General features: G+C 42.1%; 4 protein-coding genes across 6 annotated transcripts in view; 2 read left to right on the forward strand and 2 right to left on the reverse strand.

Annotated features, from left to right (window-relative positions):
* Positions 1–2239, reverse strand: part of LOC310943839 (choline transporter-like protein 1) — a 7823-nt gene extending 5584 nt beyond the window's left edge. The window contains exons 1-4 of the mRNA XM_083909513.1: positions 2033–2239; positions 1681–1767; positions 753–895; positions 1–38 (exon numbers count right to left, since the gene is read on the reverse strand). The exon at positions 1–38 is cut by the window's left edge and continues 99 nt beyond it. Of these exons, the coding sequence (XP_083765639.1) occupies positions 1–38; positions 753–895; positions 1681–1767; positions 2033–2056 (292 nt within the window). The 5' untranslated portion in view covers positions 2057–2239. The remainder of the gene's footprint in view (positions 39–752; positions 896–1680; positions 1768–2032) is intronic.
* A 14955-nt stretch (positions 2240–17194) lies between these two features.
* On the forward strand, positions 17195–79227 carry dlc1 (DLC1 Rho GTPase activating protein). 2 transcript variants are annotated; one of them, XM_083909701.1, is made up of 15 exons: positions 17195–17230; positions 32688–32721; positions 65869–65940; positions 67333–67414; positions 68496–68559; positions 69758–71412; positions 72510–72689; positions 74286–74445; positions 75317–75524; positions 75868–76084; positions 76614–76728; positions 77379–77603; positions 78192–78409; positions 78511–78684; positions 79083–79227. In XM_083909701.1, exons 5-15 carry the CDS (start codon positions 68527–68529, stop codon positions 79180–79182), a joined length of 3285 nt encoding a protein of 1094 aa, XP_083765827.1. In that variant the 5' UTR covers positions 17195–17230; positions 32688–32721; positions 65869–65940; positions 67333–67414; positions 68496–68526; the 3' UTR covers positions 79183–79227. The 2 variants fall into 2 exon arrangements, with proteins under 2 accessions (XP_083765827.1, XP_083765826.1); XM_083909700.1 differs by lacking the exons at positions 17195–17230; positions 32688–32721 and adding an exon at positions 59955–59980.
* A 6053-nt stretch (positions 79228–85280) lies between these two features.
* Positions 85281–93518, forward strand: lonrf1 (LON peptidase N-terminal domain and ring finger 1). 2 transcript variants are annotated; one of them, XR_014593122.1, is made up of 12 exons: positions 85281–85947; positions 87046–87164; positions 88276–88398; positions 89374–89776; positions 89891–89996; positions 90098–90212; positions 90294–90415; positions 90501–90659; positions 90747–90909; positions 91014–91166; positions 92068–92382; positions 92417–93518. XR_014593122.1 is itself a non-coding variant. In XM_083909733.1 (11 exons), the coding sequence occupies exons 1-11, from the start codon at positions 85371–85373 to the stop codon at positions 92224–92226; spliced, it is 2199 nt and encodes a 732-aa protein (XP_083765859.1). In that variant the 5' UTR covers positions 85281–85370; the 3' UTR covers positions 92227–93518. The 2 variants fall into 2 exon arrangements, 1 of the variants encoding a protein (XP_083765859.1); XM_083909733.1 differs by having other exon boundaries at positions 92068–93518.
* Positions 93519–95237: 1719 nt separating this feature from the next.
* cabp4 (calcium binding protein 4) lies at positions 95238–116176 on the reverse strand (the record flags this gene model as incomplete). Its single annotated transcript, XM_083909072.1, has 8 exons — positions 95238–95266; positions 98516–98663; positions 101195–101304; positions 106433–106576; positions 107081–107111; positions 114988–115126; positions 115430–115531; positions 116121–116176. 8 exons carry the CDS (start codon positions 116174–116176, stop codon positions 95238–95240), a joined length of 759 nt encoding a protein of 252 aa, XP_083765198.1.
* Between the last annotated feature and the right edge of the window lie 14650 nt (positions 116177–130826).

A 130826-nucleotide genomic window follows, 5' to 3' on the forward strand; every position in this document is an offset into this window, starting at 1 on the left:
TGAGGTCGAGGTTGCAGGGATCCAGGAAGAAAACAAACCTATGTATTGAAAAGGGAAAAATGGGAATCGTTAGCGGTTGAGTGTAAAGTGCTGTCGATTTTGTTATGACTGTGCCAGATTTGAGTGTTCTCTCTCTGTGGCCAGTCAAAATGAAAACGAAAGATGTTGACATTTGCTGTTGCTGCTAGACACAGATCCCTCTTTGTAACATAAACGCCTTTTTATTCAAAGCCTCTGTGCAGGGAAATCAGCCCAATAAAGCATGACCCATTGTTTCTTGAAAACTGGGCTTGCAGGCGGCACGCTGATGGCAATCCACGGCCAAAAGAAGGGGGGAAAAAATCAAAGACTCCTCACATTAATTATAACAAGCAGACTCTGTGGCATTTCTTTATCTTTCTTTATCTCCAATCATTACAATATATGCATATCGTACCATTTTCAGGGAAATAAGACGAGGTCTGCTCTGACGAGATTAATATTCAAAACTGTGTAACTAGGACAGGAGATAAACTCAAAGTGATGTGCGGCAACCTGCTGTTTGTGGTAAATTAGATTAGGATTATGTGACGCAATCCTTGCATGAACCTGTGCAACATTGAATGGCTTTTTTTTTCTGTGACACCAATTCTGAGCTGCAGGGGGGCAAAAAAACATGTCTGTACTAAACCTACAACTGAGAAATCAGGCAAATATTGTCAATCTAATTTGAGAGAAAACCAAGCCATATGTCAGATAATAACGAGACTCACTTGTTTTCCCTCATGTCCTGGCCACTGAGAGGTACTCCTTCAATCTTGGTGTTATTGTGACCGCAGGTGTTGCCATAGCTATCATATCCTGAGACGAGCCTGGAGGCAGCGCCCGTGGCTATGGGATAGCCGCAGATGCACGCCTGCAGAGGACACACAGCAGAGTAGATACTACTAATAACACAGATCATAATCCACTCACTTTTAACGTGTTTTGTTCTAGATCTAGAAACAAATCCAAGTCAGGACAGTTGAACAACCTTTGTACAGGTTATTATGTTCAGTGTGAAGTCTAACTGTTGACCTGTATTGTGATAAACTGAGAATAACAGTACAAGTGGATAATTGCACAAATCTGTTTTTACCTCTTAAAACACAGTGAAATCACTTCACCTTTATATGTATATATATATATATATGTATATATATATACATATATATATATATATTATATATTATATGTGTTTTGTTATTATTATACATCCATGATGTGCAAAGGAAAGGATGTTCTCTCTTTACATAGTAAACTTTGGAAAAAATCTGTCTGGTTTGTCCATTTGTATGTTTTGTTTGATTTGTTTAATTATTTCTGATGCACAGCACTTTGTTTCAGCTGTTGTTGTTTTTAAAATGCTTTATAAATAAAGTTGGATTGGATTTAGGCTACTGTAGAAACATGGATGGCTTGCTCTGATACAATGAAAACAAAAATACTTTAATTGCATAGTAATTACACACTTGCATGACAAATTTAAGATTAGCACATTCAATTTTCTGCCAATAAACTCTCCTAAATGTTACATGATGGACTTTAAAGAGTAGATATTTTGTGCCTTATGGATCGTATTATTGTTTGTGTTCTTCCCCAACTTAAAAGTTAATCAAATCAAAGCCAATGTTTATAACTTAGCAGTAGTTTTGAACTCACCATGCCAATACAGAACAGTATGAAGAGGATGAGCCATGGGATGTCCGTGCAGCTGCGCTCCTCCAGCGGTTTCCAGTCACGTTTACCCTGGCGAGGCATAAGAAAGTGGAGAATATACAGATTATATGAACTGAGATTATATATCCTCGTCTCCGTTGGTGCAGTGGTGACCCTGCTGCATCGACACCAGCGCACGAACTCGACTGCAACAACTTGTTGCTGCAAAACAAGCGTCTACTACAAAATGTGACGTGAACGTTGCACACGACTGGTGACGCTCGTCGTGTTTTAAAGGTTGTTTTAAAACAGCATTAAACGTCTTCTTCTATCAAACTGTGAACAAACCACCTACCTCTGTGCTGGTACAACATCCCATTGTGAGCAGGAACGCGAAAATGTAAGCTAAAAACAAAACTTAACTTTAAAGGTCTATTCTTTGGCTAAACTTTTCAGTCTCATGCCCCCTTTTCTTTCTCTCGCTATCCTGCTGATGTTACGTTGTTCCCATAATCGTCTTAAGAGCACAAATTAATACTTTAGTTCGCTAACTCTTAAGTTAGCAAACGCCCATATGTGCGCGCGGAGCTGCGGCAGGTAAACAAACGCGGAAGGAAGGAGAAAAATGTCTCGCGGTGCCTTCACGGACATTCAGGAAAACAAAAACACGAACTGAGAAGAGGAAAAAAATGGGAATTGTGTGTATTTTTGAATTCGGCTGTTTATAAACTAGACACGTGGAAGTGGAAGTGGCACTACATGACCAGATAGAATCGCCAAATTCGATATAGTTTGCCTGTATTGTCTAAAAGCTACAAATACAACAACTCCCAGAAGGCACCGCGCGCGTTGCCTTCCAATCCCTAAAATGTCCCAACCTAGCATTTCTGTTCACATTATAATATTTTGGGATATATCGTGGTCTATTCACTATTATTACGAGTTGTTCTTTCTCGTCAATCATTTCGTTCAATTCTTACATTCATACGTCGAAGTCAAGGAAAGTAAATACTAAAAAGTGTTCGTAAACTGCTGACAATGAAACGTGACTTAGCCGTGCTGCACATTAGCTAAGAATGTGACATTAGCGAACAAGCCTTTGTCATATTTACTTTATTTCTTTATTTTATTTATTTATTTATTTTTGTTACAAACGTGGTGTTAGGTGCCGGAGACGCCAGAAGATGGCAGTGATGCGACTACGTGGACCTGAATGTCCACATCCTTTCAGTGGACTCTTGTTTACCGTGGACACTCCACACACAGACTACAGCATCAAACAGGTAAACTTTTCAATGTATATAATAATATAGAACATGATTTAAGAATGAAGTGAACATGCATTACTCACAGGCTTACTTTTCTGTCAAAAAAACCTGAATTCACCTTCGTTAATATGTAAAATACTGCTGCTGTATTACAAATTATCGAGAACAATTGTGTTTGTTTGTTTTTAAATTAGAATTTATGTGTAATAGTGAAGCAATGTTAAATGATTGTATTATTCCCTATCAATCTAAATAATTAAATTGTAAACGAGAAATCCAGATGCCTACCTGTGGGGGCGATCATTTGTCGCCCCCGCCTGTATGTTTAAGGTATTACAGCCAGCTCATCAATCTAATGGTGATTTACTGAATTAGTAACAGCCCCATGTAATCCCTGCTGCTCAGAGACACTTGTTTGTATAATCTCTGAATCTGCTGCCTTCAAGCTGAAAGACTTTCCTTCTGTGAAACCTTTTCTGCAAGAAGGCACGTATTTAAAAAAAAAAAAAAAAAAAAAAAAGCTCAACCAAAGACAAAAGGTATCTAAACTGGATTCTGTGGTTACTCTCACTTCTGGATTGAATATTTTAGTTTTTTGAAGAACTGCGCCCCATTTTACATCATCATTTTTATATCGCCGTTTTCACCCTCATAGCTGGGATCTGTGTCATGGCTGATAACTCGTTTCAGATGTTTGAGGTTGAATTTTTTTTTTAAGAAGATACAACCCCCGCCTGCTATTTTTCAAGATGTTTCTGCTCCTCGTCGTGAAGGTTTCCTGACCTGCACAGTTCCTGAGTTGGCTGAATGTCAAACAGTTTTTTTTTTTTTCAGAAGTAGTGACTTGAGTCTTACTTTCCTGTAGACTCTTCATTTTCATTATTAATGTTTCTACTGCTTCAGACCGGAAGGGAAGATGCATATTTAACCCGAGCAATCTCATCTATTCAGCTCTGGAAATCTTATCCTCGCTTCTTTTTATGAAGTCAGAGTTGTGCAGTTTTTCCATCGTCTGTCTGTTAATTGCATAACTGTGCAATGGCTTTGCAGGTGTCAAACTTGGCAGGTAAATTACTAAGGGCACCAGTGTGTGCAGTGCAGTAGATATCTGACAGATATATCATTTAACAAGGCACTTCTTTCAGCCTGAAGATAAGATGTGCAATGCAATGTGCCGTGCACGTGATGTTGAGTCCCTTGAAGCCCCGACATGTACATCTAATCTACAGAAACACATGATGTGCAGATGACGATGGAACACACAGAGATTGGGATTCAAACGAACATGAAGGCAGAAACATAACCGCGCAGAGGTCCCTCTCATCAATTGATGAAACAGCTTTTGGCCCTGCATCCCCTGACTCTTGGTTTCAAGAATTTCCTGTGGATGCTGCTGTGGCAACAGTGTCCAAGGACAACACTTTTTTTTTTTTTTTTTTTTTTTCTGTGGATCTCTACTGGACGAGTCAATTGCCAGCACAGCATATGTTCAGCAGAATCCTGGGCGGCGGGGCGTGCGGTACGTCACTATCCAGGCTCTCGCAGGCTCTGGTCCAAGCTCGAGAATCATTCTTCATAAACAACAAGACACAAGGATAAATATTATGTGCCTGTGTCCTGAGACGCGTTCAAGGCTCAGGCTGTCAAAAACTGTCAAGCTTTGGAGCATGTGATGCATACCATAAGGTGAGTATTTTGGAATCTCTGTGTAGCACTTAAGTTTTTTTGTTTTGTTTTTTTTAATGGATGGAAAGAGTGGTAATAAACTACTCACTCTGAATCACTTGACCTTTTATAAAGCAAACAGTGCCTCTTCCAAGATGAGCTATTGAAATCAAATACAGTTGTTTTCTCATTCATGTGGTGCAACACTCTGGGAAAGTCGTGGGGTTTTTTGTGTTTTTTTTTGGCTAAATAAGCAGTGCAAACCTGAATTTGAGATTATGAAAATGGTTATAGCGTTAAAAACAATGTGCATTCTTACATGCATGAATTTTCTGGCTATAGAAGTGTGGGAATGTGCTCAGGTGCTGGTGATTATTGGGTGTTATGGGCCATGTGTTTAGAAGACAAATGGAATACAGCTGTTGTTAGCACCTATGCTATGCTCTGACCCACATTAAACCATGTTATTCCAAATGCAGGTAGTGTTGAAAATAGATTTACGCTTAGTTCAATGTGTCACTGACTGTAGCAAGTAAACTTTTTTAATAAGTTTTCTTTTCCTTTTTGCGTTAAAAGTCGTGCTGTGGCTCCTGCTGAAGCAGGGTGTTGATTTAAAAAAATGCTGAACTGGGCAGTCTTTTTGATTTTTGATTCATAAAAACAGTCAGTTTTATTTCAATAAATCCGTCGCACGATTTTTGACACATGGTTTATTGCTTTTGCATCGAAGAATAGGACTTTGTTGCAAATTCTGGGAGATAATAGAATAACAGTGAAGTTAATGAAACAGCTCTAGCTGTTATATTTAATCATGTAAAGCAGGGGTGTCAAACTCATTTTCATACAGAATAAATGTAACCAAATATAATGTAAAATAAAGGTAACTACTCCCTAACATATTGCTAAATAACTTTCTGTATTTATTACTTATTCAATTTTACTCGTCGCGTGATGCATATACAATGACACACTGCGATCTAGTGGCGGTGACGTCACTTTGCGGGTAACACGATCGCCAGGCATTGTGGGAAATGTAGTTTATGGTCAACGCACGCCTTAAAGCAGCATATACCTATTTTAACACTGATTTTTAAGACCAATTAATCACTCCCGGGCCACATAAAATGACGTGGTGGGCCACATCTGGCCACCGGGCCTTGAGTTTGACACATGTGATTGTAAAGTATACTTTATTATATGTCATATTTTAAAATGCAGGGAACTCACACTCATCCCTGAGTCATTCAAGGCTTTTAATCACAACGGCAACAAAGAACAGATGGTACAAGGTCAACACTGATGGGACATTTTCAGTGTTTGATACACAGTCGTAAACATTTGAGATCACACACACACACACACACACGCACCACAATTTATATCTTAAACCTTAACATAACCAGTTCCTCACAAATTAGATTCTGCCTCATTAGGACCAGGTTGTGTTCTCCTTGTGGACTACTGGTCTTGACAAGCTCAGTGTTTATCCCAGAGCAGGTCCTATAGAGGTTAAAAAACACACCCACACACTCACAAGAAGATTAGATACATTATGGTTTGTATCCCTAATAACTTGTACTTCCTGTTCCCACGGTAATAGTCACATATAAACCCTGATCGGTGGCCAAGAACCCCCTCTTGTTGTCTCCCACGACGATTTCATGTGCTTAGGACCCACACAAGGAAAAACAAGATAACATAAACAAACGATGGAAAAATTGTAGCAGCTCTCAATATTTATTTTTTTATTTTTTATTATTTACATGCACTTTAGTTGCGTCGTCCATGCTGGGATGTTTCATTTAAGATTATTGCAATTGCTGGAGTTCCCACCCCAGGCCTCAAACCCTGTCATTTGAACCAGCATGCCTCTGGCCTTTTGAAAAGGAGTTGTTAAACCACAGGGCATAGCAGCATAGTGACAGGAAAGGAGTGCAAAGACTTTGGCGTGGTTTGTTGATTTTATATATATAGAATTTCAAATCAGATTTGTGCATTTTTTTGTCACGTGTAAATCAACCCAAAGTTAGTTTTGGACCTGTTTAAAGCAGCCATGCAAGTACAGTAGGCACAGGTTATTTATAGAAGCCCTAAAAAGCATTTAAATAATCTTCTCAAAGCACTCTTTGTATATGCGAGGACTCAATATGACTCAGTTATGGGAGGGACAGTGTTTTGGATTTTTTTTTAAATATATATATATATATATATATATATATATATATACATATATCCAAGAGTCACCTACATTTTCCTCCATGGGCAAACACTCTGTGTTCTTCACTGCCCATGATTTAGACGAGGCTTATTTTTCCAATAATAAACTACATCTGTGAGGAATGTGAAGCTGTTTCCTTTGGGCCCTCGCTGCTTCTTGAACAGTGGGGGATTATAGGGTGAATCATGAATAGGTCTTTCTTTAGCATGTAACCGCTCTCGACCGATGACGCTGTGAGAATATCCACACTCATCCTCTGTGATATGGGACTTTGGTGTAGGGTCTAGACTGCCATGATGACTCAAATAAATTTTCACATAGTAGAAATAACTATAGTTGAGTATATTCTCTGTACCAATCCACAGAATATATATATTTAATTCCATATTATGTCACAGTTATTCTAGTGCTGAATGATTCTTAGCATTATGACACCAGGAAATGCAATATTGAGCTGTATAGGACGAAAAATCTCAGTGGTTGTGGGTGTACTGTAAAAGATTGGGCGACAATTTCAGGATGGATTATAATAACTTTGTTCATCCCTTTAATTTTTCCTTTTCAAAACACTGGTTCATGACCAAATAAATACATCATTACCATTTCACCTGCTAAAATCAGCACTAGTATTGTCATTAGCATGCCTGCGTTTAGCACAGAACAGCTATTGTTACTGAAAACATTAAAGGTGCCATATGTAAGAATGTGGCCAAAAACGGTTACTGCATTTAAATTCATAATACCGACGTCTTTTAGGTTTCATTTTCTGACGTAACGGGCAACCCGTGGTTGCTCGGCAGCTGAGACTCTACTGACTGCAATGATTGGTAGACGGCGGTAGGTGGCGCCACATGCCAAAACATGATTTCAAAACATAAACATGATTTGCAGTCTGCAAAATGTTTTTTTTTATGCAAATATTTTGGCTGCACTGTTGTTGTTGGTGAGTTCAGTTTGTTATATGAACATTACTCCTGAGTCTCTGTGACATATTAGGAGGATTTTATGGCCAGTTGCTTTAAATTTATTACATAATGCACCTTTAAGCTACATACATGCACAAACAATCTTTGCTTCAGCACTTGCACAGCTCACACTAACCCAGAAATACCCGCTATCTCACATAACGTTGATTCTGATGGATCAGATTGTGACGTAGACCAGGTGCCCCGTGGCCATGGTCTGATTTGTCAGGGGTGGGGGCTGGTCTTTTAAATTATAGGCCTGTGCCGCATGTCCACAGGAGGGTAATGAGTGGATAGCTTGAGTCATGCTCCGCTTCGGCCTCTGCACTTCAATCATCATCCATATCCACATGTAAGCTACTGTGACCAGAAAAAAGCTGCATTTCGTTACACAACGACCGCAGAGCTCATCATGTGACGACGAGCTACAGAGGAGTTTTGTTGTCCTTGGATCCTTCCCCCCCCTTTTGAATATGACCATCTGTGTCCCCAGAGAACTGATGCTGACAGCAGTGCACAGTTTTCCCAGCAAGGCCCCTAAGAAAAGACTCATCCGGAGCCTCACCTCACATCTGGACGACCCACAGGTTAGAGGCCAGGGTTTGCAGCAGCACCAGCAGCTGGAGGGAGCTTCATTCCAGTTTTCCCTTGTGCCTGTATTGTCCCCAATGCTTTGACCGAAAATTATTTTTGTGCAGCTGACCTGATAGACAAAAAACACTCTTGAGAGATTTGGTTAAAGCTTAATTTTGAGTAATACAGGCAACAAAACTTGGACTATTTAGCCAACACAAAAGAGTTGTGTGCTTTTTGTTGTGTCTGACCTGGAGGTTACACACATGGAAATCTGTGGAAATATTCAGCTTTTCTTCCAGCAGCACAGTCCCAATAGACGCTTAGAAAGAAAATGTGCTGATAAACATTTATCTGAAAGGTCCCGTATGACATCATGTGTAAATATCTCTGGTCTGGCTTGTGCTTTTTTATTCCTCTTGGTGCCTCTTGACAAATTAGGCAATGGATTTGCTGGCATTGGTGTCGTTAAATGCATTTTTCCCATTAAAACAAAGATATCAGCTTCAATTGTCATATAATGTCTTTGGTTGTTATGTTTCGAAAGTAGTATATATTTTAAAAAGCTTATCTGCAGCACTGGCTCGCTTTAAATTGACTTAATTGTGTTTGGTTAAGACGGCTTACTAAGAATTACAGTGACAAATTAAAAAAAATAGCCCCAGATATAACTGCCAAAATATAAGAGCAATCTCTCTTGGCCTGCAGCCAGAGATCTTACAAGGCAGCCTGTCTGGTACTAATCAAAACCAACTGGTGGGGGCCTTGCCCAGCGTAGTGAAATAGAAAGCTAAGAAAAAAATGAAGACAGAGTCTGCTGAGAGGAGGAGAGCGAGAGTAGTTTTGAGAGAAGTAAGTTTGGTAAAGAGCGAGGAGAAAGTAGATTGAGGACGGTGGGGTAAATAAATGCTGATAATGTACGGAGTGAGTTTGGAGACGGGGGATGGGGCTCCTCGGATGTGACTCAGACTCGCTGTCAAAACCAGCGGGGAGGGGACCTGATGAGAAAAAGGATAGAGAAGGAGTGAGCAGGGGTGGAGAGGGGGGGGGGGGGGGGAGGAAAGCCAGCCCCTCTTACACCACCCTGACTCTTTGGCATTCAGTGTCAGCAAAAACCTTAATGCGATCAAGATGGAAGTTGTCTGTGGACTTTTCGCTGCTCCCTGGCTCTCTGCCTGCCTCTGGTGGCTTCACTGCCAGTCCGACAGCTTCACAGCGAGGACGCTGACTGGAGCCCAGAAAATAGCTCGCGGCAACGTAGCCTAAGGACTGCGAGCAAATGTCAAGTCGCTCGGGGAAGAGATGGATACGTGTTACTGCAGATGTGGACGGATTGCTTAAGCCTGGGAAATATCTCTGGAAAATTGCGCTCTTGATCTGCAACACACAGTATATGTGTTGGACGACTGCCAAATATACGACTGGATTTTATCCGGTGGGGAAAAAACTTTGTAAACACTTTGAGAATTTACAGTAAGTATGCGTAAGTAACTGGATGTAAAGTGGGGTCAGTTCTGCTGGATGACGCGTTGATGGACCAACATTTTTGAGGACTTTTTGGAATGAACTTATTTAACCAGGTGCCGGCTCCTGCCTTAAGATACAGATGGCAGTTGTGATCCAACTCTACCTCTGAGGAAAGGAAAGGTGAAAACACCTGCTTCAAATTTAATATTACTTAGAAAGTGCTAGGAAGGAATTAAGTGACATATTGTGCAAAAAACGTCTTTTGCTACTGACTCTAGTAGAAATTGTATTGAATGTATATGATTTAAAAACAGTTGTAGTTCACTTACCATAAAATACAACAAGGATACCAAGGATCTCCAATCAACTGCCTTTTTCTATCATTAGATTCTATAAAATACACCAGATGTTGAGCTTGAATTTTAAGGGCATCCTGCAGTTGAGGCCATGTGTTCCCTTATTTCTGTACATCCTGACTTAGAACAACAGGAAAAATACCACAGCACCATTCCTGCGATCAGAAACCCACAGTGTGTGTGTAACATGAGAACTCTGGAGTGCAGAGAACCAGCTGTTCGGTGACACTGACAAACATTTCAGCCTCAGTTTATTTTGTTTACATCATTGTCAGTTTGTGGGCGCATGGGGAATGTGTAGGATGACAGATCACCAACGCCCTGAACTTTTTAGACCACTTATTTCGCAGCTTTTAAAGAACGTGCGCTGAAGGTTCGCGGCGTGAAGCAGACCGGCGAGGTTTCACCTCGTAAAAAGTGGATAACGTAAACAACAGACATCTACGTTTATCTGGACTATTTTCTTTCGGTTTTAGATTCCAGGATTTATCAGTGTTGAAGGCATATTACAAGGTGAAATCCAGGATAAATTATTGGTTTCTTTTGTTAGATTGTTATAAGTGGTTCCTGTGAGATCGGGAAGTTTTTGAAATTATTGCTTTGAAAAATCTAATACTACCTCATACATTGCAAAAATGTAAATCTGGGAAACAGAGTGGCCTTAGCTGAGTAGTTTCTCTTGTATTTGTTGTATTTTTATATGCTCATTTATTAATCCACTCAAATAGTAGCTTGGAAGTACTGTCTGTTTCTTACCCTCCTTTCTTTTCTTGCTCTTCCCAGATCTGGTTCACCATTCTCAGCTGGCGTAACAATCAGCCCTATGGGATAGCATTCGCTGTCCACCCACCATGCCGGTAGCCATACGGAAAAGGAGTTGGGAAGAGCATGTGACTCACCGTTCAGGATTGCAATACAGCTACGACGATCTGGATCTGGTCTGCTGTCATGGAGTTGACGGCGAGGGTCCGTGCACGGGAGGAGGGGCTTCCAAACAAGGTCGACGAACAAGGTGCGCCTCTCTGCCAGAGGGCTGTCATCAGCTGCCGACAGAACTGACACGTGAAGTGACAGCTTCTGCAGCAAATGATGATACTGGAATAGAGGAGTTGAAAATTTCACTGGATTTGCAGGACGAGTCGGTTCATGAACCTCGTTCCATCGGGGATGTTGACTTTTCCGAAAGGGCCTCTTTATATGTGCCTGCTCAAACCACAAACATTGGTAATTCTGGAGAGTTTCCCTGTTCAAACAATGACATGTACAGTTCAAACCTGTCTTGTGCTACTGTTGGCAAAACTCTCAGTGAGAGAACTATCAACGGTGAAGGTACAGTCGGCACAGAAAGTAGCCAGAGTTCCAACATCTGCAGTGACGATAATGTCTTTAAAAGGCCACATATCTTTCACGAGGAGCAACAATGCATCTCTATATCTTCAAACAATGGATTTCCACTGTCTGGATCTGCTGGTGTGCAGCCTGGCAAACGTCCAAATCATCAGGAAACAAAGGAGAGCCGTGCACACGGTTACAGCAAACCTTCTGAAATCTCTGAGGCCACTCCAAACGGGTCCAGTGCCGTTGAACCGGAACCCCAGACTGACCTGCCAGATGTCGAGGAAGAGAGGATTTCAACGTGTGATCACGCTGGCGCACATGTAAACCTACCTTTTGGCGTGCCTCACAGTTCAGTTGATGTGATGGAAGGTGGTGATGTCATGTCACCAGCTAACAAAACCGCTGCCGGAGAACCCGTCGTGACTGTAGTGGTGGAAGGAGAGAGGAACCATGGAGTAAGCCAGAGCAAAGACTCTGCTGACAAGCTGGATGGATTAAATGACCTAGAAACTCTAAGTGAAAATGCAGAACTTCACCCAAAAGACATTAGAGGAGTGGAGCAAGATCATCATGGCTGCATTGGGGTATTGGATCAGGCTGGTGCATGTGAAATATCCTACCAGACTTCATTGGAACGGTGTAATATTGAAATTGCACAGATGAATGTGCCCGAGGGAAAGGAAAGTGCACAAACAGGAAGCAGAGAGAAGCCAGCACAGGTCAGGTATCAGCAAACCACATCATCTGATATCTGTTTAAAAGGTAAGTGTTCCTCCATGACAGTTAGCAGTAATGTAGATTCAGAAAAAGATTTGAAAGAGACAAACATTGCAAAGTGTGCTGACCAGCATGAGGGAACATCTACCTCCACGAGTCAACCACCAGAAGACAATACTATCAGCTCAGTGTCCAAAGAGTTGACGTTTTGTGAGGATCAAACCATAACTCAAAGCTTGGAAAGTAGCGCTTCAAAACTGGACACCATCGTAGAGGTCAGCCGTGTTGAACCTGGTGACGCTCCAGTACCGGATTCTCAAAGGAACATTAACTTGAATATTAACCAAAATCCAGATGCTCAGCACTCGCATACAAATGACAAACATGCAGTCAGCGAGCAGCACGCCCAAAACCTGCCATCGTGCTCTGTAGAGGTCAACGATGAGCTCCCGCCAGAGGGAATCCATGGCAACCAAGCCTCTGGATGTTACTCCAGTGAGTCACTTGCCTGTGAGGTGGCAGATGTTCAGAGGGAACACCACAGACCAGGAGCCACAGTCTCTAGAATGGACGAAATAAACGAGGCCGTTGGTGCAGTGACTTCCAGCGATGCACACCTTTCCAGTCCAGTTTCAGATGAAACCAAAGAGCCTGAGGATCTGAAAGAGGATAATGTGGTGAAAGTGCGCATGAGAAAGGTAAGCCATAACATTATATATATATCGATGTGATATGTGGGCTGTTTGATATTATTTTTATGATTATGATGATGGTTATTATTATTATTATTACTACTAATAATAGGCGTGTGTTTGTTTCTGTGAAATATATGTAGTTGTGGCTCTTAAGCGCCTCAAAATGAAGTGCCTTTTTTAAATGAACTGACAGTAACTGGGCATAAACTCAGTACAAATAATTTTGTCCCACACTTTGGCAAGCCTCTAGGAAAACAATGACTTCACTCTCACATGCTTACAGATCTGTGAGTGGGGGGGGGGGGGGATCTGTGAAATGTTTTACTCTTTCTCAACTCATTGCAAAACAAGGTCCTATAAGGGCACAAGGTTTGTGAATGTAGAGGGAGTTGGACGCTCAGGTAAATTGGGAGAAAGGCTTTATCCCTCCAACAGTTCTACAGCATGTTCTACTATTTACACTTTGCTAGCCAGTGAGCTTATTAGGCAACGAGAAGTGCCCAAAAAACCCTAAGCGCTCCACGAATTGGACCTCACTGGAACAAAGCGAAGGTCAGAAAACTGACACAGTCTTTATTCCGTATATTAGTAGTAGCAGTGTTCGCCCTTTTTGGAATGGCAACAAGAAATCCATTATACCCAACTGAGCACACATTAACCAGGCATGTTGTTTAGACAAGTGCCATATTGTGGAAACTTAAATTCCTGTGATATGTTCTCGTCGAAGACGATCGCCGTCTCGTAAACACCAGCCGTTACAGGGAAAGCACTATGCTTGAGCTGTTTTCAGAGTCGGATCTTGTTTCAGTTTTGAAGCCATTTAGCGTGGTGAGACGAATACCCCTATTTTTGCATACAAAACATTGGACTCTCTCTGTTTACAACATTGAAGGAAAGCAGATTTTTGTCAAAAAATGGGTGCTTTTGCAAGAAGGCACAAGAAGATTGTTGGTAATATGAATATTGTTCCCCCCCCCATTGTGTATGCTTAATACACTAAATAATGTGATATTATGCCATATAGTGTTGCTTTGTCGTTGTTTGTAACCTGCACTTGTGTATTTTCAGTGCAATACATCTATATCTAATCAGATGGTGTCATATTCCTAGAATCAGAATCAGAATCCAATCCAAATTTATTTATGAAGCTCATTTAAATTCAACAAAGTTGACCAAATGCTGTAAAGTTAGACATAAAAACAACATAAGAAAACACTAAGACCAACTTAAAACCAACAGGACATTAAAATAATAAAAGTGTTAAGACCAATAGTAAAGGAAAAAAGGATTAGAATAAGCAAATCTCTGCCGAGCCAAAAGCCAAGGAATAGAATCCCCCCAAAATCAAATAAAATAAAGATTTATTGTGTCTGTGCAACTAAAAATCACATCAACTGTGTAATTTATACATTAACTGTGTAATTTAATGTTTTATCAATGCATCATTTTAACATGAATTACATGTTTGCGTAGAGATTGTGAAAGTCCTCTTCGGTGGGCGTTGATGTCTCTCCATCAGCTGCACAAACTGAGAGCAGAGTCCGTTGTAGGGACATGGAAAAACCAGTGCCACACTTAATTACTGCTGGATCCAATGTCAGTCACAGGACGACTTTGGATTAAACGCTCAAAAAAAAACAACCTGGCTCTTGGAACTCGAGAAGACGAGTTCTAGCAGTTAAAGAGGAAGGCACCAAGGCCAGCTAGCATATGGTAATGGTACGGTCTCCTCTTTTTGACAACAGGATTTTTGACTTGAGCACATTTTCTTTCAACAGAACAGAGTAGACGGAATCGAAATGAATCAATAAAAATAAACATAATCATATCCCTGTGCTTGGCAAAATATAGTAAAAAACAAAAGCGATAACACTTATGACTATTATGAAGAAAATAACTGAATTAATGTAATGATGTTGCCAGTAAACCATGTTATTGTTGCGGATTCGTTTTGTAAAATGAACCCATCTGTTTTGTATAATGGCTTGAGATTATCCTGATATGGGCTTTGTTACTGTGTTTATTTGTTTTAGCAACAAGGCCTTATCCTGACCTCAGGGCCCGACTGGCTCAGCAGTCATATTATCTGATAGTAGACAACCTGGCAGCATCACCAGCTCTCCACTCTCTCCTCGTCTTCTCTGTCTTGCTGTCCTTAGATATTGACTTCCAGGTCTTTGTTTATGAATTACAATTGTATTGTGCTGTAATTGAGAGAGAGAGGGACCCTCACTTTAATGGACATGCCTGGGAAATGTGATGCAGGCCAACGAAACGTAAGAGGGGGAAGAAGGGGGGGGGGGTCTTAGAGTTCAAACAGTGTGGGAACTGTCTACCGTTTATAAAAAAAACAGGAAGTCCAGATGAATGTAACAGAAACCTCAAAAAGATGGGGAAGACAGAAAAGAAACCAACACCCAAACCACCAGAATGCCCTCTAAACATTGCACTGCACTTGTTTTCTCCTCCGCTATGCTGTGGTTGTTGTTGCCATCCCGAGCTCGATGCTTTTGTCCATTCACTGAGGCCGTGTGGAGATGCCATTGTTTTTGCAGGACACAACGTTTCATTGTGACACTTTTTTGATGTGCGCTGCCACGAGAATGCCAACAAGCGCATCTGTGTGTGTGTGTGTGTGTGTGTGACACATGGGCTCGTAATGTAATGTCGAGTAGCAAACCCAATAGGAACTGCTTCTGACAGGCTAATGGAGCGATAACTGGAAAATAAATGTAAGCGCAAGTCATATGATGTCATTAGGGATGGAACAAGGAGACTGTCGTGACAAACAGCTGTTTATCATGATGCAGATTCTATCTGAACATGCATTAGCATTAGTCACGACTCAAATTAATGTTGTCACCGGGCGTGCACACCCACTTTCTAACATTTTCAAGCCATGTCTATGTCATCTGTAAAAGTAATTCATTGATCCCACATAAGTGCATCACATTAAGTAAAAGATGCAGGACAAGAAAACATACAGCCATTGTGGCTGCGCCCCATGAGCTCAGCACCATAAAGTGCTTTAAGAGAGGGTCTATGGGTGCGTGTTGTAATAAGGTTTGTTTGGGACTAATGAGACAGCTGTGTGATGAGGTCCTGAGCCCCGCGACAAGGGGCGTCTTTGACCTTGCAAGAAATGTTGTAACAAACAAGGTATAGCAGGGGTGTGGTATGTGGCGTGTGAACATTTAACGTGTTGTACTGGAGGCACACCACCTGAGGTCAGTGTGAGCCTTGTTATCACGGGCGTTTGAATGGCTCGTCTGTCTTTGAAGCCTTGTGATTTCACTGGAACTGATTTGTTGCAGAAGATAGGGAGATTCGGGAAAAATAGAACACAACAAGGGAGCATGCAGGAGGGCAGAAGAGGATTGGTTAGTCGAGGTCAAAAACATGGACCAGGAAGAGAGGCATGGGAATCTATAACAGAACAGAGTTGCATACCAGTTTGGTATTTGTCCATTTCCCTTTAGACATTTAGATGGAAATAAAGTGTGATTATTGCTACACAAGCGTATAAATCTATAGAATATGACTTGTATAGCAGCTGGTGCTACAGTAGGTGATCGAGATGAAAAACAAAGCATACGTGAGAAAACTAACACTTGATGTCAACTTCAAACGTACCCTGAGCTGGAGTGACTACAAATAGATGCGATCTTAATGAGCGAGTGATGCTGTTTATAAACGGTTATGACTCTACCACATGAAACGCATCAAGATAACAAACAGCACCCTGGTTCAGATCAAATACAAAAGCTGTGAAGATTATTCCTTTGGTCTATTTTTGTCATTTTGATCACACCCAGGACACCTCGCTGACAAAGATACTGTTTCTTTGATATGTCTCTGTTCAGCGGGAACATGCTCGACTGGACTCGATGGTGTTGCTGCTCATGAAGCTGGACCAGCTGGACCAGGAAATTGAAAATGCCCTCAGTGCCACTTCCTCCATGGACAGCACGCCCACCCTACATCGACGACAAAACCTGGTACAAAACAAGCAACTGTCGTGTCGATTATCACGAGAGCTGCATGTTTATTAATGTATAACATCTTATGGACTCGAATCATTCATTCAAGTGTATGTCCCCCAGTGGTCATTAACTGCTATAACATGTTTCATCTTTCTTGTACTAATACTGATCAAATGTATTTATTTATATCTGTAAAAACACATATTGAAACCTTATTTGTGCGTGTGCAGGAGGAGTTTGAATCAGGATCCGCGTCGGCGTCACATCAAAACCCTGCGCCTGCGCTCGGAGCAAAACCTAAGAGTGGGGTAAGTCAGGAGCCGTGTTTGTACGAGACTACATCAGCACCATAATCAGTGTGAGCTCACGCCAAAATATCTAGGTCATTATGAGTTGTCCGATGACCCGCCATGACAAACACACACCTTCAAGACTTTATAAACCTTCATTTAACGTTCACATTTCAAAAACTTGCCCAAAAAGATCCATGGGAATTACAATAATAATAATAATCTGTGTTAAAAGTACACCTCTAAATCAATTTAGAATATTTGAAGATTTTTTTTCTGCTTGATATGATACAACATTCACTTGGGATGCAGTTTTTTCAAAAGTTGAAATCAACTCACACTGAATTTCCTAATTGTAGGAATGTCCCCCAGCACTTAGGGCTTAGCCAAGCAGACGTTAAAACTCTATAATTAGCTGGTTCCAAAGATGTAGACCCCCTCGCCCCAACAAAGAGGTCATGAGGGGGGTCTGGGAGGTGAAAAGCCAGGGAAAGGTGGAGGGACAGGGGGAAACACTTCAAGTGAGACGCATGTCTTCAAACCCCTTGCTTGCTCACTTAATGACTTTGTCAGCCTTGCCTTTTTGACGTTTTCAGAATGAGGGCAAAGTGAACAAGGCCACAAGTTGCTATTTATGCATGCTTTTTGCACGTAATGGTGTGATTTAAACTGTAAAAGGAAATACTGAGACATAATTACAAGCACGTAACACAACATTTGAAGAAGGATGCTTCTGTTTATAAAAAATAAAACACGGTAACCTGTGGAAATGTAAGAATACCTTGACGAAAAGGAACATCTAGCACTTCCTTATCGACATTGCTTTGTCTTCTTGCGTGGTCACAACTTTACTTCACACAAAAAGGAGGAATGCTTTGTAGTTAATTTAAGGAGCACAGATCAACATATTCAAAGATGTGCGATGTGTTTTGTCTGTGGTCGACTGTTTCCATAAACTCCAGCCGTGACCCAAAGTAACTCACTATAAGCTTGGGTAAACACGACTTTCACTGCTCCTAATAAGAGGATTTTTACAGTTGAGAACCCTGTTGGGTGATTGATTGAGGCCAAACAGATGATGACTCCATGAAGGGGATTCTCAGTGGTTAATAGTTGTATGGGGTCTGTCGAGTCCTTTCACAGTGAAGGTTTTGTGACGCCCACTTAATCTTTTTAGCTAGACAATACAAATCCTTTAAATGATGTAAACACGAGGCAGATGTGAGGAAGAGCCACGACGGAGGTCGAGGTTTTATTTCCTCCACTATCACAGCGATAAACATGCATAATTTAGTAGATTATACTAAAGTACTACTCAGCTCTGAATAACAGGGGAGGTAGTGTGTAGCTCCAGCATTTTACCATCAACTCTTACCATATGGAACATGAATGTAAGATTATAATTTGACATAACATTGTCATCGCTCAGTATTTATCATTATGTTGTCCCCCCCAACTGCCCTTTTCCTTTAATATCAGGATTTTAGATCAACATATCAACATGATATGCAAGATTAACTGCCCATTTCCAGAAATCCAAAGCCTGTAGATACTCAATCCTGGTCCAGAAGAAGATTTCAACACACCTGATTCAAATGGTCAGCAGGGAAACATCTAAAACATGCAGGACAGTGGGGTCCCCACGACCAGGACTGAGAAACCCTGCTCTAAATGACATAAAACTGCACTGTCACATTGTAAAAGTATCGAATTAATGTTAATAATTAAAGTTAAATAAAAGAAGAAGTCTCTGAAACCATCACTGTGGAGTAAAATACACACTTGGAACAGCCGTATAACTACAAAGTCATGTTACTGTCTCTTCTCATGATGATTGCAAAGGGCAGACGTGTGTGTACGCGCGTCTGTGTATGTGTTTGTCATTGTTACATATGAATTCCTTCCATTTCATGCTACGTTATGCAAGACGACGCTGTTATTACTCTCTCTGACACCCTCCTCGTATCTAGTGTAACACTTTGGTCGTGACTGTCCCAAGCACATACTCACTCACTCTGTCTTTTATGTAACCATGATAAATGTTGGTATGTGGCTGTGTACGTTGGTGACAGCGGGGGCACAGTCACATGTGCAGTGTCATTCGCTCGCTGCTGCCGTGCGGATAAGACACTGGGTTCAAGTGAACTGGTTCTAAACTCCATAGCTGGTGGTTATTGTTAGCCTTCAGCAGGTGGCTGTTATTCTTGCATCAAATATGGGTCTTGTATTTAGCGGATGTTGTGCCACAGCAGGTGTTTTTTTTTTTGGTTTTTTTTTGTCATGGTGGAAATGCTATTCTTTGCCTAAGAGTGTTTTTGTTGGCAGGTCTCAACTACTTGCTTAGTGGAGCAGGTGTCTTACCGTGTTGTTTGACCTACATAGTTGTGTAGCAACAGGTGTGTTTGATTTTGTGTACAGGCTTACACCAAAGCCAACAAATTGGCTGCAAGTAATCATTTGAATTATTGAGCAATTTGTGGATTATTTTCTCATGTTAACTCATGTGGTCTATGAGGAGATCGGCACACTTACGGCATTGCTACAAAAACTTAATTTGAGGACACAATCTTTTCGATCCAGTGTGAATCTTCCTCAGGTTATTTATATTTTAAGCAACATTTACTTTTACTCCACTACGTTTCCTAAATAAATTATGTACTTATACTCCACTACATTTCACCTTTATTACTCGTTACTACACTCTTAGAAATAAAAGTGCTAAGTAGAACCATATAAGGTTCTTCGGCTTGTCCTCATAGGAGAACCATTTCTGGCTCCGGGTAGAACCTTTTTATAAAGGTTCCACCAGGAACCCTTTTGGAGGGTTACACCAAGAACCCTTTTAATACCATTTATTCAGGAAAGGGGTTTTAAAAGGTTCTCTGGATCAAAATGGTTCTTACTGGAACCATCAGTGTTGCCAAGAACCCTTGAGAAAGCCTTTCTTTGGGAAAGGGTTTTTCAGAAGCAAATTGTTCCAGGTAGAACATCAGCCCTTGTAGAAGGACCCTTTTGGAACCCTTATTTCTAAGAGTATACAGTTTTGCCATTCACCCATCTTTCATACCCATGGAATTTAACCTTTTTTTGAATTAAAAAGTACATTTTGTATCAGAAAATTACTTTTGATACTGATACTTTAAGACTTTTACTTTAGTAATATTATTTAAAAAAAAATTGACTTCAACTTCTACCAAAGACATTTTCTGGTAAGATACTTATACTTTTACTCAAGTATCCCATGTAGGTCAGCGTAGTGGCCATCTATAGGTTGGCCACAGGTGTGGTTGATCATCATAGAAGAAAAAAGTTGTTTTTTAATATCAAAAGAGAGTATTATATCATTTATATTTATATTTATTTATATTAATAGCATTAATTAGAATGTTTAAGTATAATCTGTAGTGGCAAAGGTTATGCATTGTGCACAAAGTATTTGTTATGTGACTCTATTTTTAGAGACGAGTGGCTGCGAGAGGATGTGCCAAGGCACAGAGGTGGGTGGAGGCTGCTGACCCCTGACCACCTTCCTCTGAAAGTTACAGTCGGAAACAACATATCAGTCACCTTCAGTGCTCGGCATTCCCACCGGCAAGACACATCCCCTAAAGAGGATTCAGAGTATAGCTGCTGGACCAGAAACAAAGAACGGTTGTCTGTTAAATTTAGCACGGAGGCATTACATATGAAGACACTGAGAGGGCGCTGCCCTTATACCAGCCCATGTCTTCTCTGTCTTTGGTAAACATTCCACTACAGGGCAACCTTTAACCCTTTGTTTGGATCTGTATTCTGTCTCCAGGGCAACATCGCTCCAAACACAATGTCTGTCATCTCCTCTGGCGGTTTTTGCCACTGTTTGAAACTGACTTGCGGTAGAACTCTCCAAACATGTTAGGATTAGAGGATTCTTTCTTTTTTTGGGGGGGGAGATGATTGACTCAGAGATATTTTTAATTTTGAAAGACAGAGAGAGACCTTTCCCTGTCACTTAGTTATGTATGTACACGGTTCTTTATCTGTCTGTGGTTCGGTGGACAATGGAAGCGCTGTGGTTTGCGTGCTAAGGTCACAAGCAGATCTCTGCTCTGTTCTTCCTCTGTGTTCCGGTTTGGCAACCTCACAGTCCCCCAAACATCCTTTATCCAAACCACACCTTCTCCGCGTCCCACTCAGACAAAAGCCAATATATTTCTGCTACTTTTACTGCACTTTTACATCTTCTCCCGACTCTCTCTCTCTGTCCCTCCCCTCGCGTCAACAGTCAACACCATGTGCAGCAGGCATAATTAAGTGTGCCTACGTTTCACCCACATACTTGGCTTCAAGACCGTAGTAGGCCATAATGAGTCAGTGAGCTATGAAACCAACCGCCATTCAGTCTGACACGGGGTGCCAGTAGTGGCTCTGGTCATGGCCACGCTGGCCAGCTTTGTGTGGTGTCATTGTCCCCAAGGTCACTCCCCTGCTGAGCACAGCTGTAACATGGAGACAAACGCTGTGATTTAAAACAAAAAAAAAAAGAGGGTATGAAAAAAAGAAAAGGCTTGTGTTTGGGACAGGATGTGGAGAATGAACTTCTCCTCCACCCCCACAAGGAAATCTTGTTTTTCCTGCCAATCCAAGGCTAAAGCCTTTGGATAGAGCACTCCAGGAACACGAGAAAGGACACATTGAATAAATATATGTCTCTTGTTGTTTGCTGTTGAGTCGAAAACGTAATCCAAATGTAATCCAAAATCGCTGGCGTAATCCAAAAATCACAGCACGTGCCATCGTGAAATTTACCACAATAAGCTTATTTGTTCCACTAAACGGTTTTGTTTGTTTGAGCATCATTGCGGAAGGCAGTTATTGCCCAAATCTCCACACTGTGCGTTCAATGGGAATGTTTGTCTGTTTATATGACAACATTCGGTCTGATGCCACATAAAATACATCATCTTTATCACCGATGTGATTTATTGACTCCATGTGGAGTTTTTACCTAAATGCATCATAGTTGTGTGATGTGGTCTTTCATTCAGTCTGAAAACATCACTTCTGTTTGTTGCTGTAAAAAAAAAAAAAAAAAAACGCTCATCCATTACATAAAGGAGACAGAAGAAAGTGCAGGATGATGACACTTGTTGACAGTAAATCTTGGTGAAGGACTGGAAAATACAGACATCTGGAAACACCCCTGCAGCCTGCTGATAATGAAGCATCATAAATCACACGAGGAACAAACAAACGCTCAGAAACACACACACACACACACAGATTCACAGATGCTGAAACATGTATACAGGAATGCATTGTCAAACCAGGTGCGATAGCAGCGATACTGATTCAGGCTTGCGGTTTCCAGCTTTTAATTGGCGGCATTCAGCTTGAGCATGTGTTTTACGCTTTTGTTTCTCAATGTTTTATCCATGTTTGCCTTGAAGTTACATGAGTCTCAGCCAAGACACTCCTGAGTCTTTCCCAATGACTCGTCGTTGCCCTCATTTCTAATGTAGAGCAAGGAATGCAATCTGCTCCTGTATCTGTGTATGAAGTGACCTGGTTTACTTTCCATGTTTCCTGGGTGAAAAAACTCAAAGGTCAGTGTCAGTCTGGCTTCCCATGCGTGCCTACTTGAGCCAGTATTCTATTCCGTTCCAGTACAGTATATTGTGCAAGCTGGAGCATGCATAGTTGATCCATAAACATTTAAGATAAGATAGTCCTTTATTAGTCCCGTAGTGGGGAAATTTACAATAGTCATTTACTTCCTGCAGACAATAGCTGATTTGCAGACATGGAAATTACAAATTAGCATTAAAGGTGCATTATGTAATAAATCTAAAGCAACTGGCCATAAAATCCTCCTAATATGTCACAGAGACTCAGGAATAATGTTCATATAACAAACTGAACCTACCAACAACAGCAGTACAGCCAAAATATTTGCATTAAAAAAAATCTTTTGCAGACTGCAAATCATGTTTTGAAATCATGTTTTGGCATGTGGCGCCACCCACCGCCGTCTACCCATCATTGCAGTCAGTAGAGTCTGAGCTGCCGAGCAACAACAGGGTTGCCAGTTACGTCAGAAAACGAAACCTAAAAGATCTCGGTATTTTGAATTTGAGTGTAGTAACCGTTTTTGGCCACATTCTTACATATGGCACCTTTAAATACTATACTATAACCACTAACCAGGTCCATCTTTTGTCTTATTCTGTCTTAGAGAGGTGTTACCTGATCAGGTCTCCTGGCCAAACAATCCCATAGTAGTGTGTGGTATTCACAGACATGATCTTTTTGTCATTTGCTTGATTGGAGTCGTCTCGATGTCAGACTTGCTTCTGTCCGAGTGTGTGTGGTCCCGCGTCTTCAACGTATCCATAAGTAATCTCACAATTTTGTATGTATGTATTGTTGTTTGAAAACCATTTGGAAATCGTCCCGTGTGTGGCCACAGCGTAACGAAACTGTGACCCCAGCAAGGTTTCATCCACTGGGAAGTCGACACGCTTTATGTCTTCCACAGACAACAGTCTAATCCCTCTGTGTTGTTAACCATCTCTGATTTATACCAGAAACGTATGGATGCAGTTGAGGCTCTGGTCCATAAAACACAGATTCAATCTTTTGTGTTATTATAATCAGTTTAATAAGTGGAAATGCAGGAATGATGCAACAATCCAAAAGCTGCATGCCAAAAGTTTGAGCCATGTGGTTTTCAGTTTGTCTGCTAAATCAATCAATCTGCAGAGACTTGGTCTGATTTGTCCTTTGCACATAAAAATGGAATGAATTGTGTGAACAGGTAGAGATGCCACAGTGTGGAATTTTTTTCCCACCGGGTAATAAATTCACGACAGTTTTGTTAGAGCATGTATTTCATGATGTTTATGTTGGAGTTCCCTGCAGGAAATTGGAAGTGTGTTTGTTTGTGTGTCATTGTAAAGTGTTGCTTAATAGACTTTTGACACAAAACGCTTGTGTTCTCATCTCTCGAGACTCCATTGTGCAGTGTGCTTTTCATTTCACAAGTGTAGCGCTCAACTTAATAGTTGTTTGGTCTTTTTTTTTTATTTGATAAACATGACAGCTGCAGTACCTCTGATGTGCAAAAAGTCGAAACTCACAAATGTACTGAATATAATAAAGGAAATGCTTTCTAAAGTCAGGCGGCTTTCGTATCAGGATTGACAATGAATGACAGTAGGTGGATTAACCCACTTAATCCGGCTTTTGGAAGGGAGAGTCTTATGGTCAGACGTTAAGAGTTACTGTCTCGCCCGGTGATCGATTCCAAGGGCCAGTCAGCGGTTCACAGTTTATGCTCCAGGGCCCCAGCACTAAATCCCAGATGGCCTGTTGCTTCAGCTTTCTCGTGTAAACAAAGGCAGATGTGTGTCTTTCTGTCTCTGTGTGTGTGCACATCCACGTTTTCTCATTCTCTCATAATCAACCCACACAGAACATAATCTCATGACTCAAGGCTGACCGAGAGGCCTCAGCGACTGGTCAGTGTATATATATGTGTGTGTGTGTGTCAGAGTGTGCATGGTGAAATCATTAACTTCCCAACACAACCAGAGACAGAAAGCAAACCCACTCACCTGGGCTTTTAGTGTTATACAGTGTTTATACAATGTACATGTTTCTGACACAACTTAAATAGTGTTGCCAAATTGACTTCAGAGTTGTTTTCTTTTCAAATAGCTTTTAAATTCAACATCTGGACACTAATGTACCTCTTCTGCAGGAAATGTTCCAACGCATCATTACACCAAGCCCTCGCATCACTTCCTGTTGACACACTCCAAGTGTGACATGTGGAAATGATTAAAATGGGGAAAAGGGGGATGCATGGGGGGGGGGGGGGGGGGTACTCGGGGAGAAAGCAAAAATGAAATTGTTTCCCACGTTTCCCCGCGTACATGCACCCAGGGGTCGACAGAGCACGGTGAATAAATTCCTTTATAAGTGCGGGGCAGAAAGTGCACATTCACGCCAGTCAAAGAACAGAAATCGGCACCAGATAACATCTCCAAAGGTCCGAGACAGGCAGCCGTGTGCACTCGCTCACACTTACCTCAGTCTCTCTTCCCTCTTTCACACACAGTTACCTTATACGTCTAGCGCCGAAGCCGCCACCTTAACCGACCATAAGCCATCTGCACCAATTTAGCCATTTGCGTTAAGTGGTGGAGAAAAAGGTTTGGGTTAGTCTGAGCCCCCTAATCCTCGACCAGCATAGACCATGGGTGGTCACACACATTTGCACACACACACACACACACATACTGCAGCTGCAGTGCAGGGAGGGCAGGGGGGGCTGGGGTTGAGAGAGTGGTAGTGGGAATGAGAGAGGCATGTTGGATTGCTCAGGTTTGTTTTGCAAGAGCTACATGCCAACGGCTTGCTTAACATCTAACTCTAATTTACTCACACGGAAAAGCTTGTGCTTATCCTGCCACATGCAAGCACAGTAACTGGAAATGTAGAACTGTTTCTGAATGCCATTGTTTCACTTTTTTTTACTTTTTTGAATTGTGAAAAGCTGGACTTGACAGTTTTAAATAGTCTTTTATTGACGCTTTGAGTGATAGCTTGATCAAACATTCAAATAGTTACTAATGTAAAACTCATGTAAAACACATGACTAAATGCTCTTCCAAGATCCCATTATATTCAAAAATATCAAATATGTCTAATTTGGGGGAAAATATGTCTGAAATGATGCCCAAAATATGAAGAATACTTTCATTTATTGAATTATGAAGTGCACAATATGGGGTATGTTACACATCGAGATGGCGTCAACTATTTAAAAGCCAAGTACACTCTTAAAAGTGTCTTACTTAGCAAATAAAAGTGCTAAGTAGAACCCTTTTTGGCTCCAGCTAAAACCTTTTTATAAAAGCCACCTGGAAACCTTTTGGAAGGTTCCACCAAGAGCCCTTTCCTTTCTTGGGGAAAGGGGTTTTCAGGGGTTCTCTGTATCAAAATGGTTCTGACTGGAACCATTAGTGTCACCAAGCAAAGCAAGCAAATGGTTCCTGGTAGAACCTCAGTATTTTTAGAAGGACCTTTTGGAACCCTTATTTCTAAGAGTGTACACATAAAACAGCATAGAAAGTATTGCATGTTTGTTGTTCCAGGCACTTCTCACATGACAAAAGGCGAACTGAATAATCACGGTTTGATGTTCATTGATAAAATAAAGCAAATTTGCTGATCAAATGAAACATTTTTCCTTGGAAAGTCAACCGTTTCTTTGCAGATTTACTCGTGGGAAAAAAACGTCGTTTACTAAGCTTCTGGCCACGGTAATGCCAGTAATGATCCTGCAGTGGTCAATCATGCAGGCGCACATGCTTGTAGGCCACATGCACATGTGTAAAATAAACACATACCGTAACCCCCACACAACCCACATCCAGTAAATTAGTGGCAGTAAATGAGGCAGCTGATGGTTGCTCTGCAGCTTACAGCTCTCCAGTCGAACACCTGACACAGCCCAGACAAACCCCACACAGGGACAAGCTTGCGATGTGGCATGCCATGGGGGGGGGGGGTTGCACAGTACAATGAAAACACTGGTACTTACTGGCACCCATTCATTGACATTCTTCTCGCGCGCTGCAGTCGCTCGCGCACGTTTGTCCGACTGTAATCGTTATTATGAAGGAAAACAGGGAATTGTGTGAAGGTGAGATTTACACCGTGTAAGAGACCTTCGTGGGTCATTGACAGGAACCTGTGGTGTGCTGTTTACACACGAGGAAGTGTGCATGCAGTTGAACTGCAATGTCAGAAATGTGCGGGAGCCTCACAGACCTCCCACACTGACTGTTATTCAAGGCTGTAGGAAAGTTAGTTTAAGATATTTCATGTTTAACACCTTTGCACTTTAATATGATGAAATCTCTGCGTGATGTTATTCTATAAACCCCACAAAAGTAGTTTTGTGGGGTTTTATGTTACCTTACTTTTGCTCTCAGCCACAAACCCATTCATTCTAAGACATAAAGACTCTTTAAAGATGAGTCACAGTCGACTAATTTCCGAAAACATCTAGTTACTGCTAATTGTAGCTCTTTGTGTTTTCTGCGTTGCCAACACTGGCAGCGACAGCTGTTGACTTACCACATTTTCTAACGCAAACTTTTTCTTTACTCACCAGGAGCTGAATCACTTCTTTTGCTTCTTCTGACATTAGCATACTAACCAGCTCATCCCCCCATCAACCTTGTCACTCTCTGATAACCAGCATCTCTCTGAGGAGCTGCTCACAGGGCAACTGTAGACCTTATTTTTAAATGTGAAAGTAAGTCGGGGTCTCGTCTTCCAATTTGTGCGACACTTCCTGTATATGTTTCCTTCACATATCTGTGAATGGAGGGGAGTTTGCTTCCTTAACAGTGTCGTGGCAACATTTGAAACTCTTGTTTAACAAATCTAAATGGCAGGTCAGTTCCACATCCGTGCTATATTATGGAGTGGAATGAGGAAGTGACCTCATAATTCTCACAATATTGGAGGAAAAAGTCCACAGTATGAGATTTTTTTTTATCATGGATACATTGTATTCATGGTATGCTATAGTATAGTATAGTGTAGTATAGTATAATATAGTATGGTACGGTATAATATAGTGTGGTATAGTATAGTATGGTATTATATAGTGTAGTATAATATAGTATAGTATGGTATAATTTAGTGTAGTATAGTATAGTATGGTATAATTTAGTGTAGTATAGTATAGCATGGTATGGTATGGTATAATATAGTATAGTATGGTGTGGTATAATATAGTGTAGTATACTATAGTATGGTATGGTATGGTATAATATAGTATAGTATGGTATGGTATATTATAGTATAATATAGTATGGTATGGTATATTATAGCATAGTATGGTATAATAATATAGTGTAGTATATTATAGTATGGTATGGTATAATATAGTGTAGCATAGTATAGTATGGTATAATAATATAGTGTAGTATATTATAGTATGGTATGGTATAATATAGTGTAGCATAGTATAGTATGGTATGGTATAATATAGTATAGTATGTTATGATATAGTATAGTATGGTATAATATAGTGTAGTATAGTATGGTATGGTATAATATAGTATGTATAGTATGGTATAATATAGTGTAGTATAGTATGGTAAGGTATAATATAGTATAGTATGGTATAATATAGTGTGGTACAGTATAGCATAGTATAGGGCTCTGGAGGTCATGTGACTCATGTAGTGCATGAAAAGCTTCTGGCAAAAGAACAGTACAAGTGCTGGTTTCAAGCTGTAAAAGTCCCCCTGCGCACTAGAGATGGAGCAGTCCATCACAGAACCTGACAGACAGAATATATCTGCTCCTTATTATAGCCCCACTTGCTTTTTCATGAGTATGGAAACAGCTGTAGCGGACATTATTCCAGATTGTTCCAGATTACGTTCCAGCATGACGACATCTTCAGTTTTCTGACAAACCTTGCCTCGTTTTACTTTGGAGAGTGCACTTAAAACAAAGTTCAAAGTTAGCTTTATTGTCAATGCAGACCTTAATGCAAAAGACAGAACTGTGAGAGGCACTCAATCTTTGCAGCTCTGTGAGGAGTGGTGGGAGAATCAACTCACTGTAATCAGGTGTGTGTGTGGCACTGATCTGTGTTGATGAAGCCCAGATGTGGAGAGTTTTCATTTACCCTGAGTCTCCAGTTGCTCTTTGCTCACTCACTGTCTCACCTCCAGAGGCAGTGAGAGGTTCTACCTGTGGCTTCTTACGTTGTTGGTGTATCTATAAACACCAACTCAGAACTTTGTGTGTCTCTTGCGCAGCCTTTGCCTTTTTCTTATGGTGTTTTATGGGTCTTTATTTTTTGGTCCTTTTCAACAATAAGAATACACAGACTTGTCTTAATCTGCACTAAAATTTCAAGTTGTACTCAGGGGGAAGAGACTAAAACAGGTTGTTATTGTTGTCTGACTCTTGCACCACTCACTGTGTTTTACTCACCGAGGGGGCAACGCAGCGAGGTCACTGCTGTGACTGAAAAAGCAGAGCTAATATTACTGAAGCCCCCGAACAGCTGAAACAGCACTGAATATAAATCTATCTCTGATTTCACTTTACTGTTGTTGTTCTGTTTGTGCTGGTGATTTAGTGACAGTTGGGTGAGTGGGAGTCTTTGGCCGTGGCTTCTCCCCGGTGTCTTCTTTTTTTTAGGTCATTAATCAGCAGTTAATTCTAAGGTAATTTCTCCACAGAGGGAATTTTACCCGCTGCTTGTCCCCATTGACAAGTGTGCTGGCAAATTATTCACAATTGCATGTACACAAATGTTCAAAAATTTGGGGTCACTTAGAAATGTCCTTATTTTTTTTTAAGGAAAAACACTTTTTTTCAATGAATATAACATTAAATGAATTAGAAATACACTCTATACATTGTTAATGTGCTAAACGACTATTCTAGCTGCAAATGTCCATCCATCCATTTTCCACCGCTTATCTGGGGCCGGGTCGCGGGGGCAGCAGTCTGAGAAGGGACGCCCAGACCTCCCTCTCGCAGGACACTTCCTCCAGCTCTTCCGGGGGGACCCCAAGGCGTTCCCAGGCCAGCCGGGTGACGTATTCTAGCTGCAAACGTCTGGTTTTTAATGGAATATGTACATAGATGTATAGAGGCCCATTTCCAGTGTTCTAATGGTACATTGTGTTTGCTAATAGCGTTAGAAGGCTATTGGATGGTTAGAAAACCCTTGTGCATTATGTTAGCACAGCTGAAAACAGCTTCTCAATGTCATGACTATATTTTCTCTTCATTTTGCAACTCATTTGATGAAGAAAAGTGTGACTTTTAATGGAAACACAGAAAAAATTGTATAGGTGACCACACACTTTTGAACGGTAATGTATACACACAGATACGTGTTAACACATTTAGTTGTTGCGCGCACACAAAGACCCACATCTCAGCAGACATGCCATTGGGATTTTAGATAAAGCGTGTGTATGGTTTAGACATCTCCCCCCACTGGCTTCTGAAGAATCTGAGTAAGACAGATCGAAACCCAGACAACACTTTATCAAGAGTCAATCAGCCGACACACGTTTAGCAAAAACAAACTCACCTATGAGAGCGGCCATTGTATTCACTCAGACTGTGTCACACCTGCACTGGTTCGTCATAAAATGTAAGAGCTCCCTGTAGTCCCACTTTCCTGCTTATAATGATTCATTCTGCGTTTTTGCCCATGTTATAACATGCTCTGTAGTGTGAATATGTTCAATTTAAGTCATTCCTTTTGTTTTAAGTTTGCCAAAATATTACCGCATTGATAAAGTTAAGTGTACAGACAGTGAATTGGAGTCCATCTAAAACAGGCCCGTTGGTCAGATTTTAGACGGCTCGCAGCATCGGTTTTATAATGTATTATTTACGGCCAGGGACGGACTGGAATAGACCGGCCCAGACCGGCCCACTGCATACAATCACGCGTACACACACTTTTAAAACACCACAGGACGTGAGTCACGGCGTCCCCCGGTAGCTCAGCTGGTAAGGAGCGAGTTGCGTTCAGGGTTCACGTCCCGGCCATAACAGAGCGATGCATAAACCACTTACTGTGTTATTATGTTTTCTGACTCCAGATGTGAAAGAAAGGCAGGATTATTTTTGGTTTTGTGTTGTTCTTTTCATTTGTTTACCCCTGCGTGGCTTAGATTTGGTTACATTGCCATTTAGAAATGATAATTGTGTCACTGTAAACAACTCTTTCTACTTGTTTTCAGGCTTTGTGCAAAAGAGACAACTAAATAGCTGCTATATATAACTTTACCATTGAACAATGAGAGTGGCATTCATATTTCTATGTAACTCTAAACAAAGAAAGCAAATTGGTGCACTTCCCAACCTGCTGTGTGACTGCAGGACACAGCTAAATGATTCTAATTGTTAGGGGGAAAAAGCATTTATTTTATAAATGAAGAGGAAGAGCTAGGCTGTCATTGAGTACCTCGCTCAGTCTGATCTGTTCCAGCGGAGTGTGGATTAAAACAGATCAGGGTGTGGAGGTCACTTAAGGAACCTGAGGTCAAAAGTCAGAGGCAAGAAAAGACCTTTGCATTCCAACTGACTGCTGCACACACACTCACACACACACAGGATAAAGCCTCCCAAAAAAAAGTATTTTATAAAAAGCCCCAACAAAGCCAAAGAAGGACACATTACACAGGGCAGAATGATGACAATCGGCTCGAAAATGTGTTACGATTTTATCAGTAATGTCTCTCCAGACCACCTCTCTGAGGGCTGAATCAACACTGAATCATGTAGAGTGACGTGATATGTTGTTCAGAAGTCTCTGGTGGATTTATTATCTGTTAGTAAGCATTTATTAAAACGTGTGCACACCAGAAAACTATGCACCCTCATTCATTTCATGCTGTGTGTGTGTGTGTGTGTGTGTGTGTGTGTGTGTGTGTGTGTGAATGTACATGAAGTTTGCAGACATTTTGGCATGTCATTCGTTCTGAAGATTGATGTTTTCCAGTTTAGTCATCGCATTTATTTGTAGCCGTTTGATCATGCAAACACACTTCAAATGATAGTTCAGGGTTTTTTTTTGTGGCTGTCTGAGGCATGTAGGCATCGATGACTGCACTGTGCACGCCCCCCCCAGGCCTGAGAACCAGCCCGAGACCTGGTGACCTGCTCTCACCAAAAATGTAGTTGCTAGTAGGGACGTCCCTTTTGTTAGCCACTTAACAAAAGGTTTACCTCATGAAATGAACGTATCTTTTAATCCTTTGATATCTTAAGAATAAGTTCAGTGTCAGACAGTTTGAAAAATGCTCACTCTCCCGCACCAAAGTCCATAGACTTAAGGACACAGATTAGGTAAATCAGGTAAAAAGGTACAAAATGATATTGAGGGTTCAGAAGACGAGATTTTACCGGTGTTGCGCTTACTTCCGCCTAAGTAACGAGGAGTAACATCCTCCCAGTTTGGTTCCTCTTAAATTGGCGTGAACGAGGGCTGGTTTGCCAGAAAAGCACCAAGGTTCTGAGGTTCCAGAACGTCACCAAAGCCAGAACCAGAACCGGAACCTGTGTTATGATGGTTCCTATTTTTGCATATTTTACTTTGGTCTCAATTTGAATCCATCATTTAGATGATCCTACTGATAAAATAAATACTATTGAGTGCTGTCTTAAGTTTTTAATTCGCCTATGCTAACAATTGTAAGATGAATGCATCTTGTAGCGTGGGAAGTAAAACGGTCTTTTGAGCTCACACAGTCACACTTCAGATTACCTGAACTATATTTTTTAATTCTATGTAGGAACACTTAAATGGGACAGGCCTGGTCAGTTTGAATGGTTCCATGACATCACACAAAGTAAAAATACATCATAACCAAACTATCTTGACTATAATGTTGTGTTGTTTTTTTTCTTTTCTTGTCTTTCCCAGAGCACATCTGCCATTCCTGAGAAAGAAAACGCTGGTAAGTCTTTTGTTTTTATTTTCCCGTGCTCCGTTCAAATGTAGATGACGGCTGACCAGATGATAATCTGGGTAGTTTAAAGCTGATAGCATGACGTTTGTCTGCCGTTGAGCTGGCGTGGTTCCTCGTCTGCTGTCATGTAGGGGAGGTTCTGCAATACAACATCTGATTGATAGGCTTCTCTGGTATTCACAACATGGGGTAAGAAAGAAAGGAGTTTCTGAGTTGGAGGTGGACAGACTCTGCTACTGTGAGAGACGCTGGATGCCAGTCCAGATAAGATCCTAGACTCATCTACTGAACCATCAAGTCTGTTGCTTTTCTGAAGATAAGAGCCAGACTTGATGTTGAGTGCAGAAAACCTTTTGAACCGAGGATAACAAATGTGCAAATCTATACAAATGCACACCCTTTTTTTATGGCTGGACTTAATTGGTTGTTTGTTCTGCTTTAGGCCTTCCAATGCACAACCTTTTGCTATTTATTTGTTAAGGTTTATTATGATCCAAACAAACTCACTCTGGAGTGACTGCTGCCTCCAGTCTGGCTCTGACCGCTCTGTCAGAAGTCTGCCAGTAATGCACAGGGTCATTAAGAAACTATGGATGAACAGACCTACTTTCAGATGGCCAGCAGGGGAGCAGTGTTCATTAAACACCCCCCTGCGTCACTAGTCCACTAGTAAACAATACCAGAGAGGTAGTTCGACGCGAGGACGGGGCTTTCATATTGCCCCCTGCTGTCTTAAAGCCTGCGGGGAGCTCTGGCTCACACTCGCTCTGTCTCTTCCTCTAATTACTGCCACTTACTGGTAGCATTTCATGGGAAATGTGCAGAAGCTGTCAGAATGTTTGCTCTATGCGCGGATACGTTAGCCCTACTTTTTGCAAAAGGCCAACTTCAAATGTTCTTGACATCGAGTCTAAAAACTTGCAAAAAAAGAGGCACGGTGGAAACTTCAAAGGATCAAGCAATCTTGGTCATTTTTCTTCATTTGGGGTCTGTCTGACTTGCTGAAGTCAAGTTATGTAACCTCCATCTCTGGGTCTGTGTGATGGAACCCAGGACTCTGTAGAGGTGGGTGGGTTTGGGGGTGGGGAGGTAGAGTCATGATGGGATTTTTTTGGGGGGGACTTGGTGGAGCATAAAGCCCTGTGTTCATTGTGACACTTCAAAGCTCCTCTCTGTATCTCCACAATTTAAGCCTTTGGGGAATGACACATTTGTGACAGTGTTACATCACGCACCATGCCCCGAAGGCTCTTGCTGCACTGCACTCAAATGAAAGACTCATTCATGGTTCATTTTTTTACTGTGCTCTTTGACAACAGAAGCACCCCAGTGAACAACGTGAAGTTTTTCCATAGCCCGTGTTCTGTCGCGGGCGCAGTTAATGGCCTCCCTGTGGCGCTCAGTGTACCTTGTGGAGTGGTCAGTGTCACGGTTCTACTTGGTGCACAAAGAGGATGTGTCTTTGTGCTGCCAGAATTACAACGGACAACCTGTTGTTCAGAAGCATTCTCTGTGGGATGCACTGAAATGGCAAGAAAGGACAACCATATAATGTGTGACTGTCAGGCCTCATTTACTTAGTAATTGTCGATGGTTGAACTTTACAATGAAAGAATGGGATGAACATCGACACATCAGATCTTCATCCATGTACACTACCATTAAAAAGTTTGGGGTCACTTAGAAATGTCGGAGAATCACTTTATTCAATGAATACAACATTAAATGAATCAGAAATACACTCTTAACATTGTTAATGTGCTAAATGACTATTCTAGCTGAAAACATCTGGTTTTAAATGGGATATATGTACATAGGTGTATAGAGGCCCATTTCCAGTGTTCTAATGCTACATTGTGTTTGCTAATCGCGCTAGAAGGCTATAGGGTGATTAGAAATCCATTGAAAACCCTTGTGCAATGATGTTAGCACAGGTGAAAACAGTTTTTCTGGTTCTTTGAAGAAGTTTGAAGGGCAGAATTATTATTTTGAATATTTTTTTTTGATGAATAAAAGTGTTACTTTTAATGGAAAACACAAAAAAAGTTGTATAGGTGACCCCAAACTTTTGAACAGTTGTGTAGATGAGAGTAACAGCTAAGAACTTTGTTAAATGTAGCACCATGCAGACTCTTCCTGACCCAAACCACCGGGGATATATAAACAGAACACACTGTCGGACAACCAACCAACAGCAGGGTTTTAAAGCCTGACCTTTTGCCTGGATTCATAGTCGCTCATGCTCACAGTTTCTTTTCTGTCTCGGCCTCATAGTCTGAAACACTTACTCTGGTCGTGGGTGGAGGAGGTAAGGAAAACTGAGGAAGGAGAGGAAGTGGTTAAGCACTCTCCACGGGGTCCTGTGTGGGACGGGGGGGTTTCACTAGGTCGTTCCTGTGAATAACCCGTCTCATCATTTCTGACCGTCTGCCACCCCTTTTTGTTTCCCGTCTTTATCCACCGTTTCCCTTGTAGTCACTGTTGTTAATTCCCGAGGAATTCCACGTTAATTTACTGGTATTTAAAGCCGTATTTGAATATGGCTGTGGTTTTTTTTTCCCATTTTGATTCACAAATGCACCAGAACTGAGATTTGACCTCTGGGAATCCCATTATTTGTCATCATATTATTGCTTAATCCAAACTCGTTTTTGTTTGTCTGACCATTGTTTTCAACCTTTCTGATGTATGTTACCATTTAAAAAATGGTTTATTCTTTTTATTGCAGAAAACCCAGCTCCAAAACTAACACCACTTTTTATGGCGAGTGCTTATTCCTGCTGGTTTTTGAGCTTTATACTAACTGACTCAACAGCAGTGTCGTGGAATTGGGCCCGTTTACCAAAAATGTTAATTAAAAAAACACACAGATGGAATCTGTTTTATCTACTGTGTGCTCTGGTTCCAACTCCAGTCCTCAAAATGGGCAAATTCCCACACAGGTTTTCACTTAATGTAGAGAACATTCCTGTGAAATTAAAGTGACTGTCATCTTGTTTGTGTCCAATAAGGACATTGCTCTCATCTGAGAAAGTACGTAATGAAGCTACACTTAGTCCAAATCCGCTTATTATCTGTATTACTTTCCACTTTGTTTGCCTCCTCACAGACGACAGCCGCGGCACAATGCTTCACGCATAACGCGTTCAGGTTGTCCGTCCATACGCACTCATTATATGACCGCGGTCAGATGTCAACCCGCAAATTGACTTGGTTTTAGGGAGACGTAAACCTGTTAAGCCGTAATTCTAGTTTCCTTCTTTTGCCACCCTTCAATACACAGTACATTGAGTTGGTTTGTTTGTGCAAGGTCACATTCCTGGCCTCCTCTGTCAGTCTATGCCAGCCTCAACACCTTCCCTTCTTCTCTCTCCTCCCATATTACACCCTTAATCCTTTGCTTCCTGTGTGAAGAGACTATTATTGTATTGTAACATACTAGAGTTGGCTCCATTTCTAATTTCACACTCCCATATGTGCAATCTTAACTGTTCTCCTTCTAAGCAAATATATATTTAATGCTATTATTTCACCCATTGTAGTTTATTTGGTTAAATTGGGCTGAGGTATGTTCACAGTATTCATATTGAATGATCTTAAATTCTATAAATACACAGTCTAAGATGGGAAAATGTTAACTTAACTTCTTATATCAGATTTTCCCTTCTTTAAGGTTGGAGAGGTTTTTTCCCGTCCCCTCTGCATGAAGGGGAATTTACAACAGGAAGTCAATTTGCTGAACTCAGTTATGAAAACAAACACCACACTATACCAAAAGCCTTAATGGTAGTTATATCATAATTCTTCTATATATACATCTATATATGTTTACCACTGATGACCTATACCATGAGTTTTGTTTGCGTAAAGCTGCTTCACATTGTCCAAATAAAAAAAAAGGAAGATGGAGGGAACAAAGGTAAACAAGAAGTGTTTTCCCGCATCAGTCCCTCCCTACTTTAGTGTTCATAATTTTAACTGAGGTTTATTTTTTACCCCCCTCCTTGAACTCATGCTTCATCTGAAATGACCCATCAACAACATCCATTCATAACCAGGGTACCGTAAATCTGCCAGTTGTTGATGGTGTGAGTTGCCTGAGCTGTCCCCGGGCTAATGAATCAGCCCTGGCTCAGCAGGCTCTGTCACACCCTGGCTGGTTTATTCCCCTTGTCTGGATGTCTGGAGGAGAGCTTGTCTAGAACATGAAGGAGACTCAGATATAGAGTGTCTGGATATACTATATATATGGGAAATGTGTGTGTTTTTTATAATTTGAGTTGCCTGGTTGTCTGATGTCTTGCTGTAAGCAATAACTGTATCCCCCGATTTAACTCGTATCATAAGGTGTAAAAGTTTCAGATGTGGAAGTAAACATCGTGAAAGTAGGTCAGACAACACATTTGATAGCAGGACAAGCGATCGAGCAGACGGTCACTTCAAAGGAGCTCCGACACAATTACATAGCACGTGGGCACGCCCACACATACATGCTCCAACATACCGACGCTGTAAAGAATAGAGTGCATTGTTTTGCGAAAGGCATTTTGATGATAGACGCACATATACTGTTTATATACATCGTTTGAAGTCCTCCCAAAAACAACCCCCACGTCCTCGTTTTTCACCGCCCCCCGTCTCCATATCTGGGTCAGTGTGTTGGCAGGTAACCACCTCCTTCTAGATGTAGGTACATTCCACTGGCAGGATCTACTCAGGTTTGACAGAGGGGGGCATTTGGCAAGACTGTCCTTCCTGAGGCATGGGATTTCCATTGTTTCCCTCGGTCATCCACACTTTCAGGCTAGTTACAGGCTGTTTATTGCCCTCTTATCACAGGTGAACTGTACCAGAAGCACTGAGAGGGAAAGTGCCAGTGGCGGCTGGTGATAAAACGTCAGTATGTTGTGAAGGTCTGTGGTGTGATGACGCCTCGATGCACCTCTTGAGATCTTCGATGTACAGCTGCAGCTGAAAAGTTGTTTATGAATGAAAGAAAAGTAAAAAAAAACGGCTGAAGTTAGCGATTAAAGATCAAACATGATGGTCGTTGACGGAGGAGGACGAGCCGAGGAGAGCTTCGCGATAATCCAGATGTCTTATTCAGGTTATTCCCTGCCAGTATGCGGGATTATTCAGGTAATGCTTACATGGATAAGCTATTTACATAAGTAACAGGCTATAGCGTTAGCGGAATATTTCATGTAGTTACTCGAATAAGTTCGCTTGCTTTCGGATCTGGACAGAACCAATGAGAGAGCAGACCCTGGTCGCCTGCTTACCAAAAGTTGAAGGACATACATAGATGTACTCATTTGACCGGCATCCGTGCCGATGAAACTTGCTGGGTATAGGTAATTCACTAAATACAACCCACAGTGTGCACGATTGATGATCCGCCCCGAAAAGTACTCTGATACTACTGATCTACTCTGATCTGGAAACGTTGCACTCTTGGATGCACCCAAGCTCATTTGGTTCAGGTGTTAATGTGTGTCATGGCGGGTAGTAAAAAATGTGATACATTTATAGGACGTTTGTTTTTCCGTATCCTTACCTAATCCTCGTTTTACAACATCGTTAAAGAGGTCGTTCTTAGAATCTTAGAAGCGCAGACCAATCCAGCCTTATCAGTCCCAACAAACCTTGAGAGACCATTAAGTCAATTGGCCGTGATGAGCACAATCCTATCAGCAGGCTGCAATAAGCCAACGCTGGGTACATTACCTTCACTTGCTGGAGCGTTTGGTCGATTTCCTTAAGTGTGGGCTTAGTGTGGAATGCATTTACTTCTCACAACTACGCACTAAAAATGTCAAGCGACATATGTCCAAAGACTAGCATGTGGCAAGTTTTTTTTTTTTTCCAATACATTAACTTTGATGCACAGTTAGTTGATTCTTGTAGACCACCTGGGGACAACAGAGCAAACTATAAACACTTTGTGTGCCTTATAAATATGATATGACGAATGGGTGAATTAAAACAACACTCAGGAAGGAAAATAAGGAATAAGATTTAGAAAACACAATATTTGCAACCGATAATATATATATACATGACATAGGGCTGCAACATTTTTTTTATTACATTACTAAATTAATTGTGAACTATGGATTAAATGGTTTAAGTTTTTCTGATTTTTCAGCTTCTAAAATTTGAGTGTTTTCTGGTTTATTTGCTCCATATAACACATAAATCATTGAACAAATCAAGACATTCGGGGACATCATCATTTCCAGATTTTGGAATTGGATTAACGGAGAAAAGAATCATCAGATTAAACGATGACGGAAATAATCGCTAGCTGCAAGCCCTACAAGAAATATGTGCGTTATAAGAGATATTACCCAAATGATTGATAGTGTCAGTTGGTTCATTGAATTAGTCCAATCTTCCAGAGTGTTTGACACTGAAGTTGAACGAGTCCGTCACTGAACACCATTCTGTGTTGGACAAGCGCGCCATTGAGTGGGTGTGAGGTTCCGGATGCTGCGTAGTCCAGTTCCACCCCGACAATGTCACCCGCCCTTCAGATCAGTTTTAATGAGCAGGTAATAATATACAGGCTTAGCCAGAGCCCTTGGAATTGCTTCATACTCAGGGTTTGTAATGTAATTAATGACACTTTAAACAGTAAGTATGTCGGACATTATAAACGTCATGTCCTTCAGCACAAACTCACCGTGCAATAATAAATGCACAAGTCACAGTGTTACAGAGTGTTACAGTAATAAGCTTCCCCACAGTACCCCAGAGAGTCGCGCTTGCTTAATCGAAGCTAAATCAGCATTATCGGATCAGCTCAGCAGCAGTCTAAGTAATGGATTCCATTGTGTTGTTTTTGTCCATCTCATCTGCTTAAATATCGTTGCATAAGGTCCACAGTCCAATATTTTGCAATGGCATGGATGGATGGATTATCTTGGGTTTGCATGTGTGGGTTCTTAATGTGTGTGTGTGTGTTGTTTGTGAGGACCCAAAGTAAACCATACAAGTGAGGACATTTTGCGTAAGTAAGGACATCTTTGAGATTTAAGACCTGGCTTTAGGGTTAGAATTGGGTTTAGGTTAGGATTATTTAATTGTGATGGTTAAGGTTAGGGTAAGGGGCTAGGGAATGCATTATATCTATGTTGGTCCTCACTACGAATGCTGCACATGTGTGTGTGTGTGTGTAGCCTAGGGTATATTATGTTGCAGCCATGAGATATTTATAGTAAAGACATGCCATTGCTTGAACTATTTCCCATGGATGAATGAATGAGGAGAGCGTTTAGCTGTGCATGACGGGGGTTTCCGTGTTTCGTGAGGAGACAAAAACACATCCCAGTGTTAAATCCCACTATATGTTACAAAACCATTTTCACTACCAAGCATTTCTGGGGAAAAACCACTGAATAATTTTGAGTGAATCAAATTGTATTTTTATTAGACCCTTCATCGATTTCATTTCCTGTCTTTTTGCCCTCGGTCCTGTGATGTCGTAAAGCCGCTCGTCCGCAAGGACAGGTGGGACTTCATAACAAGCAGGCTGCCTGAGCGATGGGTTATATAACCGGCGCTGATGTTCCCTGTGTCTAGACAGAGCAGGGCAGGTGTAAACAGAGGCGCAGGCAAGGACGAAGGTGACAGAGAGGAGAAGCTAAGTAAAAAGAAAGAAGATCTGATGTGAAATGAAAAAGTTGGGGCGGGGGGGAGAAGTGACTTTGAACTACTATTAGATATTCACAGAGAGCACTGGAGCTTGTGTGAGCACTTAGTTACACTTACACACACACACACACATTCTCACATACACTGGCAGAATAGAATATGAGAGCATTGCAGCACTGCTTGGATGTGGCCCAGCAGTTACCGCACTGATGCTTACTGCAGCAGACGGGAGTGGAGGCTTGACAGGAGCAGAACAACAGTGAGAAAGAGGCGGAGGGCAGGAAGCTGAGGACCGAGCAGAGCCAGATGTAGACACCGGGCGGACAATGTTTAAATCGGTGACTATAAATATCCCCCCCTGCAAAAAAAACTAATCAAAACAGGAACTGGTGTGGGGACTAGGTTAGGAGTGTGACATTTTAGTGCTAGATGCTAATTCAGCATGTCTCGCTCTATGAGGCTGTTGCTGCTGCAGAGGTCTTTCGGCGATCACATAAAGTCATCGACATCCAAAGCTCTCGATATGCTCGGCAAGAACACACGAGAGGGTCGACTTGCAGGTGAGTGACGCAGCAGTCGTAAACGCGTGTGTACATATGTGTACGCGTTTGTTTGTCTTGCTTGTAAACTAGCACACATGCTTGCTATTTACTTTGTGCATGCTGGTGTCAGCTTGTCCTGGATGGACAACAGGAAGGGGTAAAATGATTTGTGATCACCTCAGAGAGAGAGGACAGAATACACTGCAAGGCATCTGTAATGTGAACTGGCTTTTCTGATGCATCTGATCACAAAACCACATTTCATGGACCTGTGCTGTTGCTGCTGCTGCTGCTGCTGCTGCTGCTGCTGCTGCTGCTGATATGTACGGGCATTTTTAAGGATATCATATGTCATATTAGATTACATAGTTTTCTGCTGTTTGTTTTTTCATGCATGGATATTGCAGTGGTCTTATTGTCTCTCTCTTCTTCTTCTTCTTCTTCTACCACAGATCTCATGTATAACTAATGAGCTGTGAGTCCAATAGAAAAGACTCCATGGTGAACTAGTCCAGCAGCTTGGCTTAAATAATAAAGACAGTCCTCCATCTTAGAAGAACAAAACAATGGATTACCAGAGATATGACTGGGAAACATTTCATGGGTTCCGGCCTTTTTTCAAAGCAGGTAGTGATCTTCTTATGGCGTGTTTCCAACGAGTAGAACAGTACGTATTTTGTCACGTTTCCATTAGGAATATTACCAAAATAGCCCCCAACCGTTCCATTTTTTGGTACCCTTCCCTTGTAGTACAAGAGTAATGGTTTGGTACAGGTGGACCTCCCTTGTTACCGATTTTTCTTCTTCCACGTAGTCTATTCTCATACATAATTTGACGTCAAGTAGAGAAAATCCATTGTTTTTCCATTGTGTTGTTGTCTGTTGTGTTGCGTTAAATGTCATCCGTTGTCGGCGCAGCGGTACAACGTCATACTACAGCGCCAAGTAAAGGTGCAGTTCTCAGTCGAAACGCAAGCCTTTACCGTACCATGATGGAAACATGGCTATAAAAGGGTTAAGACTGAGGCTGCGTCATGTTTAAAATATCGACACCCTTCAAGTCGGTGCAGGTGCTGGTGTGCCTCCTTTTCACAGGAGGGAATAGAATGTACCTGCTGAATCTTAAGGTCAGCGCCCTGTGGCCTCACCTCCCTATTGAAGTGAAGGACACCACATGATGAATATCCACCACCAAGCACAGGTCCAGGATGTTTCAGGCTGTTGCAACATAGCTCACTTGTCCCACATGAAAGAGAGAAGAGTCAAAGAAATGGGTCAAAGAATTATGACGGGATCTAATTACTGCTCCCCTGGTATGTCACTCATTACTCCTGTTTCCTGCTTGCTCATTTTCTTTGAGTTGTAGGCAAAATGTTGTCTGTGTCTTTAACGGGACAGTTGAAATTATTGTTGTAGTTAAAGTCATCACTGTGTGTTCCTGGCTTTAAAGAGCAGGGACATGTTGTACGATACCAAGGTAGTTGTAAGGCTGCATGCACTTGACTACATTTTAGTTTAAAAGGATCCGACTGCTGTCCACCCTACCCTGGTATGTTGAAGCCTTGGAAATGGACATTTGAGAACGTTCTCTAGTTTGATAGAGTTGTATGCATGCATATGTCCAGTGTACATGAGAGTACAGTTTGTCACCACACCAGCTTGAATTACCATAACCATTGATCCTCCTGACTCCATAACCTTTGAAGCTCTTTTGTCATATTGATTGATGCCATGCATTATAAAACTGCTGAAGTTGAACATGACTTTGAAGCATCTACAATAGTACAATGATTGAACATGATGCTTGATCCTTCCTGTAGCTAATGCTACGCATCACGCACTCCAAGACTTTACGTCAGTTCCGTGCGGCGTCACACGTCATGCAACCTTATAGCTTTGTTTACATTTCCCACCCTTGTCATATCCCCATGATCACATCACACTTTTATTATGAACATGTTTGTGACTAAAGGGGATAAGGAGAACAACGAGTTTGTCCCACCTGTCACTCAACGTCTTTGTGCTTGCAGACTTTCGACTGAATTGAACCCTATCTTCTTAGAGATGACATCTTTAAGGTGTATGAATGGATGTCAAGGGGCCGAAAAGCATCCTTTTTTCCCCCTGATCCCTTCCTTAAGGCCAAATGTATGAAATTCTACCAAGGCAGTAAGTGATACTGCACTGTCCAAGCACATGATTAATCGTTTTGCGATTTTCTGTTTGCTACAGGGAAAAAACTTTATCCCCTCCCTGCAACTATCAGATCCTAGAGTTGACTGTGATTCTTCTAATGCTGTTTCATTCCTTCACTGCCACTTCTTATTTCCCAACTGACACACGCTATATATGTACAGTCCATCCCTTGCCATGTGCCCTTGCACTTAAACCAACTTACTTGACCTGGATTTTGCAGAAATGTTCCATTTTATTTTTAATTTTTCAGCAATTCAGGGCCATTTTTATGGAATTGTGGGGGTTTTCTGTTCTTTTACATCGTTATTAGCTGCTTATCTGTATTACTTCCTTCCTTCCTTCCTTCATTCATTGATTCATTTATTCATACTTCTACCACTTTATCCTCCAAATCAGGGTCCTGTGGGACAGTCCATCACAGGACCGCTAAATTTAACAGTGCGAAACATCAACCGTGTGACCCTACTTATCTGGAAATGTCAGTTAAACTCGTGTTTTATGTGTCTTTTATTTAATTTATACACACTTTTTATGTGTTATTTTTGTTTTAAAGCAAAAGAAGTGAAAGACAACTTGTATTAAAGAGTCCTATGTGACTGCATAGTGTGTGGGTGTAAGTGGGTGTGGGTGTGTGTGCCTTACAACTAGAGAAAATAAAATACACACTGCCTGCATTTATACTAACTCTTCGTGGAGCCACAATTTAGTGCCAAAGGGAATACCAAAATTGCACTCCACTACCAAATCTGCATTACCACACCCTCAAATTATGCCACTCCACCGATCTCGCTGGGCACAGGTGGATCTTTTTCAGACCGCATAATAACTGCTTCAGCACAGGCACACAACAACCTGCCTTGTACCAAATGAAAATGGCAACATGTCAGTGGGTATCCAACGCAGCCAAAGTGTTTTGTACCCTGTGACCCGAGGTCCATCCATAGAGTCTTTGTACTCCCAGTAACAGGGGTTCATACATTGGTTTGGTCAAACATAGCCAAACATAGACAGTCGTGTCTCTTTTTTTTTTAGCAAAGATGCCACTGTTGAAGCTGCGCTGCAGCTGGGGCAGGGTCATAAAAGCCAAAACACACTTGAGTGCAATATGTCAGGTCTCTCCGTTGATTTACAGAATCTTTATTTTCCTCCTTAAGTACAAGTGTTGGAGCGTGAGTGTGTATTTTGTGTCTTTGTTCCCCTACTTGTGCATGAGTGCGCGTTTGTTAAACGGCAAGCAGGTCTTTTCTTTGCTGCTGAAGGGTAGGCCAGCGGGAGGTCCATAGACACGTTCTGCTGAACTCGGGGGGCCTAGCCTACTGTTGAACCACACAGATGTCCTGGACCTATTGTGGGCGCTACTCGACTCTGCAGGGACCCAGCAGGACCATTTCACGCCTCAGGGATGCTCAAAGAGGAAGTCAGAAAAAGGGGGGGGGGGCACCACTGTGGTATCAGTAGAGATCTCAGTCAATGAAAATGCAGCAGGCAACCATGTAACAAATTAGCTTCAGCAGGATACTTTCACTCTTAGTGGGCCATTCACAGTCACTGTGTAACAATGCTTTAAAAACACACATAGGGTGGAAAAAGGCCAGAAGTGTTTTTTAACTAAGGTGCATGTGGCGTTACTAAGCAACCACACAATTGGTGCGCCATGTGAACGGCCCCAAAAGTGGACAAGTTCAATTAGTCAGTGCCTTTTTAGTGGGACTAAGACAGTGATTAATTTTTCTTTATGCCATGTATAGTCCGACTGAAGTCGAGGTAGTCTTAATCGGACTAACATACCTGGATAATGCGATTCATAGTCCAATTACTGCTGCATGTATGCGCTTAGTCTGACTTGGCGTTCTGCGCATGCACCAAAATTTAGAAGCACAAGGATTTCACCATTCACTGTTTGTTTTTCTGTGATGTAAATGTCAACAGGAAACTGATTCAGTATGCACTAGCTTATAGAGAGATACAGCACCACCTACAGAGTTAAAGTCAGATATAATCGGACTTGGCAAATTGTCCAAATTGCCTGTCTTAGTTGGACTACGGCCTTACCTCGATTAAACTGCGATCTTGAATTAAATGAAGACGAACACAAATGAGAATGAGGACAGTTCTGCAGTAAAGAGTGTTTTCACATCTGGGAATAACACCATGCTCGCTAACAGCCATGATGACCTTCCTTTGCTGTTAATTTCCAGCTCATTATCCTTTGGCTGTTTGTCGGAACGAGGCACATACTGTGGTTTTCGCTGCCAGCATCCAGCATCTGCTGAGAGATATTTTCCCTCTACATCTTGATATCAAATTGGTCTGAAAACCACTAGACTCACATTTTTGAATCTTTTCTTGGCGACCCACAGCACATCCTGCTTTTGATGTTTTATCATGTGGTTATGCCACGGGTTTAATTCGGGTACCTTAAACACATTCTGTTACAGCAGCACAGAAGTGCCTCTCATCTTGGCACATGATGTTTTCAGTTCGCCTTCACATGTAGGTCAAGTCGCTTCGTTTTTGGTCTATACATAGCGTCTCGTTCTTTTATCGAATGAATTGAGCCACTGTCGACTTTCATGCCTGCATCCTGTTCTGTCATGAAGACATAAACAGTCGTCCAGATAGTGAGCTAGAGCTTACTTCGGGTCATATAGCGACTCTTTTACTGTGTTGGCGTGCATGCACGTACACTGTAACAATATAGGGAAGCTCAACTCGACGCTATATGGGATGTGTGCCAAGGACATTCTGTCATTTATGTTTCTTTATTTACTTTGTTTTTTCCCCCATGTACTTGGTTAAGTTAAATTATGAAAATACAGTGAGAGAAGTGAGAACAATTTCTCAATGTGGAAGCAGTGTGTTAGGGCAGAAAAGCTCATTCTTGACCCTGGAAATAGAAACTCGGTATAATTTCCTACCTTTTTCTAGAGATACTTTTTTTTGCACCATCCATTAGATAAAATAAAAAAAATGTCTGTTTTAGCAAAGTGGTCTTTCCAATGGTCTCAGCCAGAGCCAGATTTATGTGTTTTTTGTGGATTTTTCTACAACTTATATTAATGTGATGCAAGATTTGTAAGGTTTCTGAGGTCTTAATATTTCGTAAACGTGTTACATATAGTGTTTGTACAGTTTCGTCTTATGGCTGATCATCATGCTGTTATTTAGGCGACCGGCAGTCACTTAAAACTGACCTGTCAGTGCAGTGAGGGAGACATTTTATGATTGAATTAGAGTCCTTCAGTGCCGTTTCTGTTCAGTGATTTAAAGCCCCCTCGTTTCTGCCCCTGTGCACTCACAAGGCCGCTTGTTTCGATGACTCTGGAATGTTTTGCTAAACCCAGTGACTCCAGAAAGCTCGCGCCAAACTTGTTTACTTTGCTTGTTCGGCTGCACTCCCTTCGTCCTTCATCCTTTCATCACTCTCGCTTCTTCATACGTACACGAACTCGGTAAATGCTTCTTTTGACTCGGTCAATACAAGAGCCCTCACTGTGTCATTCATCCAGGCATCTCTGATTTGTCTTAAGAAGAATTCAAGACCGTGAGGAGAAGTTTTATATCAAGGAAGCTGCTTTGGAGTTAGCAAATGAAAAGTTAACTTCTCATCTCAGTCTGCTATGAATCATCATTTTCTGTGATTTCTGATGGTCTTTGCCCTCATCATCACTCAAGTGGAACATCTACAACATTTAGCAAGATCAGTAGCCCACTTGATGTGTTCCACATTCTTGACTCCTCATTGTCCCGGCGCTCAGTGCTCATGCATCACTTACTGCTGCTGGAAAGTAATGTGATTGTTCGTCGCAGAACCTGCGCAAACACTGGGCTCCTTCACAGAGTCAAAACATCCACGTATAACTGAGCAAGAACAATGACTTTGCTCTTTAAAGTACCCACTGACTTCGCATGGCAGCAGGGTGCAGATCCTCGCTGAGCTGACACTCGCAGAAACCCTCGGCTTGGCAAAGCTCAGGATTCCCAAAAGTGTTGTGCGCAAATATTTGCATATGCTGTGGAATTTACTCCTGCCTCGGCACTGGAGAATGTCTGATTTCACACAGTCCACTCCTACACCTTTCCTCCCTCTGTCAGCAGAAATGGTGGAAGTGCCGACAGAGACGTTCATTATTAGCTTTCACTCTTAAATCGAAAAGCTTGAGCTTTTGGTGGTGCTACGTTATAGTAGACGACGACTGTAATCGGTGTTGTCAACGCGGGAATAAAGAAGGGAGAAAAACAGATGTAGGAATAAACTGTGGCAGTTGACCATGCATGGTTTAGAAACATTTGCAAACAATGAGGGTTATTGCACACTACATTAAATATACAAGTATAGCGGTAGCAGCCATTATAAAAACACACATTTCATCAGCATCACATTGTCACTGGTGCCTTAACGATGTACGACTGTGGTTTGGTGATTTGTGGTTTGATGATTTCCTAAGTCTGACTTAATTCCAGTTGCTCCACAAATGTGGGATACATGGGGCGGGGACGGGCCCTGAACAGAAGCACATGGCAAATCCAAAATGCTCCTAAAGGGACAAGAAGCATGGAGGGAAACGATTTAGCTCTGTGATAAAATGATGGTTCCCCCTAATGGGGGGGTGTTTTCAATATCTTAAGTGAGGATAAATGCCAGAACAGGAACTTTCATGATGATGAATCATGGCAAAGTAAAACCTTGATAGTGTGTGAACTCCTATGAAGTTTATTTTCATGATGAGATGGTTGAAGACACACGCTCAGCCTTGTTGTACCTGTCACACTTTCTGATTGCAGTATCTAACAAGACTCGCGATCGAGACGATAAGAAGACGATGGCGTAGCGACTCGTCACTGGCCATTAGTTGAAAAACAGTCGCATTCTCCAAGAATCTTTTCCAGATGCTTGCTGAGAACAAGGTTTTGTTGCCCCATTAAAATGGGTCTCATCTCTGGGGGATTTAACTGCCTCTTGGTGTGTCTAATCTCACTGTATGTTGTTTGTTTACTCCCAGATGGCCTTCATTTCCTGTGTGTCTGCTGCTTTTTTTTTTGCAACCGGTTAGCCATATTCAATTTACAGCAGTCAGTCAGTTAATCCACAGGAAATTTTGGGCTAATCTCATTGGTGTTTTTGGTATTTTTTTGACTCTTCGAAGGCAGTTAATTGGTTTTGGAGCAGTTTGTCTAGATGAATTCTTCCATTGTCCCTGTATTATTAGTCTAAAACTGGCAAAAGTAAGTTCCATAACTAAACAATATACGGTAAAACTCCTCGGCCAGCGTAATGGGTGCCTGAATGAGCCAAGGAAACAAGGGAAAAGAATGGCATTTTGTTGACACGCCACCTCTTTCACATGTGAGACCTGGTTCCTGTCCCTTAATTTTCTTCAGCTGCACCAAGGCTAGTATTCTTTATTTATGAGGCGGTTGACAGCTGCTGTGGGTCCTCAGGAGTTATTTTATTTTTTTTCCATTTCCACACATTCTTTCCACTTTGCATTCATCATTGCGTTCGGAAGAACTTTTAAAAACCCTGAGAGCTGAGACCATATCATCGTCCAAAATCAAATAGCTACAAGGACCTCCTCTAAAATGAACCTCTTAATTTACATAGTCCTCCAAGCAGTTTGTTAGACATGATAAAGCATGATCTAAATGTTATTACTATGATATATATATATATATCATATGATTACTATGATTTGGAGAGTGCATTGGTAACTTGCAGATTAGAGATCCATCTTCTTAAATAACCCCCTGATCATTGTTTGAGTATCCAAAAAAGTTCCCATACCAATTTTGGGTGGAAACAAATCTTAAGTGCTCAGTGCCTCAGCCATTGTTTAGCTAATGTAACCATGTGGCTGTTATTTAATGGAAAAATACTGTGATAAAATCTCCGTCTTAAGAGGTCTTAAGATAGATTAAGGACCATTTTAGCCATGGTTAATTTGAAATGTGTTCATATTTGCACGCATATTTGAGATACCGTTTTTAAAGTGGCCAAACACTGACTTCCATCATCTCTCTTTAGACTGATCTACCATTTAATGCATCCCCCCGTTCGAGAGGTATAGCCGGTGACCTTTGACCTCATAGTCACTAGGAGATCGTAACCCCTTTGCTAAATCTAAATGAGTGAAAACAAGGCCACTGGCTGAGCGTTGTCACCCTCTGTGTTCAGGCCAACCTCCACTTTAACTCCTTACAGCTGGTAATGGTACAGGCACTGAGGCGCTTAGCATTAGCATGTTGTCTAAGTGACACTTTGACTACTTAATGTCTTTTGTGCATGTGTGGTTGAGGGTCAGGGTCAGTGAGCATCACGTGTGTCCAGCAGTTCTTGGGCTAAATAGCGTAACAGGTCACAAAGTTTCCCTCCTTTTCTTGAAATGAAGTTGTTGTTCGCTCACTTGTTATAACGCACAGTGTAGAATCGTTAATGTTCTTGGGATGGTTTGATTTCTCGCCGAGATCATGTCGGGATCCTCACTTTGCCTTGTGTTTGCGTCTGCCACCTTTCCCAAATAGCTTTCATTTGAAACTCGATGAATGGTAAACATTGCGGGTCTCTTATTCTCTTTGCCTGTCTTTCTGCAGGGTCAATCTAGCCGTCATGTGAACCACTTGAGTGGCTCTTACCCGTGCGCTTGCACTGAAATGTGAGCTAGAAAAGCCCGGCTGTCTGAGGCCTCGTGAGCATGACAATTCTGAGGATCGAGTTCAAAACCTGCGACTGAATAATGCCAGAATAGAGAAACCCGGCAACCTCTTCTTGCCTCATTGCCTTAAAGCCATCTGCACTAAAAATGAGGAAGCAGAAGGGCTGTTGTCTTGTGTTTATGGTTCTTAAGGCCAGAAACTTTTCTCTTTTTTGTTGTTAACCCTGGAGACAAAGATGTTTTTTGATCCCTCTGTGGCCATAACATCTTGACACAAGTATTAAAAGGACTTCTTGTCCTCTGAGAGAATGGGGATCATTGTTTGTACAAATTAATCTTGTTTGTGTCGTGCACCAGAATCATGTGAGTTCCCTTTGATGAAATACAGACGGGTATTTTAGTCCATAGTTTTCGGGAGGCTGGAATTTATCTCAGTATTAATTGGATGCACAATTTGTCGCTCTGGTTGCAAATCCATTTGCAAAACCTATTCTAGCCATGCTAATGGTGACGCTCCTGTGATGACAATGGTTCATTGCCAAATGTGTTTGCCCACTCATATTCATTTTTAGGAAAATAGAGTATAATACAAAATGCCTTTGTGCACAAAGCATGAAATAAGGGCATTAAGTGCAGCAGAATTGCTAAAACTCAACTTTAGTGTGCCCTAGTTACAAATCCTCAACTGTGCATTAACTCCTAATATTATCTAATCTAATAATCCTAATGTCTGCATGGAGCTTTACTTTATGTACACCGGATAGCGTGTGAAAATAATAAACTTTTCCTCTTCAACATTATCTTTACTTAGCTGTAGTTTGTGATTAGTGCTAATGAGCAGATTTGAACCTGCTAAAATAAATGGATAACCTTAACAATATGGCAGCATACTGATGTTAGCCTTTAGCTTAACGAGAAGTGCAAACTGCTGACAGAATTATGTGTCATCTCTATCCTCAAATCCCTGCCAAAATTAATAATAGGTAAGGACCTATAGAGCCTAAGCTGAATGCCTCAAATGATCACAGCTGTCAGCACTTTTCAACAATAACATGCTCTGGGCTATTGCATTTAAAGACCCTTAGTCATTTTAAAATAAAAAAAATGCATTTGTTTCCTTTGGATTCAGTCCATTCGACTTTTAACGACTGTCGGTCCTTCCTTTCCTGCTCCTGTCGCTGCTATTTTTTCCCGTTTTTAAGTTTCCTGTCCACTTCTGTTCCATCATGTCTTGGAAAGATGAGGGGTCTGGATAAACAAGAGAAGGGTCAGTGATGAGAGCCAGAGCTCAATCTGTTGGGCATATGGAGGTCCTGTCACTGCTGCCAACCTCCAGCTGGATAGCATTAGTCCCCCCCCTCACAGCTCAGGAGTCAAGCTATCATCCTCCTATAGGGGCCATTGAGGAGCAGTGGGATGAGGGGGAGACGCAGGTCTGACTGAAACTCCTGTTCATCTTACTGCGCCGCACCCTCACCCTCAAGACACATTAGTGTTGTCCATTAGTCCCAAAAGTAAATAAACGACTATGTGTAGGATAGACTAGCAGAATTAGGGGGTGAATGGGGGCCCAGGGCATCAGGGCTAATCACATCAAGTGTTTTAGAAAGTGGCCAGAGAGGAGATCTGCAAATATCATGGGTGCTTGAGAGAAGAAGATGGAAATTGGAGACATCTTCTTGTATATCTAATGCAAGGTAATTACATTTGTTTGACCATTTAAAGCTAGTGTGGTAAGGTTTTGGTGATTACAGGCAGGGATGAGAAGAATTTACCCCCATCATACTGCTGAAAAACCCAGTTTTTAAGCAATAGAATTCACCCCTGAAACATGTTTTTTGAAACACTTCTTTGTATTTTCACTGATACTCCAACCCATTTGCAGCCACCTCGCTTTACTCACGCAATGTTCCCATTTCCTCTGTCTTTATTAACATGTGCAGTGCAGGAATGTTGCCAGGTGACACAAGACCTAAACACCACTGTGCTGAGAAGCACAGAGAGTCGTATGCGGCTGACGTTACTCACTACAGATTTAAGTAGTCCTACTTTGCACATCCAGGGTTGCCACATTCTCCTAATGCACCTAAAATCCCTCTATTATTTGTCATTTGAGATGCCTTGGATTCTTCAATGCTGTATTTGGGTCAGCTATGCTCAAAGACAAACATTTAGATTTCCCAACCAAACCAAAGGTTCTTCCTCCATAATAATCAAAAACCCAGTGCTTACAAAAGAGCTACCGTAAAATATGTCAGACATCCAAATAAACTTTTGGGTGTTTGTAGGTTTGCACAAGAGTGCACGAGAAGGGCATTTTGTCACATGAGGAATTAATCAATATCCACTGGCTAAGAGAGGCTAATGAATAAGAGAATGATCAGAAATCCTATAGCAGTGATTCTTGGCCTAGTAGCAAACATAAGGGAAGATTGAGTCACTTGTTTATCTGCGATAAAGAAATGAGAAATAGTTTTCAGGCACATATTTGGGTCATTTTTCTTTTTGTTCTGTTTGTTCAGAGTTATCATGGTGTGACTGACCTTTAGCTATCTCTCTTTTATCTGTGGTAATGCGCTCTCATCTTATCTTGAGAAAGAAATGGCACAAGATGCAAGAGTTGTATGAAGTTTGGAGCTGGTAGAAATTCAAAACTGCTCCGTGCACTTCTGCTAAAGGAGCCTCCGGATCAGTGATAATCTCCCTCCTCAACCTGGTTTGTGTTTGTCATGACAGTCCAGATGTCTGCGTGATTTGTCACGTGGCTCGCTGCAGGTCAGGGTTCAAAGGGGGTCATGGGTCACAACAGGGAGGACTAAAGCGTCAACTTCCTGCATTACTCACCAGCTGATTCTGCAGAGAAAGGGAACAGGACCTTTGGATGTTGGCCTTCATATGTTCAGGACTCCATGACTAACGTCAAAAAACTGGTGTAAAGAGGTGTAATTTCACACCTCAGGTCCTATTTCCGCCAAGCGGTGCAGTTCAATGTGTGTTTAGCCGTGTTGATGGCACACTTCTGTACGGTTTGGAACAGTGAAGCCAGTACCTTTACTTGATAGGTAGGGGTGTGCACTGTGCCTGATATGTAGTGTGGTCTTGTACCGATGCAGCCAACAACGTACTAGGACATAGAACGTGACAACAGGAGGACATCCAGCAGCTTTTTTTTCTGCTCGGTTCGTGGCTGTTTGTCTCAACAAGACGTCAAGCTTTGTATGGAGTGACACTTTTCTGTCGCCCAATCGGCTGACTGTCGTGGGTCTCGCTCCACCCGTACCATACCGTACCATTACTCTGGAACAAAACGTTTGGGGATAGTTATTTTGGTCGTATTACTAATGGAAACGCAAAAAAAATATGTACTCTATCGAACCAAACAGTGGTGTAGTGTGGTCTACAGTAGTGGGTATACTGTCAGCTCGGGTTGCCAAACCAGCAGCACAATAACCTACAAAAAAACAAATTACATTAGTATAATTTCTGTCAAAAAACAGAGTTGATATGTATGAATAACCATATTTAAGTGGTTATACCAAAATCCTGGCCTTTTTGTAGTGGGTATACCCCGTATCCACTGGAACCAAACCACTCGGTGAAAACGCGTCATTTCCGTTGGCGTACCAAGCACAGTGTCCCAGCTGCTAAAGAGCGGCGCTAGAAACACTCCAGTCCATTGACTGGTTGTGTTCTTCCGTGCAGCCTGCAGTCTTCTTTTAAACAAAGCTCGTCTTCTTGTGATAAAACAGTCACATGCCAAGTAGAAAGGACACGGAATGCTGGATGTCCTTCTTTGTGTACTGTGTTCCTCTTCTTTATGGATTTTACTGGCAAGCTACACTGTATCACAACTGCTATGACGACACACCCTTTGTGTCTATGCCATTTACATATCCGGGCCTAAACACAAGCCAGATCCAAACGGCTCCATGACAAGCTTGGTGGAAATGAGGCTTAAGTATGGACATGCAGGACATAAAAGATAATAACACACCGCTCCACAAACAGAATAATACAGGCGTGCATCCACAAACATCCGCCCATGTACCAATGTTTTCACCCTGATGTCATTTGCCCACATATCGAACACCCTTTCATCCTCCAGGGCTCATCATCTCATTGCAACTTAAATCTTGCACCGGAGGCCCCATCATTCTTTGCTGCTGAAAGGTTGCTGGCACGTGTTTGACATGCCAACTCCTCTGACTGTATGCCAGCTCCAGTCCTATAGAGAAGTGTTCATCATTATGTAAGACAAAATTATGCATCGTTGTCATTCATTTGATTTTAAAAGAATTATAATCTGTTATAATCACTTTGAGGCAAAATCCACACAACTGCCTGTTTGTTTAGTTGCTGTTCTTAAGCCTTGAAGCGTATCACATGCTCATACTCATGTCATAATTTTTTTCATGTCGGGATAAGAATGTTCTTTGTGGAAGTGATATTGAATGTTGCTCTATAAATTCACCTGCCAAAGTGTCCGTTTGAGTTTTAACATTTGCATCCTGTGCAGAAAATTCAGCGCCATAGGCTTGCAAATTAATACCAAAGTGCAATTATTATACCGCGGTCGGTGTGGATCAGGAATTCGGGAAATTTCCGCGTATTTCGACACAGCTCAAAATGTTGCCGCGTGCTCGTTTCACGACCATATGGTTGGCATCATTAGACACTTTCCAAGTATTCATGTTGGTTTCCCAAGCAGACCTCCACCTCTTTAAATTCTCAGAAAAATGTGGTCTCACACACACACACACACACACAGTGACTCTGTTATGTGTTGATATGCTATTTTCACTACTATCAGATCCTCTAAAAATAATTCAAACCAGTTTTTTATTCCTTTCATTTAAGGCAAGTAATGACTTCAGATTGAGCTGTGACATTAGTGTCAATAATCAATCAACCAGTGAAAAACCACTAGTTTTCACGACATTCTGAAGTTGGAACAGAGGTTTCAATTCATTTTAAAGCCCCTCGTTAACACACACACAGAGTGCAATATAAATAGCATAAATAAAAAAAGGTTTATAGCATAAATAAATATGTTCCTTTTGTTTCCAATCGCCTGCTGTTTCTGCTCTTCCTCCTCTTCCCTCCCTTTCACTGCCTAAAGCAAGCCATCGCTAATCCACTTTCTCCATGCATGACTAATAAGAACAATATGACCCAATAACGTGGAGCTGAGAGCATGTTATGTGTTCATTTTAGGGCTTCTTTATCTCGGTCGAAACATTAGAGAGGGTTGCCTGTCGATTGGTGTATTACCTGGAAATTCAGGTCTTTTTTAGGCTCTAAGTACATGATGACATCTGTGTGCAACGCAATCTGTGCACTGTTGTCTTTGCTCACGTGTATTTGTGTGCGTCCATGCTACCTTCCACCTTCTAACCTCCGCTGTTTGCTTTAGTATTTACCCATTAGCGTTGGCCAATAATTCTCCCTGCCACTGTGGCCAAAAGCCAATGTTCAGCAGAAGCCCCATATGTTAGTGCTTTATAACTGTGTTTTAACTCAAGATGTTGGCGATGTTCAAGCGCAAGAATTACAGCCAACTGAGTAAAAAAAATGTACATTTTATCCAAATTATAATGTATTTATATACACGGTTGGGTTAGCACTCTTGCCTTTGCAGCAAGAAGACCAGGGTTTCCTGGGTTCAAGCCCCCGTTTGGAACAACTTCGGAACAAGGGCCTTTCTGCAAGGAGTTTGCATGTTCTCCCCGTGTGTGCGTGGGTTTTCTACGGGCTCTCCGGCTTCCTCCCACCGTCCAAAAACATGCGATGTGGGGATGAGGTGAACTGGTGACTCTAAATTGACCTTAGGTGTGAGAGTGTGAGTGAATGGTTGTATGTCTCTATGTGTGGCCCTGCGATGGACTGCCGAACTGTACAAGGTGTACCCCGCCTATCGCCCAATGTCAGCTGAGATACACACATATATATATTTACACGTTTTCTGTCGTATCTACCATGTCTTAACGCATACTATTTGCATATATATAATTCATATATTCTTCCCAATTAGAAACCATTGTGAATTCTAAATCCACCTAACTTTTAAGTACTTCCTAAGTATGGAAGTAGACTATCAGTGTGCACTGCACATCCTCAGTAAAATGTCCGCGGTTGACTTTTCCGGGCTTCAGTGTTTTGTTGTTGTTGTTGTTGTTGTTTTCGGGAGTCTTTCCGCAGCCATTGCTGCTGCGGTGAACAATAAAAAAAAATTTAAAAAAAATTCAGAGGATCCAACAGAACGGACCACACCATCTGGTTGAAAAATATATATGTGGTGTAGTACAACACGCATTCATTGTTTGTTGAAGTGTGTGTGTGTGTGTCTCTATTGTGATCGCGGTCAGTCCATCAAAGCCCCCGAAGAGGGTGTCGGCGAGGCGTTTGGCCCCGGTGCTGTCTGCTTCACACTTCCTTTGTTTGTGTGTTTGTGTGTATGCTGGTCCAAGCCTGCGTCTCCCTGTGTTTCCTCTCCACCATTGTGTGTAGAGGTGCATTCCCTCTCTCCCTCTCTCTCTCTCTCTCTCTGTCTGTCTAATCAGTATCTTATTGGGCTGAACCCCTAAGACTATGGATGAGCTATTTATGGAGATTCCTGTTATGGAAAGACATCTCCCTAAAAACACACCCTCTCTCTCGCTCTCTTACAAGTGCACATACTGTACATAGACAGCAGCTAAAGTCATTATCTCAGACCACATCAGTGGAGGCCAGAAGACTCATGTTTATCATTGAGGACAATGAATTCGATTTAATTTTAAATCTCGTGTTATACAGGAAATTCTGTCCATAAATGCTCCACAGACACACACAGACATGTTCGTCCTTTATTTCTGCACAACGACGACGACCGCTGTGACCTCTGTAGAGTCATAATTGCGTTATCTCTTTTGTCTCTAAGTCTTTGTTGACTATTGCCTCGGGCGTTTGGCGTGCGTGTTGGACTGACACGTCCGTCGGCTGACCCTCACCTGGCCCCGCTGGTTTGGGGTTAGGAATGGTAGAAGAGGTGCAGTGTGCAAACCCTGGGGCAAGCCCCCAGAGGGAGGGTTCTTCATAGAAGGGGTTTGTTCTGTGTCATTCACACACTTCTGTGTTTCTGTTCTTCTGTTCAAAAGTTTGGGGTCACTTAGAAATGTCCTTATTTTTGAAGGAAAATCACTTTTTTTCCAATGAATATAACATTTAATGATTCAGAAATACACATTGTTAATGTGGTAAATGAATATTCTAGCTGCAAACGTCTGGTTTTTAATGGAATATGTACATAGGTGTATAGAGGCCCATTTCCAGTGTTCTAATGGTACATTGTGTTTGCTAATGGCGTTAGAAGGCTATTGGATGATTAGAAAACCCTTGTGCAATGATGTTAGCACAGCTGAAAACAGTTTTGCTGGTTCTTTGACGAAAGAAAAATCATTATTTCTAATCTTGTCAATGTCTTGACTGTATTTTCTATTCATTTTTGCAACCCTTTTGATGAATAAAAGTGCGACTTTTAATGGAAAACACACAAAATATGTGACCCCAAACTTTCGAACGGTAATGTCGGTGAACACAGTTCTGTATTTCTCTCTCTTATCATGTTTCTCTTCATTATTATTCTCCTTCCCCTCACTTTCTCCGTCTTCCTCATCCGGCCCCTCCCCTCTGCGTCTCGGGGTCAAAGGTGAGACTGTAAAGTTTACAACCTACAACAGTAGCTTCACTCGGCAGAAACGCCACAGTTTTATTGAAATAAAATCTCTGTGGTTTCATTTGTTTTTTTTACACCTGGATATTTTTTTCTCTTTAAGTGACTATTTAGAACGGCTCGAGACGGGAGTAAAACGTACAATGATTCATGAGATAATCCATTAAAACTTCTCTTTCAAAGAAGATGTTACATTTAATACCAGCTCAAATCCCCTTGTGTACGTCTGCGGTAACGCTGAAGCATCTCCTCATTTCCTCTCCTTTGTCCAAAGCCCTTATTATATGTGTCTATTTGATCCTGTATGTACAGTGCATCACCGGCTGCTCAATTGCCGGAGACTGACACGCTTTGATGATTCAAAATAGACACACTCATTTGCCCATGAGCAACTGGCAGCGGCGGTCGTCTGCGTGTCTGATCTCTCGCAGTTTACCGCACACGTTCGTCAACAACCGCCGGTATTGTTTTTGAGTTTATCGCCACAAAACAAAAGGAAAGTGTGATCCCTGATCGCTCTCATCCCCAGCGCCGGGCTGTTGACCCGATCTCAGTCGAGGTTATAGCTTCGGGTTGGGGTGAAACCTCTGGGTGGTCGGGTTTTGTGGCACGGGGGGGGGGGGGATTTGGCCTTGTTTGGTAATCTCTTTCTCTATCTCTCTGTGTCTTTTTCCGCACACAATCTAACAGCCCCCTCATTATCGCTCTCCCTTCCTTCAGGTTACAGATTTAGGATAAAAATGACTTTGTTTTTTATGATGTTAGTGCTTATCAGGTGACATATTGTAGTGAAACTTGACTATAAAACTGTGTTTTCTCGCTTTGAAACATGAATAATCTGCACTTTTTTAATCCCTACACTCTTAGAAATAGAAGTTCTAGTAGAACCATATAAGGTTTTTCGGCTTGTCCTCATAGGAGAACCCTTTTTGGCTCCAGGTAGAACCTTTTTATTAAGGTTCCACCTGGAACCCTTTTGGAGGGTTCCACCAAGAACCCTTTTATTTTCAGGAAAGGGGTTTCAAAGGGTTCTCTGGATCAAAATGGTTCAAACCCTAGCCCTTGTTAAAGAACCGTTATTTCTAAGCGTGTATACATTGTAAAGCATCCACATGCTAAAACAATGTGGAGTACTGCATATGATTCATAGAATGCCCCCTCTTCTGAATACCTGTGGTTAAAGGACTCATGATTTTTTTTGCTCGCTTTAATAGCTGACAGCATCTTTTTGGGGTGAATCACGTGTGACTCGTCTGTCAGCTGGAAGCGGCACAAGAGCCAGAAAAACAGACATTTAACATTAGCCAGGACTTACTGCATCATTCTTTCCTTCCCTGCCACATGGCCACTTCTCTGGCTTTCACTGGTTAGTACTTGTGTGTGTTGCCATGGCAATAACACAAACTGATGTCTAATAGTGATAGTCATTGAGAAGACTGTGGAAAAGTAGATGAATAATCGGCTTGGATGGAAGGAGAAAGTGGAAATTCACGCCTCATGTCTCACCTGTCATTTTAAATCATACATCCAAAACCTGACTATTCTTTACTACCTTAAATACCTTTTTCTATGCATTTCCATCAGAGTATGAAGTGTTGAATCTGCTCCTCCTATGCAGTAAACTAAAGGGAGGAAAGGTTTGTTGTGATTGCAGAGTCAACCTGAGCGTGGTGTACGTGCGCCATGGGCAGTGGAGTGGGCAGGGGGGTAGAGAACCATTACCATCGCTGCAACTGTTCTCTTTTCAGACTTAACAAAAGAGAATCTCCACTGTTTTCTAATGATATGCAAACTCGGTATCAACCACTGGAGCTTTCTCTTTTCCAGGAGATGAAATGAATGAAGGGCAATCCTCTTCTTTCTTTTTTTTCCTTGTGCGTAATAGCGAGAGATATATTGAAGAAAAGTATCATGGACAAAGACGTATGAGTCACGTGACTACATAACACAAAACATTCATGGACAGCACGTTCTGGCTCACATTTTACGACTCCATATCTCTCACTTTTAATCGTTTAAACCCGTGTTCCCCTCATTAAGAGGCGCGGACGTGTGTGTGTGTGTGTGTGCGCCTCCTATCACAGAGTGGAGCGGCTGCCTGCCTGGAGGTGGAGCCACGGTGGAGCTGCCCATTCCTAAAGCTTGAATCACACACACACACACACATAGCGCTCCATTCACATTCCTACCCGAAGACCGCTTCATTCAGAGGCGCACGATTTTGGAAGGAGTTTGGGGGGGAGAGAGAGGATTGTGGAATTCTGTTTTTTTTTTATTACTGCAAATCGATGCGTAACCATGGATCTACTATCTTGCGCAAGCGTCAGAGGACACCTGCAACCCGCCGTGTAGTCTGATTTCTTTTTCTTTAATGTGGATTTATCATGCGCCATTCGTCCTAACAGTGGAGCAGACCTGAGCGGACAGTCGGAGTCTGTCGGAGCGCAGCCAGGAGCGCAACCGAAAAGTTTAAAAAATGATATTAACACGTAAGTCGTTGTCATAACCAATAACTTAACTGTGTTTGTATGCTGCTTATGGTGATGGTTAAATCTGTGTCCACTTTTGCATTCAGGTTTCAGCTAAATCAACTAACTGGCACAATGATTAATATGTTGTGTATGTGCTCATTTTATTATCAAAGAGTGGAGATTTGCTTGAATTTTACCTCCAAGTAAAACATTCTCTGAGTCGCCTTTATGATACAGCGCTGCGGGCTGTCAGATAAGAAATCTCCCCCCGCTTTGCGCGTATCCCCCCCGTCTCCAAATGTCCCCAGTCCTGCCCCGAACTCTTTGAATATCCTGTTTGAATATGTGCGGACGTTTTCCCAAGTTACCTACGAGGACTAGTGGAGGACACTTTCCCTGTTTTTTAAAACACTCTTTGGTCCAAAACGGCTCCTTTTACGCACGCATCCACGACCACTCGAAGGTTCCGAGTAGGATTAAATGAAACTGTGATCAGTCTGTGGCAACTAAAATGTCCTTTTTACGTCGTATTTAGATTGAGAGAGAGAGGGTTGGGGGGGGGTATGGTCCCACTCTGCACTTCAGACCACTTCAGTCTGGGCCAGTTTGTTTTAACTGTTTGAGCCTTTTGCTTGACTTCCCGACCTTTTGTGGTTGTGTCTTATTGTGGCTGTGGAAAATCCAGTTTTCTGTCCTTCACTTGGCAGACCTCACTTGATTTGTGGCCTTCAGCTCTCCCAACCGTTTCAACTGTTTGCTGCAACACATGGTTCCTTATCAGCTGCTTCAGGTTTGTCACAGATATGAGCACAGTTGGGATTGGTTCAAGCCTTCATAGTGTACAGGGATTACAAACTTCTTCACAAGTGTTTAATCAGCCTTTCTTTCAATGTAAAAAATTGGTGTGTGGCAGTAGGTGGTCAAGCTGGGACAAAGACAAATGAACTGCCATGATTCATCTGTGTGACAGGAAGTAAGCTGAGGCCTTATCTGAAGTTCGACATGCATCTGGCGTGTTGTTTTCTTCACGTCCTGTGTGAGGAGACGCATGTGTTCTCAGTGCCGTTCATGTGTTCCAAGTTACAGATGTGGTCTGAATTGATAGCTTTTAAGGGTTCCCTACAGGTAGGGCCGTCATCTGAGGCCTTGACAACGACCAGTCACCTGATCCGTGATTCCACAGCACAGTAAATATGTCATCACTGGTGCAGAGAGGACCTTGGAGTTAGCTCTGCGATGATCCATCTGGACCAGCTGTGTGTGTGTGTGTGTGTGTGCCTGCGCCGGCTGGTGGTACATAACTGGAATGGGCCGTGGTAGTAACCTCGTTGTGGTGGGTGTGTGCGAGTTTTTTGTGTGTGTGTGCGTTTTGCCAGGGCATTGCTTGAGGCCAGCCAGATGGCGATACTCCTTGGCACCGTGTCAACTAGCCAACAGCTTGGTCTTCTCCGCGAACCAAGCCAGCTGTTGTCAGCCATGAAATCAAAAAACATGATACCCCGTCATGAGAAAAAAAAAAATCTGTCATCCTCTATCTTTGCATTCCAGTAGAGCACCAGAAGGATTTTACATTCGTCACAATATATATTTACCACCAGTTGTTCTGCCTGGTTTCATACACACACAAGCTGTTGAGAACATTGTGAAATACTTTAGCGACGTCTTCCTCAAGTTCACGTACACATCAACAGATTGTCCTTGTCGCGGTTGCTGTGAAGGACAAGCACCGGCAGCGTTCAGGCTCCCCCTAGCATTGCTTGTTGTAGATTACAGCTGAGCCACATAGTCTGGCCTGGTTTATCACATCACCTGTCTAGACCCACTTCGCAGCTCCTTCAGAAAGAGCTCTCTCAGACCTGGAGCTGATAAGAACCCTTACATTTAGCCTTTTGGGTTGTTTCGCAGTCAGCACTCGAGACCCTGGCAATGATCTGGTCATTTCAGATAAGCCGCCCTCAATTGACAACAAGTTGTTAATCAAGCATTCTTCTCAAACTCCCTCAAACTTCAAAGACTCCAGCTCCTGAGATAACTGTATTCTGACTCTTGACCTCCAGTTTGCCATGTATGGAGCAGAGCCTTTGAGTCGGCGTAGCAGCTCCTTTGTTTTGCGAGCTTGCTGACACACTTCCTCTGGACCTGGAGCATTCAGACTCAGCCATGCTTAGACCCTGCTGCCTCCTGTGATGGAGGGAAACTCTGGCAGGCAATTGTGAGAATTTCCTGTGACAGGAAAGGAGAGAAGAGAAGGGGGCAAGCAGTTGAAATAAGCAGGGAGATCAGAGGAGATGAGGGTGAGAGCAGAGGAAAGAAAAACAGAGAAAGGGCCATAATGGATAATTTTAGACCTCCAAACTGACAAACTTATCCCCGATTGGTCACTCAACAGTTCAGCCTTGGCATAGTTATGGTTTTTACCATCATCTTATTAGTTATCTGTATAATCCGGCTTATCTTTCTTTCACACTGAGAAACAGTTGCTTTTGCTCATTCATGTCAGAGAGTTTTCATTCCAGCCGAGATAATCTCACTTCTTAAGCCACCCACTTGGATGGAATCTTGACTAAATATTTGAGAAGACTTTATTCAGCTCTTAGCTACACATTGATGTGACTGTCATCATGTTTCAGGAGCAGAATTTTTGGCGTGGTCAGAGTTAAGATTCATTGAATAATTTACTTTACTTATGTTTTAGCGATGGCTCATATTCTGATCTAGAATGACTTCATTTACCTGGAATTTTATAATAAGTCTAAGAAAAGTGGAATAAGATGGATCATGGACGTGTTGTTCTAGGAGTAAACTACTGCAGTATTTGCTGGAACATTTAGTATTTTCATCGCCCAAGAAGTCGACCTTGAAATCGCGGCGCTACTCTGACTCCTTTCACTTTTCTAATCTGTTGTAATTCAGCATACCTCCGTTATCGAGGTGGAGAACGTCACCGTGTTCTACTTGAGAGTAGCTCGAGTGGAAAAGGAAAAGTTAAATTTAAAGCGATAAGTGTTTTTTTTTTTTTTTTGTCAGTCAGACATTTGTACAGTGTGGGCTTCAAGGACCTTCGGTAAATACACACAATCACCAGGGCCTGTGTTTGTCTTGGCCGCTTCCCCCACGTATTATCTGGCCGGGAACAAATGAAGGCAGGGCCGGTGTTGGGTCGGCAGCCACTGCAGCGCCGCTCGGCTCTCTTCCTGTGAGGGAAGCAGGAAGAGGAAGTGAAGTAGTTCCCTGGCGAGGGCTGAGGAATTACATTGGACAGTGGGGAGGATGAAAAAAAAACGAAAAAAAAAAAACTCATGAATCTGAAATGACTGAAGCAAACAAAAATGTTTGGGTGGAGTTTTGTAGGATGACATTTTCATGACCTGGGATATTCTTGTAAGCCCCTTTTTTATTGGCTTTGTTGATGCAGCTTTTTTTTTTTAAATTGCAGATGCACATGTGTTGTTGTGTCTATGGTGGTTATTTGTCCTCCTTGCCCCCGTCCACTTCCTGCAGCCAAACAAAAGTTGCGTGTGTTTTCCTAGCCTCACTTTGAATGAGTGCCACCTGTGTTGTCAATAGCGTTATATTATTAAATTAAATCATATTGTCCACATGTAAAGTAGATTTGAAACACATTCTAGCACAACAGGGTGCATCACTGGATAGTTTCCCTCTTAAGGCACTTATTGGATCCCCTATCCTTTATTTTAAGGGGGGGGGGGGGTTGGGGTAGAAAGCTAACCAGGTGTTTGTATATCTAATTTGCATTTCAATAGCTTTACTGTCTTTTGAGTGGTTTGTCTTTAAACATGAGGTTGGTGCTCTGCAAGCACACATAGACTGGCTTGTGCACACAGACGGATACGCGAGCAAACACAGCGGAATCACACAGCTGCGCCCGCTCGCTTTCAAGAATGTAAAAGTCCCCGGGTTTCTCTGCTCTCCTTTCATTGCTCTCCAGAAATACTAGACCGAAAAGAAAGAAAGAAAATAAAAACCCCGCACAAACTTAAACATAACGTCTGATGAGGCGTGCCTCAGTTCACATCCACGAGTAAAAATAGAGTTCGGTTGTCAAATAAAAGAGCGTTAAGACACGGATGTTAATGTGTTATTTGACACCTGAGTGCACGCCGGTGTCACACAGTGGCTGCTTGCCCCTGCAGTGGCGGAGCAGAGACCCTGTCTCGATCGTGTCACACCTTGTTGTTAGTAGCTCTGTCTGCCGTCTAGGCTTGTTGTCGGTATGTAAATGCTCATATACAATGCTGTTGAACCCGCAGCCTTTGTAGCACCGGTCCTCTTCTGACCCATTTGTCTGTCTGAGGGTCTTTTACAGTTCACATTGTTTGTCCATATGGAATTTTATGACTTATTTATTACCAATCTATCTCTATATTGTTTCCATACGGACCCAAAATACTGCACTCTATAGTCAAGTCATGTACTGTTACGCTTGTGTTCTTCGTCTGGACCGAACAAAAGCATCTCCTTGATGTATTTAAGGCTCGAAATGAGGTGGAACTTCAAGTCTGGCCCTTCAAAGATAAAATAAACTACTCTGCATCACTTAACTGGTGGTTACTATTAACTCCTGCAGTGTAAGAGCCATAATGTCTGTTTGAAAGGTCTGAAGAGATAGAAGTAGAAACTTTAAACAACAGGAGCCTCTTTTCTGTATCCTGGCTAATTGGATTAGCAGGTTTTTTTTTTGCAGTCGGGTGATATGTTGTTGTCACTTTCATCCATAGTTAACCTGCGGTTCTTCCTGCCTTTGTGTCGCTGGTTTTGTTTACAAGTATTTCTCAAGGCCGTGTAACATTTGTCCTCGGTGTCATTGTAAATTCAGTGCTTGAAGGCGTGGAGACACGATTCTGTCTGCCATCGCCCTTCAGACTGCTGGCTGTCGGGGTGATGGAGCTATTGAGGTTGACGTTTTGTTGGTGGCCATTTGGCACATGTCATCTAAAGGGCTTTCACAGATAATTGGGAGATGTCCCCATGGCTCTTCTGACACACAGTGGACCTTCAACATTCACTCACAGTGCTTAGCATAACAAGGCCAAATTTCACACCTTGTGTTTAAAGGAGTTATGTAAGAGTTGGTTAGGCAGTGTTGGGGAAACAAATGTGAGAATATTTGATGATTTTTAAAGGCAGTGGTTGACATTTGAGAGATTTTAAAACTATATCTAATTTCTGTGTTTAATACTTTTGTATCTTTCGACTTTTTATTCCCATGGATCCTTGCATTTTTGGAGCCCTTAAATGTTATTACTGCAAAATTGGTCCCAAAATATTGAAATGCCACCCCTGATTGTTTTTATTTTATTATACAACCAATACGCAACATTGGGAAAACACCACCACCGGCATCTTTTTCTTCTTGTATTTGGAGACCAAACAAAGTTCCTTCATCCTGACTTCTTCTCTGTGATTGTATGCACGGTAATGCATACTACGTGCAAATAAAGCTTTATTTTTAACATTGTGCGCAAGCTTTGTGCGCATGCTCAACGTCTTCTTCTTCTTCCCCATTTTTGGTGCATTTCTGTGGCAGCGTCACGGCATCACATACAGGTCTGGCATATGTATTACAGCACCGAGTCATTTTGGGGGCGCGGGGGGAACATATTGGGAAAGCTTCCTTGTGGAACTTGGCGTGTGACGCTGTTACACAATTTGCACAAATGATGGTTTAATCTCAAGCTTCTCAAGCACATGAGAGGGAAGTGAGAGATGGCTAATAATGTCAAGGGGGTGGTATTCAATCAGACTAATGTTGGTTTGTGTTTGCACTTCTTCCTGTTTACTTGTTTGTGTGACATTTACTAAAATTGCTAGTCAGATGGGATGAAGTGTTTCCCCACACCAATTAAATGCCTTTGTTTTTGTTCTTTTTTTTTTGTAATCCGCAGAGATTGAAGCCAAAGAGGCCTGTACCTGGCTCCGGGCAGCAGGGTTCCCACAGTACGCCCAGCTTTACGAAGGTAAGTCACCAAGCCCAACCCCCTTTCATGAACAGATCCGGTTTTAATTGATTGCGGTATGAAGATTAAAAAAAAAAAAAACAGGCGGATTAAGACTCAAGTCTTGAAAAACATATACTTGTAAACACCCCAGCAACAACATTCAAAAGAGAATTCTCAAGCACACACAGCATCAAAATGCGCACATGCGTCTCTGCATGCATACACACCGCACACATTCCTGAGGAGTAATGGGTGTACTTTCTCTGAGCACTGAGTACTTTTCAAGTAAAGCCACACCAAAACCTATGCACATGTCACTATATTCCCAACATGAACTGTACTGTAACCTATATAGTCACTTTATTGGGACCAAAGGTCTTTGCCCAGTTGTTAAAACAAACACAAATCATGTTTCCTACACCCAGTTTATTCTTACAATGGCAAATAGTTGACAGTGAACGCTTAGCCCTGCATTTGAGTTTTAAATACGCACTCACGGAAACACATCAAGCGTTCTTTCCCTTCCATGTAGCTTCTACGGCACACTATAGACATACCGGTTGTCCTTACATAACTACTGATGACAGCAGAACTAAGGCACCACTGTCAACAGGCCATTGCTTGTTGCCACTTAAGCGTGAAAGCTTCCTTGTTTGAATGGAAACGTCATTGTGTTACTGCACAGGTGATGAGGCTGTTTTCATAATGGAACACAAAAGTGCAAAGCGCTCATCAATCACAGATCCGGACACATTTTCCCCTCGCGCCGTATCTGTGGGGAAAATCCACGATGTCTGTGCTGTCAAACATTATTGCCCCACTAAAGATAAGCAGACTGATAAGGCTACTCTGAGTACAGTAGACTAAAGGTGCTAGTTTTACCTGAGAAGCATTTCCTTATCATCATCATCCCCCCTGAAGGCTGAAATACAAGAATCCCATTTTGGGTTGGGTCAACACATTCCTGAACACATCTTTAGTGTCTGTCCATGCGTCGCTATATGGGCCACAATATGGAAGCTAAAAAATCCTACAACAACCAGTGCTGTGCCCAAGAGTCAATAAGCGATCCTGTTAATGAGGTCTACTACAGAGAAAGAACGAGAAGTAGAAAAGGAAGTGGACCTCTGAGCCGTGGTGGAGTACCTATTGTCATTCTTCAATCAATCCCCTGTTCTCTCCCTCTGTGCTCCACATCCCCCCTGCCTGTCGGGCCTGAAAGCTGCAGCTGTGTTTGTTTGGTCGGCTAAGACGCTACTTCCCCTTTTTTAGCTTTTCATCGAGGCTGCGTGGGGGTAAGAAGGTGGGACGGAAGATCCCGATGGGGTGTTTTCTTTAGAGTCGTATCTTTAGTTTCATCTCAGTGGCAGGAAGATGCGGACACAAATCTGTCTCTCTGTCTCTTTTCAGATGCCCTGTTTCCCATCGACATCTCTTCTGTCACCAGAGACCACGACTTCCTCGATCGGGATGCGATTGAGGCTCTCTGCAGGTGAGATTACTGAACCGTTCATACTGTACTTTCTCCATTCTTCCTTTACCTGTTCCATACTATCTCGCTTTCCTCCCCCCCCCTCAAAAAAAGAAACCATGCGGGCATGACTTCAAAAAGTCGCTGGCGATGAGATGAAAGAATGACACGATAAGAACCCTGGAGCCATGTGCTGTATCTTTTTCTTCTCCCCGTTTTTGTAGTTCTTTCTCTGTGGCTGATGGTGTTTACAGTCTCTTGTATCGTCCCCGCAAACACGATATCTCAGCTCCTATTTTCACTGTTAGATTTGCGCAGTCACGCAATCCTCACTGCCATGTCCACCTAAGGGATAAATGGTTTCGTCACCACACTTAACATTGGTTTGTGTTTGTGGAAACTGGGACAGGAGAGAATGAGGTCGTGTTGGGGGGATCATCGTGTTTGCATTCTAGTTGCTTCCCCTGCCACGTTAATTAGCATATGAGGAGGAGATTAATGGCCCTTTAATGGAGTTGGCTCCATCATCAAATTGCAACACTCGGTAATAAACCACAGCAGGTGTCCTTCTATACATCTGGAAGCTATCATCTCAGTGTCTCCTCTTTGGCAGCCTTTCACCCCCCTCCCCACAAGTCCAACTATCCCTCAGCTCCCATCCCTTCATCTCTCCATTGTTACATGATCTGCTCTAAGAGCTCTCCAGAGGGTGGACCCCACCACCACCACCACCACCACCACCCTCGCTCCCCTTCTCCAGGTGGCTGGGGAGGGGGATAAGCTTTCTGCCCCCTCCCCAGGCTCTCGTCGCCACTCCGGCAGAATTCATTCCCCGTTGCTCTCTCTTTTTCTGTGTCCCCTCTCATTTTCTTCCTGCACCATGTGAGGATTATCCTTCAGCAGCTCATTAGCTAACCTGGGTGCACCCCGACTCCCCTGTCGTCGTTCTCTTCCCCTCTGCTGCTTTTCTTTTTCATCCTTTCTTCAATTATACACCCTCTTGGTGATGAGAGGTTTGAGTTTCAAGGTTTTGAGAGTCTTGATTTGTTTTTAAAAGCCCGTTTTTTTGAGTTTTAACCGCTTTTGAATTGTGTTTGCACAGGAGACTGAACACTCTCAACAAGTGTGCTCTGATGAGACTGGAAATATCACCGCAGAGAAAACGAGTGAGTGCATGTATGCATACACGTGAAACTGTAATTGCATTTCCTTAACTCATCCACCAGTTCACCCCTTTGGCCACAGGGCAATAGTTGTGTTTTCTCTCATGTTGTTTAATGACAAGGCACCTGTTGGGTTTATTTGTGTATCACGTGGGCTGTGCGGACCCTCGGGGGAAGGAGGAGAAAAGAGGATAGCTTTAATGTCTTAATAAAGGGGTCTGCGTATGCTACGACCTCCCCCCTACTTGAGAAGTGCAACCTCTCGTGCTTTAATATTCCTCTTTCTTCCGCGGCCTCACCATAAATGTGCAAAAACAAGACAATATTATGTACTAAACATAAAATATCAGCCCTGAAATGAGTGGAATTTTACCACAAATGAACCTCCTCCCTTCTAGCCTTAAGCGGTACACAGTAACATCCTTGTTCCGTGTGTGGTGGCATTCATTAGGATGACCCTTTCTGTGTCACCTTTCATTTCAGGAGTCAACACAGAAGAGTAGGGGGAGTCAAAGAGGTTATTTGCCACCACTCACCCCCACCACTCACCCCCCCCTCACCAAACCTTAGACAGCTTAGGAATGCATTGATCTCCTCACGTCTTAACATTCCCATTTTCATGCTGCAGATTCCCCCTAAGCGTTCGTTCAAACTGCTAGCGTTGACTGTTGATGGTTTGAGGATAAGATATCTCCAGAATGTTGATAAATGTCAGTTCTCTGAATGAACAGCTGTTATCTCACATTCCAACCAGCATAACAGGAGAAACCAGCCCATATTAGATTGTCCTCCTTTGTGTTGTAGCAGGGATAGAACTCCCACCTTTGCTGGTGATTGTTTCTTACACACACCATGATTGTATGTGTGCACATGAGCTTGTTTTACTCTTTCATGGATATTAAATAGGAATTAAAATTGACCAAAGCGATGTATCTGTGTTACAATTCAATGCTGGAGGGGTGGTGACCCCAGTCTGGCCGGCTGCACTGAGAGCTATGGGGGTCATAATGGAATTTCCTGAACTTCCTTCAGGGCCTGAGATAGATTAACTAAACTGGGGGAGGTGTGTCCATTTTGGGAAGGTGACTTTTGACAGATAGTTAAAGTCATTATAAATTAAATTCCACAATTGGTGAGGAATGTTGGGAAAAGAAATAGCAAATGTAGCAGTGCATAATATTGTGCTTGTGCCCAATTCCAGAGTGAAGACTCTGACGAGGATGAGCCTTGCGCCATCAGCGGCCGATGGACCTTCCAGAGGGACAGCAAGCGCTGGTCGCGTATGGAGGAGCTGGAGGTTTTCTCCTCGCTGTCCACAGACGCCACGCAGGCCCCGTCGTTCCCCAAGGACCAAGCATCCCAAAAGGGCAAGCTGGCCCTACACGAAGGCAACAGTTCGGAGAGCGTGTTGACCGACCTCAGTGAACAACCTGAAGTGGGCTCCATCCACAGCAGCGGGAGTGGAGGAAGAGGGGAAGAGAAGGGGCACGGTGCCACCTTGGTAAATGAAGCCGTACCTACTGGTGCCACTCGTGCCAGCTCTGTCGCCAGCATGTGTTCATCTTCAGGTACAGGCGGCTCAGGATGTGCTAATGAGGACTCTTTTTCTGACGGGTTGCCGCCGTCACCTTTGGAGACACTTGGGCAGTTCACGTTTGACGTGAAAACAGGAATTGGAGGACTTAGCACGAGTCTGGACAGAGCAGGTGGTAAAAGCACGCGCTCCCGGGCCAAAAGTTTCCTAAAGAGGATGGAAAGCCTTCGACTGCGCAGCGGCACCTCGTCCAAGAGGAAGAAGAAGGCGAGCACCAGTGGAGGGAAGATAGAAATCAGCGGACCTGTCATCAAAGAGGGTCTGGACGATGACAAGCTGAGGAGGCTCAATTGTGTGGACATCCCCAGCATCAACCTCAACCAGAACCTCAATCACCACCGCAATCCCACGCAGACCATGACGCTTAACCGGAATCGCTCAGTGTCCTACTCCACTCAGACCAGCCACGGCAGCACCGGAAGTACAGGCAGCAGCCAGTCGGAGGCCAGCAGCGGCAGCGCGGTGAGCACGCCGAGCCCGGTGACTCGCGCTCGCAGCCACAGCACGGCCGCGGGGTCGAGTAAGAGAGGAGGGATGTATTTGGAGGGTTTCGATCCGTTCAGTGTCCTCCAACAAGCTTCAGATTGTCAGCCGAAACCCCCGTCCAAATCTACCACGCCCATCCCCTGCCAAACTGGCAACGGGATGACGGTTGACGAGCAGAACCGCAGGAACAACCGTGGTGTTCAAGACAATGTCAGACAAGCGGGGGACGAAGAGGAGGAGGAAGAGGAAGGCATGGTCTTCTTCTACTTGCCGGAAGGTCACAAGCCGGGAACTTTCCCCAAAGCCCTGCAAGACGGGAGTTCACGCAATAACAATGGGAACGATAATGGCAACTCCGTGGTGCTCAGGGGGCGGCAAAGCAGACGCCAGCGCCGTGGCTCTTCAGGCTCTGTCGATAGCCGGCTCAGTTTTTACGACAATGTGCCCTACACCGAGAGAGAGGATGAGGAAGAGGGGAACGAACACAAGCTGGAGGAAGTGCTGCACCACGTCAGCAGACTGCACCGCTTTAACGCATGGTCAGAAGCTGTCGTCGGCGAAGAGGAGGATGAGGAAGACGAAGAGGAAGAGGGAGACTCGGACTCTGCGTTAGACTCGGCCTCTCCGTGCCCGTCTTCTCCTCTGCAAAACCGGCTAGAAGAGACAGAGAATGGAAGCGACCAGGACAGCACGGGAAATCCGCTGGGCGAGGGAGAGGAAGGGATGAGGGAAAGAAGAGATTCTGGTGTCGGAGCATCTTTAACCCGAACCAGCAGGTCAGTGAAGATCATGTCAATGAAGGCCCAAGGCACATCCCCCACTCCTACAGTGGAGTTAGAGGATGAATAATAAGAAGGAATCAATAGTAGTAACATGTTAATATACCTTATCATTCAAAAGTTTGGGCTCACCTATGCAATTTGTTTGTGTTTTCCATTAAAAGTGACACTTTTATTCATCAAAAGAGTTGCAAAATGAATAGAAAATATAGTCAGGACAAGATTAGAAATTATGAATCAAAGAACCAGAAAAACTGTTTTCAGCTGTGCTAACATCATTGCACAAGGGTTTTCTAATCATCCAATAGCCTTCTAACGCCATTAGCAAACACAATGTACCATTAGAACACTGGAATTGGGCCAGATACACCCACATACAATGTTCTATTCATTGAAAAAAGTGCTTTTCCTTAAAAAATAAGGACATTTATGTGACCCCAAACTTTTGAACGGTAGTGTACATATTTTATTTCAAACTAGCATTTTTAATAAGTAGCTGCAATGAGAACTGTGTTATTTTGTGTGTTTACCTCTCATAGCTTTGTTGCGTAGGTGAACTGATCCTTTAAGTCACAGTCATCCAGGCAGCAGCTTACTCTTCGCTGTCAGCCTTCGTCAGTCCAAACATTTACCGTAATGCACAAAAATCTTAAAGGACAACAGCAAAAATTAAGAGTTCTCCACAGCGAGTGACAGCAGCCGAGTAAACACTGGGACACGCTGAGACGTCTGTCATTACATAATGGGCACTGAATACTTTGGAATGCTGCTCGGTCTCCATGGGGACTGTTTTTGTTCCTTCGGGAATCCACAGACAGAATTACACGAGGGGGCTGTGGACATTTAGTCCGTCAGACAATCTTTTGTTTGACGTGCACATAAATCCCTGTAATCCCTAAAACCAATCGCTTGGCACACAACAGCAAACACTAATGTGGCCATGTGTTATTCCTTAAGGTTTTTTTTTTTTCTTTCTCCGTGTTCACAAAAGCATAACACAAGTTCCCATGAGTCAAATGGCTAATTTGCAGTCGACACTCTTCTTCTTCTCCTCACATCTCAATTTGCACTCTGTCTCTTTCTCTGCACTCCAGGCCACAGAAACTCCGCTGGCCAAGTTTCCAGAACTCCCATCAGCCCAGCTTGGCCTCGGCCCAGCTCCAGATTAGCTGCCAGTCTGTGTTACAGATGAACCTGCTGCAGAAGCTCTCCCTGCTGCAGCTCACTGCTCTGCTGGAGAAACATACTCCGACAAACAAACACGGTTTCAGCTGGTGAGGGGAAAACACTGATGTTATGTTACTGGTTATTTCAGCACACGCTGAGATTGTTTAGGCTTGTTTTTTTCCAAGTTCAATGCATTCTGTTGCTGAGCTAATTGTTCCTCCTAAGTGATGCCCTTCAGTTGATCCATTCAGCCTGGCCAATTGTCGCCCCCTCCATCCCAAAACAGTCTCTCGGACCCTTCCGTCTGCAGGTTGTTGTGTAGTGTGGTGACGGCTGTCCACAGAGGTTGGGTTTCACATTCTTTTCCCAGCACGGTAATTGCTGGGAAGGGGCGTACATTGTATTTTTCTCAACGGGGGCAATAATGGCTGTTCACACGCATTGCGTTACAAGAGCTGGAGGCTCGAAAGATCAGCAATTATCACACCACCACAACTCCCGGAGTACTATCCTCACCTCTTTTTTTATCTTGTTTAGAGCTGCAACGAACCATTATTTTCTGAATCGATTAATCGTTTGTTAAAAAACGTCGATCGGTGTTTGTCAAACCTGGAAATGACGATGTTCTCCAATGTGGTGTTGTGTCCACAAACCAAAATGATTCAGTTTTAATGATTTCTTTGTTATGTGGAGCAAAGAAACTGAGGAAATATTCACATTTAAGAAGCTAAAACAATCAAAAATCTTGTTTTAATCATGGAAAAAGCTTCAAACCGATTAATCGATTATCAAAATAGTTCGATTAACTGTTTCAGCTCAGATGATAACCCCACTATTGTACTCAAATACTGGGTAAAAGTCTTTTTAAATCATTTAGATCATTTTCTGTTGGCCAGCAAAGACATTCTTCCGTCAGAGGAACAGTGACCCAGAATGGCCTGATTTTTTATGCATGAAGTAATATACAGCCTCTGAATTCCAGATCGGAAAATGAATTTGTTGAAAAAATGAAATTATTTATACTCAAGACCGTCTTTGAGCAGGAATTAAATGCATTAAGACAGTCCAGGAAAGACAGAGGCCACTTGTTGGCCACCAGAGGCTCACACATAATCAGAATTCCGGGCTGAGATCATAATAACGCTCCCTTTTTTCCCACTTTTTTCCCTCCCCAACTGTGGTTCTGAGCATCTCGGTGAACGGCTCTTACAAAGACAAGCTTGTCTCCCGGGTTTCACATCATTCGCATCTTTCTGCTAAACACACTCGCACCCATGCACGGAACCTCAGCTGTAAATCTGTGGGCGCATTCTTGTGAAACAGTGAAGAGTTTGAATGTTTCAACTCTGGGGTTTTGTGGTAACAGACTTGGCTGGTTTGCTTGCACCCCGAGTGCGCATGTGTGCAAGCACATGCTCATGCTCACATGCACCCAGGGCCACAAATAGGGAGGCAGACAGTTTGTGCGGATGTATAAAGCAGTGGGATCCTCCCCCTTTTGACAGACAAACATACAACCCACCCCTCTTCTGTTGTCCCCCTCACCCTGTTTATCCACCACCCCCCCTCATAAACCTGGAGACATAAAACACACACACACACACAGTCTGTGCAACCAAATTTGTGGGTTTTTTAGTTTGAAATGAGTCCTGCATCCGTCTTGGATGTATCGATTGAGTTATTTGTTTGTGTGTGTGTTGTAGGGCTGTGCCAAAGTTTATGAAGCGGATCAAGGTGCGGGACTACAAAGACAGGAATGTGTTTGGTGTGCCACTACAAGTCATCGTCCAGCGGACGGGCCAGCCCCTCCCTCAGGGAATCCAGCAGGCCATGCGCTATTTGCGCAATCAGTGCCTCGACCAGGTAACGTCTGAAATGCACGCACACGTATGGACGTATGTACGCGTAAACTTGTGCTTATTCTTTAATTGCATGTGCAAACTTAATGTCAAAGGTCAAAGAAAACCCTGTGCTTAAATAACCTAAGTGTTTAAAGGCGCCATATGTAAGAATGTGGCCAAAAACGGTTACTACATACAAATTCAAAATACCAAGGTCTTTTCGGTTTCGCTTTTTGACGTAACTGGCAACCCTTGAGGCCTAGAGGCCTATATCTGAAATATTGTTGGGTCTTATTAAAAAAATAATAAAAAAATAGACATATATATATATATATATCATTATTGTTATCATAAGTAAATAAAGGGTTAATACCTTAAAGGGTTAATATTACTTTTAGGTATTTAGGTATCAGTCATATAATCACCCATGACTTGTTTTTCACTGGTTCTTACATAAGATGAAGCAGTGAATAGGGAAAAAAAAGTCTTAGTTGATGTGTATAAATGGTTCCTGTCTTTCCTCAAAAGAGTCAAAAGCTACAGCTGTTAAGTCACCTGTGGCCTTCTGTTTAACCTCCATACTGTAATGACAGATTTATCCCTGTGTATCTGTGCGAGAGTGCAGTCGCCATGGAAAGGAAGAGGAAAATGTGAGAAAATACCTTTTTAATGGAGGATAAAAACAGAAAAGAGACAGACCAACATACCATTTTTCTCTTTTCCTCCCGATCATTGCAGCCTAAAAAAATGCTTCATAACAGTCAGGATAAGAAAGCTTAGTGGGTGTCATGGGAGCGTTTTGTAAATACAGTCAACACGATTTGTTGTGATGTAATTTGGGGATAATATGTGTGATGTAACCCTCTCTTCGGTCCCCGTCTCTCTCTGTTCAGGTCGGTCTTTTCAGGAAATCGGGGGTTAAATCTCGGATCCAAGCTCTTCGCCAAATGAACGAGGCGAGCGGCGCCGACGGGGGAGGCGTGAGCTACGAGGGCCAGTCGGCCTACGACGTCGCAGACATGCTGAAGCAGTACTTCAGAGACTTACCAGAGCCCCTGCTGACGAGCAAACTGTCCGAGACCTTCCTCCAGATCTATCAGTGTAAGAATCACTCCCACAAATCATATCTGGGTTACGTAAACACAGCATCTGCCTGCTTTAGCGCGGCAGATGCTCGGCCTTGTCTGTCACGGAGCAAGACATTGTGAAATTGTAAAAGGAAAACAAACAGGATGAGCGCAGGAAATACCTGTGGAATGAGGGGAAGGACAGCATAATCTCTGCTATACAGTAGTATTGGCTCATTCTTATGTAGCTCACTGTTCCAGCACGGTACATTAGGAAGTGTTTATATAAGGTGAAACTAAAGACTTGTCCTGACAGCTAAATAACAGACCCTAAAATAGACGAAGTGGTATTCATTTTCCGTGTTTTCCCTCTCCAGACATGCCCAAAGAGCTCCGTCTGCAGGCGGCCCGCGCCGCCGTGCTGCTGCTGCCCGACGAGAACCGCGCGGCGCTGAGGACTCTGCTGTGTCTGCTGAGCGACGTGACGGCCAGCGTGGCCGAGAACCAGATGACGCCCACCAACCTGGCCGTTTGTCTGGCCCCTTCGCTCTTTCACCTCAACACCCTGCGGCGCAAGGAGAGCTCCTCGCCGAGGTGTGTTTCTCTTAAAAATCCAGTTTGTTTTTTGTGACCACACATGTCGTCACCCTAACCCTGACAAGTTAATACTAGTTACAGATTTCTACACTGTACTTAATATGCACAGAAATGAAGAGCTTGGGGTGGACATTCATGCTCTGGTCCAGGGTTTCTCACTCTCACTCACAGGTGTGTGGGAAACACCTAAAACATGGAGAACAGTGGCTCCCCAGGACCAGGAGTGAGAAACCCTGCTCTCGTCTGAATGTGTACCACTGTGATTGGGTTCATTCTTTAGCATCACTGACATAGTTATCGCATCGGCAGCTTGCACAACTTACTGTACATTCTAAGAACAGGAAAGCAACACTTTAAAGAAACGAAAGAGCAGGATCCTTTAAAAAGAGGACCGAGAAGGAACAGAAAGGAAGGGAGACAAAAATGGAAAAGTTGCATAAGCATCTTAAGATAATGCAGAAACATGTTTTGTTTCACATAAACTTACAGCAAGTCTGATCTTATCTTCCTCCTCCCTGGTTCATAGGGTGATGAACCGAAAGCAGTCGCTGGGAAAGCCGGACCAGAGGGACCTGAACGAGAACCTGGCCGCTACTCATGGTTTGGCGCACATGATCCAGGAGTGCAGGAAACTCTTCCGGGTTAGTATTTACACAAACAATCCAGAGTCATAGAGAACGGGATCGTCAACTTAAAGTTAAAAAATATACAGCAGTTCCACAAAGTTACAAGCCCGTGAATCCACCTCAGAGCAGACTTGATCGGATAAACAGGAAATATTAAGCAAAACCGCTCTATAACTAATCCAATTTCAGTGACATTCAACCCCAAAAAAAAAGTTCTCCGTGCGCCGCAGTTTTCTCACAGACGCTATAGCAATTAGCCAAAGGCTGCGTGATTACCGTGATAGGGTTTTGATTTAATTGTGTGGCAGACCTTCCTGGCTTCTTCTTGGTATTATTGTTAAATCAAACTACAAGTAAAGCGATTATCTCATCGTTGGTTACTCATAATTAGATTTTCGACTCGCTGGTGGAGGTAGATAAGCATGACCTATGATACAATGACCGCAATCAGCCGCTGTTTAAACCAATCTTTTCCTTTGTAATGATATGGCAGTATCATAAACATTCATTTTAATGAAGATGCAAGGATCAAATTAGGCAGAGATTGACTGATATCATTTAATTACACATAATATATTATAGTTTTTACTTTGAGAAAAGAGGATATAGAGAATATATTCAGATCACATCAGGACCGTTGTACTCATCCTCCACTTTTCCGACAGATACCAGAGGAAATGAATCGCTGCAGAAACTCCTACGTGGAGCAGGCGCTCCTGCCTCGGCGCCTGGAGGACTTTGGCGGCGGCGAGGAGGCGGCAGCGGCGAAGGGCGGCTACAGGACGTATCTACGCGACAGCCTGGACGCCCTCCTCAAAGAGGCCAAGGACAAGTTCAGAGGTTACGACAGCTGCTCCACGCCGGAGCACGCCGAGCTGGCCTGCAGAAAGGTACGCCCACGTTTTTTTGTTCGTTTGTGGCGGAATCTGAGAGACAACAGTGACAGCAGTGGAGCTTATGTAATCGCTCCTTCACTCCGGTTTTCCGGTCTTCTCCTTCCATCTCGGCTGCTTCTCTAAATATCTCGTTCGGAAAACCGACACTTAGGGTTTCCTGTAGAGAAACACATGTGTGTGTGAAACTGGCCTTGGCCCCCTTGGCCTCTCATTCCCATCCCACTGTACTGGACTGCATCCCAGAATGACATCAGTTTTCACACACACACACACACACACAACTATGTGGAACCTCGCTATTATCCCAGGCCTGCATTTCCTGTGTCTCGTCTGGAAAGGTTATCTATTCACCAGAGAGTCACGAGGCGAAGAGACTGCGTGTTCGTTATCATCGGACAGAAGCAGCTGACTTAGCTAAAGGGCAATTAGAGATTCTGAGTCAGACTGAGACCGCCGTGCAATAAAATTACAGCTGGATTACCGTATCTAATTTCAGTGAGCACGACCGATGAGATTAGATATCGTGCCCGGATGTTTTCCGAATGAACTTCATAGAACCCGTCTTCTCTTCTTCACCTCCAGGTGCACGATGGGTTTCCTCTGCGGCTGTGGAAGGTCAACGTGGAGTTGCCTGCGAGTCCCGAGGAGGTGCTGACGCGGTTGCTACGGGAACAGGCCCACTGGGACGAGGACCTGCTCGAGAGTCGAGTGGTGGAGACCCTGGACGAGAAGACGGAGGTGTATCAGTACGTGAGGAACGCCATGGCTCCACATCCCACCAGAGACCACGTGGTGCTCAGGTACAACGCTCACTTAGTTTCCACCGTTTACTTGTTTTTTTTAAGTGTCCTGTGTCTTTATATCTAACTTCTTTTGCTCGTCTTTTTTTTTTTTTTACCAGAACGTGGGTAACGGACCTGCCAAAGGGAGCGTGCGCACTCGTGTGTACGTCCGTGGACCACCAGGGGGCGCCCGTCGTCGGCGTCCGCGCGAACGTCCTCATCTCGCGCTACTTCATCGAGGCCTGCGGAAGCAACAAATCCAGACTCACGCATATTTCCAGGATCGACTGCAGGTCGGTGGAGCATTCACAGTTGTGCAGAGGTGGAAAAAGTACTAAGATATTGTACTCGAGTAAAAGTACCAATACTTTGATGAAATATTACTCAAGAAGAAGCAAAAAGTAGTTCATTTGAAATGTACTTTAAGTAAAAGTTACTTTGCGTGGGGCGTGAGGGTAGTAGAAATATGACAAGGGGTCAGAAATCCAAAACTATTTTGGAGCTCACGCGCCCTACGCAACACAGGATATTACGTCACCTTCGGCGCCCTCTATGGCCAGTGCTGGTACTAATCACATCATCATTCGTCTGGTTCTGGTGTATAATGTATTTCGTTACTTTCCACCTCTGCAGTTTTGTGGTCCTTAATGGACACAGTCATCTAACACTGGTCTTCTTCTTCTATTTTCAGGGGTCATTTTCCAGAGTGGTACAATAAATTGTATGGACACTTGTGTGCCGCTGAGGTATCACGAATACGCGACTCTTTCACTGCACCCATGGACAAATGAGATTGGGATCTTCAGAGCTTTTTTTTTTTTTTTTTAAACTTGGCATCTCATACCATCATTTTGGATCCTACTGGGCTCCAAACCTCTGCATCAAAACCCTGGATCGTACATTGAAGGACTCCTTACAGCAGAGTGATGCTACCATTTGTTGAACTGTGTTATCGAGTCTGCTGCCAAGAGGACTCCAAACACACACACACACACACACACACACACATGCACATGCATCTGGGCCAAAAGGACATGATGTTGCTGATGCAGGATGTGAGGTTTAGACTTTATCCAAAGGGGTGCTATTGCTTCTAAGAAGTAGTGTGTGTGTGTGTGAGCATGTATGTGTCTTGTGAGTGTGCATGTGTGTGTGTGTGTGTGTATGCAGAGATTAAAGAAAGTATTAAAGTTAATTTTTAGCGCTGGTGGTTTCCAGTCGCAGCATAGTGTGTACATATACAGTATTCCCATTTCCCTGTAACAGGAGGAAACGCAAAACAATATTATGGGTCAGTTGATTGATGGATCCATGGGGCGAAGACAGACGTGAATGTGCTGGTGATAATGCAGACTGAAACGGAGACAATGGAGAGGACGGTGTTAGATACCAGGTGGCCGAGGGAGGCTTTTGTGTCGCGGCGAAAGGGGAAAAGGAAGGCAGAGTCGGATTAGCGCGGTGGCTGGCTCACCAGAAAAGGGGATCGTTTAATACGAATTAAAGGTGCATTATGTAATAAATCTAAAGCAACTGGCCATAAAAATCCTCCTAATATGTCACAGAGACTCAGGAATAATGTTCATATAACAAACTGAACTCACCAACAACAACAGTACAGACAAAATATTTGCATTAAAAAAAATCTTTTGCAGACTGCAAATCATGTTTTGGCAAGTGGCGCCACCTACCGCCGTCTACCAGCCATTGCAGTTAGTAGAGTCTCAGCTGCCGAGCAACCACGGGTTGCCAGTTACGTCAGAAAACGAAACCTAAAAGACCTCGGCATTTTGAATTTGAATGTAGTAACCGTTTTTGGCCACATTCTTACATATGGCGCCTTTAACTCCTGTGCGTCATGGGGTTAGAACACATTTGAGACCATAGGTGTGTGTGTGTGTGTGTGTGTGTGTATGTGTGTGTGTGTGTGTGTGTGTGTGTGTGTGTGTGTGTGTGTGTGTGTGTGTGTGTGTGTGTGTGACTGAGGAAAGGAAAAACAAAGATGTAGTGGACCAAATTTATGAAACAAAAAAAAAAAAAGTTTTTTCCTCACGATTTTAAAGAGCACAGCACAATTTTCCTAATTGTTGTCGGCTGGACCCCCACCAAAAGAAAAAAAAAAAACGATGCACTGTCCAAAAAAATTGCAACGAGAACCTCTGGCTCTGGCCCGAGATGATGGAAGAAGAGAACGACGAGAAGTGAAAACGAAATTGTCCTTTTATAAAGGTGGAGATTTTACAGGTTTTACTGTAAAGAAGAGGGCAGAATGAATGTGTTATTACAAAGGAAGGAAAAACAAGTATGTGTGTGTGTGTGTGTGTGTGTGTGTGTGTGTGTGTGTGTGTGTGTGTGTGTGTGTGTGTGTGTGTGTGTGTGTGTGTGTGTGTGTGTGTGTGTGTGTGTGTGTGTGTGTGTGTGTGTGTGTGTGTGTATACTTCTTTCTCTGTTACTGTCTCTGTCGGTGTTCATCACTCACGCTTCACTCTGAGGTGCTTGCTTTTTCGTGTCGCGTTAATTCACTAAGCCGTCCCCCCCCCCCCCCCCGCCGAATAATTAACGCATGACAATGACGGTTAATTTAAAACAAATATATTTATACCTCAGATATATGTTTGTTTTGTATCATACCATTTTTTTTTTTATTATTATTATTTTATTGTAAATGTTATAAGCTGTCGTGTTACAGAAATGAACAAATGTTTTATCTTTTTTATTAATATTATTTCTGTACAGGTTAATCAAAAGTGCACTATTAAATATATTAAAATAACCAGAGGAAAAGTTGTTTTATTCGCTCCCTAAATCCCCCTCCCGTTTGTTTACCCTATGGTTTATTCCAGGATTCAGACTCTCTGGGTTTCACCTCCTCGCCACCACATCCACCTCATTCCTGTCTTCATTCCACGCCAATAAAGCCACACAACCGGAGCTGCATGCAGGCGGGTACCAACTGGCCTGGTACAGAAGGGTGATCTCACTCTTACGTAGTCTTGTTTCTTACATATACGGCGGGAAACAATGGGGTCTGTTGTATTGCAGCTGGCAGGCGTCGGCGAAGGAGGAGTCGTGCAGCAGCAGCAACAACAAAAGAAAGAAAGAAAGGTCCGGTCGTCAGAGTGAGATTGTTTTAATGACTTTTTTAAAGTGAGTGCTCTGCAGGAGGAAACACAGGGTTGTACCTGCTTTCCATTTTCTATAGTTTCATCCTCCACGTGAGGGTCACGGAGACAATCCTAGGGTGGAAAAGGGCAGGGACAGATACACCCCGGACAGGACAGTCTGTACCTTGTATTTTTGCTTTTATCTAAACAGTTTAAGTGCAGGTACTTGAAACAGTGCTTTCACATTTCTGTTCGCTCACTGTTCTTCGGCTGTTACCCTGTACTTTTCTCCCAAAGTACAACAGAGGAGCTCGAGATGAAGCAGAGGCCTCAAGAAACACACACACAGGGGCGCAGTTTGTGAACAGGCATGGCAGGCAACCGCTTGGATCCCCGAGCTGATAGGGGGCCCCCGACACTCGGAGCCTGAGGGCTGTTTTTACTGAAATGTGCAGTGAGCAGCCGCCTCCCCGTCCCCCTTAAAAAACAATGGGAGATTTGCAATGACTCTCTCAGTAGGAAACCTCCCTAAAGGGGCCCCACCTCACTTTAACCTGTGTGAAGTTATCGTTCTGCAAGTTGGAAAACGAAGAGGATTATTTACAGTGTAATACATATCTTTTTTACTCAGTTTATATAGTTTTTTAAAAGCTATTTACAGTATTTTATTGTTCTATACATTTATATTTTCACATACTTTTTAATTACAAGGTTTTTCCATGTTATTTCATTTATTTCGAAAAAAAATAAATATTTTGAACTCATACATTATGGTGATGAACACTGGTTGGAAGGGCCCCCTGGGAATTTTTGCTCAGGGCCCCTACAGACTCTAGAATCGCCTCTGCACACACGTGCATATAATTACATGTGCTGTCTTTGAATTTGACCTTAAACAGACTTTCTGATACAATAACATCAAACTCCACTGTCAAATTCTTCTCCTTTATGTTTTTTTGTGACCTCTACAAACACAAGACCTGGTAAAACAGCAAATAAATAAACAGCATGCATTAATAAAAAAACATGTAAATGTACTGTACACGAGCTGCTCTGCATGCGTATGCTTTTCTGCTCGGAATGCAAACACCTCTCTGAGATTATGCAGAGCCAGATAAGGCCGCGCACAACAGCATCGGCAGTGTTGTTTGAGAATCCAGCGTGCACGCTTTCCCACATTGATAAATAACGTGAACGTGTGTGAACGCCTGCACGTGTGTGTCCAGTTTTTAGGGTCCTCACATTCAAATTCCCTCCTCGTCCAGAGTCCTGGTTTTTTTGGGAGCATGCACATGAGGCGAACAGAACAGTAATAATAAAAGACGGAGGACATTAAATCAGTCAATCTTTCTCAGATTTCTGCAGCAGAGTACGTGCTCGCACACAAGAAATCCCACAAGCGTGGCAAATATCTGACAGGAACTGTGAGGGGTCACGTAGCTCCATGCACACACGTGTCCCAGTGTATCACTCGTGTGTGACGATAACGCCGTATTTTCACAGTCAAACTGGACAGCAAAAGGAGGATTTAGTCACGGTTTGTCTCTCATATCGTCGTTGCTGAACATCCTGTCCTTTTACCTTCCACAAATTCCAAAGATTTGACTTGTTTCGAACATCTTGACACAGATCTGTCTCTGTGTGGGTTTGTGTGTGTCCTCCAGGTTGTGTTCTTAGATGTTGAACAATATGTCCCCCATCCTAAAAACAAACATGATTTGATGATTTGATGAATCATTCGTGTCTCAGCAGGCTCAACATCCACATCCACGGTCGTCACGGTGCCAACATGGTTGTGTTCATCACCATGTGTGGGCTGTAAATGTAGCATTAAAGGTGCCATATGTAACAATTTGGCCAAAAACAGTTACTATATTCAAATTCAAAATACCGGGGTCTTTTTCCTTTCGTTTTCTGACCTAACTGGCAACCCGTGGTTGCTCGGCAGCTGAGACTCTACTGACTGCAATGATTGGTAGACGGCGGTAGGTGGCGCTATATGCCAAAGCATGATTTGCAGTCTGAAAAAAATTTTTTTTAATGCAAATATTTTGTCTGTACTGCTGTTGTTGGTGAGTTCAGTTTGTTATATGAACATTATTCCTGAGTCTCTGTGACATATTAGGAGGATTTTATGGCCAGTTGCTTTAGATTTATTACATAATGCACCTTTAAATTAACTGAAACAGGTAACTAACATAGTAATAGTTTAGAACGACTAGTTTAATATTAAAGTAACTCCATTGTATTTGTAATTTAATCACAGGGCCACAATTTCCATGAAACTACACAGTCAATTATGCATGGTTATTACACAGAAGCTACTACGTCCCTGCAATAAACATATTTAATTACTTACTTACTTTTTGGCAGAATTAACCCAACAAAGTGGTCACATGAAGCAATTTCTAGGTAGAAATCATAACTCTGCTGGTGTCTTTGTTGACCCTGCACAAACATAACTAAAAATTCATTGTCTATAAACTAACAAATGAAGTCATCATGAGTTGAATTCAATGAGTAAAACGGCCATTGTTTGAATATTTTCTTCAAACAATTTCTGAGAGAAATGTGGAGTTATTGCTGGTTCAGCCTGTTTTATATGGTACGACACTGCCCTCTAGTGGTTGTATGGACGGTGAGTGGTTTGCTCTCCCATAATGCATTTGTGCTTTTACTTCCTACTAGTCCTACTATCCGGAGACTTTATTATTGGAGTAATGATTCTCTTTGGCCACTAGGTGGGGGTATTGCTCCACAATATACACATCTTTTGCATGTCCACGCCCAGTTTGCCCTGAAACAACCCCAGCTCCACTGTGTTTGCCTGGTGTTTGGTGTCTCCACGAACACAATTTGTGGTATTTATTTTCCTATTTTTAGACGTAGTGATATTTGTATTTTAACCCATAAACAACAAGGACGTCTGTCCCTTTATACAAAAAAAAAGAAAAGAAAAATAACTATGAATTTTAATTATACTGATGATTATCACAGGCAAAATACAGACTTGTTTATGTGGTGGTAATCTTGTGAGCTGATACAAAAAAGGGTGGTGTGGTAATAATCGTGTCGCCCAATCTGAACCTTTTTATTACAGTTTGATTTAATCATCACAGTGTAATGTCATTTAAAGTCTCCGCCCTGGTTATTTAATCTTAAATGAATAATGAATAAATAATGAATAAATCACTTGCACCAATGTAAAGGTTGTGTGTAACTATGGAACACGTGTTTCAAACAATTGTAAACAATTGTTTACAGGAAGTGACCTTTGACTCCTATGTAACTCGTTTCTACAACTTAACGCCAAACAATAAAAGGAAACAGAATATCTAAAGAGGAAAAGACTTGCTTTTAAATCTGATTTATTCTCATCAATTCATGGGAAAAGGCATGAATATATGTACTAATAATATACAAGGAAACCATAGTTTTACCATTGCCTGTGTATTTTCCATATATTTTTTATAGTGCTATTGTGTACAAGTATGCTGAATGCATAATTATTATTATTATTATTATTATTCCTTGTATCACTATGGAGTATGTTCATATCTGTGAAAACAGCTGAGTTGTTTACGTGGTTACGTGATTTTTCCAGTGTAGGGGAATTTAGGAGCAGGACGAGCCAAGTTCACTACGTCCTTTGCGTAGTTATGAAACTTTGGAACGCAGGTTTCGTAACGGGGCGGCTCTGACCAATCACAGCCCAGAGAATCTGTTCACGTGACGCTGCTGTTTTTATGTAACAAACGGGTGTCTACGGAGAAGTCCGTTCACCGACTGTACTACCATGGTGTCTCTAGCTTTAAGGATGCTCTGACGCGCCTACACAACTTCTATGTGTTTTTGAATCGGTTTAGAAGCTTAAAAAAATGTCGCTCCAAACGCACACGGAGGATGCCGCGGAGGAGAGAAGCGGCTTCTTCATCGGCGACGCCGACTCGGACAACAACTCTCAACTCATACTACAGAAAGCCAACGCGCTAGCGTCGAAAGACTGCCTCAAAGAGGCAATTGACTGGTTTTCTGCCGCTATGCGATACGGCTCCGTTCAGCCCGAGCAGCTGAGCACTTTCGTGGACTGCGTCCTCCGCAGCTTCAAGAGGAAAGCGGGCGGAGCGGACGCTGCCTCGGCCCGGGACGGCCGCGGGGGGGAGGACGTGTTGGACTGTCCGAACTGCCGCGGCTTCCTCGGCGAAGCCGTGACCGTAGCGTGCGGGCACTCGTACTGTAAGCGGTGTTTACAACGGCGGCTGCTCGCCCGGTGCAAGCTGTGCAGCGAGGCTGTCCGCGGGGACGAGCGGGTCAACGTGGTCCTGTGCGGACTCTTGGACAAGTGTTTTCCGGAGGCGCTGAAAAGGTCGAAAGCGCTGTGTGAGGTGGACGAGCTGTGCCGGAGGAAACGCTACCAGGAGGCCGTGTCTTTAGCGAGCCGTGTCATCGACAGCGGTAAGTGCCGCTGGTCACGTAACCACACGCGTCCACGTTTGACAACAAATACGCTGTTTTCTGGTGTTAAACACTTGTTGACAGGCACGAACCCGTCACTGTTGTTATAATTATACTTCATTATAATGCTTTATATGTGTGAAGTGTTGATAAAAGCTCACTTTTTCGATATTAAAAGTGTTTCATGTGTTGTTCCGGTGTCAGACTCCGCCCACTTCTCTGTCACGTAGGTCTCGCTTACGAAATTCCCTCTATTTTGCGCATGCGCGTTAAGCGCAAGTTTCATAAGATAGGTCGTTGAACATATAATGGGAGTTTTGTAATAATTATATGAACGAGTTTGGTGGGAGGTTGTATTTTGTAATTTTTAGCCTGTTTCATAAATACTATATATTAAAATAAAATAATAAAATATGATATAAAATACAGATAGTATCTCTGCAAACTAACAACAGACCATGACATTGTGCATTTAACAAGTGCACTGAACTGCTTGTAGAGCACATATTGCAATACTGGAGGGGGTGCAGCAGGATTAAATTCCAGCATTGCGTTTTAGGGGTGAATTTATTGAAGCACTCATATCAGTAAATCATCTTAGAATTAACTCTTTGGTGAAAAACAAACTTAACTTAGAGCAAATAAAAATTGGGCACCATTTAATTTTTTCACAACCATCTAAATCAAAAATGTATTAAAAATATACAGAAGGTTAACACTATGAGAATTCCAGTACAGCTGTAAAAGTGTTTTATAACGTGGTTATGTGAGCTAATGAACATATCCTTACTCATCCAGTCAAGTGATATAATACCCTGACCCTGTTACTCAAACATTGCACAGTAAAGCACTTTGTTGGGTAATCCCTTCGATCGTTTTTTTTTAAAGAGATAGTTACTTAATTAACTGTCTCATGTCTGGTATTATCTAATTATCGTTGAATATTTAAATAAACCATTAATCTCCTGTTTTCTAGAAATGGAGGGGGAAACAGTTAGTATGTTGGCAGTTCAGTTTGTCCAGTCTGCCTCAGGGTTGTGTGGCTTCTGGCTTATTTTCATTTGCAGATTATCTGACTGACACATATTCATATTGCAGATCCAGAGACGGAGGCTGTGGCAAGACTCTCTCGAGCCGAGGCGTACACGGCACTCGGACAGTACCACCTGGCTCTGGAGGACGCAGAAGTTTGCTCCAAGTCCAGCTGTTCGGCTGAAGTAGGTCACTCACTCACCGGTGATTCAAGTCCTTGATGGAAACTTCTGTGTCAGAAATTGGTTGTTGTTCGACTAAATCTACAGTATTTATGGGTGTGATTAACCCAGACCAGTTCCCAGCAAACCTTTGTGGCCTTTTCAAGGACGGAGGCATTGAAAGCTTCTGTTCACGTGCTCTATGTGCACCTTTTGGCTGTCTGAAGTGGATCAGATTAATTCTGCTGCAAGACAGGACTCGAAAATTAAATATCAAAGTGCTTACTTGATAGAATCTGTTTGTCTTTTCCCTGTGAGTCAGTCTGTGCTGGCATATTTAAGTGCTGCGTGGCTCAAAGACGAGTGGAAAAGGTGAAAGAGAGAAAGAGAGCGAGGATAAAATATGGTGCTTATGTGGAGAGGGCCAGAGAAGAGGCATTCAAGTGCACCAGATTTGAGTTCTTAGAAGTTTTATTTACCACGCACAAGTGCTCTCGCTCTTTATTTGAGAAGCTCTAAAAGTAACTCGTTGTCTACTGCTTTATCCTCCACTTCAGGGTTGTGGAGATCTTGTGTAAGTTGTCGCTAAATTCAAGTCTTATGACTGCGTCTTGACATAATTATGTAAGTAACACGCAGTTCATGAGTGTATGAAATGGCACACTGTCAGGGGCAAAGGGCACGTGGTTCCATTTAGTGATCAAACTATGTTAAGAGTCAGTTGTTGGTGGTGAAATGTTGTGTGTAATCGTCTCTGGTTCATAATTGTAGGAGGACACATGGATTAAGTTGTTTTGGGTCAGTCAGTCAGCAAAAAAACATAAGGAATAGGGCAAGATGGAGGCAATTTATCTGTTGTGGCGACTCCTAAAATGAGAAGCCAATAGATGATGAAGAAGAAGAAGAAGCTGTGCCTTTTATGGGTTGGCAACAAGTGAACGAAAAGTGTTAATGTGTTCATGAGGCAACATTTTGGACTTGACGCTGTTGGAGTTTAATTGTTATTGTGAGAAATAAAAGCACAACGTGTTATTCAGTTGGCTGCTGTTAATGGTGCTGCGTCACTCTCTGCTAAAGTTACTCCACACTCATACTTGGACTAATCCTTTTTTTCTGTTTCTTTCTGTCCCGTCAGGCTTTCTACAGGAAAGCAATGGTGCTGCATGAGATGGGCCAGGTGGACGAGTCCCTCCAAGTCTTCCTCCAGTGCTTGGCTGTGGACGAGGACTTTCCCTCTGCTAAAAGACAAGTGGAAAAGGTGAAGAAAATGTCACTTTCTCAGACTGTCATAAAGCTTCTCTTGTCAGTGCATTGGGGTCATATAACACAAACTTACACACGTGAATCCAGTCCCGTGATTGTGCTCTTAATGGGATTAGTACCATTTAATGGAGAGTTTTCGGTAGCTACAGTTGGCTACAGCTGACTCATATCCAATAATACCTGTATTCTCAGAATAAGAACCCAATGATCAAACTGAGGGAGTCAACATAATAGGGTTAGTCATCGTAAATCCTCTCTGTAGAGAATCTGAAAAGGACTTAATCACACCCATGCTTATTGAAGAGAACACGTACAATCCTTTTTGACCGCCCACCTGAGGAAATGCCTTATTTCTATTGTTAAACTAACAGAAACGTACTTGCACACACCCATAATGTACTTATGCCTTGTAAAAGTAATGTATAGTTAATAATAATAATAATAATAATGGGATTTGTATTGTATGTCAGAAAAACTGCTCGGTAGAGGCTGTAAACGCCGTGAACCCTAGTTTTAGTGTGTTTGTTTTGGCACCGTAGTTTATATTCTGATTGTCACATCTCAGTCTAGACATCATCATCACTATCATCTGTGTGGGAGCGAGACGGCAGGCATCAGTAGAACATCAAATCAAGTTTGTGCAGGGCCTTAAATCACACTTGAGCCTTAGAGCGCTCTCTGGTGCCATTGTAGTGGAAAATGAAATCAGATTCTCACACAACATTTCTATTAGCATGACTGTGGGGCTTTGCTCGAGTATGTGTTTTGGTTATGGTTCTTAAGTCTTTTTTTCTGAAGCTGAATGTGTTTTTGTGACAAAATCAATCTCTTGTGCTCTTGTCACAGATTCAAATGCAATGATTTATCCCATTTATTTCTATTTGTTAGCTACACTGACTTCAGATGCATGTGTTGGAGGTTCAGCAGGTCTTTTCAGTGCTGACAAAATGCCCCTTTTTTCTTCCCGCAGATCTTATGTGACCTGCTGTCCCCGGCTGATGAGAACGTTAAGGTCGGCCTGAGGGAAACGACACAGAACACATCGCCTCATTTACGCAGCAAAACCATCATGGCTGAAACCCAGGAACCGCCGCAGACGCCGGTCCAAAGACAACACAAACACCAGGTCCACGCTGCCTCCGCAAATCCCCGCACGGACGACACGGAGGCGCCGAGTCTGGAGAGGCCCGGTCTGAGTCGAGCGCTCTCGCTTCGCTTGCACGGCTCGAATTACGGCGAAGGTCTGAAGAGGGTTTGCTCCGCCCCTCAACTCGGGCACCAGGAGAAATGCAGCCTGCTGAAGAGGAAGTTGTCAGTGTCGGACACGGAGCCTCACGCTGTGGGCCGTGGAAGTACCAAGCATAAAAAACAAGGTCAGTCTCAGTTCCTTGCGCTGCTTTTTTTTACTTAATTATACAGATAGATACAGTTATATATCTATGTGTGGAGGATTTAACTGTGAACTGTTTCCCTCCTCCTGTGTTTAGGTGTTTCAAGAGTCTCCAAAGAGCAGGCTGCCAAATCCAAACCCCGCAGAAATATTCCTAAGGATCTGATGGATGCCAATGACTTAGAGTGTTCCCTCTGCATGAGGTAAGAACACCTATGCTTTCTTACCAGCTCTGAATACACACTTGTATATATATGAACATGTAGAATAAGCTATAATTCCTATGTTGTTGCTGTTAAAACAGGTTGTTTTACGAACCTGTGACGACACCTTGTGGCCACACCTTCTGTAAAAACTGTCTGGAGCGCTGCTTGGACCACACGCCTCAGTGTCCTCTCTGTAAGGAGAGTTTAAAAGAGGTGAGAAGATGATGGATATTCATTCATAGCCTTTAACAAAACGTGTGCTCTCACTAACTCGCATTCTTACCCCCTTTCCAGTATCTCGCATGTAGGAAGTACATGGTGACAACCGTCATGGACACGCTGATTAAACAGTATTTGAGTCGGGAGTACGCGGAAAGAACTAAGACTCATCTGGAGGAGACCAGAGAGCTTTCTGAGTAAGCGGCGTTTCACCGAGCGTTTCAGTGTCAGATTCTCTTTTCATAGCGACTAACATAACTTATCTGCTTCTCGTCCCTCAAGTCTGACGAAGAACGTGCCTATATTTGTCTGCACTATGGCTTACCCCACCGTGCCTTGCCCCCTGCACGTCTTTGAGCCACGTTACCGCCTCATGATCCGCCGCTGCATGGAAACGGGCACGCGGCAGTTCGGGATGTGCATCAACGATCCTCAGAAAGGGTAAACGCAGCGTTGGATAACGTTTAAATCAACATATTAGACCAGCAAGACATCAAAATTGACCTATTTTTTTATCCTCTGTGGCAGGTTTGCTGATCACGGCTGCATGCTGATCATAAGGAGCGTCCATTTCCTGGCTGACGGACGATCGGTAGTGGACACAATCGGAGGGAAGCGGTTTCAGGTCTTGTCCCGAGGAATGAAGGATGGATACAGCATTGCAGACATTGAACACTTGGAGGACACAAGAGTACGAGTTTTCTTCTCAGTGGTTATGAAACCACTTCATTTGTATGTCACGTTAAAGTCAGACAGTGTCTCAGTGTATTAACTGGCCCACTCTTGCTGCTGTAGGTGGAGAACAGCGACGAGCTCAAGAGGCTTCAGGAGCTGCACGATGCAGTCTACGAGCAGGCCCGCGTCTGGTTCCAGGACCTCAAGGTCCATTTCCACAACCAGATCCTGCAGCACTTTGGGCCCATGCCAGAACGAGAAGACGATATTCAGGTAGATTTCTAACCATGTCCATGTACAGAATAACTGATCCCTTCCAAGACGAGTTAAGAAGTAATCCAAAAACTAAACTACAAGACGTATGCAAGGCTCATTTCCATTTCAAATAACTATTCCCATGATCCCATGCTGCTTCTCAACATCATCAAACATCATTGTTATAATTTGATTGAGAGACACCTAGTGGCAGAAATTACACACTACGCATTTAGATCTTAATTTCTCATAAACTGCCACATAATGAGGTGTGTTAATGCTTAATCTGGTTTAAGTCTGTTTTGATATTAGAACACCTTTTATATTATATTTTTATGTGATTTTTAAACTGAATTGATTGATTCACTTGTCACTCAGATCTTTAAAGAAGCGCTCACTCCGCTCCGACTGAAGTTTTGCAGGCTGCAAGCGTTGCAAAGGGATTACAGCTCTGCTCTTAGAACAACCCGCAGAGCAGAGTATATTGACAATGTAGGCTAAAGAGCTTTATGGGCGCTACTTACCTAATCCCATTGGTCCGGTTGCGTCAGTAGGGTCTTGAAGATAATGAGTCCCAACTCTATAAATGGGCTTCTGTTCCAAGAAAGCAGAGCACTGATCCATGACCCTTTTCTCTATTTAGTTTTTGTTATTGGGAGAAATATTTTGGTTTAACTTCCAGCACTGTTGCACAGATCCTGATAAGTGTGAAGTGCTATTATTAGGAGCGTTGCTGAGTGGTTTCTGATATTCTTTTATTTTGAAATTGTTTTGGACAAAGTAAAATACTGTTTCTAAGTGTTATCAAACATAATTATTTTTAGTTTATTTTCCTCCTTCTTAACTCGTGGCTCATACATAACCCTTGAAATTATATAATTGTTATCTTACTTTATCCACCCTCTTCCTCCTCCTCTAGGCGACTCCCAACGGTCCAGCTTGCTGCTGGTGGCTGCTCGCCGTCCTTCCCATCGACCCACGGTACCAGCTGTCCGTCCTCTCCATGACGAGCCTGAAGGAACGTCTGGTGAAGATCCAGCACATCCTCACTTATCTGCAAAGCATCCCCAATAACTAGAGCTTCCTCTTCTCACAACCTTAAAGCAATCTTTAAAAAAACTTCAATTCTCCAGGAATCTGATCTTATAAAATGACAGAATCTTACAGAATCTGTCTCTCAGGGAGACTTTGAAGGAAGCCCATTGTGTGTGTGTGTGTGTGTGTGTGTGTGTGTGTGTGTGTGTGTGTGTGTGTGTGTCTGTGACGAGAAACAACACTTACACAATAATCTAACTTTTGTTCCTGATGCAGTTTTTGCTTCCTTTTCGGGAACCTTTTAAATTGAAAGGTTTCTATTCCACCTTAGTAAACAGTGTGTGATTCTCTTGGAAGACGATGAGAGAGAAAATGTAGTGATCGGACTTTGTTTTTTTCTCTTTAACTGTAACATTTTTTTTTTTTATTTGTAGAAGGGAAGAGGTAAAACAAACACCTAAATGCTGAAAGTCCAAAAAGAACCGTCATAGTATGGTGAAATTGGATGTGAGAGTTCACTACTTGCACAACAAAGTGAATCCACACGGTGGCATATTTGCACCAACACTTAATGAAAGTATTAATCGATCTCTTCCAACTCTTCTCCTTAACTTCTTAACCGCGGACAATATATGTTGCTGCTTGCAAATATCGGCATAGGATCGTTCTAATGGGAAAAAAATGTGTATATATATATATAAATGACACAATCTGTGTGTTTCTGAGTTTCTTCCAAGCTGTCGTGCCGAGATCGGCCGTTTTTGTGCCTCCTCTTCTGATTTTTCCGAGGAAATGTCACATTCTGGAATTTCGTCGCGGAAAAAAGTCTCGTCTTTGCTGCTCTCTTTCGTTTTTTAATAAGCCAAACGTGTTTGTGTCATGCACTTAAAATGAAAAAGTGTTTAAGAGCTTCTTCCACGTACGTACGTACGACGTCTCTCTCTCTATCTCTCTTATCGCAGAAATAACTGAAACTAAACGACGCGATGAGGTCATTATACGTGTTTTTTAAAAGTCTGTTTTGAATCTCCACCAATAGATCGGCACTAATTCTTCACCCAGAGGTCAGGAGACTTTGCCTTACACCATTTCTGCATTGTGATTTAATAAGAACTCACTGCGTTGGCATCGTTTACCATTCCTTTTCTTTTTGCCACAGCATGATGAAGAACATTGTTTTCATTTATTTTTCATGGTGAGTTTGAGGCACCGTATGTTTCGCAATGTGTATATATATATATATATATATATATATATATAAAAAAAAGAACCTTTGAGGTTTAAGGCTGTTGTATGTACATTAAATCATTTGTAAGAAAAGAAAAAGCTTTTTGGACGCACATATGCTTTTCTGATGTATTAAGTTATCAGTTTTCAATAATAAATGCAGCTCTTTTTTTCAGCTTCTGCCTCCGCGTTTATTCTTTCACAGGTTAAAGGTGCATTATGTAATAAATCTAAAGCAACTGACCATAAAATCCTCCTAATATGTCACAGACTCAGGAATAATGTTCATATAACAAACTGAACTCACCAACAACAACAGTACATACAAAATATTTACATAAAATTTACAAAAAATATTTTGCAGACTGCAAATCATGTTTATGTTTTGAAATCATGTTTTGGCATGTGTCGCCACCTACCGCCGTCTACCAATCATTGCAGTCAGTAGAGTCTCCGCTGCCGAGCAACCACGGGTTGCCAGTTACGTCAAAAAACGAAACCTAAAAGACCTCGGTATTTTGAATTTCAATGTAGTAACTGTTTTTGGCCACATTCTTACATATGGCACCTTTAAGTAGATGAGTAGTAGTGCTGCAACTTACCTTTGGTCCATAAAATGTTAAGAAACGTTGATCGTGTTTGTCAAGCCTGTTTGTGTTTTGTCCAAAATCCGAAAATGGTTCACTTTTAATGACTTCTTTGTTATGTGGAGCAAAGAAACAAAGAGAATATTCACATTTAAGAAGCTAAAACGACTTGTTTTAATAACGAAAAAGGCTCCAAATCCATTATGAAAATAGTTGACGATTAATTTAGATTTAGGGGAAACTGAGATGTCGGTGATATTGACTGTGATGTAATAGTTGGTGCCAGACAGGCCACTGAGTCGATATTTCTGAAAACTGCTGCTCTTCTCTGTTTTTTTTTTTTATTTCACACAAGTCTCCATACAGGAAGGTGCGAATAACAAAATAACATCCCGTGAGCGACAGATCTGTGAAACAGAAACACCTTGTCGATGAGAGGAGTCGAGTCTGCTCGAGTCTGCTCATGTTGTCCTTCTGCTCCTCGCAGAAAAAGGACAACATGTCCCCGAAATGTGAGGACTTGAACTTGACGGCAGCGAATCAGGTCTCTGTCAATCAAAAACACACACACGAGTGTGAGGCTGCAGTGGCTGCAGAAATGCCATCATTTTATTCCCATATCTTTCTATTTCTGAAACCTCTTTCCAAGTAGAGTTGGAAAAAGTGCGACAGAAAACCCACAGAAACGATTATTGACGCAAAATGTGGAACAATTTGTGGAAATAATCAAAATAGTGGCTTCGGAGAACTATTATAACATGGCGTTCCCAATGGAAGTTCTTGGTTTATTGGAATACAGACGCTTTAATGCAGTATCTTCCAACACAAAGTACATGTAAAGTATATACAGTATACTAAAGAAAACTGCTGTAATAGGTCAAAGTTCAAATACAAGTGGATCTTAATCATTTTGGAGGCTTAAAATATATATATATATACACGTCTAAGCCATCGGGGGGCGACAGCGCAGCATTGTTGCTAAATCTAGACTTAACTCCTCTGCCATCTGCAGTTCCTTCAAATTCAACTTCTGTTCCCGAAACTGCAACTGATTTATTTTGACTCTGTTGTGTAATTTTTTTTTATTTTTTTTTTTTAACCATCAGACCTCGTCGCTCCCCCGCAAACACTGATATACAGCAGAAGGAGAAGGAGACGAATCGTCGCTTGCACGGCTCATTAGTCCGGCTCCATCTTATTCTTCTTCTTCTTCTTCTTCTTCTTCTTCTTCCATCAGAGATCATCGAGCAGAAAGCATCATGAGGAACTCTGTGAGGGGAAGAAAGAAAGAGACGGCAGCTGATCCACTGATGATGTCTAATGACGTACAGCAGCAAAACGAAAAGTAACACAGCCACATGGGCAGGGGTTGAAAAACACCTTTTAAAGGTGATTAACTCCCAATATGCTTGTAATCTGAAATCACTCAAGTTTTAGCTCAAGATTTCCACTGTCATGGATTTACTATAGTCAATCGAAAAACAGCTGCAGATAGTTTGAGGCAGGTTTCACTAAATCCGACGAATCAATCATGTCTTCCGTTTCCCCCCCTCATTCTCTTCCTGAAGTGCTCTGCTTCTGAAAGACGTCTGATTGCAGGTGTGAATCTATTGATTCGGGCAAGTGCTGCAGCTTAAATCCAGATAATAAAAAAAAAAGAGATCTCTTTAACCGTCTTCTGAAAACTGGATATTCTGCACGTATTCAGGTTGAACTGGGCTAAAAAAATAAAATAAAAAAAAACCCAGTGTGGCCTGAAGGCTAATTGATGAGAATGAGGAGCCACTTGCTTACTGATCCCATCAGAGACAGACGCGCCGATTCATATGTTCCAATAATTGCAATTGATTGGAGTGCGGAGAAGAGGCAATCCGGGGATGACACCTGCGAGCCCTTTGTGTGTTGAAGCCTATAATCTCTCTAACACCCATGTGGGGGGTTGGTTCACGGTTCCTACACACCAGATCATTTGGTGTGTGTGTGTGTGTGTGTGTGTGGTTTATTTGCCTGCGAGGTAACACACACACACACACACACACACACACAGTAATGACATTTCTGTGAGGTTTCCAAAAGTGTGTGTGTGACACTCAGCTATGTTTATCGATTGGTTGTAATGCACTGCTGATTACATCGGATTGACTCCCCTTCCCCAACCCACCGCCACCTTGACTTCACCTCCTCTCCCATTTAACTCCGCTCCTCGTCTCATATTTTTCTAATTTTCTCCACTTATCCTCCTTCATTACCAACCCATTCACTGACCCCCACCCCCCACCCCCCATCCTCTTATCATGTAAATGTTTGGTCTCGAACCGTTCACTCAGAGCTGTCACACCCTCCCCTACCTGATGTGAGCAGACATTTAAATGTAAACTGGAGGCGTTAAAGTGATGCGTTACATTTACTCGTGTTGCTGTAATTGAGTAGGTTTTAAATCACATCCGTTACTGAGCAAAAAAGTGAGTGAGGAAGTGAAAGCACGTGTGACCTTTGACCCACTTTGACTGATACATTATGTTTTGACATATTTTATTCTGTCAGCACTTTTAATTTGAAAAGTATAGAGCCCCAGAAGTGACATGAGATAAAAAAATAAAATCTGATTTTTTTTGTTTTGAAAAAAAAAAAATTCATAATTTTTTTGGAAACTCGAGATCTCAATTTTCCAAAGAAATGATGGAAATTTTTTTTTTTTTTTCAAGATCTTGAGTTTCAAAGTTGAGATCTCGAGTTTACAAAAAATATGAACTTTTTTTTTTCAAAAAAACTTTTCCATAATTTTTTTGAAACTTCAGTACGGAAGTTTTTGTTTTGTCTTTCAAAACAAACAAAAAAAGTCATAATTTTTTTTCATATTTTTTGGAAACTCAAGATCCCGAGTTTCCAAAAAAAATCATGAAAAAACATTTTTTTTCAAAGAAAAATAAAAAAAAATTTGGAAACTCAAGATATCGAGTTTCAAAGTCAAGATCTCGAGTTTCCAAAAAATTATGAAACATTTATTTTTCAAAAATGTATTTTTTTTAAATATTTTTTTTCATATTCATTTCATATTCATTAGGGCTGTCAAAATTAAAGCGTTGACGCAGGATGATTAATTTGTGGCATTAACGCGTTCTTTTTTTAACGCATTAACGCACTTTCTCTCTTTCATCGCGCTACGAGTAGACGTGCAGTTTATGAACAGGCAAGGCGGCGGGCAACTGCTTGGGGACCCGAGCCGATATGGGGGGCTCCCGACACTCGGAGCCTAAATGCATCAGTGAGCAGCTGCATCACCGTCTCCCTTAAACAACAATGGTTGATTAGCAATGACATCTCGGTCGGAAACCTCCCTAAAGAGGCCCCACGTCTCCTCACGTTAACCTCTGTGAAGCTGAAGGATAATGAAGAGGAGTTATCAATCAGGAAGTTAGAAGAGGAAGAAAAAAGAAAGAAAGACGCAGTTGTAAGTGGCGCTACTGGCGCAGATAATGATCTAATCATAACATTAACAGTCACTGTCTAACTAACGGGGACACAGACAGCAGCTAACATTAGCGTCAGAATGCTAGCTGACGCTAACGCTAATGCTAACTAGTAGAAGCAGTGCTTGAAAGTGCTGATGAGGAATTTCCTGCTGTGGGTTTAGTTCCCCCCAAAAAAAACAATTTAACTTCTATACTTGTTTTGTTTATAATGTGAGTTATTTACAGTGCAATGTAAAATTTCATAATTTTTTGGAAACTCGAGATCTCAATTTTCCAAAGAAATGATGGAAAAAAAAATTGAATTTTTTTTCAGAATTTTTTTTTTCTGACATTTTTGGAAACTCAAGATCTTGAGTTTTTAAAGTTGAGATCTCGAGTTTACAAAAAATATTTTTTTTCAAAAAAACTTTTACATAATTTTTTGGAAACTTGAGATCTCGACTTTGAAACTCATGATTTCAAAAAAAAAAAATTTCGTCATTTTTTTTTCTCATGTCAATTCGGGGGCTCCGTAGAAAAGGTTTGCCTTTACTTCAAAACAATTAATGTGAGATGTGTGTGCCCTTTAGGAAGTAAGTAACTTTTAATCCAGCTCCTTTTTTAGTACATTTTTAGACCAGTACTTTTCCTTGTACTTCAGAAAATTTCATCAAAACAGTGGTGCTTTTACTTTTACAGAGTCTAGTAGACAGAAAGTATAAAAGTCTGCTCTGGCTCAGCAGCAGCAGCAGCAGCAGGTGAGTTGATTAAAGCTCGGCTGATGTGAGTTAACTAATCATCCCTGTTTGTCTCTGGACCAGAAAAAGAGCTGAACACTGTGAGTGCATTTAAGGTTGTTTTCTGTCCAAGTTCATTGTTTTTTTAACAAGAGTTAACAAAACAATTCAACACTAAAGGCTCAGGGTATTCGTTGCACCTTTAAACATAAAAAATTAGGCATTTATTCTCACTTTTCTTTGAAAATGTTACATTCTAACATCATTATATAAGACGTCCAGCCTCATCTGAAAACTCAGATTTTGAAGTTTTTCATCCGAGTGCTCACCGTCAAAGTCAATGTTGCCGTCTTTGTTGAGGTCAATGTCGCCGATGATCTCCTCCAGCTCTCCTTTCTTCAGTTTCTCCCCCAGCAGGGTCTTCATGCCTTCCTTCAACTCATCGAACGTGATCTTTCCGTCGCCGTCGCTGTCAAACTAACAGCGTGTTCGGAGTCAAAGAGCAGGGAGGAGGATGAGGAGGAGGATGAGGAGGAGGAGGAGGAGGAGGAGGAAAACAGAACGGATCAAAGGTGATGCAAACCACTTGTGACACATCTTTAGGGGGCACACTGAATTATTGTTAGTATATAATAATAGTATAATCTTTTGAGTCATAATTATATCATAGACAGAATCTTAAATCAGTACATAAATAAATGACAGAAAAAATTGTGATTTTTGCATGAATTAAAGTCACAGAGACTCAGGAATAATTTTCATATAACAAACTGAACTCACCAACAACAACAGTACAGACAAAATATTTGCATTAAAAAAAACATTTTGCAGACTGCAAATCATGTTTATGTTTTGAAATCATGTGGCGCCACCTACCGCCGTCTACCAATCATTGCAGTCAGTAGGGTCTCAGCTGCCGAGCAACCACGGGTTGCCAGTTACGTCAGAAAACGAAACCTAAAAGTCCTCTGTATTTTGAATTTGAATGTTGTAACTGTTTTTGGCCACATTCTTACATATGGCACCTTTAATCCTTGTTGTTATGTTGTTATTTCTACATTTATTATTTAACCATTCGTGCGTTCATTCATTCATGAATAGATAGAGGAACAAGTTGCAGGGAAACTTCACCAAACATTTAAACAAGTGTGAATTTGTCTGAGTCTGCAGATACGGGGATTAAAGTAAATATGACTGTAGTCGTCCAGGAGTTTCTTTTCAAAGTAGTTAAGAGTTTGGAGGCAGTGAAACGACAGGACGCGTGGATTTCCGGGCCTTTGGGCATCGATATACGACCTGATGACGCACGTGCGGAGGAGAAAAACACTCCACACACACTTTTAAAAAATCCCTGTGAGTAGGTTAATAACTCTTTTATTGTCTCACCTTCAGGCTTCGTCAAAAGCATGATTCATCGAGCACCGCCGCGATTACAGCAAGGTAAAAATGTTTTTAATGTTTTTACACATCCACAGGTCGCCAATTACTTTAAAAGCTGCATGTGCGACTGCAGTTAGAGGGAGTTAACGTTTGATTTGTCATTATTTTAATGACACGGACGCAGGAGCCAAACACAGGTCGAAATAAAGGCGTGGAGACCAGCAGCGTCTCCGTTTGAAAAGCTATCTTTCTGTAATTAGTTTAATGGCTGAACTCAGGTGTGTGTAAATAATGCTATTACCACATTTGTTTTGCTCGGTCAGAGATGACGGCTCTTCAGGGCTTTTGCTCTGGGGGAGAATCATCGAATCACTTCATGGAGGTGGATGGTTTGTTCCATCAAAGTAGCTTTTATTGTTTTTATTATCTGACAGAATGATCTTTAGGGAGTCTGATCTTTAGTCTGCTTCCACCCCCGTCGGACATCGTTCGAGGCGAAGCTAAACAGAACTGAATCACAAACGTGAGTTGCTATGGTAACTTCGGCTGTGACGGGGAAACAGAACTCCGAGTTAAATGAGCCGGACTTAAATGAACCAAGACTTTCCTTTAATCCTGCTTCATCATGTGTACCCAACTCTAACATGTAAGAAACTCAATAGATAGATCCTCCAGATTAATGAGGCAACACAAATTTTCAAATAAAATAGACATGGACAATTAACGGTAACACTTTAGACGAGGGAACACATATTTACAATTACCTAGGCGCTTAATAACGTGCATATAAGTCGCATACTAGCCCTTTATTAGTAAATGTTAAAGGTGCCATATGTAAGAATGTGGCCAAAAAACTGTTACTACACTCAAATTCAAAATACCGAGGTCTTTAAGGTTTGGTTTTCTGACGTAACTGGCAACCCGTGGTTGCTCGGCAGCTGAGACTCTACTGACTGCAATGATTGGTAGACGGCGGTAGGTGGCGCCACATGCCAAAACATGATTTCAAAACATAAACATGATTTGCAGTCTGCAAAATATTTTTTTTAATGCAAATATTTTGTCTGTACTGTTGTTGTTGGTGAGTTCAGTTTGTTATATGAACATTATTCCTGAGTCTCTGTGACATATTAGGAGGATTTTATGGCCAGTTGCTTTAGATTTATTACATAATGCACCTTTAAGCACGTATTAACACCATGAAGGAAAAATCTTAATTTGTGTCGTAATAGAGGTAGAGTAAGGTGTTTATGCGTGCTTAATGATTGCTAATAAAGGGCTAGTATGCTACTTATATGTGTTAGTAAGCACCTATGGTGAATATCTAAAGTGTTACTCAATTAACAGTTAACAAAATAGTAACATAAATGACTCTGTAGATGTAGGAACTGCAAAAATCTGATCAATATGTATATTTTTTGTCCTCTAAAGTCTTGACTTTGCATATTTCAGACAACTATGAGAGCCACACACATATGCACTCCTACTCCTGGGCTTCTTTGAGGAAGGACTCTCCCCCCGTTGCACACTTCAAAGTACAGTCATAACACCGTGCAGTCCACAGCCGCTGGCTCGACAGTCAAAGCTCATACCTCCAGAGTTTGCAGCTGGGGGGGACGACCTCTTACCTGTCTGAAGGCACAGCGGAGCTCCTTCAGCCCGACCATGTGAGCCGTCTCTGCCAGCATCCTCGGCCCCATGAGGTCGCAGAAATCATCAAAGTCCACGTGGCCGCCCCCTGCAGGAAGACACACGTAGGTAAGAGGGCGTATGCTCACACATGCTGTATAATGCACAGGTCGACCACAGACACTGTAAACATCATTTTCGGGAGAAATTTTTTACTGTATTACTTAAAATCATCTTCACAACATAAGTATTAGCAAGTTTTTTGTTTACTGTCTGAACAGCCAACGTGACTTGGGCGAGTTTATGTAGGGTGCTTGTGAATCCGTGTTCGTAGCTTCTGAAGAAAGGTACTATTTCCAAACGGCAGCCTACTCCAGTTGTTCTTTTTTAACAGCACTTGTTGTCAAGACGGATTGTGAAGTTTATCCAAGTGCTTGACGTTCATTTAACGCATATCAGGCGAGCGGAACGGAAGGCACGAGGTGCCAGTAACAAAGTTGGCGTCCTCTCCTCTTCAAAAAGGCCTGAAGCCAGTTAAGATTACGATGAAACTGTGATGATACTGAAGTGCGGTGCAAGTTCTCCACAGAGGATCCAATTGTTTTTGGTCAAATAAAGGTTTTTATCTTTGAAAAGATCAGTTGTATGATGATTCAGTGTGATGTTAAGGCGCCTGCGAGAAAACTCCAAAGTAAAAGAGAGGTAAAAGACCGTAGTAGAATCTATTTTAAAAACAATAGTCGACTTGACTGGAGCTAATTATCATTGCCTTCAGTTTTTTTATGCCCCAAATATGTGGAACAAGCTCCCAGAAGAGCGCAGGTCTGCCAAATCAATTCATTCCTTTAAATGTAGCCTGAAAACCTTACCTTTTTGCCACTGCGTCTGAATACAAATGAAATGAGCTGTAAATGCTTATTTTAATTAATTTTTCTCCCCTTTTTCTTTCTTTTTTTCTTTTTTTTATTGTAAATGACTTGTTGTTGGAATAACTTAACCTTAAAATGATTGTACATGTGTTGTCAGGTTGAGTTTACTTGTGTTTGTGTAAGTAGTTTTGTTTTTTCTAGGTTCAACCACCTTATTACGACCAAGTAAAACCAGTTGCTTGAGATACAACATTCATTTGGAGATTTTTATGTTGAAAACCGATGTCTTTAACTCTGGAGACAAATATCTTCCTCTTCCCACAGATATATATCCATATATTAACTTACAGCTTCTACAATTTAACCCTTTAAAACCTAGCGTTTCACTGACGACACGTTTGCATCACTGTAGTTTCACGACATTTTGTGCAATTGGGAAAAATCCCAACCGTTTCTGATTGCTGACAAGTTGCACGTCAAAGCCAATTTGTGGTTATTGCAGTAATTTCACTCAGGAAGCCAGAGAATCAGTGTCTTTGTCACCAGAGAGGGGAGCGAGAGTGGGAAGAACACCTGCAGTTTCCATGTTTTTGGCCTGTTTTTGCACATTGAGAGACTCAAAAAGTGTTATTATACAGGTTTTATACTGTTTAAATTTCAAATTTAGCCCACAAAGTCTTGTATTTCCTCATTTTAAATGGTTAAAACAGTATTTTTAACATGCAGTGAATTGTAAATAACTGCCAGATATTGGGAGTTATTCTGGAAAAAATGGCCAAAAGCACTTAGATACAGGACAGAGAATCTGTTACAGGACGTTTTATGCATAAAATAAGCAGAAAAACATAGAGCTGTTTACAGTAAAAGGTTCAAACTGGCTGTGTGATTGTGCTCCCTCTGGTCCAGGTGTGTTTGTGGGCGGGGCTAAGTGATGAGCCACACCTGTGTGCTGCTCCTGAGGCTTCATAAGCTCTCTGTGCTCTTCATTTGACTGTGGGAGAGAGGACACACACACACACACTCACGCACTCACGCACTCACACACACACACACACACACACACACACACACACACACACACACACACACACACACACACACACACACACACACACACACACCTCTACTATTTTGAACTTGAAGCAACTTTGAATCTGTAATAAAACCAACATTTTGACTGCGTTCTGCTCACCACACCTCAGGCCTTCACACGCCGTCATTGGATTCCTGTGCCTTAAGTGGGTCACTCTATAATCACTGAGTAAAGAAATTCTCCCTAAAGTCTTCTGAGATTATTTTAATTTTTTTTTCTTAATTGAAAGTGAAAAAAATCCTTGGTATTATTAATGACTCTATAGGGATAACACTATAGAGGGAGTAAAATAGGAATATATATAGGTCCGTGTTACCTTATTGGTCGTACAAAAGCATCAGTGAGTTGATGAATAATTCATATACACGGCATAAAAATAGCATAAAATATAAATTGAAGTAACATCCCTAAAGCTGTGTGTTTGAATCCTCTCCTATAGTTTCTCTTTAAAGTGAACCTGCTGCTACAGTTGAGATTATCACACAAGCGGGGAATGTTCTAATGGTACATTGTTTGCTAATCACATTAGAAGGCTATAGGATGATTAGAAAACCCTTGAAAATGATGTAAACTCAGCTGAAAACACTTTTGCTGGTTCTTTGACAAAAAAAAAAATCATTATTTCTAATCTGGTCAATGTCTTGACTATATTTTTTAGTCTCTTTTGGTGAATAAAAGTGTGACTTTTAATGGAAAACACACACAAAATTGCATAGGTGACCCCAAACTTTTGAACGGCAGTGTATAATAACAGATATTCAAAATGCAGCCGTGCTACGTGATGCGTTTAATGCGGCGTTGCTTCCTGAAGTCATTGATGTTTTCATGCTAACCGTCTCATCAGGAGATCATTTACACCTGAGACACCAGGTGACTCTCATTAAGTGTCTGGGTTAGGACGGAGAGCAGCTGCAGCTCCGAGTCCTGGAGGATCACAGGTGAAAAGACGCCGTTTCCCTGCAGGGACGTCGCTGTTTTCCGGGGCCAAACGATTACACCGAGGACGGTATTTTCCTCATTATCAGTGTCGGGTTACACTTGTACGTGTGTGTGTGTGCTCTAATTACGCTGAGTCATATCAAGTTACAGGATGGATTCGGCCAAAAAGCGAATCAATTATTATCTCTTTTTATGTCTCGCTTCCAGGAGATCGTTTTTGTTTGTCTTACAAAGTCCTTGCAATCGAGTAACTCATTTGCTAATCTGCCTTTGAACTTGACATTTTGCAATCGGTTTGTTTTGGCTGCTCATTCTGCAGAAGTGTGTTTGTGAGGAAACCTGGAGAAGAAAGAAAGAGAAGAATCTGCACCTGTAGCAGACTGAGCTGCATTAATGCAACACACGCTTTCATGTTTGGCGTGGAAAATAAGCCATAAGTGTGTTAGCGGAGTGAAGATTGTAAATATTAAGGCACAAGGATACACATACACTAAGTCCACCGAGCTTTGGTGCCGTTTTAATCTTCATCTGTTCCGCAATGAAATATTAGCACCACCAGCTGTTGACCTGTAATTAATATTCAAAATAACAGAGTTAGTTACAGTGTTTCTAATTGCACGCTGTTTGAAATTCAGTTGGAAATTTCCTGTCGATTAGGACGGAACTCCAGCTGAATTCTGATGGTGCTGCTTCATGGAAACATCGATCTACCGTTGTGCAGATTAGCATCTAAGAGCCCATGGCATGCAATTTAAATGCAGTTTTTGCTGCAGCAGACGTGTCATTTCAGTTGGATTTTCTTAGGCTGGCTTTACACGACAACGATCTGAACACAAACCGCAAAAGTGCACTTTTTGTCACTGATCCAGTGCGCAGTGCGTATTGGATTTTCGTAGGATAATCCACAAAAAACGGGGTGCATTCTTTTTCGTATGTTTTCATACGAACCCTTCATGAGAATATGTTGAAACCATGATGTTTGAAGTTGACAACCAGGAAATGAGACTATATTGAATGGCCACCAGGGGGCGACTGTGGTATTTTGCTCTAAGACTCTACTTGACTAGGAACCATTGGGGAAATGATTGATTTATAACATGTAAACGTTTTCCTGAGGAGTTTATGCTCTTAATCGCTTGTTTTAACTCTTTGTCAGAAGCACATGTTGTTGAATTTGCAAATGATGAACAGGTATCGTCCACTGAGAGCCCGGTTGCCGCTAACACTCATGAACTTCCAGTTGCTAAATTTCAACTTCATGGCGCCGACCAAATTGGAAATGCAGAGGCCTTTGAGACAGGAGTTCAGATTCCCCGTTGGTGACGTCATGACCAGATGCCACTTGGTTGTTCAGTCCACATCGTCGATGTTGCTGTGGACTGACACAAATAAGCCGTTCTCTGGGGGGTCCCCACCCTCTTAACTTAGGTCCAAGGCAATTTCCCCAATTGCCTCGCCTGTTGCAGCAGCCCCTCACTGTGACCGCCTCCAGCCACTGATATGTGGGGGTTATGGGCGAGGTCACGTGTGTGTGCTCTACCTACCTCTGCGATATCCCAACAGTGAGGTCATGGAGTGTAATTACTGCATAATGAGGCTAAACTGTGAACACAAACAGGGTTTGCTGTTTGGAGATAGTTTGAGAATTGCTGTACTGCTCAGTGGGGGGGGGGGGATACTGCAGACAGTGATGGTTTATATATTTATTTGAATACTGCATTTCTAATGCCTATAGTTGGCTGCTTTTATCCAGTTTTGTCAAGTAAGATGCTGGTTTGAGCAGCAGGAGTATTTGGTTCACAGTCTTGCCCGAGGACATTTCAACCTGTGGTGAGGAGCTACCTGCTCCTGAGACTGTCATTAACAGTTTACATTAGTTTTTTTTGTTTTTAAAACATCGTACCAGTGTCGTGCTCTGTGTGTTCCCATGGTGCCTCTAGTTTTTCTGCAAACTCTTGGCTTAAAACTTAAAGGCCTTACACGTTCAGAGGTGCGGGGCCTCGCTCTGACACCGCGTAGGTGTTACGGTGCGCGGGATCAAAACCCCCAGAGATGATTCACCTTCATCGTCAAACGCTAACCACACATCGATCTATACTCGGTCAGAAACACTCCTAATAAAAGCAAAGAAGGGAAAGTCAGGCCTGTGCCAACTCCTTTGTGCACCTGCGGCATGAAGGTCATTCATCCGTCTGCCAAAAACACTTTAAACGTCCCGTCTCCAAACATCAGCACACACATTCACACCTTCAGAAACAGCCATCAGTCACGCTCACATCTATGAGATCTACGCACAAACATGCAGCCGTGCAGACTCGTCGTTATGCGATACGCACATTTCATTTTGATTTGCTGGATGATCTCGATGAGCTCCATCTCCGTGGGCATGTAGCCCATGGTTCTCATGCAGTCGGCGATGTCTTTGTAGTGGATGAAGCCGTCGGCGTCGTAGTCGAATTCCTTAAAGGCCTCTTGCAGCTCTGACAGACACACAAACACAAAAACAAACTTCTCTAAAGGCCACATTATACTTCTACGACTGCGTAATGCGTTAACGTGGTGACGGATACGCGCTGCAATTTCCCGTCCGATCAGTAGGGGCCGCTACGCAAGGTTGTTGTTGTTGCAGCAGAATAACATTGAAACAGTGGCCGTTTCTCACTTTTCTGTGTCACGGAACGCAGTTTGAAGATAATTTTAGGTGAGAAATTGGCCATTTAGAGTCTGAACATGTGCTGTGTGTGTTAGGATATGACGTATTTATAGTTTGGCAGCGACGTTGTCGGCGGTGATCAGCTCCGCCTCTGTGGACGCTCGGTGCGCACTGTGAGCGCAGAGCACGTTACGCAGGAGTATAAATTGGGCTTTAGTTGTCAACTCTAGTGTAAATAACTCTCTCAAGAACGGTCGCCATTGTTGTGCTAATTTTTTTTCTACTGTATGTACAGTATGTTTGCATCCTAATTACACCCACGGCATCTTACCGTCCAACTCTTCTGGCATCAGCTCTCTTTCCTTGCCGAGCAGAGACAGAGACAGAGAGAAAGAGAGAGAGAGAGAGAGAGAGAGAGAGGGGAAAGAAATGGAAATAATTACAACACAGCATTGGAGGACATTAAAATCAATGGTGGCTTTAAAACAGCAAAAAAACGCTCTTGAGAAAAAGACCCCGGCGATAATCTGTTTTTGACTATACCAAATTAGAATAACATGCATATCATGTCAACACTGCTGCATGCTGACAGTAAATCTAATGGGATTTCACCCAGTGACATGTCTTTCTAATTTGCAAAATGACACACACACACACACACACACACACACACACACACACACACACACACACACACACACACACACACACACACACACATCTGCTGCGTCCTGAGGGAGCTGCAGCATTAACAGTCTGAGTCTGTGCTCATTCAAATACTCCTACGCAAAAAACGGCGGAAAACTTTCCTAAAGCTCACATCATTGTCACTTTAGGAAGACACACACACACACACACACACACACACACACACACACACACACACACACACCTGTATCCACACACATCATTTGCATATACCCTTTTGTGCATTCAGTATTCTCTGCCTTGTTTTGACATTTTGGTTCGGGCCGTCTCCCAGTCTCGTTCCTCCTCTCCTCTCTTTCCCTCTTTCTCTTTCTCTACCCATTTTCATGTATTTGAGACAAGTTGAGGCAAAAGCTTGAAGCCGGGAATAAAAAACTCTCCACAAAGTCGTTCAGCGAGTGGAAGGCGGTAAATTCAACGGTGCCAGGGGCTTAAAATAGCACGAGGCTAATGAATCCTCGCAGTTTGATAAGAAAGATTATAATTTGGCCATTAGTTGCAATAAAATTAAGAGGCAAACACTCATACAGGAAAAGTGTTCCCCAAACTTGTTATATGTCATATTATATATATATTTCTTAGTGTATTATTTTGAAAAAGGTACATTTTCCAAGAAATATGAGTCATGCATTCATTTTAATTTTCTCGTTTTAATGAATAAATCTTGCATAAATTGCTTTAGAGGAGTGGGAACTTGAACCATCTTGTAATTAGCATAGCTGTAAATACGTACATTTGCATTTAAAGCGCAGATATTGAAGAATCCTTAAGAAGAGTGTTTAGTAACACGACCGCGCTGGAGTCTACAGCATCGTGACAGTGTCCACTTCTTCCTTCTGTACAGAAGCGTCATCGCGACCCACAGGGCAATGTGAGAAATATGGAAACTCGGTTGCGTTGCTGCGGAGCAAAATGAGCCTGACATACGGAGATATTGCTTAGCATAGAACTACGCCACGAGCCTGAGGATATCTGCAACTTCAAAGAAACCAGACTGACAGAAAAAGGCCTATAACGGCTCTGATTATTGCGAGCATAAATGTGCACAACTTTGCTGTGGGCTTTTGTGTTTGTGTGTGTGTGTGTGTGTCGCTATTAGGCAACGAGGGAAAGTATTGAGGCTTTAGCGAAATTCAAATAAAAGGAGATTAAGACACTGGAAACAATACTGAGCACATAAGACTGTACATTTATTCCACTGCATTTCCATTTTACAAGAAAAAACTTAAAAGCATAAATCAGAAATGTACACTACCGTTCAAAAGTTTGGGGTCACTTCAACGTCCTTATTTTTTAAGGAAAAGCACTTTTTTTCAATGAATATAACATTAAATGTATCAGAAATGCACTCTATACATTGTTAATGTGGTAAACGACTATTCTAGCTGCAAACGTCTGTTTTTTATAGAATATGTACATAGGTGTATAGAGGCCCATTTCCAGTGTTCTAATGGTACATTGTGCTTGCTAATGGCGTTAGAAGGCTATAGGGTGTCAAACTAATTTTCACTGAGGGCCACATCAGCATAATGGTTACCCTCAAAGGGCCAAATGTAACCGTCATATAGAATAAATGTAGCTAAATGTAACCAAATATAATGTAAAATAAAGGTAACATATTGCTAAATTACTTTCAAGTTACAAACATTATGCATTATAGGTGTAATCTGGTTCGCGGTGGTCTTGACATATACAATGATACACTGCTATCTAGCGGCGGGATGCCGTAACTTCGCGGGTAACGCAATCGCTATGCATTGTGGGAAATGTAGTTTATGGTCAACGCACGCCTTAAAGCAGCATAGGCCTATTTTAACACAGATTTTTAAGACCAATTAATTAATTCACTCACTCGCGGGCCACATAAAATGACGTGGTGGGCCACATCTGGCCCCCGAGCCTTGAGTTTGACACGTGCTATAGGGTGATTAGAAAACCCTTGTGCAATGATGTTAGCAGCAGCTGAAAACTGTTTTTCTGGTTCTTTGATTCATTATTTCTAATCTTGTCAATGTCTTGACTGTATTTTCTATTCATGTTGCAACTCTTTTGATGAATAAAAGTCTGACTTTTAACGGAAAACACAAACAAATGATATAGGTGACCCCAAACTTTTGAACGGTAGCGTATGTTACGCAACAAAAAAAAAAAGAGCCAGACAATCTCGGGCCGTTAAGAGTGTTTGACAGCACTGTAATTAGAGGATGACTCACTTTACCTCGCGAGCCGTATCCACTCTCATCAAGATTGTGAAACTGGAATATTTCAAAATGTCACACCAATAAAGTTCAGTGACGCCATGCTCCCGGTGTCCATGTCAGATTGTAAAAGATGGTAAAGGCCAATTAATCCAACTTTTTATTCTGGACTTGAATATTTTTTATTCCGTCTGTGTCCATTATTTTATGGCTGCTTTTATTAAAGGAAAATACTTTTCATCCTCCACTTGGCTCCTTTTTAAAAAGTGAGATATGATGAGGCAAATCACAGCATAGGTGACATTAAAACACAAAGAGAGGTGCGATCTTTTTTCTCTTTCACTTCTTTGGTTTTGCCCCTGTTGTGTCTGGTAACAGTAGCTGCTAATGACAGAGGCTCATTTACATTTATATGCACAGTTTAATCCAGCTAAGGCCGTAGTTCGACTAAGGCAATTGGACAACTTGCAACATCCGAGTGAGTTTATACGTCGTCTCCTTCTACTTCCAAAGGTCAAAGACCAGGGCGGATATTTTGCTTAATGTGCCGAATTAGCAAGTCCGACTCTAGTCCGACTAAGTGTATACATGCAGGAGTAATCGGACTATGAATCACATTATCCGGGTATGTTAGTCTGACTAAGACTAGCTACATTTTAGTTGGACTCCTTCTACTTCCAAAGGCCAAAGACCAGGGCGGAAATTTTGCTTAATGTGCTGAATTAACAAGTCCGACTCCAGTCCGACGAATCGTATACATGCACGAGTAATCGGACTATGAATCACATTTTCTGGGTATGTTAGTCTGAATAAGATCATCTCGATTTCAGTTGGACTTTTTTCTTTTTTTCTCCTAATACATGTTGGCATTCAAAAGTGGCTAATACATAAATCATACAAGGTCGTCTTGTCCGAGTGCACAATGGCTTCAGGAAAAGGGAAAGGTTGGCCTGGTTTATTTGGACGCTGCGTCACATGGCAGGCGTTCAAATCATCATTCACTGTGTTAGCGTTGCCAAGCAGAGTAGAAGCGCACACACACACGCACAAGCGATGCCAAGATGCAATTACATCAAGAGTTTCCTTGCTTTCTATGTTTACCTCCACATACTTAAAACACTGATGATATATACAAACCCTTTAAACGTCCGTAATATGATTTCCGATGCCGGTCTGCTGTTTACCGCGCACAGGATTCTACAAGGGCATAATTAGATTGCAAGGTCAACGCATTAATTGGATTTTTTTTTTCTTTTTTTTTAATCCAGAAAGGATTAAACGGCATGCCACGAGGACTCTTAATGCATCCGTCAGAACGAGCCCATTGACAATTAATTTCATTCTGTCTGCCTTCACATGGCCCATTGAGCAGCCTCCACTGCTTTTTGAAGCATGACGTGTGTGAGGTATTTATGTGCTTACTTTACACTGGAAACACTGCAGCAACACACACACATGGCAATGAACAGCTCCAGTCTCTCTATCTGATATTTAAATGCATTAATTGACTTTTGTTGGCTATTTTGTCTCCGCCGAGCCCAATGTTGGACGTAATGAGCACTGACAGAAAACCTTGCTGATGGAGTTATTTATACTTTGTGTTGATGCAGGGACTGGGAATGCTGTAGGAGAATCCCGCTGCATGCCTCAGTGTCGAAACAAAAATCTAAACTAAACACAGCGTTGCTTCCCTCTGTCCTGTGGTTATGATGCAGAGCTCTGCAAACACGCTACTGGTACATTTAAACCAGGGCCTGTCACAGTAAAACAAAGCAGTAAATGGAGATTGCAGGCACCCAAGGTCATTGTGAACCTGTTTAAAACAATGGCATTATCCTATTTATTGTTACAAATAGTTGGTTCATATGCACACAGATATCTCGGTCACAATTTATCATATTTATTTATTATTTACATTATATCTGTGGAGAAATAATCATTTTCGGTATCAAATAAGGGATGGGAACTGGTAATTATCGGTTTGATATCTGTTGTCCTGCATTTATATTCTCATACAGTATATGTCATGAAAATAACCAGAAAATCAGTGAGGTTCTTCTGTTTTGCCCCTGTTGTGTCTGGTAACAGTAGCTGCTAATGACATTTATATGCATGGTTTAATCCAGCTAAGGCCGTAGTCCGACTAAGGCAATCGGACAACTTGCAACATCTGAGTGAGTTTATACGTCGTCTCCTTCTACTTCCAAATGTCAAAGACCAGGGCGGAAATTTTGTGCCTAATGTGCCGAATTAGCAACTCCAGTCCGACTAAGTGTATACATGCAGTAATCGGACTATGAATCACATTATCCGGATATGTTAGTCTGACTAAGACTAGCTACATTTTAGTTGGACTACTTCCAAAGGCCAAAGACCAGGGCGGAAATTTTGCTTAATGTGCCGAATTAGCAAGTCCAACTCCAGTCCGACTAAGCGTATACATGCAGGAGTAATCGGACTATGAATCACATTATCCGGTTAGTCTGACTAAGATTAGCTCGATTTTAGTTGGACTACTTTTACGTCCAAATGTCAAAGACCAGGGCGGTCATTTATGGTGTTTAATAGGGATGGGAATCGGCCAGTAATCGGTCCAATATTGGTCAAAATCACTGGATCGGATATTGGACGGATAAAAATGTAAAAGTCATGTTTGAGGCTGTTTATTTCTTCTTTTTGGGAGAACAATATTTTGTCTTTGTTAACAGCTTCATAGTCCATAAATGGTCTAAAATGACTTTATCGGGCTTGTGATATCGGTACACAAGAAAGTGGTATCGTCCCACCCCTAGTATCCAGAAGTATATGTTTATTCTGCACATATGATACTAATGTATAAATACACAAACTAGATAATAATTCTAGCTTTGGATTAGGAGTATGATACTTTAAATTGAGATATTTCCCCTTATGATGGCGTTAATCTGGGCATTGGATCACACGAAATACACTGCTGTGAGACTTAGAATAAGTCCTTGAAATGTCTTTTGTTGCTTTTTATTTATGTCTGATGTGTGTTTACCATAAGAGTTTTTAAATCAGACTCATTGAGATCCAAAACCCACTATACTAAATATGTAAATCAGTGATGCTTTCAGCGTTTATAGTAAAGGTGCCATTGGGCTGGATCATTCGTTGGCTCTTCTCCAGTTGTCATTTTCCCAAATATCCTGAAGGAATCTGGGATCTTAGTGCCAGAGAACAAAACTTTAATTCCAGACAAGCGGGGAGGTAATGGAATGGAAGCCAGCCGAGTGTCCGGAGTACGTCATCTGTTCAGGGGAAATTATTAGAGTTACATCTTTTAAAAATAATGTCTTCTGGAAACGTCGATGTACTTTTAGGTTTTAATGAAAGAGGCGTGGGTAATGATATCGACTTCACCGTCTCTCGATGGTGTTTTATAGGAGACAAGCCTTCATTATTTGGACATTCATGTTTCACAGTGAACGGCTGCGAGCAGTGTTTTTGTTTCCAGTCGATAGTTAGCACTTAGAATCTGCTGAACGAGAACATCAATTCTCCAGCGTGAGTCAGTGTGTAACATCGAGGTCAATGCTGTTGTTGTTGTTGTTGTCTATAAACCGTCACTTTATTTATTTTTTTATTTAGCCCTTTTATATCTGTCTGACAACGGAAAAAAAAGTGAATAAATGATTCATTACCAAACAAATATACACAGTTTTTAGGTCATTCTTATGAAATGTTATTTGATCCTGCTTCTTTTCACAATAACAGTCTATTTTAGGCTATTTTTATGAGCGGATGTTACTTTATTTGCTTCATAATCACCTCAGCTGAGCCGTTGCATTGATTTGAGATTTATATGATGTGTACTTTTGTATAATGTACAGTGATTTTACGAGCAGTTTAGGTGTTTTCGAGCTCAACTTCCTTTGAGTTACTTCCTGTCCAAACGCCTCCATGAACCTTCGACATCTCAGGAAAAAAAAAGAACCTCCATTGAGAGCAAGACTGCAAGGCTAGCAACATCATTTCAGACAATTCACACCCCGGTCACCCTGTATTTGAACTTCTGCCATCAGGTAAACGCTACAGAACAATACAATCCCACACAAGCAGACTGAGAAACAGCTTTTTCCCCCCCGAGCTGTGGCCTCTATAACCCCACAGCCAACTCAAAACTCAGGACTATCATTGCACCTTATGTATATAAACACAATGCTTGCAATTATTTATTATTGTTGATTTCATTCATCTTTTTTTAGCAGTGTAGGGATTAGCGCTCTTGCCTTTGCAGCAAGAAAACCCTGGTTCACGAGAGGTTTTCCAGTTTCCCCCACAATCCAAATACATGCAGATTTGAGGATAAAGTAGATTGGTCACTTTAAATTGACCGTGAGTCTGAGAAAAGGCTTTTTGTTGTCTCTATATGTGGCTCTGTTATGCACTCTTAGAATTAAAAGTGCTAAATCGAACCATATAAGGTTCTTCGGCTTGTCCTCAAAGGAGAACCCTTTTTGGCTCCACGTAGAACATTTTTATAAAAGCTCCACCTGGAACCCCTTTGGAGGGTTCCACCAAGAACCCTTTAAAACCCTTTATTCAGGAAAGGGGTTTTAAATGGTTCTCTGGATCAAAATGGTTCTTACTGGAACCATTAGTGTTACCAAGAACCCTTGAAAAACCAAATGTCATGAGTCATGAATAACAAGAACCTCACAGAAAATCAGTGATGTTCTTTGGTTTTGCCCCTGTTGTGTCTGGTAACAGTAGCTGCTAATGAAAGACGCTCATTTACATATATATGCACGGTTTAATCCAGCTAAGGCCGTAGTCCGACTAAGGCAATCGGACAACTTGCAACATCTGAGTGACTTTATACGTCGTCTCCTTCTACTTCCAAATGTCAAAGAGCAGGGTGGAAATGCTGCTTTTTCCATTCCGACTAAGCGTATACATGCAGGAGTAATCGGACTATGAATCACATTTTCCGGGGTATGTTAGTCTGACTAAGATTTTAGTTGGACTCCTCCTACTTCCAAATGTCAAAGACCAGGGCGGTCATTTATTGTGTCTAATAGGGATGGGATTCGGTCAGTATCGGACCAATATTTTATAAAACCCTTTCTTCGGGAAAGGTTTTTTCAGAAGCAAATGGTTCCAGGTAGAATCTCGGACCATGTAGAAGAACCGCTTTTGGAACCCTTATTTCTAAGAGTGTGGACTGGTGAACTGTCCAGGGTGTACTCCGCTTATCGCCCTAGCTGAGATTGGCACAGTGACCCTCACATGGAGGATAAAGCGGTAGAAGACAGAGAGTTGCTAGTCTAGTCTATTCTATTCTATTACTATAAACTGCTGAGCTGACCTGTCCAAAGAGTTTGTTGAGGTAGGAGACGTAGGCAGCGGCCACGACCGAGCTGTTGCTGAGGCTCCTCCTACCGCTGCGGGCAGCCGCCTCCTCGGCGGCTTTCTTCCCTTTGGCCGCGTGCGACTGTGCCTTTGAGCTGTGAAGTGTGCAGTTTACAGCACGTAGCAGATGTTGAGATGTCATCATTCACGGCAGATCCATTAATTCTACGTCCTATACCTTAATTTAGGACATGTCTTAAAAAAGGGGTGTTACAATAAAACAGCTGCTCATCCTGAGTGACAAATACCATATCATGGAGGAGTCACCAGGGAAAAGGAAAAGAGGAAGTGTTTTTTTTTTTTATGGGCATAATTTTGCCATTCTCTAGGCTCGTTTTACCGCTCATGTGCCAATCGGTTACACTAATTGTGTTGATTTAGAAACAGAGAATAATAACCAGAATTTCTTGGAGAGGCTGAGCTGCAGGGCCTTGTTTTTGAACCTCCCAGTGGCAGGAGATCGTCCAGCTGTTGCAGCCCTCCCTCCTCGCGGAGACGAGCTGGGAGAGACATAATGGAGAAATAATCAGTTTAAAGAGCACTTAAAATGAAATCACTTCTTTTCTTTTTTTTACTTCCTTACAACCAAAAACAAATTTGTATATTCAAATATTGAGGGACTATATAAAACAAACCAATAAGTGTTTCTGGTGAGTCTCACTTTCTTAAAATGCTTATGTTGCTCTAAGACGATGAATTAAAGGTGCATTATGTTATGGGCATAAAATCCTCCTAATATGTCACAGAGACTCAGGAATAATGTTCATATAACAAACTGAACTCACCAACAACAACAGTACAGTACAAAATATTCACATTAAAAAAAATATAATTATACAGCAAAAAACTATTATACAGCGACTAGACAATGCAGGAGCACATAATATGTATTAAAAAAAAGGTGGATTTTGGGTCATACAAACCTATAAACACTACGCAGTGTCCCTTTATGTCAACATATTGAATATTTTGCAGCTCAGAATTTCCATGGCCTGAGGATTGCATATTTACACACGGCTGCACCAAATGTTGACGGAGCTCTTACATTGACCAATATTCTCCATCATTTTTGTTTGTTTACCCACTGACCTGCCTGCAGACAACGGTCTGCTGTCTGCGCCTCCTTTAGCACTTTTCACAGACATCCTGCACGGAGGAGACAAATAAATAAAATTGAGTAAATACACACAAAAACAAAGGCAAATATAGAGGAAAGCATCCCTACAATAGGTTTAAACAAAAAACTGAGCACTGGTCTAAGCAGTGAGGAGGAACTATGCTGTGATTCATCATTTATATTCTGTAAAACAAGCAACATGGACACAGCGTATTGTGTAATCTATGATTGCATCTTCTGGGAGAAAATGTTATTCAGCTCAGAGACAGATCAATATGGATATTAGGACACACACGCCCAAGCAAAAAATCTAAATAACACACAAAGAATAAGTACGCGGACAGCGAATGAGTAGGACTAGCATGAAAAATGAAAATATTGGAGCGTGATATAGAGGACGATGGGAGTGGATTATAATCACATGTGTGACTTGCAGAAGAGGACGGGAATGAGATGCTTATGGATGTGTGTTTGCGAGACGGATCAATTTTCCGTCGCGGAGCCCCTCGCCGCCGGCGTTTGATGAATGACCGCTCGACGTGTTACAAACGTAATATCTCGCTTCATCATCTGGCATGCTCTGAATATGGTTCCCAAAGATCTGCTGCTGCTCGGGGTTCCGCGCAGATAATGAGAAGAGACACGAAGAGCGCCGAGTTCTATAGATTACACTCCACCGTTTAATGTGCCTCAGTCCAATGAGCCGCATTTCCAACTCCCACTGGGTTGAACACAAAAAAAACGTGCCGTGACTGTGTTAGTGATTGTCTGTCTGTCACGCTTTCGCACAATCAGGGTGCATGTGATATACGCTGATGGGAACACACGCTTACAGCATGTTAAGCTGCTGAGGTGGAGGAGGAGGAGGAAGACATGAGATCGGTCAGGAAGTATCTGGCTATGCTGCTCCAAAGTGCAGTGATATACAGCGATATACATGCAAGCTATTGCATTTTATCTCACACAATCACATGCATAGTCTTACAGTTGTGAGCGACGAAGCACCGGACAAGACTATGTTTCGTTTGATTTATATTCTAGATTACATTTAGGAAGACGAAACATTAAGTAGAAAAAAGTTGTATTTTCACTCCGATGATATGTGTGTGGTTTGTTCCTGACCAGAATAGAATTTGACATTGATGTTTGTGCGGAGGGAAAAGGATTCAGTGAAAGAAGAATCTGAGGGAGGTCCTTTCGATTTGCCCCTGTTGTGTCTGGTAACAGTAGCTGCTAATGACAGACACTCAGTACATTTACATGCACAGTTTAATCCAGCTGAGGCCATAGTCCGACTAAGACGGGCAAAGTCTGAGTGCAGTTTATACGTCGTCTCCTTCTACTTCCAAAGGCCAAAGACCAGTGAAGAAATGTTGCTTAATGTGCCGAATTAGCAAGTCCGACTAAGTGTATACATGCAGGAGTAATCGGACTATGAATCACATTATCCGGCTATGTTAGTCCGACTAAGACTAGCTAAATTTTAGTTGGACTCCTCCCTCTAAGTCAAAGATCAGGGAAGAAGAAGTTTGACTCTAGTCCAACTAAGTGTATACATCCAGGAGTAATCGGACTATGAATCACATTATCATGGTATGTTAGTCTGACTAAGACCAGCTCGATTTTAGTTGGACTCCTTTCATGTCCAAATGTCAAAGACCAGGGCGGAAATTTTGCTTAATGTGCCGAATTGGCAAGTCCGACTTCAGTCCGACTAAGCGTATACATGCAGGAGTAATCGGACTATGAATCACATTATCCAGTTACTTAGTCCGACTAAGACTAGCTTGATTTTAGTTGGACTACTTTTACTTCCAAATGTCAAAGACCAGGGTGGAAATTTTGTTTAATGTGCTGAATTAGCAAGTCCGACTCTAGTCCGACTAAGCGTATACATGCAGGAATAATCGGACTATGAATCACATTATCCAGTTACGTTAGTCCGACTAAGACTAGCTAGATTTTAGTTGGACCAACGTGTTTACGTAACATTAAGAAAACCAAATGATTGCATTGAGGCCTGTACATACTCTCACAGAACTTTTTTCTTGAGTGGTGTCCGACAACTATTATGCGATTGGCCAGAAATTTGAAGTGGGTGTGGTTAAAGCCAAAATGTTGTCATTCCCTCCACAAGAGTTCTGCACTTGAGTTTCCCGTGAAGTATGAACCAGACTTAGTTGTTGTTCTTGCGGCATATGTACAGGCCTTTATTTTCTGACTTTTATTATGCATGTAAACCTAATAGGAAATAGGAAACCTAATTCTAACCCCAAAGTAAAAGTCTAGGGAGGACCAAAGAAAAATGTGCTCACAACAATGGTTTTGAAACAACCACAGAAAGATGCACACGTTCATGTTGAGCGTGTGAGTAAAGCTGTAAACACACAGTGGTGTGGTCTCATATTGTTTTCCTGAACAATTGCTCCTTCTCTGAACACAAACTCCCATTAGGGGAAACACACACACACAGAGATTGTACAAATGTGTGTTTCACAACAGAAGCCACTGTGCAGCATTGTGTGTGTCTGCACATCTTCTCCCTAAGTGGCCAATTGCTGTCAATCACAGAGACGGCACGAGCAATTTTAGATCTTTACCGCGCTAATTGAACTAATGAAACGGAGGGCCAGGTGGACCGGGGTAAAAAAAAAGCAGCGAAAAACACAGCTGATGAAGGAGAACGGGCTGCACTCGAGGGCTGTGTTTGAATGGGGAGTTGAGGGGTTAAACGCTAAATCGGAATTCTAAATATAATTTCATCACAAGAGCCACTGGAGAGAAGGGCACAACACAAAACAGGCAGAAAATAGAAAGTGCTTAGAGAGGTGATTACCCCCACCAGGGCTGCACATTTTCTTTTTTATCCGTTATTGTTTTCTGCACCTGGATGTGAATCTGCATCAGAACAGATGTGATAGACGTCATCCTCTGAGTCACGCTGCTTATAACTTGGGTTAATAATGTGTACCGAACAGAATTAAAAGAAGTTCTTCAAACTAAATGAAACTATACTCCAGTGGTAATGTTCCGGTTTAAGCCCAGGACACAGTCAGTGTCCATCTGTAGTGCTGTGTGTGTGTGTGTGTGTGTGTGTGTGTGTGTGTGTGTGTGTGTGTGTGTGTGTGTGTGTGTGTGTGTGTGTGTGTGTGTGTGTGTGTGTGTGTGTGTGTGTGTGTGTGTGTGTGTGTGTGTGTGTGTGTGTGTGTGTGTGTGTGTGTGTGTGTGTGTGTGTGTGTGTGTGTGTGTGTGTGTGTGTGTGTGTGTGTGTGACACTCGTTGGCGTCGTCAGAAGCCTCACAGATGGCATTACAGCTGATTTAGCATATTGAACTGACGCAGGAATCCATCAATGAAAGAGATCACCGGGATTAACCGTTTAGCTCCGGCCGTTTGAGACGACCGGAGGAGATGAGTAACGACAAGGCGAGCAAACGACTCTGCCTCCAGACGACACACACACACACACCTTCTGAATTTCATTTTGACATTTGGAAGTGAATATGTCCAACACATATCCATCCGTCCATCTGTGTGATCTCCAAAGGAAGGTAAATTAACAGTGTGCACTCACTGATGAATACATGCTGTGACCACCTGCTGGTGAGAAGCCTAATTTCCTTCCAAGCTATTGGAGAACGTGCAGGTTTCTCATTGGCTGTAGTTCAATTAGAGCTGCAACTAACGGTTAATTTCGTAATTGATGAATCGTTTGGTCCATTTTTATAACGTAAAATCGATCAGTGTTTGTCAAACCTGGAAATTATGATGTTCTACAACGTCGTGTTTTGTCCACAAACCAAAAAAATTATTCCGTTTTTAATGATTTCTTTGTTATGTGGAGCAAAGAAACGAAGAAAATATTCACATTTAAAGGTGCATTATGTAATAAATCTAAAACAACTGGCCATAAAATCCTCCTAATATGTCACAGAGACTCAGGAATAATGTTCATATAACAAACTGAACTCACCAACAACAACAGTACAGACAAAATATTTGCGTTAAAAAAAATCTTTTGCAGACTGCAAATCATGTTTATGTTTTGAAATCATGTTTTGGCATGTGGCGCCACCTACCGCCGTCTACCAATCTGCAGTCAACCAAAAAGGCCTCGAATTTGAGTGTAGTAACCGTTTTTGGCCACATTCTTACATATGGCGCCTTTAAGAAGCTAAAACAATCAGAAATCTTGTTTTAATCATTAAAAAAAAGCGATCGACGATCAAAATAGTTGACGATTGATTTTGCAAACGATTAATAATCATCATCATAATAGTCATCCTACATCCTTTCAAACATTAAATGTTTATTTTAAGACTTAAAAGGCACAATAGAAATCTGCATTTCTACTCAAGGTGAAGCATAATTTCATTTTTGGTTGTCTTAAAGGTGCCATATGTAAGAATGTGGCCAAAAACTGTTACTACGCTCAAATTCAAAATACCGAGGTCTTTTAGGTCTCGTTATCTGACGTAACTGGCAACCCGTGGTTTCTCGGCAGCTGAGACTCTACTGACTGCAATGATTGGTAGACGGCGGTAGGTGGCGCCACATGCCAAAACATGATTTCAAAACATAAACATGATTTGCAGTCTGCAAAATGTTTTTTTTAATGCAAATATTTTGTCTGTACTGTTGTTGTTGGTGAGTTCAGTTTGTTATATGAACATTATTCCTGAGTCTCTGTGACATATTAAGAGGATTTTATGGCCAGTTGATTTAGATTTATTACATAATGCATCTTTAACATTGCACTAAAAGCGTGTAAATCGATTAATAATCTATTCACCGATTAATTGTTTCAACTCTACTTACACAAAATGCCACACAATATAAAAATGCACATCACACACACAGTCGCAGAGAGCTGCTGTGTTCAGGCGTCCCCCCCCCTCTCTCATCCCTCCCTCCCTTTGTGTTTTTGTTTCTTACTGTTTGCCCCGCGGTTCCGTCACAAGACAATCAATCAAAACCGCTGTCTGATCCATAAACAACTGATAGAAATGCAATTGTGACCTGGCACTTCATCTTATCTTCACCTATCTTAACACCTCTCCACCACTTCCTTCACCCACCTCCTCCACCTCCACCTCCTCCACTTCCTCACCCCCCAGGCACTGATTATGTGTCACAGCTCTGAGATGAGACTGTCGCCTTCAGTATAACGCCACATACGGGCAAGAGCACAGGGTGAGAATGAGATTTGTTTTTGGGGTTGTTGGGTTTTTTTTCCCCCCTGTCTGTTCATGTGGAAAAAAAAAATCACCTTCTTGTTTTTGTATAATTCTTGTCTAATTACAACCATTTCCTGCATGTATTTCTGGCAATCTCAAGCGTTTGGCTTTGTTTTGCAGAGTAACAAGCATCAGGATCACAAATATTGAACCAAAGCAAATGTGTGTTGACCATCTGTTGGTTTGGTTCTGATATTAGATATAAATTAGAAGGGAAAAACTGTCACTGCTGTTATTAGAGTAAACATTACAGATAAAATAGGCTGATACTTGGCTATTAATCATCACACACGCTTACCTTCAAGAACTGCCACCAGAAGAAAGATGTGGTTTTTATTCTCTTAAATCAGCTCGTGTATAGTTCGTCTTGGATGACAGATGAGAGCGAGGTGTATCTGTATCTGAAGACTCACCACACTTATGGAGGATTATGTAATGAAAGGTGATTATGCAGCTAAATATGTCTGGATTAGAAATGTAGCCCGGCTGTGCCTCTGTCCTCCAGGTTGCAAAAAGGGCAAAGCCATTGTCCTCACTGCAGACGATGAAGAACCAGCCGCATGCGGCGCTTTTGACTGACTTCAGATTCAAGGTGCGACGTCTTTTTTTTTTTGTGGTCGACACACACAGGCTTGTGATTTGGAATTCCAGTCAGTGTTTTCAAAAGAACAGAGGACAAAGTAATGAAGCACTTAAAAGATCCTAATCACTAACATGGCTGCAGGCATAAACGGGGAAAAGAGGCACAAGGGGAAACTTTTTTTTTTTTTCGGACAATAAAAAATGAAAGTAGGACAACATATGGTTCATATATGATGACACTGAACAAGGACTGAGCTAAGTTATTTATTTTTACCTGCCGACTTAAACCCTGATGAGGTCGGTTATGACCTTAACGTCTTTTAATTTCTTTATTTATTATAATATTTTAGGGGTTGCTGACAGTGACATGAGATGCAAGAATGGAGTTGCAGTTGAGATTTGTGGATTTTTAAAAACAACCGATGTTGCACAACGTTATTACGTGGTCAGATGAGGAGGAGGAGGGTTGACTGTCTATGTGTCATATGTGTGTTTGGTGGTGGGAGGAAACTCACACAGACACAGGGAGAACATGCAAAAAGGTCCCAAACCAGCAATCTTCTCGCTGTGAGCTGTTATAACACTGCTAACCAGGAACACTAAATCTTATAACTTAGAAATAAAAGTGCTAAGTAGAACCATATAAGGTTCTTCGGCTTGTCCTCATAGGAGAACCCTTTTTGGCTCCAGGTAGAACCTTTTTCCACCTGGAACCCTTTTGGAGGGTTCCACCAAGAACCCTTTTAAAACTCTTTATCCAGGAAAGGGGTTTTAAACAGTTCTCTGGATCAAAATGGTTCTTACTGGAACCATTAGTGTTACTAAGAACCCTTGAAAAACTCTTTCTTCGGGAAAAGGGTTTCTCAGAAGCAAATGGTTCCAGGTAGAACCACAGCCCTTGTAGAAGGACCCTTTTGGAACCCGTATTTGTATGTAGAGTGTAGAGGACGACAAAAACTGACCTCTGACTCAGTCACTTCCAGGTTTGCAGCATTCGGTACAGCATCATCTTTACATTATCATCTAAAATGGCACTCGTTGAAGTGTTTTTCCTCTTGTTTTTGTCTTGAATGTAAGTTTTTTTAAAGGCGTTTCACACTTTTATTTGTCACATGTTTTTTTGGTGGTTAAATTCTACTTAGCGAAGTGACTTGTGACTGAATGTAAACACATTAAATTGATTGCATAACAGCTATATATATATGTATATATATATATACATATATATATATACATATACATATACATATATATATATATATGTGTGTGTGTGTGTGGTGTGTGTGTGTAGTCACCTCTATTAATAGATCTTTACATCAAAAATGTCACGCTGACTTTGGCAGAAAATTTGCACAAAAATGGATTTGTAATATTCACATGTGGGGAAATGTCAAGAGGTTAATGACATAACAGCTGAAGAAATTGAGTCATTAAAGTCCTCGTTCTGATGCTCAGAAAATGTTAGCAGTGTGATGACAGTGGATTCACTTTTTGAGTGATGGATTACTGCTGCTGGAGTGTTTTCAAGCTCTCTCTCTCTCTGTGTGTGTGTGTGTGTGTGTGTGTGTGTGTGTGTGTGTGTGTGTGTGTGTGTGTGTGTTACATATACATAGCTTGAGTGACAATCCTCTCCTCTTTGTTACTGTCCATCCCTCCATCAACGGCGTTCCCTTTAGCCGACAGAGCTTGTTGATTGACTGCTGTTTGTTAGTTAAGTCAGGCAGAGGATTTAGAAGGATTTCAGCTCCCTGGGGCTGCTGCTCGCTATTGAACTGAACACTGTTTATTGACTGCCGCGTTGCCCCGGACAGGCTCACTGGTCTTGGTGAAAGTTTAACCTGCAAACAAGGTCAGGTTTGCCTTTGTCTTGTTTGTCCAATCTATTTTATAATTAGTTAATCAACCAAACAAACAGAGCGATTTTTACATTATTATTTTTAATTATGTAGATATCATGTGTAGGTACGTCCAGAGTCGGTCTTCAGTTTGCCTTTGAGTCGAGTTTCTGTTTCAAACTGACCTCTCCACGAGGCATTTTCACCCAGAAAATTACAGCTCACTGGTTATTCTCTCGTTCTTTGACCATTCTCTGTACACCCAAGAGATGACTGGGCATGAAAATACCAGTAGATCAACACTTTTCCAAATATACTCTCAAAGTCACTTACCCCTTCGGGGTCCCTTTTTTAAAAATGCTCTATTTAAAAATGTTTTGTATTATTATTTTAACCCCTAAATTCCAGATTTGTGAATAAACTTAATAACTTCACCTCGTGAAAAACGGTAAAAGATGGAATTTTGAATGGATTTCAACACCAACGCATATCGAAATGGCAAAAAAATGCATTTTCAATGTTAATCAATGGCACAAAAAAATGCCAAAGGGACACAAATTGCCTCATTTTGTTTCCACGGCGTATTAAAGACTTCATCCCAAAAATACACGACCTTGCATCAAAACAGCCAAAGACGTCCACAAAGAAGAAACACAAAACAACGTCAAGGGAGCCAGAAAGGCTTAAAACACCGCTTTCCTCCATTCTCCTCCAGATGTAAAACGACAAAAACCTCTCACTTCAGCTTTCAAAGATCACAAATCCGAAATATTTTGTTCCTTTAGGTGTAATTTAATTCTCTGTGTGGGCAAGGATGTGAACTTTGTTTTCACTGCAGTGGACAAACCCGTTCAATGACCCATCAATCACAGAAATGTCATACCATCCATTTGCCTCCTCAGCTGACATAGGGAGATAGACGGGGTTCACCCTGGACGTTTTGCCTGTCAATCACATTGAGACAAACAACTATTCACTCTCACATTCACACCTACGGTCATTTTAGAGTGTCCAATTTACCTGATATTGCATGTTTTTGGACTGTGGGAGGAAACCCGGAGAACCTTAGAGGAAAACCCATTTACACACGGGGAGAACATGCAGAACTCCATGCAGAAAGGCCCTTGTTTTCCGACTGGATCTCTTGCTGCAAAGGCAAGAGCGCTACACCAACCACTACACCACAGGTGTCAAACTGCCGGCCCGCAGGCCATATGCGGCCCCCCCACAATCGATTACATGCGGCCCCGCACTTAATATTATGTTATGTAATGAAACATGGCCCACAACCTCACTGTCTTTTAAACACATACTCAACAGGAAGTCAGCCTTTTTGAATTTTGGCGTCCAGTTTGGCTATTTGCGAATCTATGTACAAGTCTATCTACGTTTCTACAAATCTATGTAGGAGCAATGTTAGCATTGTTGTCGGAAAACGGCATGAACATTCGACCGTTTGCCAAGGGTTCGGCATAGATTGAATTCCACCGAATTTCCCCCGAAATTTGGAGGGAAGACCATGCATGGCCTCAACTCAACAGGAAGTCGGCCCTTTAGAATTTTTCGATTTGCACCCTTCGTAAATGAGCTAGACAAATCGAAAAGTTGTCAAAAGTTTTTTTTTTTTTCCCCACTTTTTGTTCTCTAGGCCGGCCCCCTATTGACCATACTAGCTGTTCATTGGCCCCCAGGTCATTTGACTTTGACACCCCTGCACTACACCAACCCAGAAATGTCCTAAATGAACATGATATTACAAATCTACCAAAGAAACTGCACTATAATAATGTAATGGATAATAATCACTCTCACATTCACACCTTTGGTCATTTTACAGTGTTCAATTAACCTAATCGCCATATTACATGTTTTACGGGTCTCCTTGCTGCAAAGGCAAGAGCGCGAACCACTAAAACCAACCGCATGGCCCAGAAATGTCTTGAATTAAAATCATGCTGTGATATTACAAACGCAACACATTTCTACCCAAGAAACTGCACTGTAATAACGTAATGGATAATAATCCACCAAAAAAATAATGTTGTGCTCAGAACAAAAACAAAAACTGCAGGAAAGGCATATTCTAATTTTGATGCTTGCTGTTTCGTTCCCTTTGTGTTCCTCTCTGTTCTTTGCCGAGCTCGGCAGTGCTGCAGTGGGGAGAAACTGTTGTGCGCTCCCCTGTGTAATCAGGCCTTCGCCACGCTCAAATATGCTTACTGCACCCAGTCAAAGCCATTATTTGGTGCTTTCCTCTTTAAAAAATAAAAGAGAGGGAGAGAGAACTGGAGACTTGTACTGAACCCCCTTACACTCACAGAAAAAGACAGCAAGTGCAGTAATGTTGTCACATTTCATGCACCAGTCAGTTCCCATTGGAGGGTAGAGCTCCGAATTGTTGACTTAAGTGGAAATCAACTTTTGTTGCCCGCTCATGAGCACTGGCTGGAAGTGGCGGTGCAGTTTTTTGAGCAGCATGATGCCAGATCTGGGAAATGTTGCTTACAAGGCTGCTGGGCAGACTTTTTTCTCAGTTTTTTTCCCCCCAATCCTGCTGAAATCACATTCTCAGGCTGTTTTGAAGCAGGATTTGAACCACACTCTTAGAAATAAGGGTTTCAAAAGTGTCCATCTACAAGGGCTGAGGTTCTACCTGGAACCATTTGGGGTTTTTCAAGAGTTCTTGGTAACACTAATGGTTCCGGTAAGAACCATTTTGATCCAGAGAACTCTTTCTTTGGTTCTTGGTGGAAGAGAGGTCTTGTGGTTAATGGTGTGCTCACGTATTGGTGACTGATGTCATATCAGGAAATAATTGCTTGCGCTGTTGCCTCATTAAGCACATCATGACCACAGGGCACACACACACACACACACACACACACACACAATCACTCCAATCTCTAGGTTTTGCTCCATGTGCCGCTTTGCTTTGCTCGTTTTTGTGCCATGTGCAACTTTTTCCCGGGGTCCAATCTTCACGGCATGAAAAGAAGTTCTCTCCTCGTCTATTTCCTATTTCACCTCATCTGCTTTTCCGTCCATTCCCCCGCTCACACTTTGCCCACTTGCCTTGCTTCTGGGCCACATTCATTCCTCCCCTCCGCCACCCATCTCCACCTCTCTTCCGCTCTTTATTTATGGGGATATGCTGATGCAGAAAAACCCCATGCAGGTAAATATATTTATTTATTTTTTGCCTGGTTACACGGGCTGAGAAACAGAAATCGAAATAGAAAAACAAGTGAGAAGGCAGGAAGAGTGAGAGAGCACACGCCATTAATCACCGAGCTGTCATTTGTCCTAAAAAGCAAAGCCATTCATCAAAAGGAGCGCAGGGAAAAATATAAAAAATAAGGGAACAAAGACGAGAAAAGAGAGGAGAGAGAGAACTATCGCAGATCTGTGCAGCGTTTAATTAGGTCAGTGGCAAATAATGTGGCTGCGTTAGTGCTGATCTTTGCTTTGGAGGTGGAACAGCAGGCTGGTCGCAGATCGTCGTCAGCGGGAGAGCAATTCAATCTCATGAGAGAAAAAAAAAAGGGAAATAAGGTAACCTCAAAGTCCAAAAGAAACCTGGAAACGTGCACATTCTTCACAATCCATCGCGCTCGTCTTTGACCAAACACTGTGTCCAAAACGGCATCGCTGAAATGCCAGAGGTACTTGTCGTGCTTTTTTTCTCAAAGAGACACATAAACAACACCAAAAAAATGAGCAAGAGAAGTAAATCGAATGAAAATAACACATTTAACCCAGAGGGAATGTCATTCTCACAGTCTGTCATTTTATTTGACAGGGGGGGGGGGGGGTCATTCTTGTTTTGCATCGCTGTAGCCGGGCTTTTAAATTTAGCCGAAAACACACATTCCTTATTTTTCTCATCGCTGCTTGTCGAGGATAAGAGTTAAGGACGGAAACACAGGTGGAGTTAATGGGATCTGCCTGTGTCGGAGCATCTCTCAGGGAGCCAGAGAGACACCGAGAAAGACTGATACGATATAAGTGGAAGATGAGGGTTGGTGTTGGAATCATAAGTCACGCCGGGGCTAAACGCGAGGACGTGACGCACGGTGCAAAAAGAATAATGCACCTTGACAGAGCCGTGCTCTCGACCCAAAACACCCAGAGCGGAGTGATGTGGAGCGTAAGCAGCACCTGTGAACCTCCACCCTCGGGGGGGAAGCTCAGCAAATATCCACCTGCTTAAAAAAAAATAAAAAATACTCTGTGTTTTTCATGATTGTGACTCAACAATCATTCAAGTGATTTCTAAGACTCTCGACTAAAATTACATAATCACTCCTGCTTGATTGAAAAGCTTAAACAGGCTATTTATATTTGCTGTTCATGTTGCTTTCACTTCTGAATGACATCTAGTGCTATATAAGGTCCCGAATGCTCACAATTTAATAGAAAAACAAACCTATTTTCCCAGAAACTGAGGAGGCCATGGTATCTCTGTGTGCACATTCATATTGGACACTCCCCCCCTACACATTTACCAGAGATATTCTGTCTGTATTCTCACACTGGCTAATTTAAGACATTTTTCAGACATTTGACAAGGTTGTGGGCAAAGAAAGCTTCTGACAAAATGCCCCGAGCAACTTTTGCTGCAGACACACACTTTTCACACTTTCGGGAAAATAAACGACTGGACTTAAGTGCATGTCTGAAAGCAGCTTTAAAGCGCCAGTGTGTCATTTTCCATCACCAAGACGGGAGCAGAGCAATCGAAAACACCAATGACGCTTTCCATTAGAGATAGTACACTTTTAGTACCTGAGGGTCTGACACAAGATCAGTTAAAAAAAGGTTTCAAAATCCTGATAACGTGCATTAATCTCTGACATTAAAGGTGCATTATGTAATAAATCTAAAGCAACTGACCATAAAATCCTCCTAATATGTCACAGAGACTCAGGAATAATGTTCATATAACAAACTGAACTCACCAACAACAACAGTACAGACAAAATATTTGCATTTTGCGGACTGCAAATCAAGTTTATGTTTTGAAATCATGTTTTGGCATGTGGCGCCACCTACCGCCGTCATTGCAGTCAGTAGAGTCAGCTGCCGAGCAACCACGGGTTGCCAGTTACGTCAGTAAACGAAACCTAAAAGACCTTGGTATTTTGAATTTGAATGTAGTAACCGTTTTTGGCCACATTCTTACATATGGCACCTTTAAGCAAAGGAAATCTCAATATTTAACAGCAGGAGTGTGGTCTATGTAGCGACAGCGGTTGGTTAATTGTGAGCCGAATCGCGACCCGTTCATCCGTATTTCAGTGTCGGACGGAGTCTGTGCTCCGGCCGTGCATGAAGTACTCAACTAATCTTTTTAATGAACTGATTCTGATTCAGTACAGCGGAAATAACTCACTAGTTTTGTGTGTTTGTGTATGGCGACTCCACCCACGTTGAGGCGGTACACAAACCGCCCATATTGGTATTTTCAGCAGCTGCAAACTAAAGCTCAGAAACAAGCTGTTGGGAGTAAAAACACAGGCATGAAACTGCTTCTGCAGAGCGAGAGAAACTGTCTGCAAAGGTCAGGACTCTGAGGATTCGTTATCATGGGCGCTTTTTGACGTTTTCAGCCAAGGAGGCATGAGCAGTGACATTAGACCAGACTTCCCCCTCGCCTCCACTGAGCTTTATGACTCTCGGTCCATATTCCAAACCGTTTCCCGGTCACACTTGTTGTGCATCCAACTTCTACTACGTCAGTCTTGAACATAACATACACTACTAGCCTTCAAATGTTTGGGGTCACTTAGAAATGTCCTTATTTTTTCAATGAATATAACATTAAATCAATCAGAAACACCTATGTACATTGGTAAAAACGTCTGTTTTTTAATGGAATATATACATAGGTGTTGTTGTGGAAATTTCTCTGCTGCTGGTGAAGAATGAAATAGAGAATAGAGAAGACCCCGAGCAAAGTGAGCACTCCACATTTATACCTGAGCAACTTCCCTTTCGCATTCCTCCAATAGACAAAGACTCTTGGTGCTTTCACACCTCTTTGTCTACTGTAGGTATCGGGGAGCCGGCTCCCTGCCAGTGCTGCAGGAAGGTGCAGGCTAAACACAATACACAATATACAATACACTATACACAAAGGGCCTGGTATTCTGCACTGGGCAGGTATTGGGTGATGGGCAGTTCTAGTGATCTAATGGTACATTGTGTTTGCTAATCACGTTAGAAGGCTAGCGGATGATTAGAAAACCCTTGTGCAATGATGTTAGCACAGCTGAAAACAGTTTTTCTAATCTTTTCAATGTCTTGACTATATTTTCTATTCATTTTGCAATTGTTTTGATGAATAAAAGTGTGACTTTTAATGGAAAACACGAAAAAAAATTGGCTCAGTGACCCCAAACTTTTGAACGGTAGTGTACATAATTTTGTGTGCAGTACGGGAATGTTGCCAGGCAACACGAGAGCTTAACACCACGATAGTGATGAACTCAGAGAGTTGTGTGGAGCAGATATTTGTTTATCTTTAATAAAAAAAAAATAAGTTACACGCGACAGCTTTAAAGAGAATTCTTCTGACAAATCTGTTAGTCTTGTTGGCTAAATTTATACAGATTGTACTCGTGTAGTGATTTCAGTTGCTTTTGCAGCTTTTGCAAAGTGCAGCAAGTCCGTCATAGATATTATATAGTGAGTGAAAACGGGAGCGATGTACAGTATGTCAGCACATTCACCGAGGCGGGAAAAAAAAACTGATGATTCTGAGGAACTGAGAGGTCTGCGTGAGAAGTAACTTCATTTGATGCTCAGCGATTTCGCGCGAGTACGTGGCCATTGAAGCCGAAGTGAACGTTTAAAGATATTTATCCAACCAAAAATAAAGCCGGCGACACAGATTATTAAGAATCTGCTCTCGCTCTGAGTGCTCAGTGAGTATATATCCTACAAAAAAACATAACACATTTTTCACAATGTACTCAAATGCATGCATATATTCCATCAAGGGCAAATGTAGGCTGCAGCTTGT

The sequence above is a fragment of the Microchirus variegatus genome (genome assembly GCF_963457635.1).
Source record: "Microchirus variegatus genome assembly, chromosome: 23".
Taxonomy (NCBI): Eukaryota; Metazoa; Chordata; class Actinopteri; order Pleuronectiformes; family Soleidae; genus Microchirus; species Microchirus variegatus.

Coding starts and splice junctions, on each gene's coding strand:
- lonrf1 (XM_083909733.1), top strand. CDS start 85,371: ATGTCGCTCCAAACGCACACGGAGGATGCCGCGGAGGAGAGAAGCGGC. Junction 88,399..89,373: donor CTAAAAGACAAGTGGAAAAG/GTGAAGAAAATG, acceptor TTCTTCCCGCAG/ATCTTATGTGACCTGCTGTC. Junction 90,910..91,013: donor AACACTTGGAGGACACAAGA/GTACGAGTTTTC, acceptor TTGCTGCTGTAG/GTGGAGAACAGCGACGAGCT.
- dlc1 (XM_083909700.1), top strand. Junction 67,415..68,495: donor GCGATTGAGGCTCTCTGCAG/GTGAGATTACTG, acceptor GTGTTTGCACAG/GAGACTGAACACTCTCAACA. Junction 77,604..78,191: donor CCGAGCTGGCCTGCAGAAAG/GTACGCCCACGT, acceptor CTTCACCTCCAG/GTGCACGATGGGTTTCCTCT.